Genomic DNA, 144,179 nt, shown 5'->3' on the forward strand with positions numbered 1-144,179 from the left:
CCACATACTCTCCATCTTTGTGAATTCCCTCCCGTACGTTAGTGCGCTATTTTTCTCGTTGTGGAAACCCTGCCCGCATCTCGTGGTCGTGCGGTGGCGTTCTCGCTTCCCACGCCCGGGTTCCCGGGTTCGATTCCCGGCGGGGTCAGGGATTTTCTCTGCCTCGTGATGGCTGGGTGTTGTGTGCTGTCCTTAGGTTAGTTAGGTTTAAGTAGTTCTAAGTTCTAGGGGACTGATGACCATTGGTGTTAAGTCCCATAGTGCTCAGAGCCATTTGAACCATTTGTGGAAACCCTCTGCCCAGTCAATGACTGGTTGAGAACTAGACATCCTTCCGACTAATGGAACAGTGCCGTTGGAACGTGAAGGAATTTCGAGATACTTGGCACGGGACATTTCTTACTTGTGGAGATCGTGTGGCTTCAAATGCCGTATATCGAAAACTGCAAGATTCTTGAGAATACAGCAGGTAGCGATACCCTGACGAAAGGACAATTGAAAGTTGAGCTCTATACCGCTTCTTCCAAGTGTTACGGGAAAACACATTACAACCTCTCATATACGTCTCGTGAAATAACTACAATGAAAACAATTAGGAGCTAATTCGAAGATATTTACAGCGAGACAGTCAGCTGCAAAAGTTGTCCTTTTTTCCTCGATAAATAAGAGACAATATTCTTCTGAGAGATTTGTGTGCCTATAAATGTATGGAGTGACATCTTAATAGGTGGAAAAAATGGCTCTGAGCACTATGGGCCTTAACTTCTAAGGACATCACACACATCCGTGCCCGAGGCAGGATTCGAACCTGCGACCGTAGCTAATAGGTAGACTAAATTTACATTTACATCTATATGCTTAGATGGGAAGCCATAGTATGGTGTGTGGCGGAGGGTACCCTGTTCCACTACTAGTCATTCCCTTTTCTAGTCCGCCGGCGAAGAGAGCTAGAGAAAAAAACTGCCTATATGCCTCTGAATGAGTGCTAATTTCTCTTATCTTACCTTCGTCGTCCTTATGCGAAATGTATGTTGTCGGTGGTAGAATCCTTCTGTGGTCACCTTCAAATCTCAGTTCTCAACAGTGATCCTCGAAAAGAGCATCGTCTCCCCTCCAGGGATTCCCGTTTGAGCTACCCGACGGGTGTAATTCTACAGCTGGAAAAAATTACTCACCGTGGAAAATGACTCATGATCAGTTTAATTAATTAGCCTATCAATTCGATATCAATGATATGGTGCTGGGCGGGTGGAAGTGAGAGCTAGAGTATCATAGATGCGATTCGGGTTGGTAGGTTGGTTGGTTTAAAGAGGGGGGGGGGCGGGGAGGGACCAAACTACGAGGTCATCGGTCCCTTGTTCCTAATAAAACAATACCACAAGTGTGAGAATAGAACAGACGAGACATGTAACACAAAACGGAAAGAAAGGAAAAACCACAAGATCGAAGGAAAGGCAACGAACCCTAAAAGGAACAAAAGAGGACAAGAAAACAACAAAGACGCTAGAAATAGAAGAGAGTAAAACAAGAAATCAAATTACAGAGGCTGGCCGACCACGAGAATAAAAAGGAGAACCCAGTCACTCTGCAATACATTAAAACTTCCACCCTAAAAGCACCAGGGTGGATGACACAGAGGGAAAAAGGACATGCGCTAAAACCTAGATAGAAGTATAAAGCCCACTCTCACGAATAAAACTTAAAACTAAAGCTGCTGCTGGGGCATCGTCACCCAACACCGAACGTAGGGAGCTGAGAAAGTTAAAAGTCCGCCGCAGAGCGGCTGAAAGTGGGCAGTCCAGCAAGAGGTGGACGACTGACATTTGGGAGCCGCAGCGACACTGAGGTGGATCCTCGCGATGGAGTAGATGACCATGAATTACCCATATATGGCCAAGGTGGAGCCGGCAGAGGACAACTGATTCCCTGTGAGAGGACCACATGGAAGACTTCCACACATTCGTCATCTCCTTAATGATATGCAGCTTGTTGTGCGTACTGTTATGCCATCCCGTCTCCCAAAGCGTGAAAACACTGTGGCGTAAGACAGAATGCAGGTCACCTTCGGAGATACCCATCTCCAGAAGCGGTTTCCGCATCACCTGTTTGGACAGCCTGTCGGCAAGTTCGTTGCCTCTGGATTCCGACGTGTCCAGGGGTCCACACAAACACCACTGAACGACAGGACCGTTCCAGGGCATAGATGGACTCCCGGATGGACGCTACCAGAGGATGGCGAGGGTAGCACTGATCGATAGCTTGTAGGCAGCTCAATGAGTCTGTACACATCAGAAATGACGCGCCAGGGCATGAGCGGATGTGCTCAAGAGCACGAGATATGGCCACCAGCTCTGCCGTGAAAACACTGCAGTCATCTGGCAAAGAGTGCTGTTCAATATGTCCCCCATGAACATACGCAAAGCCTACATGACCATCAGCCATCGAGCCGTCAGTGTAAACCACTTCATAGCCCCGGAACACGTCAAGAATCGAGAGGAAGTGACAGCGGAGAGCCGCAGGGTTAACGGAGTCCTTAGGGCCACTTGAAAGGTCCAGAAGAAGTTGCCGCCGAGGCGTACACCATGGAGGCATACGTGATCGGAGCGCAAGTAGAGGTGGTAAAGGAAAAGAGTCCCGTTCGGAAAGAAGGTACCGCACACAGACCACAATCGTTAGCCCGGACCTGGACCGCCGATGTGGGAGATGGACTGCCATGGGCGGGAAAAGGAAATGGTAATTCGGATTCTCAGGAGAACTACGAATGTGTGCAACGTAACTGGCGAGCAGTTGTGCATGTCTGATCTGCAATGGAAGGACCCCAGCCTCCACCAGTACGCTGGTCACTGGACTCGGCCTAAAAGCTCCTGTCGCTAGTCGAACCCCGCAGTGGTGCACAGGGTCGAGTAAATGCAGCGCTGAGGGCGCTGCCGAACCATAAACCACACTCCCATAGTCAATTTGGGATTGGATAAGGGCTCTGTAGAGCCGCAGCAGCGTAGAGCGATCTGCTCCCCAATTGGTGTTGCTCAGGCAATGGAGGGCATTGAGGTGCTGCCAGCACTTCTGCTAAAGCTGACGAAGATGAGGAAGCCAAGTCAATTGAGCATCGAAAACCAGTCCTAAGAATCGATAGGTCTCCATTACAGTGAGTGGATCGTCATGAAGGTAACGTTCTGGGTACAGATGAATGGTACGACCCCAACAGAACTCCATGACACACGACTTTGTGGCTAAAAACTGGAAGCCGCTGGCTAGAGCCCATGACTGCTCCTTGTAGACGGCTCTCTGCAGGCTACGCTCAGCAACACCAGTACTGGAGCTGCAACACGAAATGCAGAAATCGTCTGCATACAGAGAAGGTGAGACAGACGGCTCGACAGCTGCTGCTAGACCGTTAATGGCCACTAAAAATAGAGATACACTCAACGTCATTCTCCTGGATATGGAGGGAACTATCGAAAGCACCACTTGGACACGGAGAGTATGGAGGGACAGGAAGTTTTGGATAAAAGTCTCTAGCGGGCCCCAGAGACCACACTGGTACAATGTGGCTAGGATATGATGTCACCATGTCGTGTCGTATGCTTTACGTAAGTCAAAAAAGGCAACCAGGTTTTGCCATGTGGAAAAGGCTGTTCGGATAGCAGACTCAAGGGACACAAGATTATCAGTGGTAGAGAGACCCTGGCGGAAGCCACCCTGACATAGAGCCAGTAGGCCACATGACTCCAGGACCCAACCAAACCGCCGACATACCATACGTTCCAGCAGCTTACAAAGAACGTTGGTGAGGCTGCTGGGTCGATAGCTATCCACGCAAGCGGGTTTTTACCGGGTTTGAGCACCAGAATGGTGGTGCTCTCCCGCCATTGCGATGGAAATACGCCATCGCACCAGATCCGGTTGAAGACGACGAGGAGATGTCGCTTGTAGTCATATGAGAAATGTTGACTCATCTGGCTGTGGATCCGATCAGGCCCAGGAGCTGTGCCGGGGCAATGTGCAAGGGTACTTAGGAGCTCCCACTTTGTAAATGGGGCGTTATAGGATTCACTGTGGCGTGTAGTGAATGAGAGGACGTTCCCTTCCAGCCGCTGTTTGAGAGTGCGAAAAGCTGGGGGGGTAATTCTATGATTCACAGGCTAGAGCAAAGTGCTGAGCAAAGTGCTCGGCAATCGCGTTTGCGTCGGTAGATAACACGCCATTTATGGTAACACCAGGCACACCTGTTGGGGTCTGGTACCCGACAAGACGTTTGATCTTTGCCCAGACTTGGGAAGGTGACGTATGGCACCCAATGGTCTAGACGTATCTCTCCCAACACTCCTGCTTCCGTCGTTTGATAAGTTGGCGGACGCGGGCATGGAGCCGTTTAAAGGGTATGAGGTGCTCCAGGGAAGGATGCCGCTTATGCCGCTGTAGAGCTCCCCGACGATCCTTAATTGCTTCAGCGACTTCCAGCGACCACCAAGGCACTGCCTTATGCCTCGGGCAACCTAAAGAGCGAGGGATCACGTTTTCTGCCGCAGAAACGATTGTTGTAGTCACCTCTCAACCATCACACCGATGTTATCGTGTGGGGGAGATTCAACGGTGACAGCAGAGGTGAAAGGTTCCCAGGATGGGTGACTGGAATTCGGCAGTAGGAAAAGGGAGAGAAGGAAACGTAGTAGGTGAATATGGATTGGGGCTAAGAAATGAAAGAGGAAGCCGCCTGATAGAATTTTGCACAGAGCACAACTTAATCAACACTTGGTTCAAGAATCATAAAAGAGGGTTGTATACATGGAAGAAGCCTGGAGATACTGACAGGTTTCAGATAGATTACATAACGGTAAGACAGAGATTTAGGAACCAGGTTTTAAATTGTAAGACATTTCCAGGGGCAGATGTGGACTCTGATCACAATCTATTGGTTATGAACTGTAGATTAAAACTGAAGAAACTGCAAAAAGGTGGGAATTTAAGGAGATGGGAACTGGATAAACTGAAAGAACCAGAGGTTGTACAGAGTTACAGGGAGAGCATAAGGGAACAATTGACAGGAATGGGGGAAAAATACAGTAGAAGAAGAATGGGTAGCTTTGAGAGATGAAATAGTGACGGCAGCAGAGGACATAGTAGGTAAAAAGACGAGGGCTAGTAGAAATTCTTGGGTAACAGAAGAAATACTGAAATTACTTGATGAAAGGAGAAAATATAAAAATGCAGTAAATGAAGCAGGCAAAAAGGAATACAAACGTCTCAAAAACGAGATCGACAGGAAGTGCAAAATTGCTAAGCAGGGATGGCTAGAGGACAAATGTAAGGATGTAGAGGGTTATCTAACTAGGGTTAAGATAGATACTGCCTACAGGAAAATTAAAGAGACCTTTGGAGAACAGAGAACCACTTGTATGAATATCAAGAGCTCAGATGGAAACCCAGTTCTAAGCAAAGAAGGGAAAGCAGAAAGGTGGAGGGCCTATACAAGGGCAATGTACTTGAGGACAATATTATGTTAATGGAAGAGGACGTAGATGAAGATGAAATGGGAGATACGATACTGCATGAAGAGTTTGACAGAGCACTGAAAGACCTGAGTCGAAACAAGGCCCCGGGAGTAGACAACATTTCATTAGAACTACTGACAGCCTTGGGAGAGACAGTCCTGACAAAACTCTACCATCTGGTGAGCAAGATGTATGAGACAGGCGAAATACCATCAGACTTCAAGAAGAATATAATAATTCCGATCCCTAAGAAAGCAGGTGCTGACAGATGTGAAAATTATCGAACAATCAGTTTAATAGGTCACGGATGCAAGATACTAACGCGTATCCTCTACAGACGAATGGAAAAACTGGTAGAAGCTGACCTCGGGGAAGATCAGTTTGGATTCCGTAGAAATGTTGGAACACGTGGGGCAATACTGACCCTACGACTTATCTTAGAAGCTAGATTAAGGAAAGGCAAATCTACGTTTCTAGCATTTGTAGACTTAGAGAAAGCTTTTGACAATGTTGACTGGAATACTCTCTTTCAAATTCTGAAGGTGGCAGGGGTAAGATATAGGGAGCGAATGGCTATTTACAATTTGTACAGAAACCAGATGGCAGTTATAAGAGTCGAGGGGCATGAAAGGGAAGCAGTGGTTGGGAAGGGAGTGAGACAAGGTTGTAGCCTCTCCCCGATGTTATTCAATCTGTATATTGAACAAGCAGTGAAGGAAACAAAAGAAAAATTCGGAGTAGGTATTAAAATCCAGGGAGAAGAAATAAAAACTTTGAGGTTCGCCGATGACATTGTAATTCTGTCAGAGACAGCAAAGGACTTGGAAGAGCAGTTGAACGGAATGGACAGTGTCTTGAAAGGAGGATATAAGATGAACATCAACAAAAGCATAACGAGCATAATAGAATGTAGTCGAATTAAGTCGGGGGATGCTGAGGGAATTAGATTAGGAAATAAGACACCTAAAGTAGTAAAGGAGTTTTGCTATTTGGGGAGCAAAATAACTGATGATGGTCGAAGTAGAGAGGATATAAAATGTAGACTAACAATGGCAAGGAAAGCGTTTCTGAAGAAGAGAAATTTGTTAACATCGAGTATAGATCTAAGTGTCAGGAAGTCGTTTCTGAAAGTATTTGTATGGAGTGTAGCCATGTATGGAAGTGAAACATGGACGATAACTAGTTTGGACAAGAAGAGAATAGAAGCTTTCGAAATGTGGTGCTACAGAAGAATGCTGAAGATTAGATGGGTAGGCCACATAACTAATGAGGAGGTATTGAATAGGATTGGGGAGAAGAGAAGTTTGTGGCACAACGTAACTAGAAGAAGGGATCGGTTGGTAGGACATGTTCTGAGGCATCAAGGGATCACCACTTTAGTATTGGAGGGCAGCGTGGAGGGTAAAAATCATAGAGGGAGACCAAGACATGAATACACTAAACAGATTCAGAAGGATGTAGGTTGCAGTAGGTACTGGGAGATGAAGAAGCTTGCACGGGATAGAGTAGGATCGAGAGCTGCATCAAACCAGTCTCAGGACTGAAGACCACAACAACAACAACTGGGCAGGAGTCCGTGGGCCTGACGCTGGGGCAGTGACAGAAGATGGGGAAGTGGTCACTACCACACAGGTCGTCATGTACTCTCCAGTGGATAGATGGGAGACGGGGCAAATTGATAAATCAATGGCCGAGTAACTACCATAAGCCACACTGAAATGCATGGCGCCCCCAGTATTTAAGAGGCATAGGTCGAACTGAGACAGTAAAGTTTCGACATCTCTGCCTCGGACAGTAAGCACAGTGCCACCCCACAAGGGATTAGGGGCGTTAAAATCTCCCAAAAGTAGGAAAGGTTTAGGGAGTTGTTCAATCAGTGCAGCTAATACATGCAGGGGTACTGCAGCATCTGGAGGAAAATATACATTCCAGACAGTTATTTCCTGTGTCGTCCTTATCCTGACAGCCACAGCTTCAATAGGGGTTTGAAGGGGCACAGTTTCACTACAGACTGAGTGTAGGACATAAACGCAAACTCCACTTGACACTCGATTATAGTCGCTACGTTTCATGTAATATCCCTTACAGTCGCAGAGGGCAGGGGTCCGCATTGCTGGGAACCACGTTTCCTGGAGGGCAATGCAGATAGCAGGTGTAAAGCTTAACAGTTGCCGTAGCTCAGCCAGGCGGTGGAAAAAACCGCCGGAATTCCACTGGAGGATGACGTCATTGTGAGACTGGGAAGCCATGGAACATTCAGTGAGGTAGTTTACGCCTCAGAGTCACCTGCTCCCACCGAGTTATTGCCTGAGCAATTTATATCAATTGTGTCTGTGGGCCTGGCGAGATCTAGGTCCTCAGCGGACGCCAAAATCTCCACCCCATCCTCAGATGCAGAGCTTGTAGATAGCAGTGATGTGTGTGCCACCGCAATTTCCTTGGTCTTAGGGGTTTTCTTTTTGTCTTTCTCTCACTGCTCCTTGGGTTTCCCTGGCTGGGAGGACTTCACTGGCTCAGTCTCTGGGACTGAGGATGAGGGTAATGCCCTATGACCAGTTGCTTTTGGGCTCTTCAGCCAGTGGCGGGTGTCATCTTTCCCACTTGCAGAAACCTGGGAAGGGAGTGACCCGAGGGACCCCTTCCTAGCGAGAGAAGCTGAAGAAGAGTTTCACTTCTCCGGACTAGAAGTGGGGACGGACGTCCCCGATGGTTGGGAGGGTGCAGGAGCTACAGGGAGGTTCAAAAAATGGCTCTGAGCACTATGCGACTTAACTTCTGAGGTCATCAGTCACCTAGAACTTAGAACTAATTAAACCTAACTAACTTAAGGACATCACACACATCCATGCCCGAGGCAGGATTCGAACCTGTGACCGCAGCGGTCGCCCGGTTCCAGACTTAGCGCCTAGAACCGCACAGGGCCACTCTGGCCAGCCAACAGGGAGAGAAATGCCCCCACATCAAGGGGGCAGGTGTAGTCTTCCAGCTCTGAGAGGTGACTGGGGTTGGAGGAGCTGGTGGTGCCAGAACTGTTGTAGTGGCGGTGTAAGACGATGTCATACACACAGGATGCAGGCGTTCAAATTTTCTCTTAGCCTCAGTGTAGGTCAGTTGGTCCAGGGTCTTGTACTCAATGATTTTCCTTTCTTTCTGGAGAATCCTGCAGTCTGGCGAGCAAGGCGAATGGTGCTCTCCGCAGTTGACACAGATGGGAGGCGAAGCAAATGGAGTATTGGGATGTGATGGGCGTCCACAATCTCGACATGTGACGCTTGAAGTACAGTGGAAAGACATATGGCCGAACTTCCAGCACTTGAAGCACCACATCAGGGGAGGGATATAGGGATTTACATCACAGCGGTAGACCATCACCTTGACCTTCTAGGGCAATGTATCAACCTCAAAGGCCAAGATGAAGGCACCAGTGGCAACCTGATTATCCCTCGGATCCCCGTGGACACGCCGGACGAAATGTACACTTCGCCACTCTAAATTGGCGCGCAGCTCATCGTCAGACTGCTGGAGAAGGTCCCTGTGAAATATGATACCCTGGACCATATTTAAACTCTTATGGGGCTGATGGTTACAGAAACATCCCCCAACTTATCACAAGCGAATAACGCCCGTGACTGGGCAGAGGCTGTTTTTGTCATGAAAGATTCCCCATCAGCTCTCAAATATGCGAGGTACCGGGGCAAATAAGATCCGCTGCCATCCTTAGACTGATATGCCTCCCATTTTGTGGCCAGGGAGGGGAACGATTTGGGGTCGTGCTTCTGTGTATTGAATTGAGCTCGTGAACGCTTAGAGACTGCTGGTGTTTCACCACCAGCAAGAGATGGTGGACTACGCTTCATCGCGTGTCATCCGCCCTGGTACGATTCTGGATGTGGAGCGGTGATCAGGTGTTTTTTTTGTGTTGCGGAGAGATCTTTTAACGAAATTTCAATCTCCCCTTGCCCCCAGACAGGAGGGATGACGATCGTAATAAAATCAGCTATATTACCGCATTTATAACGTGATACATAGCATAAGCCTGATATTTATAACTTCTCTGTGCTGCTACCTTAAGAGACTTCATATGTGACGAAGCATTTGGTTACTTTAACATAGTTCGAAAGTGAGGAAGCATCCTGTGATAGAGGTAGAGCATGCTCTTAGCTCTTTGTCATGAGCAAAAGAGAGAGAGAGAGAGAGAGAGAGAGAGAGAGAGAGAGAGAGAGAGAGAGAGAGTTTAATATTCTACTCCTATGGCACAGGATGTAACAGATATTAAGCTGATTGGAACAGATATTTTTTTTTTAGCAGATGAAAAAAGGATTTTCGCAGCAAGTAACGATACTTTACCGATGAAAAAACGTTTGCATGCCCCAATTTCTTCTGTCGTCGAAAATAACTCGTACAAAATTGACAAATCTACATTTCGTGTGAGGAATTCGAGGTGTGTGGTCAACAAAATCCCTATCTTAGGGTGGAACTGGTTAGAACTACTGTGTACATCCAAGCCACTACTGCTTGTCATGGAATGCCTGCCGACTAGATGTACTGGCTTAGTCTTACATGACCGGCGGGTACAAAGAAAGTATTCTGGCTACTGGCTAATCTGCTACTGCCCACAGCCACAGAGACAAATCCCGGTCTTTGTCCTCTGGAGAGCTGAATGGTGAAGTAGCCAGTATGCTGGTAGAACAGCGACAGAAGAGGACGTTTGTGTTGTGAGAAGAATCAAATGGCGAGTGTCTGTGGTGCACAATTATTTCCCCTCATGTAAACTGACCGGATGACGGCTGGGCGGCCACGGTGATACTCTCTCCAGCCTCTGAGGGTCTGGTATGGCAGCAATGGAAATGCCAGGAGATTGGTGCTTAACTGTCGATGCCCGCAGCACAGCTGTTTTTCTCGACAGATATGTTTAGTGGAAACGTTGCGGTGGTGGAGGGTACTTCCGTTCTCAAAGGTCGGTGCATGAAAGATCTCAGATACACTCCTGGAAATTGAAATAAGAACACCGTGAATTCATTGTCCCAGGAAGGGGAAACTTTATTGACACATTCCTGGGGTCAGATACATCACATGATCACACTGACAGAACCACAGGCACATAGACACAGGCAACAGAGCATGCACAATGTCGGCACTAGTACAGTGTATATCCACCTTTCGCAGCAATGCAGGCTGCTATTCTCCCATGGAGACGATCGTAGAGATGCTGGATGTAGTCCTGTGGAACGGCTTGCCATGCCATTTCCACCTGGCGCCTCAGTTGGACCAGCGTTCGTGCTGGACGTGCAGACCGCGTGAGACGACGCTTCATCCAGTCCCAAACATGCTCAATGGGGGACAGATCCGGAGATCTTGCTGGCCAGGGTAGTTGACTTACACCTTCTAGAGCACGTTGGGTGGCACGGGATACATGCGGACGTGCATTGTCCTGTTGGAACAGCAAGTTCCCTTGCCGGTCTAGGAATGGTAGAACGATGGGTTCGATGACGGTTTGGATGTACCGTGCACTATTCAGTGTTCCCTCGACGATCACCAGTGGTGTACGGCCAGTGTAGGAGATCGCTCCCCACACCATGATGCCGGGTGTTGGCCCTGTGTGCCTCGGTCGTATGCAGTCCTGATTGTGGCGCTCACCTGCACGGCGCCAAACACGCATACGACCATCATTGGCACCAAGGCAGAAGCGACTCTCATCGCTGAAGACGACACGTCTCCATTCGTCCCTCCATTCACGCCTGTCGCGACACCACTGGAGGCGGGCTGCACGATGTTGGGGCGTGAGCGGAAGACGGCCTAACGGTGTGCGGGACCGTAGCCCAGCTTCATGGAGACGGTTGCGAATGGTCCTCGCCGATACCCCAGGAGCAACAGTGTCCCTAATTTGCTGGCAATTGGCGGTGCGGTCCCCTACGGCACTGCGTAGGATCCTACGGTCTTGGCGTGCATCCGTGCGTCGCTGCGGTCCGGTCCCAGGTCGACGGGCACGTGCACCTTCCACCGACCACTGGCGACAACATCGATGTACTGTGGAGACCTCACGCCCCACGTGTTGAGCAATTCGGCGGTATGTCCACCCGGCCTCCCGCATGCCCACTATGCGCCCTCGCTCAAAGTCCGTCAACTGCACATACGGTTCACGTCCACGCTGTCGCGGCATGCTACCAGTGTTAAAGACTGCGATGGAGCTCCGTATGCCACGGCAAACTGGCTGACACTGACGGCGGCGGTGCACAAATGCTGCGCAGCTAACGCCATTCGACGGCCAACACCGCGGGTCCTAGTGTGTCCGCTGTGCCGTGCGTGTGATCATTGCTTGTACAGCCCTCTCGCAGTGCCGGAGCAAGTATGGTGGGTCTGACACACCGGTGTCAATGTGTTCTTTTTTCCATTTCCAGGAGTGTATATTTAGCGCTACGACCTATTTGCGGTGAAAATTTAATTACTTGATTTGCGTAATGTTTACATGCGATACTGAAACTTTTGAACTATGTTTCATTACGAAAAATGATCATTGTAAGGTGGTGGTTAGTGTTTTAAGCGATCTGTTTGACTGCTGTAAATTGTTAAACAATTAATTTGATAGGGTAGCGCAAATGGACTATTTACCTTTATTTTTGATGTCGGAAGTGCGTCAGCTCTCCCTTTGTCCTCAGCATTAGTCAATAGTAACATGGTATTCTGAGGGGAGATGAAAACCTCTGTCTGTGTGTTTGGAGATCTTAGTTCACACACAACAGAAAGTATCTACTTCAGAGAGACAGATACAGGAACCGCGTCTGGAATTTCCCACTCAGCAGAATGCTGCCACCTGGTGCTTTGCTCTGGGCCGTGAGATCAAAGGAGGCCAGGCCGACATCCTGTTTGTTGTCAGAGGTATTTAGTATCATGATCTGTAAATAGGACATTGGGCGTTTTTTGACCTCTGTGGCTGCGCCTGGGCGACAGACACGTGTGGGGGACCCCAAACGTCTGCTACTATGCTCTATGCTGCCCTTCATTTCATTCCTTTGTGGTCACAGTTATTACCTCATGGGAAGTTGGGGTAGGGGAGGGGGTGGGGTGTGGAAATGAGCTCTGGCCAAGTGGGAGAGCACTGTCTTCCACAAACTGATTAAATAAAGAATATGCATCAGTATATTACTGACATTAATTTGAATTACATTTCAGGAGATTCTTCCTCTCCAGTGCAGAGTGAGTCTTTTTACTACCAAGTTTTCTGGAACGATTGGGGAGGGAGGGGGCAAGGGGTGGGGGAGGGGTGGGACATCCTCTGGTGGTTGCATTGTGTACTAGCTGAATCGAGGCCCATACGTCAAGGTGAACACCTCTGGTTCATTCTGCCTTGAGTAGTGGAATAGGACCAAGTTGTCTCCTGCACTGTGGGCCTCTGTGGCTGGGCGGGGTTTTGTCGTCGCCGTTGCTCGTATGTACAGTCTCTCATTATTAATTGCCCACCTACCTCAGTACGGCTTCCTTACGACTTCCCTTCACTCTGCAGTAGTAGATACTCACTAGGCCGTGTAAAGCAGCTTTGATGAAACCACGATCTAATACCTATAACACAGAGGCCGTGTTACATAAGTTGCGAATCAGTTCCTGTAATTTCATTTTAACATATTTCAGGTGGTGGGTAAATGCAGTTTACCTGTTCAAATAGCTCTAAGCACTATGAGACTTAAAATCTTAGGTCATCAGTCCCCCAAACTTAGAACTACTTAAACCTAATTAACCTAAGGACATCACACACATCCATGCCCAAGGCAGGATTCGAACCTGCGACTGTAGCAACTCTGTGGTTCAGGACTGAAGCGCCTAGAACCGCTCGGTCACAGCGACCTGCAGTAAGCCTTCGGAAATTTTAGTAAACTGGCTTTTATTTTTAAGGAAGCTCATAAATTTGCTATCAAGTCCGCATTTACTACTTTTAACTACTCTACTATTCCCATTTCATAGTCTGTAAAAAATGTTCTCACACGAAAAAAGTAGCCAGAATGTCTACCAGTCCGACCCAATTAATGTTCGATCTGATAGTTAATGACTCACTCCTATAGCGAGTTGAAACTTTGATCGTATCAGTGGTCTTCAAAGTCAGAAGTGCTTGCCCAAGTATTCCATAAAGTATACGGAATATGCCACGCGGAATTTCACTAAGACCGAAATATCACACGCTCATAACAAATCAATTAATTAATAAAATTGTCCTCAAAATGTTTTTAACTTAAACTACATAAGTCACGACACTTCCTATCAGCGATGAACTCAACAGTTCTTCATTTTACAAGTTTTTTTCTCGGCGACATTTAGCTTGATTTTACATTTACGAAAGTTGGCTAGCGACTCTCTCTATGCCATCCCACTCTATGCCTATAACTTTCTGCGCGCGGGAACAACTTAATTCTGATTGGCTAATGGTTTGAATGCCCAATCAGAATGATCCTTCTAGATCATTCTCGTGGCAAAACTTGCCTGTGCCAATCACTAATCAGAAAATCATTTACGTCATTCCAATGCCAATTTCTAATATAATATTTAATAAAATAGACCAAAATGTAAAATAATCTTTAATTAACTTAAAAACTTATTCCACTTCCGAATTCTATTCTGGCAGCTCGCTTACAAAAACAAGCAGACATCGACATACGTCATCAGCCTCGTGGTTGCGCCACGAGGTGTCTAGTTTCGCAAAAAATACTTAATTGCCTGAGTGCCTCAAAGCAATAAAGACAGTTAAGAAAAACTTAATTAGTGATTTGAGAGAGATTGAAACAGCTGCTACTAGAGGTGTCAAAAAGTTCACCTATACATGGTCTAGCTATTTGGCGCATAAAAATTTACATTGGTGGATAAATTGCAGAATTCTTTGCTTCATGTTCAAAAAATAAAAAGTTGCAACACAGATTGAGACTTCTCTGGTTTCTCTTGATCTGTATTCTCTTAATAATAATACAGTCCTGATTGACATTTAAATACATTATACTTCATGTCTTCTGGACAAAACTAAATTAAAAGAAAACGGTAAAATGTTTACTGGAATGATTTCTCTTAAAATATGAAATAAAATAGGTTAGAGAAACACTTAACATATCTCATTTTCTGTATATGCTTTCGAGCATCAAATGTTTAGATAATCTATTTTATTTCTTAGTTCTAGAAAAATAATTTAACAAAACATTTGACTATTTTTTTAATTTTTTAAAACCTTGTAACCAAAACAAACATTGCAATACTGTCCACAATTTGCATCTTGTTGCCCATTTCCCACTTGTCTGGCAGATGTCTTAACACTATAGTGCTGATGCATGGTGCTGTGAACACCACAAACATTAAAAACAGCTTGTATTATCAGTTAAAATGTTCATACTACCCTAAAACTTCTGTAGTCTTTCTCTCTAACAGTTATGTAAATGATTAAATGGAATACACTAAATTTCAGTTATCATTGTTATTCAGATCCCAAAACCAGGACACCCCGTACCAGTCCTGATATAACAAAAAGCAAAATATTAATAACTTGAATACAACTTATTAACGTTCCACAATAATATTTATTAGTTCGTTATTAACCAGTTTCGGCTTCTCAGGCCATCCTCAGGTAACTTAATGCTGAACAGATAGTCACAAGCATGAATCCAATAGCATCCAGGTTATATGGCTTGCCTAAGCTTCACAAAGATGTTCCAATAAGACATGTAATGTCTTCAGTTTCAGCATCTTGTCACAAATTAATGAAAGAGGTAGATTCACTAATTAAAACAAGAACTGAATATCAACCAAAATTGGGAATACCCAATTCACTTGCGTTAGTGAAAAAACTAAAAGATGTATGCATTCCACCCAGTGCAAAACCAGCCTCATTTGATGTTAGTAGCCTTTTTTCTAATATTCCTGTTGCAGAGGCAATGGAAATTTTAATGGAATGGTATTATAAAACTAGAATAAATCCAGTGGAGATGAAAGATACCAGAACAGGAACTAAATCGTGCTTAAAGCAGAATTATTTCTAATTCCAACAGTCTCTGTACAGTCAGTCAGATGGGTTAGCAATGGGGTCCCCTCTGAGACCCTCATTAGCTCAAATGTTTATGGATAATTTTGAACAAACATTTTTAGATAAAGAGCTGCCAAAGTTCTAAAATACAATATTGGACTAGGTATGTGGGTGACATACTGTGGTTGTGGACAGGTACCATCGTACAATTAAACAAAGTTTTTCAACATTTGAATTCACACCACAGTAAAATCAAGTTAACAATGGAGTTGTGAGGAGAATCCATCAATTTTTTAGACCACGCCATTGACATCAGTAATCAACATCATTTTTTAAAGATATACAGGAAAGTAACCTCAACAGACACAGTAATACCAGCCAGTTCCCAGCATCCCATAACACACAAACATAGAGCCTTCCGCTTTGCAGCATAAGATTCCACCTTTAGTACAGAGTGGAATTTATAGAATTTACTGAAACCTGTGTGGAAAATTATATGTAGGTCAATAAGGTAGGTCTGTAGCCATCACACTGACTGAGAATGAAGAGAGTTAGAGGCTGAGAAAGAAAGTGACACCTGTGCTGAACATGCTCTGAATGAATGTCATTTATGTGATGTGAAATGTGATGTTCTCCATAAAGGAACTAAAGAGAGAAAAGTAACATTACTTGAAATTCTGGTCATTAATAAACACCAATCAAAAAATCCTGACCTGGCCCTTATGACTAAACACAGTTTCATTACTCGCCCTTATTAAAGTAGCAGCCAGTTATTCTTTCTCTCACCATTAGCTAATAAGCTTTTTAGAACTGTTCCACACCCATATTCCATAGACAATTTTCTTCCACTCCCTTTATTTGGTCTGCTCATCACATTCACCAGTTTGTCCATATGACATAGTAGCCTGTGCAAATTACTCACTTTTAGAACATTTCTGTTTTATACACTCACAGTTTTAACATTTGAATCTACTGTAATGTAAGATTTATTTGTTCAATGTCTCTTTAGGTTTTACATCTTGCTTGTGTTTTGTATCGATATAGTCATAAAATGTCACATATCTTCGTAAAGTATTCTTTGTCCAGCTATAAACTGTCGCTGATGTGTGGACTGTCTGTTCAACATTAAGTTATCTGACAATGACCTAAGAAGTCGAAAACCAGTTAATAATGAACTAATAAATACTATTGTGGAATATTAATACGTTAAACTCAAATTATTAATATGTCTATGTCTCTCCAAGCACCAACTGAAAATTCCATAAATATTGACAAAAAGAAAAATAATACCTAATATCAGCTTTTTAAAAATTTCATTGTTATTAAATTTTACATTATATTAACTGGACCCATTGTTGTCTATTACCATTATTATAGCTACTTCTCAAGTAAAACAGAAGTCTTGGAGTCAGTTTTTTTTCTGTCACTGTATGACAACAACTCAACCTACACTATGTGTATGTTCAAAGAAAACGAAAAACAAATTCAGAGTTTACTTGAAGAGTTTGAAGCATTATGATAAATCAGAGTCAGAATCATCTGATGAACGTGAAGAACTGGAACATAAAACTGATAGAGCGATATATGGCGATGACAATTATATGAGCTTTGAAAATAATTATTTATACTTACGAAAAGACAAATCAACGAAATGGATGAAGAACGCTCGACCAAGAAATGTAACGACAGAATCTGAAAATATTATTATTCACCTACCAGGTGTGAGAAGTGAAGCCAGAATTGCGAAATCGATTTTACAGCTTTGCCTCTTCTATTTTGATCAAGGTATATTCGAAAAATATGTCGATATACTACTATACATAAGAACCATTTCGGGGGATCTTGCCTGGTGACGGAACACCAGAGACAGATCTGACTGAAATTAAGGCTTTTAGTTACTTTGGCCTGGTTTTTACCGCTCTTGGCCTATCTACCTAAGGTACCGGTGGGATACAGATGGCTTGGGACTGAGACATTCCACTCAACAATGAGTTTGTAGCGGTTTGTGTTCCTGTTCACATACATACAATTTGAGGACATTCAAAGCAGGCCAGAGAGAATGGAAATAGATAGTGGCATTCAGAGGAAAGTGTAATTTTTGCCAGTATATACCAAGAATGTCATCGAAATGTTGTCTGAAATTCCAAAACACTATGATGCCAGGACTTGATATGCTCTTACCATGGAGGTATATGTCGGAAAACAGCCAGATGGGCCACACAAAGCTTCAAGCTCACCACAAGATGTGATGCGAAAATTTGCCTGATCAAGACAATCGAAGGCACTGGCTGCAATATAACAGCAGACAATTGTTTTACTAATTGCATGTTGTCTAAAGAGCTGGGAAGAAAAAACTCACTTTGGTTTAATGTGTTCGCAAATATGAAACTGAACTTCCTCCTGAATTTGTGAATATACAGTAACATGAAGCAAATAGCAGCTTAATTGAAATACAAAACTATTTGACAAAGGTGTCGTATGTGCCAAACAAGAACAAGATACACATTTCTTTTATGCACTTCAGTAATAAAATAGATGACAGCACAAGAGAGAAAAATAAGCCTGAAATTATCACAGTGTACAATTCCACAGAAGCAGGAGTCGATACTTTTAATGAAATGCATACCACCTGCTCCACGTCAAGAAAAATTAGATGCTGGTCTTGTGCAATATTGTTCCATATCCTGGATATTTTTGGAATAAGTTCTCAAAGACTATTTACCAGAAATAATAAGATTAATAATAGAGCCAGCAGACTGTTCCTATGAGAACTAGGATTTCAGTTAATACAACCAGTTATAAAGAAGAGAGCAGAAAAGATATCCTTACCCAGATCCATCAGACAGAATGTGGCCAAGATAACAACACAAAAACGTGAAAACGAAGAACCTTCAGCAGGAAGACCAGGGCTTGCAAAAAGAAATGTAGAGTATGAAAGAAACAAGAAGGGAAGATGTATAAAGTGTCAAGAAGTAAAGACTGGGAAACCAAAAGTTTCTGTGTGAAGAACATAAAAAACGTATCTAAATCATACAGTAAAAATATGTAACGATTGTTTCCATAAACAAGATGTTTTTGATTCAGAATAAACAAGAAATAAAATTATTACTATTTGCAGTGTTAATGTATAAATTAATATTACCAATGCATTTGACTTGTATAAGCCAGTGGAAGAATTTAAGACGTCAATAGAATAATATTACAGCAAAGATTTTTTGAACCATAACATTATTTAGTCACTTCTACATCTACAACTAGGTAGATACTCTGCGAGGCATCATATAGTGTGTGCGGTGGGTGCCATGTACCACTACTAGCCATTTCCTTTCCTGTTCCATTCGCAAACAGGAAGCGCCAAAGAAACTGCTATAGGCATGTGTATTCAAATACAGAGATACGTAAACAGGCAGAATACGGCGCTGCCGTCGGCTGTCTGGCGCAGTTGTTAGATCTGTTACTGCCGCTACATTGGCAGGTTATGAAGATTTAACTGAATTTGAACGGGGTGTTATGGTTGGCACAGGAGTAATGGAACACAGCATCTGCGAGGTAGCGATGAAGTGTGGATTTTTCCGTACGACCATTTAACGAGTGTACCGTGAATATCAGTAATCCGGTAAAACATCAAATCTCCGATATCACTGCGGTCGGAAGAACATCCTGCAATAACGGGACCAACGACGACTGAAGAGAATCGTTCAACATGACAGAAGTGCAACCCTTCTGCAAATTGCAACAGATTTCAATGCTGGGCCATTAACAAGTGTCAGCGAGCGAACCATTCAACGAAACATCATCGATACGGGCTTTTGGAACCGAAGGCCCACTTGTGTATCCTTAATGACTGCACGACATAAGGCTTTACGCCTCGCCTGAGCCTGTCAACACTGACATTGGACTGTTGATGACTGGAAACATGATGCTTGGTCAGACCAGTCTCATTTCAAATTTTATCTAGCAGATGGACATGTACGGGTATGGAGACAACCTCATGAATCCATGGAACCTGCATGTCAGCACGGGACTGTTCAAGCTGGTGGAGGCTCCGTAATGGTGTGGAGCGTATGCAGTTGAAATGATATGGGACTCCTGATACGTCTAGATATGGCTCTGACAGGTGACACGTACATAAGCATCCTGTCTGATCACCTGCAATCCATTCATGTCCATTGTGCATTCCGACGGACTCGGGCAATTCCATCAGTACAATGCGACACCCCACACATCCAGAATTGCTACAGAGTGGCTCCAGGCACACTCTTCTGAGTTTAAACACATTCGCTGGCAACCAAACTCTCCAGACATGAACATTATTGAGCATATCTGGGAAGCCTTGCGACTTGCTGTTCAGAAGAGATCTCCACCCCCTCATACTCTTACGGATTTATGGACAGCCCTGCAGGATTCATGGTGTCAGTTGCCTCCAGCATTACATCAGACATTAGTAGAGTCCATGCCACGTCGTGTTGCGGCACTCCTGCGTCCTCGCGGGGTCTGCATGATGCGTATTAGGTAGGTGTACCAGTTTCTTTGGTTCTTCCCTTTATATGCCTCTGCATGAGCCCTAATTTCTCGTATCTAATCTTCGTGGTCCTTACGCGTAATGTATGTTGGTGCTAGTATAATCGATCGGCGGTCAACTTCAAATGTCGGTTCTCCAAATTTTCTCAATAGTGTTTCTCGAAAAGAATGTCTCCTTCTCTCCGGGTATTACCATTTGAGTTCCCAAAGCACCTTGGTAACACTTATGTCTTGTTTGAACCTACCGGGCCGGCCATAGTGGCCGAGCGGTTCTAGGCGCTACAGTCTGGAACCGCGCGACCGCCACGGTCGCAGGTTCGAATCCTGCCTCGGGCATGGATGTGTGTGATGTCCTTAGGTTAGTTAGGTTTAATTAGTTCTAAGTTCTAGGCGACTGATGACCTCAGAAGTTAAGTCCCATAGTGCTCAGAGTCATTTGAACCTACCGGCAACAAATTTAGCAGCCCACATCTGAATTGTTTCGATATCTTCCTTCAATCCTTGCTGATACAGATCCCAAACACTCGAGCAGTGTAGGTCACCCCAGCGTACTATATGCGGTCTCCTTTAAAAGTGAACCATACTTTCCTTAAATCCTCCTAATAGATCGAAGTCGATCATTCGCCTTCCCTATCACAGTTCTCACATGGACGTTACATTTCATATCGAGTTGCAACGTTAAGCCCAGATATTTAAACGTCTTGACTGTGTCAAGCAGGAAACTACTAATACTGTATCTGAACATTACACGTTTGTTCTTCCTACTCATCAGCGCATTTAGAGCTAGCTACCATTCATCACACCAACTACAAATTTTGTCGATGTCGTCTTGTGTCCTCTTACAGTCACTCAAGTTCGACATCTTAACGTCCACCACAGCATCATCAGCAAACAATCGCAGCTTGCTGCCCACCCTGTCTGCCAAATCATTTATGTATATAGAAAATAACAGCGGTGTATCACACTTTCCTGGGCACTCCTGATGATACCCTTGTCTTTGATGGACACTCACCGTCGAGTATAACACACTGGGTGCTATTACTTAGGAAGCCTTCGAGCCACTCACATATCTGTGAACTTATTCCATATGCTCGTACTTTCGTTAACAGCCTACACTGGGGCACTGTGTCAAACGCTTTCCATAAATCTGGAAATTTGGAGTCTGCCTATTGCCCTTCATCCATAGTTCGTAGTATATCGTGTAAGAAAAGGGCAAGCCCAGTTTAGCTCTAGCGATGCTTTCTAAAAACCAGTAGAGTGTTATAATTCAGTGTGCCAGTTTATGACAGTGATACGGAAAGCCTTGTGGTAGCTTTACATACTAATGTCACATGGCATTTACTGAGCTGCCAGGCGCTCTCACTGCAGCGATGACTCCCACAGTGTCGTGGTCATGTGGTGAAAAGCGTGTTCAGTCAACATTAGTGTCTTCACTCCTAGGCACGGCATGGTAGTGTTTGAGGAAAACGTAACGTTTAGTTACTAAAACTCGCAGTAGCATTTTCTCACATTCCATTCTACTTGAACTGTGCTGTAAGACTGGTAAGTAGTGAAATGGAAGTATTTACGATCAATCGTCCCATGTTGTGCCGCACAGTACACAACAGCAATCGGCTGCAGCAAATACATGTCATGAAAAGAGTGTTTTCTGAAATGCTGTCGGACAAACTGAAACGGGTCTTTCGCAATTCCGTAATTCAGAAGCCGCTTATAACTCTCAGATCTACTTAAAAAATAAGTAATAATGAACAGTCCTATTACCATAGGTTGCCTATCCTATCCTCATAAAGCATGTAATGTATGCTGGGAGCTTCATGTTTTGGCTTGTTGATTTGCACTGTATTACCTTGACAAATCCTATATCATTGTGAGATGATCCTTGAATGAATAAAAAATCAATACACGTTATAAAAAAGTATTTGTGAGGATGTATGTTCCACAACTCTTTCTAAACCACTAGATTGATTTCAGACAAACTTAGTACACATATACCTTACTGTCAGGTGATAATCGCTGTGGAGATAAGAACCATCTACCTATCAAGGGGTTGGAGATGAGGGTGAAAAAAGAGGCGTACTCCGTGACGCATGAATTCCCAGACTTTATTCATCTATTACTTGAGAATGAGAGCACTTAGCGACTTGTAACAAACTTCGCTTATAATTTCAAACCTTTACGAATTTTTTCCTCTCTGTCAATCCCTACAAAATGATGAAATGAAATATGTTTATTGCTTACTACATTTCCGATGTTCAGGCATTAAAAGTACCACATGAAGTTTGACTTTATTACTTCTTTACTAGTAATTGTATTCGCAACACATTTTACAGACAGTCTGCACGTATACCACTGAATTTAAGTGCAAAATTATATCGTCGTACGACGCACAGCTCAGGAGATATGCCGTCATAAACAATGAGATGGGAGAAAAACTGTGTCATCATGTAGTTACTTCTTTGCTACTAACCCCATTCTCAATAAATTTCGCAGTATGTATCCACGTATGCTGCTGAATGTATCTACAAAATTATATCACTCTACAACACACAGTAGGAGATATGACTTCATAAACATTAAACACATAACAATAGGCTGCGTGACATGGACAAGGCCCCAGAGCTGTAAATAAATACCTGAGCAATGCTAGGTTTCTCCACAAGAAACTAAATAAATATAAAATTAGGACGACTTGGAGTTGGAAGATTTCTCTTTATTTCGGAGGATGAATCTAACATTTTTTACCTGCTTGATTTAGATAACTTGAAGTATGCATAACAATTGTGCAAAATAATTGGTACACCAGCGACAAATAGAATGGATTCGTACTGCTATCTTTATTTGAGAAACAGTATTTCTTTATAAAGCAGAAATTTGTGTACATCACAAGTGGCACTTTGTGGGAATTGGCCTCATTTCCTCATCTTTCTGTTTATCAAACACTTTTTTTTGCATTCATAGTTTATTTATTTATTTAATTTATTTATTTATATATTTATTCGTCCTTAGACAATTCGGTACAATAGTATCGGACATGTCAGAAACAAACGTTAATAATATATCTGTATAAAACATTTATAAAACAGGATAAGGTGAGAATAGGGCAGGAAATTGGACATGGCTTAATCAAAGGAACCATCTCAGCATTCACCTATGTCATATGAGGAAACCATGGAAAACCCAAGTCAGGATGGTGGGGTGGGGAACAAACCCCAGTCATCCAGAATGCAAGTCCAGTAGAGTAAGTGTGGAGTAGCCACCTGGCTCAGTACACGATTGGATGGAGAATAGTGAAATACATCAGCTACACTGTGAGTGCAAAATGCACTGTAAGTAAATAAATTAAGAAATTTTTGAGAATAAAGAGACTACTGCAAAAGTGAAGACATATAAAAGAATTACATGACACTGGATGCCGTAAAGAGCTCAGGCTTATGGCATATCAAATCAAATTAATTTTTATTGCGTTAAACAACTTAGTGTTGTAATAGACAGCGTCAAAAAATACAAGGAAAGGTACCAAAACACAATACGATACATACAGGTTTTTTTAAAGGTACCAATTAGTTTTTAAAAATACACAGAAAAGTAAAGTATTTACAGTTATACATCTCCTTGGATCAAATTTGTCACAGAATATGATACCGCCTATATTTTCACTACATGCTAGAATCATCATTCATCCTGGAGGCGTCTCAAGTTTTCTTCGAATTCCAGAATGTTGTAAGTTATACTCAGAATCAGCCAATTTTTTAGTTTCTTCCCTAGTTGCTGTACTGGCATTTCCCACAGTGTTATAGGCAGTTTGTTGAATAGCTTAATCCCCATGTAATTATGGCAGTTTTGGGTTTTCTTTAGCCTTACCTGGGCGTGTCAATGAAATGTTTATTACTTGTGTTGTGTGTGTGAACCTCCCCCCCCCCCCCCCCTTTACTGTGAAGTTACTCTGGTTTTCTTTGATGTCTATCAGACAGTGGTATATGAATATTGCAGAGAGAGTCATTATTTTCAGCTCCCTGAATACTGGTCTGCATGATTCATTGCCGGGTAAGCCCTTTATACCCCTAACTGCCCTCTTCTGCCACTTAAAAACTTCCTGAGCCCCTGAAGAGTTCCCCCAAAGTATTATGCCATAGAACAGGTGCAAGTGGAAAAAGGCATAGTATGCCTCTAACATTTGGCTCTTACTGACACAAGCCCTAAGTTTGCGCAATAAAAAAATTATTCTGGACAGTTTCTTGCATAGTTGTTGCGTATGTTCACCCCAGTTCAAATTTGGGTCTAAATAAATTCCTAGCAGTTTGACAGATGTGTTTACCGTCCCTTCTGGTTTCAACTTACTCAAATGAAAATATATTGTCTCTGTTTTATTGCCGTTTAAGACCAATTTATTGCTTTGCAACCATGTGGTGGAGCTTCTTCTACCTTGTCTGTATTTTTGTCCTGTAAAGTTTCCAGATTTCCGCCTGATGTTATTAAGGTGATGTCATCAGCGTATAGAATTGAGTTGTCTGGCACGTTATGTGGGAGGTCATTGATATACACTAGAAAGAGAAATGGGCCAATTACTGATCCTTGAATAACTCCGATTTCAATTTTGAGTATGTCTGATAGTTGGTTCTCAATTATGACCATTTGTTGAAACTTCCTGGCAGATTAAAACTGTGTGCCCGACCGAGACTCGAACTCGGGACCTTTTGTTGTCTGTTATCAAGGTACGATTCTATTAGCGATAACTGTGACCCCTTTTTTCCATATAGTTTTAACTTAGAAAATAAGATTTCATGGGAAATAGTGTCGAAAGCCTTACTAAGGTCTAAGAGTGTAATACAAGCAATTAAATGTAGCTCGAAACTGGTAAAAATCTCGTTGATGATATTGTCTACGGTTTTAATGGTTGATTTACCTGTCCTAAATCCAAATTGAGCGTTGTTAAATAAATTGGTCGTTTCAAAGTACTTCAGTAGTTGTGGTTTCATGCAATATTCAATGAATTTTGATAAAATAGGGACAATCGAGACTGGTCTGTAGTTATTTGGACAGTCTCTGTCCCCTGGATTGGAACCGTGATAGCCATTTTTAAACAATCTGGAAAGATACCCTCCTCAAGGATGAAATTTAGGAGATAAGTTAACGTTAACAATATTGTGTCTGAGATTTGTTTAATATCGCATTAGAGAAACCGTAATAATCCTTGGTTTTGGAGTTACTCAATTTTGCAATTACTTTAGACACTTCCCTAGGGGTGACTTGTTTCCAACTAAAATTTAATCCCCTAGTTCTATCTGCAGTGTAGTTGCTCACTCTATGTTTATATGTTAACTCGAGATTGTCAGTGGGAGTAGTATTTTTAACATTATTTACAAAGAACTCATTAACTATGTTGGGTGCAATAGGCACTGAGTCCTTTCTTACTTTTCTTCCTAATTCTTTATTTATACCTGCCCAGGCAGCTTTACACTTGTTTTTAGAATTATTAATCAAATTGTCATTGGCTCTTATCTTGGCTGCTTTTATTTCCCTTCTATAGGCTTGTTTTGCCCCGGTATACCTATCTTTATCTGCCTGGTTTCCCTGTTTGGCTTTTTTATGAAGGATGATTGTAACCTTCCTAAGGGCTGCAAGTTCTGGAGTGAACCATTTGCACCTCTGTTTCCTTTTCAAGTTATTTTGGTTGTTTAGTGCCTTTGTTATCTTTGGACAGTATTTATTAATATTAAAGCTAAGTGTTGACAAAAAGTTTGTAAAGGCCTCATTTACATTCTTACAGTTTAAAACTTTATTCTCCCAGTCCATCTCCATTAAAATAAATCTCAGTTATTCTGTATTCCTTTCCCCTAACATGCTGAACTTTTCTGTTCCCTTTAATAATGCTCAGTTCTTGTCATTGGAAAATTAGTCCAGATCCCAGTGTGGTCAGGGATGAGTGGATCTTCAGCTCTGTATGAAAATAAATTTCTGTCCATGTTGGTGAGAATATTATCTAGACAAGACTTCTTTCTTGTTGGTTGGTCATTAATCGGATAGAAGTTGTATGATCTTAAAATATTACATAATTGGGCCTTAGCATTTGACTGGGTTAAGACATCAATTTTAATGTCCCATAGATAAATTATATTGAAATTCTTGTATTTCTGTAGATGCTGTGTCAGTTGTCCCCAGTGGGTTATAAATGTATTTATGTCTGCGTCTGGGGTTCGGTAGAGTGAGGTCAGAATCAGCTTAATTCCTGAGAAAAAGGCACTTGCTACTTCATATGATTGTTCTAAGCAGAAAGTTTCTAGATTCAATAACTGATGGTCTAGATGATTATTACTTCTAAGAAAAATTGAGACACCTTCATGACCAACTCTCTGTCTGTAAAAACCTGTTTTTAATTCAAACCCAGATGGAACATAGAGAGTTCCTTCAACCTCTGAGAGCCAGTGCTCATTAATACATAGAATATCACATGGGAAATCTTCCAAAAAATTCTCTAGCTCATGTATCTTGTTTCTCAGACACTGTACATTGATATGAAAAACACTTAAAATATCCTTCTCGATAGAAAAGTTCCCTAATTTCTACTTGTATTCCTGAGTATTATGTACCAAGGGCCTTGTTTTACAATTACTCTGTAAGGCATTCTCTGTGCAGTTGTTATGGGTACATATTTCTAATCTAAAAAGTATTACTTTCCTAACTGACTGCGCTTGAATAATATTCTAATGGCAACATGTTACTAATATCCTTATGCAAAGATAGTACAATTTTACAAATTTCATCACTCAATAATTTTTTTCCTGGCTGATTTAAATGAAGTCCATGTCTGGTGTGCATTCCCCTTTCAAGATTAGAAATATCTACAACTTGAACTTTTTTGGAGTGCTTACTGACCTTTAATATATTAGAGTTTGTTGTTTTCACTGCTGAATTTACGCAAGAATTTTCCATCAAGTCCTGGCGGTGTGGGATATTTACGACAATTATAGTGTGAGTGAGTGATGACAATGAATCTTTCAATGATTTTTTCACTTTTTCCCCTTCGTTTATATAATCGTCATTTGCACCACCGATAATAATCACAAAATCGTTTGATGATAGTTTTGCACACACACACGTTTCAAGTCCTTTGTAACTTCAGCTATACGGGCGCCTGGCTTGACCATCGATGAAACTTCTATTTCCGGGTTCCTGCTGTGAATCTCCGCCGCTACCCCTCGACCATGACTGTCTGCATAAATAAGCGCATTCCCTAGTTTGATCTTCTTTCTCCTTTTTTCACTAACTGCCTTATGTTGCATGGGTGTGTAGTCGTCTGTAGTTTCTACGTTTTCCTCGAGAACTTTGAAGGAATTTGAGATCGGAATTTCCGCTGTTACGTCCTCTTTTAGCAGTCTTATTATTTCGTCTTTAGAGTCTATTTCCTTCTTGAAGTAATCGTTGTCGTTGCTTGTAGGCACATGTGACTCAGCACAACAACAACACCACTTCCAAGTCTCTTCTGGAATATCATGTTCACTTACATTTTCCGCACTTTACATAGATCAGAACTCTTGAAAATCGGGAGTTCGACTCACGTACATGTAACTGCTCTACCGCCATCTTGCACCTTGCAAGCCTTTTTTAATGTACTCTTGCATTATGGAATACTTGTTTTGAGAAACTCTGCTGGATCAAAAGAGGTTTTCCGCTAGCAGAAGAAAGCCATTACATTTGGTTTGAGCAACTTAACGTCCTGCAGATATACCTTATTAAGCACAAAATACTTTTAGTCCTCAGACTATACAGACTCAGTGTACTCATGCACACCAAACAGAAGGTTCACATGTAAGACAGTAGGCCAGATGTGCCTTCATATTAAACTTGAAATAGGAACTTACTGGACATTCCTTGAAGTCGTTTAAGTGAAGTTCAAAATAATTTTCCACATGCTCCCAAACATTTTTAACAATGTCCTTATACCACATGATGCAAGGGCATTACATAAAAATAAATTTAAAGTCGTGTTGAAGCCATTGTTGAATACAAAATTATTCTATAACAGAAACGAATGCATTTACAATGAAAAATGATAATTTTTTTATTATAAATGTGATTGTGAGAAACAAAATCTTAAGTTAAGGCATACAACCTAATTTATAGTCTGAATAATCCGTGTGATAAAACTAATTACATGATAAGCAATTACAAAATAAGCAATATCTCGGTAATCATATTTTAATATGTGTGCATTAACTGACGATACTGTAAAAAACAAGTTTTTTGACAGGAAAATAATTCCATTCAGTTCAATTAAGCCTCAAAGCACTGTTAACCCAGGGTCATGGCGCTGTAGGGCGTCCTGAAAATCACGCAATTGAGTGTTTAGTTGCTATTTTCATCCCGGTCATCTTTAATGCTGTAATTTCTGTCCTTAGCCAGCCTATGAACTGTCAAAGTATGTTGTATTTTCTTGAAATAATTGGCGAATGTCATTTGCCGTTTCAAACTATTTCTGTATGATATATAAACAGTTTTGATTTTAGGAGTAGAATTCTCTCAGTGATCTGTTTCGGTGGTTGCCATACGGGTATGGCTGCTTTTGCTGCCGCTCATGTTATCACTTGTGTCTTGGGAAAGCAAATCTTTCTGCAGATCGGGTGAGGTGGTCGGTTGGGCTCGGCTGACCTTGGATCTGCCGCTCGTTGCGCTTCCTGGTGGCAGACAGTGAAAGCTTAAATTCGCCTTTGATTCTTTCCGCGCGATATTCAAAATTGTATTTTAATTACTGAAGTTTTAATCTCATGTACGTTGTCACAGACTTCACATCACGATGTGCCAAAGTGCCTAGGCCCCTTATGCATTTTTTAGGACCTACAGTTTACGGTAATGAAGAACTTAACAAAAAAAAATTCTTGAAAATAAACCCAACTGAAAACATAGGTGTGGTCTCCCTAGACAAAGAGTAGTTTTTCCTTATAAAAGTATTCCAGCTGTTATTATAGTAACTGACTAATATTATACGTTTCTGACTACAGAGGTCTAAGGAGATACATTGGCCCGAATCCCGTGTTTATCGCCGATGGCTGCACAAACATCAAGGACACTAGTTTCCATCATTAACCTGGAGCTGAATTTTATCTTTAAGTAGCGGAACTTTATGTAGTTCTCTCTTGAAGTTCGTATACATCTCGGCAATTTACGAGTAGCTTTGAATTTTTATGTACAAAGACTTGTAACTATATTTTACAATCCTGCAGGTTCAGAAGTATTTATCAATGGACTGCAATGGAGTGGAGAATAAGCTGACAGGCTTTGTGATATAAGCTAGTTAGCTTAACGAGTCTATTATACTGCGAGATCTATGTAATACCAATGTTCATGTAGTTTTGTCAGCGTATGAAATATTTTTTAAAATTGGGCGAAATGTTTTATAGTGCTCAGCCCAAGTAGTAGTGACCTAAGAAATTTTATTGCTAAAGATCTTTCGGATCAAGAAATTGCTAGAAGGCTGCAAACTGTGTTGCAGGAATTCATGACTATTTATAATGAATGCTACTTTAGTACCATTCAATAGTGTGAGGTTAGAATAAAATCTGCACATGCTGTTTGCCATTGGTGTATTTACTGACAAATGAAATGCAAAGTGAATTGTCACTGCCGATGAAAATGAGTTGAATTAAAGCAGACAGTCAAAGCTTATTTGTTTATGATAATATGACAGAGTAGGTGACAATGTTTTTTTTTTTTTTTTGATACAATTTGTAAACTTCTAAATGTCGCAGAAACGAGATTTTAAATTGTGCATACAACAAATGATACATTTTATATCAGATTACTCAAATAAGTGTTTTTTTTTCATCAGTTTCAATTTTCATGGAATTTGGTATAAATTACAAATATGAGACACCCGATACTTGGTATGAGAGTATAAGAACGTTGTGGCGACATCGTTATTTCCATTATTTTCTGGGTTCGAAGGTGTAAGACATTCAAGGTTAAAAGTCAGGGAGAATGACCTTGAAATGTAATTTTTAGTAAGGATTTGTAAGTTAAATAAAAATCTGTTTTTCTTAGCTTCTCAGCTGAACTAAAGAAAAAAGATATGGCAATTGGGTAGTATTGTTAATTTTTTCGAATAATTTTGTTTTTATTATATTTGTATCTTGGACAGTTTGGCGATATAAATTACTGCCATATTTTGCATTGCACAAACTGCAACTATATTTTTCTGTTTTTCAAACAAGAGCTTTCGTAATATAAACTAACTACAATAACCAAACCAAGGGGACAGCAGTACAGTACTAAAAATAGATTAGTATCGTAAGCTTTCGCTGTCTACCGCCAGATAGCACTACAAGCTGCACCCCCTAGACCAGCCGGGCGCACCCGATAGGCAGTAGGCACTAAGATTTGCTGCGTCTAGACACAAGTTAAGTTCTGTTGCATGTAAAATCTTTGTATTGCTAGTAACAGAGTCCTGTTGTTTTGTTTGTGGTAAAACAAATAGAAAAGGTGAAAGTGTTAGGGACTGTTTAAATGAATCGTGGAAACAAAGTCTGTGTTGACAATGCCTTTTACTACGGTTTAAAAAGCGTTTCAGCGCGAGCATAAATTTTATTACTAAAGCAAACAAATGGAACTTGTGAAGTGTAGATTGTGTACCTCTAATGAAAATTTAATTGAAATATTCAGTGAGGATGGACATGCTCGCCGTCTCGCCCTTAAAATCAACGAATGCCTACCAGTCGTGGTAAGTAACTATTGGCACCTTCTTTGACTAAATATTGTGGATCGTCCGCAGAGCGGACAGTTAACGAAACCACAATAAAATATGATGTTGTGAGAGACTTGTACAGTGTTAGATGCCTTGACAGTCATGGGGAAAAGGAAATTACCTCCCCCAAAACAAATAAGAGGAAATATAACGACAAAATGTAAAGTCTATGAAAGTGATCTAGTTTTAAACTGTTACCCTCACACATTTAAAGCTATAACAATTTTTTAGGTTAAGCATGTTTCCTGGAATCTAAATGAAGACATTGAATGTGAGCAAATTACTGGCATTATGAATTAATTTTGTTATTTATATATTTATTCCTTGATAGACCATTTAGTAGAAAAGTATGGCATGTGAGATACATGACAGAAATAAAATATACGCATATAAAACATTTACAAAGTAGGCTAAGATTATGTGAGCCAAGAGCAGACTAGAGCCATGACCCTATCAAAGGAACCATCCCAGCATTCAACTTATCAATTTGGGGAAACCATGGAAAACACGACAGAATGGCCAAATGGGGAACTCACTCCTGAATTTGAGTCCAGTACATTACGACTATAGTAGCCACCTTGACTCAGTACATGATTAGCAAGAGGAATCACAAATACGTATTGTACATCGTGAGTGTAACATGTGTAAGAAAACAACGAACAAGAAATTTTGAAAATAAACACACAGCTGAAATAGTGAAAACCATGAACACATTACATAAGAGTGCTGGAAAGTATAACGTACAATAAGTAAGTCAGTGCTATAGGTAAAACATAAAACTTTGATATCAAACGTATACTGAAAAAGTTAAAATACAAACATGTTATATAGCACTGCAGGAAAGTGTAACAGAAGAAAACCTGCCAACACTATATCAAGCACAGTGAAGCTAGTACCAGGTTCCTTCTCAGAGGAAAACAGAAAACAAACAGCAGAAACACTCTTTGTGAAGACAAACACAGCAAAGATGGTACAGCATTTACATTGTAGAAAGACTTCTCAACAAGAAATCGTTCTAACTCTGATCTAAAAGCCATTTCTCCCTCCAGCCCCTTTATGTATGTTGGCAGTGCATTATAAAGAATGACACCAAAGTGGCTCGCATGTCTTCTGAGTATGGGTTGTTTTAACCTAGTCTATTTAGAGGGATCCACAGTTGCAAGTATTATAACTGTGGTAATATGAGCTGATTTGCAGGTCAGAGTCTACCTCATGTAATCAACACATATTTGTAAATGTGCAAAGAGAGTACAGTAAGCAAAAAGCATTTTAAATAGGGGCTTGCAACGAGCCCTAGTGGAACTGTGTAGCAAGATAGCTATAATTGGTAATGTAAAAATTTCAATGAATCAACTATTAATTTTACATCAGAAAACTATTCTGTAAATTACAGGTGACTGGAAGTAACCAAAATAAGTCATTCTATCACCATCTGTGGAACAAACTTTAGAAATAATTCTCAGAGCAAAATGTGCGGCATTGAGTCTCTAGCTCAGTTTAGCTGCATGATCTTTTCAGTTTAAGTCTTGATCAACATACATCCCTGAAAGTTTAGTGCAATGTATCTTTTCTAACTCATTTCCACACAGTACGAGATTAAGGTACTGGTTTGATTTATCTTCCCAAATTTTATGTCGTTTGTTTTCTTCACAGTAATGGTCAACCCGTTCGCATTGAACTATTGCCCCTTAGGGAATATCATAACTCAATGTTTGACATACTTTGTATAACAGAGGGACAACATTCTCACCGAGAATGGTATTGTATTTCTGTTGTGTCCATGTCACCAAGATACTGATACAAGATTTGTCAAGAAAATCTTACAAAAACTTATAATATTTACATATGATCACTATTCTCACTGTCAGACATTATAAATAATGGCATTACTAGAGACTGGGATGCCACCAATCTGTTTTGATCAGTGACAACAGTGACAGATTCGTTAAGGCTTCCACAAAAATTTGTGTCAAGTTGATGTGTCCAACTATATGAATTTCACCAGTGCAATAAAAGCTGTTGGCTGCCAGCACGTTTTTTAGTTCTTTTTCAAAGTTGCATAGTTGTAAAATTTGCTTGATTCTTTGTGGCAAAGCGATGAAGACGTTTTACAGCCCTCTCCTGTAGTTCAAAGGTTTGTTCTGCGATGCTCATGTCATCTAATGTCAATTAGCCATAGCAGCAATGCTAATTTTTTTAATAAATCTTTCTTAACAACAAGTAATTTTTATTTATAATATTTCCATTGTACTGAAATATTGCATCATTATAGAAAATGGGAAGAGCTATCAGTGGTATTTTAATAATGATGCCAACAGAAATGAGCAAAACACTTGGCATAAGAATTGGTACACAGTTGCTGAGACAGTAGGTTACCATTTGTTGTGGTCTAGAAGATGTACATGTAGTGTGCAAAACTTTCCCTGTCTGTTTTAGATGGTAGTACCCCAGTGTGGTTGTCAGACAGCAATTGTATTACAGAACTGCACCATCCCAGAACTCTTAAGTATTTTATGAAGTGTGATATCAGTGAAGTACAATGCTCCATTTGCTTTAAAGATTAGAAACGGGATGAGCCACAGCGAACTTGCGACCTCGTAGAGCGAGAAAACTTCACTATTCATTCTCAGTGTACAGTACAAATAAAAATTAGTGGAAAGTTTGCCTGTGTCGACATAATATGCCTTGATGTGCTTCTAGCCCTTTGAAAATGGACAGATTAACACAAAAAAATAGTTTTTGAACTTCAATTTTCACCCTTTAGCACTGACTATTCTTAATGCGAAAATAGTGGCATTATCCTCTATGACAACATGATTTTTGAGCAGAGTTTCAAAAATTAGAATTAATTGGAGCTTATCCTATCCAGAAAAGTAACAAACAATATACAGACTAAATTTTTATTTTATTTAGCTATTTAACATAATGTTTTTGATTCTGTGCATCTTGAAACAGAGAGAGTCAAAATTTTCCATTTTGTGTTCGATTTCTACATTTATTACGGGAAGTAATAAGTATAAAAAACTGAGAACCAGTAATTTTAACAGAAACCACTTAGTTTGAGAGGTTTTATTAGTCAGGTTAAACTGGCGTAGGAGAGGGAAAAAAAAACATAAAACTGAAAACTGGTTGTTTCAGTGATAACAACCATCCCTAATCCAGAGTAACCTTAAGTGGAATGAACACATAAAACAGATAGTAGGAAAAGCAGGTGCCAGAGAGAGATTCATAGGAGGAAGCTTAAGGAAATATAACTCGTCCATGAAAGAAGTGTCTTACGACACACTTGTTCAACCGATTTGTGAGTATTGATCATCATCTGGAACCCCTATCGGGTAGTACTGATAGGGGGGAGAGAGAGAGAGAGAGAGAGAGAGAGAGAGAGAGAGAGAGAGAGAGAGAGAGAGAGAGAGAGAGAGAGAGAGAGGGGGGGGGGGATACAATGAAGAGGAGCAAGTTTCATCATGGGATTGTATGGTCAGAGTGAGTGTTCTACACAAATGCTCAACAAACACCAGTGGCAGATACAAGAGAGACATTGGACATCATGAAAGGTTTACTATTGAACTTTTGAGAGAGTATTTTTGGGAAACATTCAGATAACATATTAAATCCTCCCACACACATCTCGCGAAATGACCATGACAAGAGAATTCGAGAAATAAGAGCAAATACAGAGGCTTACCAACAATTATTCTAACCAACATGCCATTTTTGAATGGAACAGGGGAAAAACGGGGGGAAGGGGGGGGGGGAGGCAGTTAGCAGTGCCAGAAATACCCTTCATCACGCATCATCAGGTGGCTTTCGGAGTGTCAGTGTAGATGTAGATCATCAACAGTTCAAAACTTAGCTTGTTAAACACAGTCTGTTCTAGATTCATATAAAGTTCTTAATGTACTTCCATCCATTCCAAAAATCAACACCATTATGGTTTGGTTGATGAGCTTGCAATAAAGCATACAGTGGAGTGGGGTGTGGTTTGATATCACTCTGAAGCAGACATTCACAGGCGAAAATATTTAAAAAGTTGATTAGTTTAATATACTAAATATTATATGGGATGGGGAAACATTTAAAGTAGTTCAGTTTGAAGCCATATTGACTGTCAAATGACCACGACTGTTTCAAAAATATGGAAACATTTTTCAGAGAATGCATCTAGTCAGAAAAGTTGTTGACTTTATTTAATGAAGCAACATGTTTTGAGGTATAAACATTATCATTGGGCTACAATGGATCTTAACAAGAAGCCCTAGCAACGGAGGTAACTGAACACATCAAAAGAAGACAGCCATTTTATCTGAACAAAGTGAGTGAATATTTTAAAAAAAGCTTTATATGAACAGCTGACCAACACATGAAGTGAATATTCCCTCATATTTGGCTATCCATCTGTCCTCTTTTAAAATATTTTATTTGTGCTACTGATTTTGGACTCTGCTTTTTGCCATCTGCATCTATGGTAACAGATGTGCATACTTCTCCTCCTCCACAGAATGGATACAAGACTGTAAAGACCGACTTAAATATCTACGTCTGTGTCTTTGTATTACCATTGTAGTGTCAAGGTGATGTTTGTGTCTAGAAACATGTTGCTTAAATAATTTAATGAAGTAAATCTGCAAATTTCGTGACTGGTAGAGTCTCTGAAAAACCTTTCCAGACACTTGGAATTCTTATTACAAGCTGAGTCATTATGTGGGACATTCCCTTCCAAGGCATGACATGCAAGAAAATATTGACTCTCTCTGTTTCTAGTATAAAAATCTGTCTCATAAGTTCAGTTTATAATAACTTCTAATACTTAATCGACTAATGCTTACTTGCAAATAGTGAGCCACTCCACTGGAATTTCATGCACTGGCATGAGGGTGGACTGGATTTTGCCTAAGGTAGATATAAGTTACACAAAATGCTATCAGAGCCAGTACAGCACTAGAAACCATGACACTTAAGTCATGACATTGTGACTTTGCCTATCAGAGTACTGACATCTTCTGTGGTAATCAGTACCTTTTGTGAAGTTATTGGCTTACCTAATGAGTGAAGGAAGTCTAGTTTCAGGGTAGCATTTAAAAAGGCGTGGTTCTGGGGTGACAACATGTTTGGAGGGCTCATGTGATTTTGTCAGATTATAGCTGTTCCAGTGATGGTAGCTGAAAGACGAAATGTTGTACTCGTTGTGTCACAGTTCATCCAATTGCCTAGTATTCCTCTATCGTGTAATTTCAACCTTGTCCTTCAATTAGGTGTTCTTTATTTGTAACAGTTTACTATTACTACCTGGGGGGGGGGGGGGTCAGTAAACCCAATGTGTGCCCACCTTCTGAAAATATGGCTGTCAGCACTTCCTTCTGATATTCTGTTGCTTCCGACTTACCCAAAAGTAACTGAACTTCCAGTGCCCGTGCTCCCATCTGGACCATCCTAGTCAGTCATATTTTAATACTCTCACTATGACACAAGCATAGTTTCTCTGCTGACATTGATATGTAGGTTTCTTTCCTCCTCTAAGCTAAAAGTACTTTACATTTTCACTTGCGCAAATTTATGTAATCTTCTAATTTCACTGGGTGGGGATAATCATGAAGTGCTGGTAATGTGCATCCAGCCCCCCTACTGGCAATCACATCAGTACATGAGGCCTTGCTCTGTCTGTATTACCTAATTACAACTGTTGATGTGTGATGGAACATTAACAAGCTCTGTGCCATCGCTTCCATTATGTCTGCCCTGAAGAGGTGCAGTATTGTCACTATTTCACACCTATTCTGTACATTCTCAGTGGCAGTGCCACCTGGGAGAAAGGTGTTTGCATAATTCTTACTCCCTCTTTTGTAACTCTGGCCGTACAACAGTTGTTAGTACATTCACACAGCATCACAGTAATCCCTTCCCATTTACTTAAACTAAATATTTGCTTTAGGAAACGAGAAAGATATAATGAAACTTAACAATAATCATAAAAACAATCCCACAACATACAGTAAATCAGTGACCGAATTACCATACACATTACTCATAAACTACTTCATAAAACCCTATGACATTGCTGTCTGTTACAATGTGGTCTAAATACATAGGGCATTCCAGTTTTACCCTGCTTGTCAATCTCCGTTTCCTTCCTATCTTTCTTAAAGTTCTTTGCCAGTAAGCACACTAGTACTTGTAGCAAAGTGTCCACAGATCTTTTAAATGGCTTAATGTGCCCCATATGCACAATGGAGGTCCTTGTTGAGAGTTGTAACTTCACATTTACAAGTGATGCCATTTCTTATGACTGAGTATGGTCCCTGGTATTGAGTTAGGAACTTCTTCGTCTTACCCTTTGGTCTGTAGGTACTCACCAGCAAGACCCATTGACCGATATAGTATTCAGTTAGCTTACTAATGCGTCGAACTATTTGCTCTGTTTACCTTCTTCTAAACATCTCATGACATCTTTGCAGACTTATTCACAGACTTCCCATTCTTCCCAAACTTAGGCTTAATTACTTCAAAAGGTGAAGGTATCTTTTCCCTGTGTACTACCTCATTTGGTGATAGCCTATCGGTGCTATGTACTTTAGAAATATATGCCGCTATGAAGTAAAAAGGTAAATGTCCCAGTTGATGTGATGGCTGTTCACATAACAACTTAACATTTTGCCAACATTACGTTGAATGCATTCTGTTCTTCAATTTGATTGAGGGTGGAGCAGGCTAGTTCTGAGCTTCAGAATGTATTCTAGATGGTATAGTTGCTTAAACAGATCAGACACAAACTTAGTACCTTGAGCGGTAATGAATTGTAATGGGAACGTCAGATTTCAGTAACCAACTCTACATATACATATACATATACATAGATGCTCTGCAAGCCACCATATGGTGCGTGGCGAGGGTTCCATGTGCCACTACTAGTCATTTCCTTTCCTGTACCACTTGCAAATAGAGTGAGGGAAAAATGACTGACAGTATGCCTCTGTATGAGCCCTAATTTCTTGTACCTTACTTTTGTGGTCCTTCCATGCAGTGTATGTTGGCAGCAGTAGAATTGTTTGGCAGTCAGCTTCAAATGCTGGCTCTCTAAATTTTCTCAATAGCATTTATATATTTAAAAAAAAAAAAAAATCGTCTTCCCTACAGGGATTCCCATTTGAGTTCCTGAAGCATCTCCGTAACATTTACATGTTTGAACCTACCGGTAACAAATCTAGCAGCCCTTTTCTGAATTACTTCAATCTGACCTGGTATGGATCCCAAACACTCAAGTAGCACTCAAGAATAGGTTGCACCAGTATCCTACAAAATGCGGTCTCCTTTACAGGTGACCCACTCGTTCCTAAACTTCTTCCAATAAACCGAAGTCAACCATTTGCCTTCCCTACCACAGTTCTCACCTGCTCATTCCATTTTTACGATGGCCATTGCCATCATATTTTCCTGTTGATAAGAGATTGCAATCATCACAAAAAAACATAACATGAAAAATGGTCTGTGATGGTTGACGTACAGTGGTTATCTGCTTGTATTAGGCTGAATTGACCCAGAATGTCCATCCCCATCCTTTCAAGCTGCTTGGATGCCTCCAGTTATATTTACAATGGTACACATTGATGACTGTGATGGTGATGTTATGCACATGGTATACAATTTCTTACATACTATCTGATGTCCTGCCCATGTGTCCTTCACCAGTATTTCTCGACTGCCCTCCGTGACCTGCGAATACATTGCTGTGTGCTTTTATTTGGCACTTTGTCTCTCAAAGCTGCAGGTATCACAACAGTGGTCCATACATTGTCATTGTACATAATAGCCCCTTGTATGTTGTGAACTGTTACTGTGTCCTAAATACTTGACAGTCCGCGTCAGCAATCTGCATTTCTTGTCATTCAGCAAGCTGTCTGCCCAGCACATACATGACCCCAATCTTCCTGCTCAAACCATCAGCATTGCTGTGTTTCTTACTGGGCTTGTATATCATTTCATTATCAAATTCACTTGGTTTTAGTACCCAACATGTTAATATGATTGAAGTGACAACAGATATATTTAATACCATAAGTAACACTTAGTATTTCCATCTTTGTGGTTGAGTAATTCTATTGTGCTTTATTCAACTGTCAATGCGTGCACTACCAGGTGTTCTAATCTGTATCCTGACTGAGAATACATCCAATTACCTGATTGCTCACGTCACAAGATAAGATAAATTCCTGAATGAATTTTCACTCTGCAGCATCATGTGCACTCATATGAAACTTCCTGTGTGCCGGACCAAGTCTCAAACTCAGAATCTTAGCCTTTCACAGGCAAGTGCTCTAGCAGCTGAGCTACCCAGCCACAACTCTCAACCTATCCTCACAGTTCAGTTCCAACAGTTTCCCATTCCCAGCCTTCCAAACTTCAGAGAAGTTCTCCTGCAAAACTTGTAGGACTAGCACTTCTGGAAGAAAGGATGTTGCTGAGCCATGGCTTTGGGGGGGGGGGGGTTCCAGAATGAATTTTCACTCCGCAATGGAGTGTGCACTGATATGAAACTTCCTGGTAGATTAAAATTGTGGTAGAGCACTTGCTCGAAGAAGGCAAAGCTCCTGTGTTGTTAGTGGTTTTGTTCGGTACACGGTTTTAATCTGCCAGGAAGTTTTAAGATTAATTACTTTTCATAATTCGGAAATATTAACACTGGACTTGTTAATGCCTCTTTCACTTTATCAAATGTGGTTTGACAGTCAGTTGACCAGTGAAATTGCACACCATTCTCCAAGAATTTTGTTAAGGTTTTAGCAATTTCAGCAGAGCCCCTAATGAATTTTGTATAATAATTTCAGAATCGTAAAAATGATTTTGTCATTTGCAGTGGCAAGAAATTGCATACAGCCCCGATCAACCTGGATCAATATTGGTGCCGTCTTGGCTGGTCAGATGACCTAGTCTGGGATAATTATCTCTTGTTGATGTGAAGTGCTACACTCAGTACTTAGCATTAGATGTTCTGCACACAACCTCTTGAAAACTTCCTCCAGTTGTTGCACATGCTCCTATAGGTTTTTAAAAAATACAATGTCATCCAGATGAAACATGCTTTGTTTCATCAGTTTCGGTCCCTTCAACAGTCCATCCAATAGCCTCTGGAAGTAGCTGGAACATTCTTAAAACCAAGAGGCGTGTTTTGATACTGATAGCAGCCCATGGTACAGTAAATGCAGGCTTTGGTTGGTGATAACCACTCTTTAAATCCACTGCTGAGAAGTTTTTGCGTAGAACTAGTTGTCTGTGTTATGTTCAGTATAGGTTATGCTAGGACATGTGTCCATGATTGTTCTGGGGTTTAGATATCACTAATTGCAACAAAAGCTGTACCACGTCATATCATTTGATGACTTCTTGGGAACAGTTAAAACTGCTGCTCCCCAGGTCTATCAGTCTATTCAGTGATGCCATAGGCCAACTGCTGGCTGATTCCAGGGGAGTGTTTTAGGACCGTTGCTATTCACAATATATATAAATGACCTTGTGGATAACATCGGAAGTTCACCGAGGCTTTTTGCGGATGATGCTGTAGTATATCGAGAGGTTGTAACAATGGAAAATTGTACTGAACTGCAGGAGGATCTACAATGTATTGACGCATGGTGCAGGGAATGACAATTGAATCTCAATGAAGACAAGTGTAATGTGCAGCGAATACATAGAAAGAAAGATCCTTTATCATGTAACTACAATATAGCAGGTCAGCAATTGGAAGCAGTTAATTCCATAAGTTATCTGGGAGTAGGCATTAGGAGTGATATAAAATGGAATGATCATATAAAATTAATCGCTGGTAAAACAGGTGCCAGACAGATTCATTGGAATAATCCTAAGGAAATGCAGTCCGAAAACAAAGGAAGTAGGTTAAACTACACTTGTTTGCCCACTGCTTGAATATTGCTCACCAGTGTGGGATCCGTACCAGATAGGGTTGATAGAAGAGAGAGAGAAGATCCAACGGAGAGCAGCGCGTTTCATTACAGGATCATTTAGTAATCACGAAAGTGTTACGGAGATGATAGATGAACTCCAGTGGAAGACTCTGCAGGAGAGACGCTCAGTAGCTCGGCACAGGCTTTTGTTGAAATTTCGAGAACATACCTTCACCGAGGAGTCAAGCAGTATATTGCTCCCTCCTATGTATATCTCGCGAAGAGACCATGAGGATAAAATCAGAGAGATTGGAGCCCACACAGAGGCATACTGACAATCTTTCTTTCCACGAACAATACGAGACTGGAATAGAAGGGAGAACCGATAGAGGTACTCAAAGTACCCTCCACCACACACCGTCAGGTGGCTTGCGGAGTATGGATGTAGATGTAGGTAGGTTGTAGGTGCTCAGATATTCTTTATAGTTTCATATAGAACAGAGGGTTATTACCTGTCAGTATTCTATGTTGCGTCACAGGTGCTTGTGGTTATGGTCCACCAAGATTGAACAGATCTGTGAATCATACTAACCAAGCTTCCATAAATGGCTTATCCTTCCCTTCCAAATGCTTCACATTCTCGCATAATGCATATGGGTTGAGGGTTTGCATGTAGTAGCTTGTGGCAGCTTCACTGATGGGGATTCCCCATAGTTCTAGAAGGGACAGATTGGCGTGTGGAGATTTTTTGGAGTGAAGGAGTGAGCCAATTGTGCCAGAGCCATCACGTGAGTAGGACATGTATGTGTGTGAGAGAAGCATCATAGTGTGAACAATAATTATGAAGCTCAGGATTAATTTTGTGTCAAGGGAATTATTATATAATTAAAAAATGATTGTACGGTAAGAAATCAGCAATGTTAAACTTGTATAAGCTTGTGATAAATAAGTGAGTAATTGTAATGCGAGTGCGACCAGAACAAGTGGGAACGTAATACTGGATTTTAAAGTGAAATAAATTGACTATGTCATACAAAAGTGTTCACATATTGCAACCTTTTCATTATTATTAGAATTTTTGGAAGGCAATGAGCTGTAGAACAGTGTAGGAGAAAAGATAGGGCATGTATCATAGGCTCATGATCGGATGTTTAATTCTGCGTGCATGTATCAAGAGAGCAAGTTCGCTCTCCAAACTTGGCTGCTTATGAATGTCCGATGCCTAATTTTCCAACCAGTCAGACTATACCAAGTCATAATCAATTGAAAATCAATAAATACTACAGAGTGGCTGCTTACATTTGCGACATGTGACAACTCTTAACTGCTTAAATCATCGGAGGTGATCGTAGGAAGTACAGGACGCGTGCAAGAATAGTTTTCAAACGTTTGGATAGGACGAAACAACCGCTACAAGAAAGAAGAAGGAGCCTCATCACAGAACGAGACAAAGAATACATCAAGAAGATGCTACATCACAGTGAACAGCAGCCAGCAGCAGTGGAAAATATAGAATGTAAGTGTCGCAAGTTGCTGTAGGCCATTAACAAAAATTATTTCTGTAGAAATAGTCTAACAGTGCAGCATAGGCTATGAAGTGAAGTGATTAAAACTGCATGTGACAAAAAATATTTCAGAAATTTAAATACTGATAGAAGTTGTGTAATATTTAGGAAACATAATAGTAAACTTACAAGGGAACATCCTCATCGCACCCCCCTCAGATTTAGTTATAAGTTGGCACTGTGGATAGGCCTTGAAAAACTGAACACAGATCAATCGAGAAAACAGGAAGAAGTTGTGTGGAACTATGAAAAAAATAACCAAAATATAGAAACTGAGTAGTCCATGTGCAACATAGGCAACATCAAGGATAATCTGAGCTCGGGAGCGCCGTGATCCCGTGGTTAGAGTGAGCAACTGCAGAACGAGAGGTCCTTGGTTCAAGTCTTCCCTTGAGTGAAAAGTTTAATTTTTTATTTTCAGACAATTATCAAAGTTCAGGCACCCCACACAATCAACTTCGCTCTCCAAAATTCCAGGACATGTTCACATTTGCTTGGACATATGCAGGATTTGACTGTCTACACACGGAAAAATTTGAAAACGTTACAAACATATGTTTTGACAGAGCACAGGGGAAAACTGTGCGACTGTGAAACTGTTGCATTCATTTGTTGCAGTTTATGTGACAAACTCTTATGTTTTAATCACTTTTTTCGGAGTCATTATCACATACACAAGAAAACCTAAATCGGGCAAGGTAGAAGAATCTTTTTACCCATTCGCCAAGTGTACAAGTTAGGTGGGTCGACAACATATTCCTATCATGACCCGCACATGCCGTCACCAGTGTCTTATAGAATATATCAGACGTGTTTTCCTATGGAGGAATCGGTTGACCTATGACCTTGCAATCAAATGTTTTCGGTTCCCATTGGAGAGACACGTCCTTTCGTCTACTAATTGCAGGGTTTTGCGGTGCGGTCGCAAAACATAGACACTAAACTTATTACAGTGATCAGAGACGTCAATGAACAAACGGACAAATCATAACTTTGCGAAAATAAAGAAAGTAAACCTTTCACCCGGGGGAAGACTTGAACCAAGGACCTCTTGTTCCGCAGCTGCTCACGCTAACCACAAAACCACGGCGCTCTTGAGCTTAGATTATCCTTGATGTTGCCTATGTTACTCATGGACTACTCACTTTGTATATTTTACTTATTTTTTTCATAGTTCCACACAACTTCTTCCTGTTTTCTCGATTGATCTGTGTTCAGTTTTTCAAGGCCTATCCACTGTGCGAACTTATAACTAAATCTGAGGGGGATGCGATCGGGAGGTTCCCTTGTTAGAATTGCAAAAAATGGAGCCAAAATTGGCGATAGATGGGATTTAGAGAGAGAGAGAGAGAGAGAGAGAGAGAGAGAGAGAGAGAGAGAGAGAGAGAGAGAGAGAGAGAGAAAGAAAAATTAAACAGGAAAAAAGTGAGTAATAGTGAAGAATATCTGAATAGTGATGAGACTGAATTCTTCTTTTAGAATATCTGAGCACAGGAAACATAGCTACACCCCTGAGTGATAAATGAGGGAAACGCGAATACATACACCCAGAACAGAAAGGCACAAAACAGTAGTAGCGAGCAAATATAGTGGGTTTGGCGCATTTGTAGAAACGCCAAAATCAAGGGTAGGAACCGGTATCGATCTCTAACAATTAATGGAAGTGTTGGGAGAAATGAGGGAACAAAAGGGAGATATTGAAGAAATTAAAGCATCAATAATACAGAAGATTGATAAAAAATGGGATAAACAAAATGTAAATATCAAGGAAATGTTTAAAAGTAGGACAAAAAGGTGGATAAGAAAATAAAGGAAGGAAGGGAAGAACAACAGGAAATGAATGAAGAAGTAAAATCACAGCTAGGGAGACAGCGAACAGTAATTAAGAAAAGAAAGGAACATCAGCATGAGAATGTAATGAAAGAAGTAGATGTGATAGCTGTTCCTGCAAATATGACTGTACAGAGGCAAGTGAGAACTAATAAACACGTAAAGGAGATCAAGCAAAAATTAGAAATCACTAACCAAGTTGTAGGAGAAGCACAGAAAGTACAGCAAACTATAAAACAGTAGGTTGAAGAGGCAGTCAATAGCAAACTACACAGTGAAGCAAAATCAGCGACTGGCAAAACTGCAATAGTGGCCAAGACAAACCCCTCAAGTGGAATTTATACATAGTTGTAAATGTACTAATTTCATCCCAAAGTTGTGTCCTTTTGCAACCATAACAAATTTCCACGGGTTATTGCCGGAAGTATGGGATGACAAAACAAAAATTTCTTATTTCATACATCAAATGGACAACGAAGCATATAACTGGGATACACGGTTAGAAAAGGAACACTTAAAAGTATGCAGAATTGGAAAAAAAAAAGTTTCTAAACAAACATTGGTCCAAATGAAAACAGGATAGTATTGTTGCTTCTATATGTAATAATCCATACATAGGCGAATGGCTGGAACTTAGTGAGTTCTTGTTAAAGGTATGTCTTGACACACCCTACAACAATAGAAATGCGGTGAGATAGATGGTAAAAAGATTACTGTGTGAAGTACGTAGCCATTCAATAGGAGCAATTATTGACTTAGTGGAGCAGTCCAGGATCATATTTGTGCAATTAGAATGTGAAGATAGGCAACCAGAAACGAAAAGAGAGAACTATAGTTATGCAGCACTGCAGCGCGGGATACACTGAACAACAGTCGAGAAGTGAACATAGAAACAGAAGAGGCCAAGGATGCAACAATTATGCTTTCAGATACCATGAAGAAAGAGGGCAGGTGGATGAGAGGAAGATTCAAATAATGGAGGTCAAGTAATGTGGAGATGGCTGAGAAAAGTGACAAAAGTATAGGGGTTTCGGGATTGGGCCGACCGGAAACTTACTTGAAGGGACCTCGAACAACTAGGGAATATGTGAGAAACTTTTGTTATCAAATCAGAAAAGATGAACGAGAAGACCTTTTAGAAGAAGATGTTACACTGAAAGATAAGGCAGTACTCACTCCTACAATCGAGGTCAAAATATGTGGGCATGTGACTTAAGTCGTTAGTCCACTTGGCAAGTCAGCTGTGTGCAGTGGCAAACAATGTTTATAAAGAATTACTGAAATCGGGAGATTACAATAATAATTTCCTGGTAAGTGGATTCATACTAAAAGGGGCTGTATGTGGATATCTGAAAACAATTAACTGTCAGAGAATGTTGCAGATTGATATAAAAGAAGAATCTTATTGTACGGACTCTGTAGTTGGGCCTAATTTGCAAGAGGAAGTCTGATTGGTTGATGGAGCACAATGCAGAAGTAGATTACGTAAGAAATAAAATGAGGTTTTAGATGGACAAGAGGAGAAAAAAGTAAAATTTAATGACAAAACAACAGGAGATAGAATAAAAGGTTTTCCCGCATACACTGATTAGGAGCTTGTGAGGATGAAGTAAAAAGAAAATTCAGTAGATCCTACCGAAGTGGCATATTTCTGAATAGTAATTAAGAAGCAAATAAGTTTACATGAGAAGAAATTAACAGAAGAATAAATAGTACTTGTAATGTATGAAGCATAGCAGCTGGACAGTTATCCCTATTAATTCAAAAGTTCAGGGAGATTTTTGGAAAAAGAACAGCAATAATAAATGGTCCTCCATATCGTATAGAATTAAAGCCCCATAAACCTTATTTAAGTTACCTTATCCAATTCCACAGGCCAGAAAAGAAGCAGTAGAAAAAGAATTGCAAAAAATGCTGAATACAAGAGTAACACAGAGGGGTCGAATTCAGTGTACTAGCCTTATAGTCATTGTGGCAAAGAAAAATGGAAATGTGAACCTTGGGTTGGACACACAGCAAGCAAACAAAGTATTTGAACCAGAGAGGGATTGAGCACAAAGCTTGATTTAACATCTGGATATTGTAAAGTTCTGACGGACCTGAAATTGAGGCCATATACAGTGTTTTTATATGAAGGGAAATGTTATCAATACAGAGAACTACCTTCTGGATTGAATATAATGGTATCGGCTTTTATCATGACTCTAGACCAAGTGCTAGGGGAAGAAGTGATGAAAAAAAGTTACCATTTATGTGGATTATATATTAGCAGCCAAATTAAGTTGGGAGGAACACACAGTAGAAGAGATACTATAAAAGTGTTCACTTGAAAGTGGAAGACTTAATTTTCAAAAATCGGAGTTTTGAAGACTGGAAATACCTTTCCTAGCACACATTTTAGGGCTAGAAGGGATAAAACCTAACTCAGAAAAGTTCTCCTACCCAAGAAATAAGAAGCAATTAAAAAGTTTTTTCTGTCTCTGCGGACTCTGTTGTCAGTCCTGTGGCGAGTGAACTTTAAATGGCAAAGCACTGCATAGACTATTGAAGAAAAATACCACATGGCCATGGACGGCAGAATGTATGACAGATTTTGAGGAAATAAAACAAAGGCTCTGTAATGCTGCAATACTGGCTCATCCAGATATGCAGAAAACATTCTGCCTAGTTTGTGATGCATTGGGTTATGGTATCAGGGTCCATTTATACCAAAAAGAAAAAGAAGATGGGAAGGAAGTAACAAAAACAATTGCCTTTAGTAGTCTGGCATCAAATGGCCGTGGACAGTAGTACTTCATAATTGAGGTGGTGGTGGTGGTGGGGGGGGGATTAGTGGTAGTGTTCGGATTCACAAAGTTTAGGCTCTATGTGACAAGGTGAAACTCAGTTGTAACAGATCATAAGCCTCTGTCTTGTATGTTAACATGTGCTGTAGACTTTGGCACAGCAGATTGATGGGATGGATGCTCGCTGCACAAGAATGTGATTTTGATATTCATTGCATGCCAGGCTCACGACAAATAGTGCTGGATGAACTATCACATTTGCCTAGAGGACTAGAGGACAAATCTACACCACCTCAGACTAGGGAAAATTGTATTTGTCTTATAAAAGGGGTTACGCATGAAGGAGTGGTAGAAAGGATGATGATAAGGAACATCAGGAGAGAGCAAAGTGAAGACTGAAAGCTAGTGCTAAAATATATATTTGAAGATGTCACAACAATGTGTCTCATGACTAGACGGACTACGATCTAGTGAAAATACTATGTAACGCAATTCTGAGCAGCCCAATTAGAGATAAAAAAAAACACCAGATAAAGGCAATACATGGGAGGAAAAGATTGAGAGGGCTGAACAGATGCTTTATTAAAAGAGTTGAAACAAGAAAAAGACAGCATGATAAACTGGTGCATCCTATAATTTACACACATTCAGTCGAAAAAGAATGATCGTGAGATAAAAAAAGTTCCATAATGTATATAAGATTACAGTATTGAAACACCTTAACACATTGGAACTTCAGGAATATACAAGCAATAAGGACCATGGCAATGAATGTATTGAGAATGTAAAGAAATATTTTACCAGACATCCGTCAACCCCAAAAGAGGAGGAAGAGAAAAATACAAAAAGAAGTTAGCAATGTTGAAAAAGTAAGACCTAGTTGTATTAGATGTGACCGTAAGGAGTGAACAGTGTCAGTAATGTGTGTCAGATACGCTTCTCTTAAGGACAATGTTATGTGTGTGTTTGTCTTGACCTTGTTAATGAACAGTGCTGAAAAGGTGTTGTGTGTACACCTCCATTTTGTGCTAATTAAGGTTGCTTTGAATGTATTCTGTTATGCAGCCACTTATTTAGACTGTTGTGTGAAAGTGTAGTGATTCAAAAGATAGAAAGAGTGGGCGCAGCACTTGCAACACTCGTTAGGTTGTGTGGCAGGTGCGAGCGGCCATAAAGAATTTATGAGAAGCAGCTGTGGCTCACACAGCATAATTTGTTGTTACATGTCGTGAGCCGGCGGGGTGAGGAGGTGCACATAACTGCAGAATGGCGCAGGGGAGAGCAGCTTGGTCATAGGTGAGTCTTCAGGCAGCATATAAAGCAGCCGATGGGACGAGGAGAACTCAGCAGCCAGCTGGAAGTCTTCAGCAAAAAGAGACATCGACCCCATCAGCACACAACAGCAGGTGCGGGCCAGCTATCAGCAGCTCACCTAGTTGCGTATGTAACGCAGGACTATACCAGGGTGGTACGCAAGGAGAGTGAGTTTGCGGTGCATCACAGTGATTAAGCGGTGTGTGCGCAGATCCCGTTTGATATTCCAGTAGTGTCTCCCAGTGTGTTTATCTGTGCAATATAAGGATGTGCTCATGAATGCTCAAAATCTTCTTTTTCTCATATTTGTGTTATTTTCTTCCTTTGCAGCAAACTGAAATTTTCAATATATGTCTTGTTAGTTGTATCATTCACGTTTATTAGATTTCAAAAGCATTAGAACAATCAATGGTAACCTTAGGACAATGGAAGAGGGACATTGAAGGGGGGAAAACATTTCTGTGGCACAATAATAATTTGATAAAGTGTATTGATTTCTAGATTTGTTGTCATACAGAATACCCCCCCTCCCTTTTTTTTATTTAAAGTACTTAACAGATGTGGATTATTTGGTTAAAGTAAATAACAAAATATGGTGTGAAGAACTTTGAAAAATGTGTTTCTATATATTTGTCTTACCGCATGGACTTTTGCACATCATATACATTGTGAAATTGAATATACTTTTGTGAATGTCAAAAATAATAGGTATGGATGGATTTTGTGTGTGTGAAACATAAATTTTGTGATAAAAAATATATCCTCAAGCTATGAGGGCGCCATTGCCTTTGATTATTTTATGTTATTGGGGGATTCCTTTTTCAGTAATTGACAGGCAGTTTTAATTTTTTTTCAAAAATCCTTGTTTCGTGTGGATCTTGAAAACAGTTGGGTTGGGGGGGGGGGGGGTGTAGAAGTGCAGATATCAATCCTGTACTTTGACAGATCAAATGTACCCTTATGCCTCTTAGCTACAGCACAGCGGTGTTACTGGCGGGGGATGCCCCATAGTTCTAGAAGGGACAGATTGGTGCCTGGAGATCATTTAGCATGAAGGAGCAAGTCAGTCACGCCAGAGCCATCACATAAGTAGGGTGCATACATATGCAAGAGAGGTGTCATGGTCAAAATAATAATTTTGAAGCTCAGAATTAATTTTGTATTGGGGGAGTCGTGGTATAATTAACCCTTTCAGACCCTGTGGCTCCAATTGTGTACATTCACTTTTACTGTGTCTTAGCTGCAACAGAAGTATTTCTCCCAATGAAAACCTGAGATACACATTTGTGAATGTAAACCTTTTCATCATGCAAGTACTGCGTACTGTTAGCCACCACTATGAAAATATCAGGAAGTGGATGTAGCAGTGCGCAGCAGCTTGTGACCACTGGAATGCATGGGTTTGATTGGTTGGCTATATTCTACTGTGTAATTGAATATTGTTATTGTTATTTTCCATGGTAATTATTGAATTACCATTTCAGTATTTATTACAGTATGGAATATTTCGTAAAGTTAGTCCATAAAATGAAACCAAGTGTACAAAGTATGTTTTGAAAATGAGCACATATTTTTGTATAAAACTTCCACCTAAAATGATTAAACAATCACCTAAGAGCGTTAACACATAAAGAGAAATTTTTCTTCCTCCAGAAAAAAATTCTGGTCTGAAAGGGTTAAGAGGCAGTCATACGGTAAGAAATTGGCAGTGGCAAACTCATAAGCTCACAATAAATGAGTGACTGTAATTGTAGTGTGAGTGTGATCAGAACAAAGAGAAATGTAATGCTTGATTTGAAAGTGAAATAAATTAACTGTGTCATACAAAAGTGTTCACACATTGCAACCTCTTCATCATTATAATTAGAATCATTGGTAGGGAACAAGTTATAGAACAATGTGGGATAATAGATGGGGATTGCATCATAGAGTCACAGTCAGAACGTGAGTTATCGGCACGTGTACCTTTGAACGACACTGCTCACAGGGTCTTTCTCCTACTCCTAACATCACGTATTGCTTTCAGTACAAACAATTACTATGCAGGAGCAAGTTCCACCAGAGTCCATTCAATGTATGGCCATTAACTTTGAGCGTGGCACACTATCTTCAATAGGGGGGTGGCTATACACTATCGTTCTATAGCCCAACAACTCAGGATAATAATGTTTGTACGAAAACCTTATACTAGCAGGGAGCGAATAATTTAATAAAAGATGAACTGAGGTTGGATCTGTCAGTTGAAATCTCAAAACATAATAGTATCGCAGGAAACAGATTGATTTTAACTTTGGTACAAATTCCTTTTGTTTTACAGAAATGCTCAATGTATGCAAATTGTGGGCACATAGAAATAACTCTGTGAATAAGTGGTCAGTATTTATCAGCACTGTAAAGTTTTGTGCAGACATAGCATTTACACCCAGCCACATCTCCTAAGTAATAAAGTACATCAATGCAATAAACTCTCAAAAACCTGAAATATCTCTCAACGTTCACTAGCATGAGCTGTATAATTTCCAGTGAATCTACATTTTATAGACATCCATGCTATTCCAACTAAATCAATTCAAGTCCATCTTAACATAAATTCATATAACCACAAGTCTTCACAAGTTCACAACTGCAGTGACATACAACAAAAACTAAAGTCGCTCACGCAAGATTTCATCACTAACTAAACTGCGACTAATGATTGAAAACAGAGTCTCAAGATTTACAAATTATTGCGTGCACCCAAGATTATTCGAAGTCCTGCTACACGAAAACAACATTTGTGGCATACACACCACCCGTAACATGACTTGCTCCAGATGAAACAGAGATGAAAATACCTCACCGAAAACTGCAGTTGCAGGACAATGGATGAAAGACCATGAGCTCTGCCATGCACATTTATTTAATGGTTTGATCACGTGACCACACGTCAATTCAGTGCAGATACTTTCAGCCTGACCACCATTCATAATTTTCACAGTAATTTTATTTAAGTACTTGTGATAAAGCATATAGAAAATTTCTGTAGTCGATTTGTGACCTCTTAATAAAATAACTTGTGCATTGTTTCAGCAATTTTAAACAAAACATCTAAATATCGGCAACTGGTACTTGAGTCAAAATACTAACTTTGACCTATTTTATAAATCACAACTATAATTAAATCTACATTGAAAATTATCAGAATATTAAAGGAGGAAACTCATGCTGATAAGATGATTAGTATACCTGTGAAGGATTCTGTAGTTAAGGCACTATTTAAGTAAATAAACGAAATTGTTTTTAACATTTTTGTATATTTGTGTAATCAGAAAAGTAATCTGTTCATTATATTGCTGACATTATCCTCTTTCATCTGGTGTATAAGTGCGACTTCCGTGATCGGTTCAGTTGTTACATTTTATTATTAACGATAATGGCAGTAATGTTATCTTTTTTTTAACTATTAAAGCTTGAAACATGGATTTATGTTCAATGAGCTCATCCCACTACCGTAGTTCCAAAGTTGTCATTCTAGCATATTTGTAAGGCATTTTATGTATTTCCATTAAAATTGTATAGCGATGATATTCTAAGTCACAAGCCCCTCCATCTCAGCTCATCCCACAACTGTGCCACTGGAACACAACCTTCTTAACACCTTTGAAAACCCTGATGACAACTGGGCTTTGTGGCTTGCTAGCCACCTTTACCTTTGCTCAGCTCATGTGTTACAGGCTGTCTGACTGCTGGCTGCCCCAATAAACATTCACGTTGGCCCACACCTGTCAGATTCAGTCCATCCTGTAGCAGTCAAACCACTTGCTTGTAATGTTACGTTGGGAGCAACTTCACACTCCAAAACTAGCTACCTATGAATGTATGATGGCTAATTTTCCAACCAGCCAGACTATAGCACATAATAATTGTGTGTAAATCAATAAAGAGTATGGAGTAGTGGCTTACAAGGTCTCTACTCTACCTATTCAGATCATCCTCATCTAGGACATGCAAGTTGATTATCAATAAACCCTTTGGCAGACTTCTATCGTAGCCGAAGTATCCACACTCACCAGAACCATATAATCCCTCTCTCTTTCTTGTACATGTGCCATGCTTCTACAAACAAAACAATGCCAAGTATCTGATTCGTCATTCCACTCCAATGGCTCTGTAACACAGAAAACATAATGCTCAGTAGGTCAGTACCCACACTTACCCTGAGTAACTTTGCTGTGCCTCTTGGTACGTCATCATGTGAACTGAGCTTTAATGCCCATCTGCAGTTTGTTTGGTACCACCTTCATTATTGGTGAACCTTGCAACAAGGTAACATTTTCAGCTGTCATTTCCAGCTGGAATAATGTTCCATTGATTTGGATAGTATACAGCAAAAGATCAATTTTGCATGATGCTTAGCTAGAAAATCCAGCACTTGGATTGTGTAGTCCCCTTCACCGACATGTGACAATTCTTTCACATGTTCTCAAAAATCCATTACACCAACATTAAAACTGACCAGTGCCGACTCCAATGATGCCACACCATTGTCCCCCTACTCCACATAACCCGTATTGTGGAGACTTAAGTCTATTCCCGCCTAGGAGCTCGCAACTAGCTACAAACACATGACCCCCTGGTCTACTACAAATTTATGTTCCTTTCCATTCCTCATGCCCACCAGGTTGCATTTTCCCCCTGCATAAGCTTTTGCAACATTCTATTTCATCTGGAACACCGTCCGGTGGTTGAGGAAATCCTGTTGATGTTTATCGAACACTTATCATGACACTGTCAGTTTTGCCTCACTTCTCCACACTCACAGCACTTCAGTTGGTGACGGTTTCCGAATGTGACCTGCACATTGACACCCATAGCTCTTTACCTCTGAGGAAAAGAGACTTCATTTATCCTGCCCATATTTTGCAATGTCAATCTCCTCAAGTTGTGTGGCAACCATAATGGCGGTGGCCAAATAATTCAAATTTCTCATTCTCGCACCACTCGACACTGACTGGTAGCCACTTCAGAAACAAATCTGACACCATGTATTCCACCCTTTGCAGAATGTTTTTTCTTCCTCCTCGTTCTGTGTCAGTTTATATGTCTGTGGATTTATTTTTCTAATCCTGTCCAAGAATGCATCCACCGAATCATCCTGTTTATGAGACAATCCTTTAAGCTGTTCCCAAAAAAAATGTAGCACTAATTTGTTTTTGGTAACACTCACAGAGTCATCTCGAGCCGTTCAGATGTGTGCGCCATATTTAATCCTTCATGGTACATGACATACATATTTCCATTACCAACCAATCACAGCTGGGCTATGTCCAAACTTGCCTCATCCAACCAATTACCCATCTTAGCTGCTGCTAAGTGGAGAAAAGCCACAGGCAAGACTAGGAGCAGGAAATATGCAGCACACTTCAGCAGATCTCAGGAAGTCTAGGAATGTGCGAAGTGTTAGGAAAAATAGAGTTCTGCTGCTAGATAGTAGCCATGAGTGAGGTGTAAATCTGCAGTTAGAGGAAAGCTTAGGGGCAGCATACCAAGCCATCAGCACTTTAAAACCAAATGCAGAGCTAAGTCAAGTGAAAGAGGACCATGTGGTAGTGGGTGGCATGGGAAACAGTTTGGACAGGGTGTATGGCATAGCTGGTGACTTGGACAAGATGTGAGGTGCAATCAAAAAATAAGACAAATAATTTTATTAGAAACAAAAAATAAGCTAACGTGGAATTTGATTTAATCTTCCTCAAAGTAATATTCTTGGCAATAGCAGTGCTCTTATCTCAATGCTGAATCCATGATGAAGCATTTCTGGAAATGCTTCTGTTGGAAGAGCATTCAGCTGCTCTGTCATGGCTTTTTCAATGTCAGCAATGGTGTCAAACCTTTTTCCTTTAAACACGGTTTTAATTTTTGGGAAGAGCCAGAAGTCGCATGGTGCTAAATCTGGTGTGTAGGGCAGATGTGGACAGACAGGAACTCGTGAATCAAAAGTGAGATGTGGCACAGCATGTTGTCATGATAAAGGAGGAAGCTATTGGCTCATTTTTCTGTTCTCTTTCTTCGTACATTGTTTCACAAATTTTGTAGTAAGCCCTTGTAAAATTCGGCATTTACAGTTATTCCCCTTGGAACGAACTGATTCACTATGTTCTCAGTATTGAAAAAACAATGGGCATGACTTTGATATTAGGGTTTGACTGATGTGCCTTCTTAAGGCGAGGAGATTCACTGGTTTGCCATAGGGAACATTGAATTCTTGTCTCAGGATCATACCCATAGACCCAGATTTCATCTCCACGTACAATTTTGGACATTAAGCCCAGATCTGAATGAAGATGATCCTTCAACTCTATGCAGACTGACATGTAAATTTCCTTCTGTTCACACCTCAAACGTCTGGGAACAAAGTCTGCACACTCGCACCTTGTTTACAAATTATCAGTAAAAACACTTTGCACAGACCTGAAGAAGATGCTAAGTTCTTCAGTAAGCTCTCAAACAGTTATTCACCTGTTTGAACAAACAATTTTTCCACATTTTCTTCTGTTTTTTGAAGTTAGTGTGCGTCCCAAACATGGATCTACCGACTTATTTCTGCTTTGAAATAGCTTGTGCAGCTTGCAAACAGTCTTCAGAGTTCCAGCATTATCACCATACACAGATATCAACATTTCATGAGCTTTTTGGCATGTTTTTGGAACTTGAAACAGAATTTCATGTTCATGCATTGTTTGATATCCATGATGCATAACAAACATTGTAAACACAACCTCACTCTAGCATTTCTGGACCCTGGCTGACTTTTCAGAATGTTTGTGGACTTGATGCTGTCTATCCCAACAGATCCACCTGTCAGAGAAATTACTTCAAATGGTTGTATTGACAACAATTGCTGCTCAAAAAATGCATTTGTATTGTCAACAGTTGCTGCTCAAAATGCATTCACTTTATTTTTTGATCACACCTTGTAGTTTCCCTGACTTGGGGTCTAATGTACACTTCATTTAGCTGTTTCAGGGTCATGATTGGCCACACCTTAATGGAGCTGTGAGGCCAATTAATATGCTCTTAGAGATGGCACTTATGGTTGTCGACATTGCGCATGTTGCTCTGGTGCCTGTTGGGACTATCAATAGATGGGGATTCACTAGGTATGGTCTACACTTAAAGAGGGCTGGGTAGGGAAAATTGGTACAGTTGATCCACAAAAGTGTAGGGGATAGATCTTGGGCCATGTCTGGTCAAATACCTGTCGTCACAGAAAGGAAAAGTAGGTCTCTTTTAGGATAAATCCAGATGACAGGTTCCCCTGCCTAAAGAGTATTTCTAGCAGTTTAAAAAATTCTGAAACAATCACTCACAAGATAGATTCTGGATCACCAAATTAAACACGTGCTACATGTCGCTAAGAAAATGAAACCATTGGAAAAAGCAACACGGGACAATTCACAGACATAACAATCCTTCATCAAAACATGCAACCAATTGAAAGTAAAACAACAATTTGAAGTTGAGCTCCAATCTTTGAACTGTACAGTAGTTTGTGTCATTGAGCACGGGTTTAGAGACTCAGAAATACAACATGTACTGTTATCATTGTATGAAAGGACAAACTCTTATTTAGGACTACTTCAAAGCATGGAAGGTCATACATTTAGATCATATAAGGAACACAATTCAAATCAAGGCATTATCTTAATACAATAAGTTGAACTAATGAGGCTTGATACCACCAGGGAATTAATTATTTTGTGTATGTATTGATATCCCAGTGGTAATGTGGACACTTTTTCCAACAAATTAACCGAAGTTCTAAACATCTCAAATTCAAAAGTCAATATAGTTTTTTGTGGTGACATAAGCATAAACACAAATATTGTAAATGAAACATTGGCACCCTCATAAATATCCTTCAGAGTTTTGGCACGTCCCTGTTGGTCAATGGTGAAACGAGGATTAGTACAGTGACTGCATCAGTAATTGACCATGTGGCCACAAATATGGGCAGGGAGAAGTGTGATGCAGCTATAAAAGATCTTGCACTGTCATACCATTACTGCCAAATAATAACAGTAAAATCGGGTATGGAAAAATTCCCTAAACTATAAGCTTACAAAAGGCATTTATCATAAACCAAAATAAAAGATTTTTGAAAAGAACGTGCAAACCAAAGCTCATGGGTGAAGTGTACAAAGAAACCAATGTAAATGTGAAATTTGCTAAATTCTCAAAATTATTTAACCCTTTCAGACCCTCTAGCTACAGTTGTGTACATTAACTTTTACTGTGTCTTAGCTGCAACAGAAGTATTTTTTTCGCAATGGAAACCTGAGGACACAACTTTTTCATCATGTGCAACTGCTGCCAACTGTTGGTTATCACTATCAAAATATAAGCAAGTGAATATAGCAGTGCGTAGCAGCTCTTTACCACCGGAATGCGTGGATTTGGTTTGTTTGCTATATTCTACTGTGTAATTGAATATTGTTATTTTTGTTTTGCATGGTAATTGTTGAATGGTCATTTTACGATTTATTACATCACAGATTATTTAGTAATTAGCTATTTTAGTTCATAAAATTAAGCCAAGTGTACAAAATATGTTTTGAAAATGGGTACGGACGGTACTTAAGTCATCTAAGAGCATTACCACATAAAGAAACTTTTTCCTTTCTCCAGAAAAAAAATTCAGGTGAGGAAGTGTCAAACTGAACTTCGAAAAGACATTTCCAAAAGTATCCACATCAATATCAATGGGTCATAAAATCAAATAGAAAACCACAGGTATTAGAAGTTCTGCCACACCCATAAGTACCTCAGTTTCATGAAAAAGGATAATAATAAGCCAGAGATCTTAAATTTCTATCAAAGGTACAAAAACATGTATAGTATAGTGCCAATTGCTGCAAAAAGTCATTTAATGACAAAATAATATGCAATTTAGAGAATAAAAGCAAAGCAGTTGGACTATAATAAAAAAAGGAGACAGAGAGAGAAACAAAGGCATAAAGGTATACTGATATGGGAGGGGTATAAAGTAATAAATGATCCACACCACTCACCAAACTATGTGACTATATGCTTTTAAAGTATTGCAGTGAAGTTACAGCAAAAATTCCCAAAACCTATAAAGTCCTGTAAATAATTATGTACAAAGTCCGTGGGACCGAGTCACATCAATTGGTGCGGTAAAAAACTACAAAAACTGAAAGATAAAAAGTCCATAGGCTTAGATAAAGTCCCAGTTTGTGTTCTGAAACAATGCACAGAGAATATACTAGCTCCATTAACAAACATAATAAATAAATTTTTCAAATCAGGGAGATTTCCGAAGTATATCAAACAGGCAAGAGTTATACCTCTGCTAAAGAAAGGTAATGCAATTCCGTACCTGCCTTTGCAACATTCATATAGAAAGAAAAAAAAAAAGGCTACATACGCTGTATGTATATGCTCCTTGGTTTCTTAGTGCACAGGTATCTTAATACAGGGTGTATACGACCCGGGAAAAACCCGGGAATTTTTTAGAGTTCCGGGAATTTTTTAGAATTCCGGGAATTTTTCATTGTTTTAGTTTTTTGATAAATTTTTGTAATTTTGACTGGTAAGAACCGATACTCTAACAAAGGATATTACTGTACCCCGATGCTGTAGAACAATACTTAAACAATAAAACATAAACGAGAGAAAAAAAACGAAACTAACTTAAATTGCAAAGGAAATGTGCCACATACAGCAACGGCACACAGTGCTCATGCAAGCGTCTGCCAACAGCAAAATGTGTCAAAGGTTTTAGGAAGACTATGCAATGCTCCATAACAACAAATTGCCTCCGATGAGCGTGAAGTCACAACTATTTTCATTAGATTTGTTTTAGCAGGAGCAGGCTCATGTGCATGCGCAGTTGAGTCGCGTTTGAGTAATAGATTTCCCACTTCTGGCTACAAGAATGTGGCTGTTGGCTGTGCAAGCAGTCACAGCAAGCAGCTATATGCTACCTGGAAAAGGGGGCGCCAAATTCATATTCTTGAGGAAAAAAACTTGTTTCACAAAGCGCCTCGCACGTTGGTCTATCGATTATTCATGTGATTTTGAAACGCATCCCTGTTGGTTTTCGAACACATTTTAAGTAGATTTCTGAATGAATCATAATTTGATTTATGAATGCGTGCATAGTGTATGTGCTGTCTCTGTCAGGAGAATACTCGTCACATCTAGAAATAAACTTTCCGCAGACAGAAGGGGACGGGGCTATACGAGCTGAGCGGAGTAAAGCCGAACGGATGAATGTCAATCGCTGTGTGATTATGTGGTTGATAAACACAATTTCAAAATAATGTTTTCTTGAAAAACAAACAAACTAACCAACCATGGCATGAAAAACTATATTTGTCCGTTCCAAGGCAGTCATAATCTTCAGCTACCTAAAACACACTTACATGACTATTTTTGACGCACATAAAGACTGATGCTTCAACTGAGTACTTTCCTTCTCAGAACTGCAATGCTAATACTTTGCAACTGAGGTAAGGGTTAGTACACGCTACCTTGAGCGATTCCACATGTGGATCTGTTCGTTAAAATTAGTCACCAATCTAAATAGGAAAATTATTTGATTTAGGCTTTAATCAGTTGGTTATCAGTATGTTCATTCATGACAGTTTTCTACTTTAGTGAAGATCGCAGTGGTGAAACAAGCAGCAGCTTCAATTTTTATATCAGTATCAGATGTCTTTCCTCATTTCAAAACTTGTATTTATAGTAATACTGTAGTATAGTATTTTGATATAGTAATTGTATTGCTACAATTACTATATCAGCTCACAATAACTACACAAATCATTCATGTAATAGTAACAGAAAGTACCTTTTTTTTCCCAAGAAAATAGAACAGCTGTCTTAGCTTTCATAGTTCAAACTTAACTGCTTGTGAACTAGCAAAGACAAACTTTAGTTAAGATGCGACATAAAAATGCCACAAGTCAAAACATTACAGCGACAGTAACAAATTGGTCAATATACAGGGTGATTCAAAAAGAATACCACAGCTTTAGGAATTTAAAACTCTGCAACGACAAAAGGCAGAGCTAAGCACTATCTGTCGGCGAATTAAGGGAGCTATAAAGTTTCATTTAGTTGTACATTTGTTCGCTTGAGGTGCTGTTGACTAGGCGTCAGCGTCAGTTGATGCTAAGATGGCGACCGCTCAACAGAAAGCTTTTTATGTTATTGAGTACGGCAGAAGTGAATCGACGACGGTTGTTCAGCGTGCATTTCGAACGAAGTATGGTGTTAAACCTCCTGATAGGTGGTGTATTAAACGTTGGTATAAACAGTTTACAGAGAATGGGTGTTTGTGAAAAGGGAAAAGTTCTGGATGGCCGAGAACGAGTGATCTTACCCCCTGCGATTTTTTCTTATGGGGGTATGTTAAGGATATGGTGTTTCGGCCACCTCTCCCAGCCACCATTGATGATTTGAAACGAGAAATAACAGCAGCTATCCAAACTGTTATGCCTGATACGCTACAGAGAGTGTGGAACGAGTTGGAGTATCGGGTTGATATTGCTCGAGTGTCTGGAGGGGGCCATATTGAACATCTCTGAACTTGTTTTTGAGTGAAAAAAAAAACCTTTTTAAATACTCTTTGTAATGATGTATAACAGAAGGTTATATTATGTTTCTTTCAATAACTACACATTTTTAAAGTTGTGGTATTCTTTTTGAATCACCCTGTATTATATTTATAACACAAAAATCCACTCATGAACCTTGGCGATGTGGGGTTACTTGCATGCTTCTACGATACAGAGAGCCATACCATAGGTGCAATCACGATGCAGAGGTATTGACATCTTCAACTTTTGTAGTCGTGCCTTCCTCAGTTGTGTGTAATACTATGATATGTTGATAATTTTTACTTGTTGACCAAAACATACCATCAAAACAAGTGTTCGGTTCCTAGTGCTGAGAAGTGTGGAAAACAAAAACCCAAATGGCAATTATTAGAAGAATAACAGCATCAAAAATTGAACAAAAACACATGTAGAAAATCATCCCTGGAATCTGTAAGTAGAATTTAAAATATTACTATGCCATAGAAAAGCCAACCACCAGAACTGTTTATAACTTATACAGGGTGGAGAAAAATTGTCACAAAATTTTAACCATGGATAGCTAATGCCAGTAGGAACCTAAATTACTAATGTTCTGTAGGTTGGCAACACACAATTTTTAAACTACAGAAACTTGGCGCCACATGCTCTGATTGGCCACAGGATTGCCCTGTTGCCAGATTCTCTGGACGTGTGACCGTGAATGCTTTGCCTGCCGGGGATCACAATGTATCCAAGGCGGCCTGCAAACTCTGTGGTAGCGTGCCACCCTTCCACTCTGGGGACATGGGGGGCGAATCCACCAGGGTCTCACCACATCCATTGTAGTTTCATGGTAAGATGTACGAGGAACAAATCCACCAACAGCTTTTAGTTTGCATACAGAAAGTCTTTTACAAATTGTGTCGGCCCCAAAAAGGGCCTTTTTTGTAGCTAGGACATTGTTTACATAAAACAGGTGCTCGAACTGTTGACCCTCAAACGCGACACAAGCTTGGTAACTTCAAATGGTGTTTTGCCGAACTCTTTCGAAGATTCTTGCCAGTGCCCTGATGTGATTGGCAGCATGTTGAATGTGATCCATTAATTTCTGTTCATTTCTAGGTGGTTCATGTTCGGGTGGGTGAACTAGAACATTGAAAAATCCTCACTGGAAAAAGACCGGTGGCGTGAGGTCTGGTGATTGCGGAAGCCATGACATAGGGGGGCCATGTCCTATGAGCACCTTTGCCTATTACCCGGCCATCAAAGAGTTCATTTAAATATCTGCGCACAGCACAAGTATGTGCAGGTGCTCCATCATGCTGCAACTACATGCATAGCCATATTTCTAGGGGAACATCTTCCAGCAGGCTGGGTAGAGTTTCTTGCAAACAGTGAAGGTAATTTGCCCTGGTAAGTCAAGGAGGTAGGTGGACCGGCCCAATCAGATGGTCACCCACAATGCCTGCCCAAATGTTGAGCTAAAGTCGTTGCTGGTGTACGTACATGACATGAGGATTTTCCCTTGCCCAGTAATGAATGTTTGAAATGTTGTAAAGGCCATCCCGATAGAAGGTGCACTCATCAGTAAACAACACAATAGTGAGGAAGTCAGGATCTCGTGCAACACATCACAGACACGGCAAAACCCTAGCCTGTGTTCATAGTCCGCTACGGGATTTAGGTCTTGGACAGCATGGAAACTAAATGGATGCTGGCCATCATCCCTCAAAACCTACCAGACTAACCGATAAGTGAACCCCATGTCATATCCAACCACTTGAGTACTTGTCGTAGGTGCTTCCTCGAAGCACTCGAGAATAGTCTCTCCAAATGCAGCATCCCGTCGTGTTCGAGGTCTTCCAGCATCACCATGATATCCCACTAACGAACCTGTTTCACCAAGTTGCCGGTGAACTGCTGTAAACGTTTGCGGGTGTGGGTGGTGTCTTGCTGGGTACTGTTCCTCATACAACAGTCAAGCTGCATGCACATTACAGTTGGCTAGTCCATAAACATAGTTGTTGTTCAGAATGAGATTTTCACTCTGCAGCGGAGTGTGCGCTGATATGAAACTTCCTGGCAGATTAAAACTGTGTGCCCGACCGAGACTCGAACTCGGGACCTTTGCCTTTCGGGGGCAAGTGCTCTACCAACTGAGCTACCGAAGCACGACTCACGCCCGGTACTCACAGCTTTACTTCTGCCAGTACCTCGTCTCCTACCTTCCAAACTTTACAGAAGCTCTCCTGCAAATCTTGCAGAACTAGGCAAAGGTCCTGAGTTCGAGTCTCGGTCGGGCACACAGTTTTAATCTGCCAGGAAGTTTCATAGTTGTTGTTCTTCAAACGAATACTCTACCACCATGCTTACTGTATGACTAAATCACAGGTGACGAGTGTGGCTCTGAACTGAAGCTTACGTGTGAATGCCTCTAACGTGAAGTAGAGACAAACAGCAAGATCTAGTCGACATGTGTGCATATCACGTTGGGGCAGTGATGGGCCGAGGGACAGTTGCATGTGTGAACCGAAAACGATAGCTCTGCCTGTCAACCGATAAACGGCAACAGGGCAATGCCACGGCCCGTAGGAGCACGTGGTGCCAAGTTTCCGTAGTTTAAAAGTGGTGCATTGTTGACCTATACAACATTAGTAATTTTGGTTCTCACTGGCATCAGCTACACATTCCAGGCAACTGAAGGTGCCTTGTAGAGAATAAAGGCGAAACACGTATGGCACCAAAATTTTGTTTCATTGAGTTGTAGTTAGACAGTCAACTAGTAAAGATTGTCAATATACTGTAACAATGGAGAGGTACCTGTGGAGAGACCAGATAAACTTGTGGTCTCCAAAGACGGGCAACAGCTTTTTCAGTAGTTGCAAGGCCAACAGCGTGGATTCTCTCCCCAGGGGGCTCACCACTCTTTGGCCAGTTCGTGCTTGGCTACCATGTGGCCCCAGCCTTTGCAGCATCTTTTCCCCTCTGTGCTGCATGTCCATCCCTTTGCTGTTCTTTTTCCCCTCCCTTGGGGAATATGTCTGGGGTGTTATTGGGAATGTTCTACATTGTCTGTCGCTGACATAAAAACAGTCTCTCAACTGTTTTTCGCTTGCTTTTCCTTTCTTTGCTTTCCTTCTTCTATCGTCCCTCCACTTCGGCGTTTGAGGTTCCTCTTTTTCTTCTTTCTCCCTCTGCAGTCTTGAAGGCCGGCCCATGCGTCTGACGTGTAACAGGTGACTTGGTAACTTGTAATTCTCAGCCTGTGGTCGACAAGTATGATTCACACGTAACCCCTGGTACAGGCCAGGCCCAGGGAGGGGTGATTGCGTGAGCTGCAACCTTCCCAAATTGCCAATTGGTCCCTCTGTCAGGTGTTCGGGAGTTGTGACCTGAGGTGTGAATAACCACCTAAGGCAGGTGTGGCCCCTTCTGAAGGGGGCCCCAAATGAAAGGAGCGCATCATCAGAGATGCTGGCAGTCATGGGGTATTATCTCTCAATGAGCCAATCGTCTTCACAATCAACATTATGAAATGTAGACATAATGAGGCTAACGATTCAAAGACCCTTCCTGCTGCACAACAGTTCCTCATCGTCTGACGTACTGAAGACAGTTCTTCGCCACAGTAAATCCATTTATTATTCAGAAAGGTGTTGATGCAATTGCCGGCCCTGTGAAATCCTGCTCTCATTTACGGAATGGCACTTTTCTTTTGGAGACTACTTCTAATTCTCAAGCACAACAACTGCTTGCCGTCTCGCTTCTCCACAGTTACCCTGTTCGTGTCGAGGACCATAGAACTTTGAATTCTTCCTGTGGTGTTATTTACACTACGCTGCTCGGCAGTCTTACTGAGGCCAAAATCCAATCTCACCCCTCTGATCAGTGTGTCATTGCCATCCATCGGGTGATGTAAAAGGTAGATTCCTCCTTAGTGCTCACCTGCACTCTTTTTCTCACCTTTGATAGAATGGTGCTGGTGTCCAAGATCAAAACAGGCTATGAAATTATCACAGTCCAGCCGTACCATTCCGAACCCGATGTGCTGTTACCAGTGTCATCACTTCAGCCACACTAGAACGTCTTGTCGACATCCAGCCAAATGTGTAACCTGTGGTAGGCATGCGCATAAGAGCGATTGACCGCCACCTTCTCCCCACTGTATCAAGTGCAGTGGCGGCCATTCTGCCTTGTCTCAGGATTTTCCCATCTATCTTGATGAGCAGGCTGTCCAAGAGATCCGGGTAATAGAAAAAGTGCCTTACCCAGTTGCTCGCAAGTTATTGGCTAGTCACAAACCCTGCATTCTCCCATCTGGCACCTATAGTTCTGTTATTGTTACCCCTCGGTCCATGAAGGACATGGCTACACAGACATGCAACCTCAAATTCAGCTCTGAGGTTGTGAAATTGCCCATTGTCAAGGTAGCATCGCCATCCCCCTGTCCAGCTGTGCAACAACCCATCACACTCTCGCCTCAAGGGGTGAAGCCATCAGCTAACACAATGGTACGCCGGAAGGGACAGAAGTAGTACTCTCGTGAACACTTCCTACGTCCCTCCAGCCAAACACTCTAGTCTTCCTCTAACCGGAAAAGCTCAAAGAAGTCCGCCAAAGGCAAACAGTCTTCTCCTTCACTGACTCGAAGATCTTCTTCGACGATGTTGCCACGTGGTATCTTAGCCCGGCCGGCCTCCATGTCACCGGTGCACACCACCAACCATTTTTCAGTGTTGGACTCCACACACTGACAGCACAAGCAAGCTGATGCTTCTGTGGACCCCATGGAGCAGGATCCTCATGCTTCTGTGTCCTGTAGCGGCTCTTCACAGGCTGTCACTCAGCAGCCGCTGAGGTGCCACCCCTACATCTCTTCCTCATCATGACTCTCCTCCAGCTGAACATTTATGGCTGCTTTTAGCATTGAAGCGTCCTCTTGTACTCTGCCTTCAGGAAACAAAATTGCACCCTTGCGACCGTTTTGAGCTTTCACATTTTTCCCGGTTCGTCTTGACCTCCCGCTGAAGTCTGTATTCCATGTCATGGGAGCATCATGCTGCTCGTACAGGATGACATTCATAGTCAGCCCATCTTCCTGACCATCCACCTTCAAGCTGTTGCAATTCACCTTTTTCTTCCCCGCCTGACTTTTTCCCTCTGTACCATTTATTTCCCTCTGTCATTCAATATCACCATAGCAGACTTCCTTCGGCTTATTGGGCAGCTACCTCCCCCCTTTTCTGCTACTCAGTGACTTTAATATGCATCATCCCCTTTGGGGGTTCTGTCAGAGAGGCGCCCTCTTGGCAGATCATCTTAATGAACTCAATCTCCTCTGCCTTAACTCTGGAGCACCCACGTACTTTTCTGACTCCTCGCACACCTATTTCCATTTGGACCTATCCTGCACTGCCCAGCTTGCCCATCGTTGAGTGGTCCTACTCAAGCGACCATTTCCCTTGTGCTATCCATTTGCTGACTCCTATCCCATCTGCGTGCACACTCAAATGGCAACTTATTAAGGCTGACTGGCGACTTTACTCCTCCCTGGTGACCTTCGAAGAACAAGATTTCCCCAGTTGTGTTGACCAGGTGGAATATCTTACAAACATTATCCTTATTGCTGCAGAATGTTCAATACTTCGCACTTCCTCTTTACCTCACTGTGTTCCAGTCCCTTGGTGGAATTTGCACACAGAGATGTGCTCTCCATGTTTTTAACCATCATCGTACGATGGCGAACTGCATTCATTATAAACAGATGCGTTCAAAGTGTCATCGTGTTCTTTGGGATAGCAAAAAACCTACCTGGATTTCATTCACTAGTTCTTTTAACAGTTCCACCCATTTCTCTTTCATGTGAGACGAATTCTGATGGCTCTCTGGGACCAAGATCCACTCCCCAATTTCCGGCCTGGCGGTAGAAGACGACGCCATTGTGGACGCTATTGCTATCTCCAACACCTTGGGCCGCCATTTTGCAAAAGTTTCGAGCTCTTCCCATTACCCCCTTTTGCAAGGTGATGGAACGTATGATTCATTCCCAGCTGGTGTGGTGGCTTGAGTCTCACAATTTACTAATGAATGCACAGTGTGGATTTCAAGTGCAGCTTTCTGCAGTTGACCATCCTGTTACTTTGTCCACCCATGCCATGAATGGTTTTCTGGCGGAAATCCCAGACTGTGGCCGCTTTTTTCGATTTGGAGCAGGGACAACACCTACTACTGGAGTACTGGTATACGCCTGCCCTGTTTCCTTCAGGAACTTTTAAAATACCAAGTTTTCAAGGTGTGTGTGGGTTCTGCCTTGTCAGACACCTTTATTCAGGAAAACTGTGTGCCTCAGGGTTCCATCCTGAGCATCGTCCTCTTTACTATCACCATTAACCCTATAATGGCCTATCTCCCGCCGGGCATCTCTGGCTCGCTTTTTGTTGACAATTTCGTCATCTATTGCTGTTCTCCATGGACCTGTCTCACTGAGCAGAGTCTTCAGTGATGTTCTGATCGTCTTTACTCCTGGAGCATCGACAGTGGCTTCCATTTTTCCACGGACAAAAGTATCTCTATGACTTTCTGGTGGTGCAAATGGTTTCTCCCACCATTTTCACATCTTGGGCCTGTTGCCCTTCCATTCATTGAAACTACAAAATTCCTGGTGCCCATGCTCGATAGGAAACTCTCTTGGTCCTCCCATGTGTCTTACCTGACAGCCAGCTGTACACGATTCCTCAGTGTTGTACGTGTCCTCAGTGGTACTTCCTGGGATGCCGATAAAACCACCCTCCTCCATTTGTACTGGTCCCTTGTTCATTCAAAACTCGACTATGGGTGCTTTGTTTATGTGTCTGCATGTCCATCCCTCTTATGCCGTTTCAACGCTATCCACCACCGTGGCATCTGTTTGGCCACTGTTGCCTTTTACACTAGCCCAGTTGAGAGCCTGTTTGCTGAGGCTGCTGAACTACCACTGTGACTTTCTTCTCAGCAGGTATGCATGCCATTTGTCTGCCATGCATGGCCACCCATCCTATGCCGCCTCCTTCGATGATTCCTTTTATCGCCAGTACAGGGCGCGTCCCTCTTCTGTGTGCTTTTGGCACTTGCTATGGTGCCTTAACTTCACCCTACCTGCAACTTTCCTGGTGGGTGTGAACCCTTCACCACCTTGGCTTCATGAAGCGGCCCATGTTAACCTTGGCCTTCATTCACTTCCTAAGGACACTACTCCAGCCTCACTCTATTGCCTTCAGTTTCATGACCTTCGCTATAGTACCTCTGTATACACTGATGGCTCGGACTGACAGTGAGATCGGTTGTACCTTCGTCATTGGCACCAGTGTCAATCTGGAGGTATGCATATAACATCATCCAAAATTGTGCTAAACACATTCTGTGAAAATTATTTTGAGCAGTTAGTTCATGAGCCCACTGAAATAGTAATCGGTTGTGAAAGCATACTTGTCCTCTTAGCAACATATAATCCTGAGCTAATAATGAGCATCAAAACAGATACAAGGATTAGTGAACAGTGTTGTTGCAGTTAGACTGAGTATTGTAACTCTCAAATTCTCCAAAAGTAAATGAAAAATATACCTATTCAAGAAATCGGATAAAAGATCGTTTGACACCTTCCTGAGAGACAATCTCCACTCCTTCCAAATTAAGAATGTAAGTGTAGACCCAGATGTAGCTTGAATGCAAAGAAATAGTGTCACCAGCAATCGAGAGAGAGAGAGAGAGAGAGAGAGAGAGAGAGAGAGAGAGAGAGAGAGAGAGAGAGAGAGAGACCAAATAAATTAACAAACGGCAGAGCTGATCTCCCTTGGTGCACAAGTTGCAGAAATAATGAAAAAAACATGCCAAATTTAAATGGATGCAAGACCCCAAGATTGGCAGTGTTTCACAGGAGCTCAAAATTTTGCGTGGACTTTAATGCAAGATGCTTATACTATTTTCCACAATGAAACTTTCTCAAAACCTGGCATAAAATCCAAAGAGATTCTGGTCATATGTTAAACGTGCTAGTGGCAAGACACAGTCAGTGTCTTCTCTGCGTGATAGCAATGGAAATACTATTGTTGACAGTGCTGCTAAAGCAGAGTTACTAAACACAGCCTTCCGAAATTCCTTCACCAAAGAAGAGCAAGTAAATATTCCATAATTCGAATCAAGAACAGCTGCTAACATGAGTAACTTAGAAGTGGACATCCTCTGAGTAGTGAAGCATCTTAAATCAATTAATAAAAGCAAGTCTTCTGGTCCATACTGTATACCAGTTAGATGCCTTTCAGAGTATGCTGATGCAGTAGCTCCACACTTAACAATCATACACATAGCTCCACATTTAACAATCATACACAACCGCTCGCTTGACGGAAGATCAGTACCCAAGGATAGGAAGTTTTAGTGGTCACACCAGTATTCAAGAAAGGCAATAGTAGTAATTCACTAACTTAAAGGCCCGTGTCATTAACATCGATATGCTGCAGGATTTTGGAACATATATTGTGTTCAAACATTATGAATTACCTCGAAGGGAACAGTCTATTGACACACAGTCAACATGGATTTAGAAAACATCGTTCTTATGAAACACAACTAGCCCCTTACAGACACAACGTGTTGGGTGCTGTTGACAAGAGATTTCAAATTGATTCCATATTTTTAGATTTCTAAAAGGCTTTTGACACTGTTCATCATAAGCAGATTGAAATATAATTGCGTACTTAGGAATATTGTCTCAGTTACGCGATTGGATTTGTGATTTCCTGTCAGAGAGGTCACAGTTCGTACTAATTGACAGAAAGTCATTGAATAAAACAGAAGTGATTTCTGGCATTCCCCAAGGTAGTGTTAAAGGCTCTCACGTCTTCCTTATGTATATGAACAACTTAGGAGACAATCTGAGAAGCCATCGTGGGTTGTTTGCAGATGAGAGTACTGTCATTTATTGTTTAGTAAAGTCAGTAGAAGATAAAAACAAATTGCAAAACGATTTAAAAAAGATATCTGTGTGGTGCAAAAATTGGCCCTAAACAATGAAAAGTGAGAGGTTATCCACATGAGTGCTAAAGGGACTCTGTTAAACTTCAGTTACGCAATAAATCAATCAAATCTGAAGGCCATACATTAAACCATATACCTAGGAATTACAATAATGAACAACCTAACTTGGAAAGAACAGTTTTTATGTTGTGGGGAAGGTGAAACAAAGACTGATTTATTGGCAGAACACTTGAAAGATGCAAGAGATATACTAAGAAGACTTGCCTACACTATGCTTGTCCGTCCTCTTTTGAAGTACTGCTGTAGAGTGTGGGATCCTTTCCAGATGGTATTAACAGAGTACATCAAGAAAGTTCAAAGGAGAGCAGCATGTTTTGTTATTGAGAAACAGGGCAGAGTGTGTCACGGACATGATAGAGGAAGGGGGGGGGGAATAAAAAAAAAGTTCCTGGCATTTGTTACCAGTTTCATTTGGTGTTGCTGCAGAGTTGACTTTCTGCTTCAACAATTGCATCATGTATGTTGTAAAATGGAAGGAGGACCTGGAGCATTAACTGTGCTCTCATTTTTTTAGCTATATATTGTACAGTAGTGGGCTGCAGAATTATAAAATCTGAAGGTTAATTGTATAAATGTTTTGTTTGTGTAGGTGCATCCAGGAGATCGTCTTCCTAAGCTTATATGTGTATCTTGCAGTAATAAACTGGAAGAATTTTATAACTTTTGGAGAGCATGTGAAGAAGCCAATTTGACCTTGGATTCTGTATGTAACTTGCAGGAAGATCCAAATCTTCAATCTGAGGTAATCAAATCCATCAGTCTACTCTTATATATCTTTCAAGTCATGGTGTTTCCTATTGAAAATATAAAGTCTTACAGGAGCCTGAAAAACTTATTCTGGTCCAGTTTTAATTTCAAAATGTGGAGAGAGAGAGAGAGAGAGAGAGAGAGAGAGAGAGAGAGAGAGAGAGAGAGAACCTCTGCCCAGAATGAAATATTACGTAAATGGGTTTGACTACGAATAACATATGAATTGTGGTATGATAGCTGTGGTGTGAGTTGCAAATGACCACAAAAGTTTGGTATTCAACAGTTGTGGCACTGTTAAGTATGCCCATCCACCACAGCAAGATTGTACCACATTGTATGGGAAAAATAGGTATTTGACTATCCTAAGGCCAAGAACCACATAAAAAGCAGTGATGAGATCGGTTTTTAATTGTTGTGAGACTGGTGCAAGATATGTTCAATGTACTGTCCATTGTTCTGTGCCCCAAGTTGAAATTGAGAAACAGCGTTTTTCACAACAGATCGGAGTATCTCAGGGGTTGCATGCTGCATGTGTTGCTTAACACATACCTTCAGTTCAACTATATTTGTAACCAGAGCACTGAATACATCATCTACCAGATTACACGACAGCCAGAGGTCACACAGATAAAGTGATCTGGATGCCCTGCAGCAGCTGCTTCACTGGCTGTACAATGTATTATGAAGCACCATCTTGCCTAAATATTTTCCTGCCACACATCCACACTGTTGAAGAGTTGTAATAATGGTGAGCTAAAGACTCTCATAGCATGTACCAGTGCTGGTACAGGGCACAGGCCCCACAGGACTCAGGTGCTCGAAAAAATGTGTCCCTATGATAAACAATGTCATCAACCCACACTACACAGTTACCTTTGCAGATTAAACTGGTGCTGGTTGATGTGTGAGCAGATTTTCTGTTGCTCATATTCTGCAGTTCTGTGTAATGATCTGTCCTTGGAGATGGGAATGGGTTCATCTGTCACTCGAAGATAATGCTGGACGAGATGAGATACTGTGGACAGGAAGATGCACATCTGAGTGTGTGGAGACTGTGTGCTGGATGAAGTGATCATTCCTGCAGTCAGCACTAGAAAGGTAAATGTTGTGTGTCATGTCTTGCATCAACCCATGTTGTCTACTTCTATGTGAGCAAGAAATTCAAGAGCAACTGTTTCTTATACAGGCAATTCACAATAAAGCAGCTCCTGAATATGGTTAATTTCGTATGGATAGCAATGCAGGATGTTAAGTAGAATTTTATGCTTTGGTATGTCCAAAGTTTGGGCAATTCCCCATGCACTGCATATTTTCAGACCACTACTTGACCCCTCCTGCAAATCTATGGCCACATCTTCTGTTGTGGTTTGATCAGTTGTTTTCCTCCCTCTGCCACATTGCACTTCAAAAGAACCTGTGTTTTCGGATTTTGTAATCATTTTCTCCAGACCCTTGACAGACGTTGGACCAATGCCATTTTTCATATGCTTGAGTGTCCAGAACTTCTGCAGAGCTACTGGCGCACAGTCACCATTCTTGAAAAAGAGCTTTACCAGTAGTGCGCAAACGTATATTGAGACAGTCATGCCGAGTGTCTCGGATGCTAACTGAGAACAGCCATGTACTCTGTCTTATTTTTGCATGTTCTGCTGCTTGCAGTGCCATCTAGTAGTAAAATTTTCATTAAATTTAACATCATTCTCAGCATTGGTTCTGTTTTTACAGCATTTGAACTGTAATTATAATCATCCTGTATAAATCTGTGTGTGTGTGTGTGTGTGTGTGTGTGTGTGTGTGTGTGTAACCTAGTCCAGAGAGTTAGTTAATTCAGAAACAAAATAATTTTATTATTTTGGTGCTTAGTGCTGGTAGTGTTTTGTTACTTCTTTTTCCTTATTCATGTGGTACAGAGTAATGATTTATTTTTTTAAAAATATTTTTTATGTCCTGTAGCAGTCACTGAGAGTGAGTCATCCTGCAGTTATCGAAGGATCTGGTGCTAAGACAGGTATAGTTCTAAATTTATTGCTATTTTTCCTTACTATGGTTTCTAAATACAAAAGTGCACCAATCAGAAGTAAATTCCCAGTTTTTTTCAGTTTGTTAGCAAAATTTAAGTGATGGAATAAATTGAAATGAAATGGTATTAAAGTTCTAACCCACAATAAAAGTGTAAAACAAGAAAGATTACACGTCAGTACTAAATTTATTCATATTTGACTTCAATAATTGAACATTAAAGGAATAATAATAATAATGTATGCATTATTTTGTTGTAGCTCAAGAAACGTTTACTTGAAAACTGTTCAAAATATTTACATTGAACAACAGTTGTATTTTAGTTTATGGTAGATATGTTCAGTCGCCCTGTTACTAGAGTTCTGTGGATAATAACATGAATTGATGGTAATCTGCCTTTCTCGGCCAATTAGTGCTCTGTTAATTTGACTGTGAAGTTGGTATTTCTGTGAGCAGTTAGTTTGTTGTGTCATACGTCTGCAGTGGCAGTTTGCTGTAGGGCGTTGGCATTTGTTGTTCTGTTTCGATTGTAATTTAGATCACCAGAAGTGGGAAACAGGAAAAACTTTACAGTAAAGAAAAATTTTCCAGGCTTGCGACTACCAGTTCTTTTTCTAGCTAAGAGAAATGTATCAATCATGATTAGACACCTCCAGATCCCTGTTTTGTTTTGTTTTATTTATTTACTATCTGTCTTTATTTCTAGTGAAATAGAGATACAGATAGGTGGTTTCTGTTAGAGAACTAATAAAAGTTAAGGAACTGAAAATTATAGATAGTAATCACATCGTTTCAGTGTAGGTTTCTTGCTCACAAGTGTGACCATGTGTTTTTGATATCCTCATCTAAAGAAACAAAGTTGCCAGGTGTTGATATATTAGGTTTCCAGGCTGAAAACTAAGTTCTGTAAGAATCTCGGAAATGTAACACAGTTACTGGTTATGACACACATTGCAGACACTCTGGGTAATAAACCAAAATGTTATGCTACGGTATTTATTTGGAGCAGTTGTAAATTTTGAAATGTAAATATTGTCATGTTCAGTGAAATGCAAATTTTATTTGACACATGATGAAATAAATTTTGCAAATTATTTAGCCTGTGTGCATTTACATCTTCCTAGTGAGGACATTATGCATGAAAAGTGTAGCAAATTGCTGAAAATTCTGTGGGTTCTAATTCGATTGCACAGGAAACTACAGTGGCAAATTTGGCTTTTCACTGAAGATTTAGGTACAGTTGTTGTTGTCATCATCATTTATATCAATTTTATTTTACTTTATCATTCAGATTTAACTGTAGGACAGCAATTCAATGAATCTTTTATCATTTAAGTTGGCTTTATGTACCTGAATATTTTTTTTTTAAATTCTTTGGATATTTACTAGCATAACAGATGCAATCAAATGAGTGGCAAATGCTGCAGAATTTTTACAGAAATTACAGATGTGAACTGACAAGTTTAGGTGGTTGTTAATATGTAATAACAGGAATTTGATAGACAATAGACACAAGTGCTCAAGAAAAAAGGGTACCAGATGTAAGAGAATGGTTCCAAAATCTTTATCCCAAAAAAATACTAGTCTAATCTGATGAAGAATGTTCTCAGCAGCCGGCCGAAGTGGCCGAGCGGCTGTAGGTGCTACAGTCTGGAACCGCGAGACCGCCTACGGTCACAGGTTCGAATCCTGCCTTGGGCATGGATGTGTGTGATGGCCTTAGGTTAGTTAGGTTTAAGTAGTTCTAAGTTCTAGGGGACTTATGACCTCAGCTGTTAAGTCCCATAGTGCTCAGAGCCATTTGTTCTCAGCAGCTATAGTGAAGTCTTTCAGACAGAACCATCCAATGTTTCAACCAGCTGCCAAATTCTCACAGTTTCTATGTCTTGATGAAAAGAAATGTGGAAGGGGAGATGGAAACCTTACCTGTAAAAAGTCAGATCAATATGATTCATCATAAATGTTGGATGTATAATTTTCAAATGTGCATCTACTTGTATTTAATTAAAATGTGTATAATATTTAGCATTAGCTTTAATTTTGTTTAAACATTTTAAAATATTTGATCAGGCAAACATCTGAAATTGAGGAACATAATAATAAAATCCACTTCAGCTGCCAGTAATATATTTTTATTGCATGACCTGTTTTGAAGCCCAAAGCTTCATTTTCAGGTGCCACCAACTGTGAATAAGAGGAGCTACTTGCATACAACCGTGTGGCTGACATACCAAAATGAAAGGCAAAGCTGCGAAAAGTAGTATACACACAATTATTGAGAGAGAAATGTGTGGCAGCCAGGCTAGTCAGTCATCAGTCGGGGTGGGGGGGTCACACTCGCATCAAACACACACATGGGACTGGAACAAAGGCGCTAACATAGAGGGAGGGATCTGGACAAAAATGTACTAATAACTAAATAAATAAATAATTGCACTCAATGTAGGACCAGCAACTCGATGGTTCAAGCCCACGTCCAACCATCCAGGTTTAGGTTTTCCGTGATTTCCCTAAATCTCATAAAGCAAATGCCAGGATGGTTCCTTTAAAAGGGCACAGCCAGTTTCCTTCTCTGTCCTTCCCTAATGCGGACTTGTGCTCTGCCTCTAGTGACCCTGTTGACAAGACGTTAAACAAGAATCTCCTCCTCCAGCTGTTTTGCCTGCCTTGACTGAATGACACAGAAGTTACTAGTGCAGCCAGCAAGGGAGCCAGCTGACAGTGTCAGGGGAAGCGACTGATGTAGGCGCAAATTAGGTGGGGAACCGAAATAGATAGCCGAAAAAGTGCAGGAAATGGGCTGACTGGTCCATCTTCCCAGGTAAGTGTGGTTCACAAGATCGATACAAAGTAGAACTACAAATCTAAGAACCTGTCCCTTTTTCCCCCCAAGGTAAGTCTTTCCGCTCCCGGGATTGGAATGACTCCTTACCCTCTCCCTTAAAACCCACATCCTTTTGTCTTTCCCTCTCCTTCCCTCTTTCCTGATGAAGCAACTGTGGGTTGCGAAAGCTTGAAATTTGTGTGTGTGTGTGTGTGTGTGTGTGTGTGTGTGTGTGTGTGTGTGTGTGTGTGTGTGTGTGTGTGTTTTTGTTATTGTCTCTATCAACGTACCAACACTTTCGTTTGGTAAGTTACAGAATCTTTGTTTTTAGATATAAGAAGTATATTTAAACGTATTAACATGAGTGTTTGGCATAAAATGCATAAAAAATCAATGTAACAGTGTTTCAGAATAAAAAGATAGAAAACAAAAATACAACTAAAATGGGGTATGCAGAGTATACAAAAAATATCTAAAAGGTGAGCAATAAAATGACAGGTGAAGTGTGGTAGGAGAATGATACCAGCCACGAAAAGATTAGTGATAATGTATAGACTTGTCTTAAAGAGCCAACTCAGTCATAGTATAAAAAGCTTAATCAGGATTAGAATGACATACACAATACAAATACCAATGTTCACATATACATTGATGGAAAAAAAAAAAAAAAAAAAAGACGACGAGATGTTTTGCGACATAAACAAAAGCTGGTAGGTGTGTTACTACATCTGGAAGATGATGGCTATTTAAATTTCACACCAGTCACATAAGAGTGGCACTAGCAGCACCACTATCAGGATAGTGAAGAATACCTTTAAGGTGAGAAAGACACCATTATCGACACCTCACTGAATTTAAATGAGGTCACGTGATAGAGCCACAGAACGCTGCATATTCCTTCTGTGATATTGCAGAAAGTTGTGGCAGGAATGTAGCCACTGTACACGGTTGCTGATAGTGATGGTCACGAGGATGTACAGCCACGAAAGACCAGGCTATGGGTTGCAATGTGGCACTACCGAGAGGGAAGACTGTTTTGTTCGGCATATGGTTCTGATGCATCATACTGCATCTTCAGCAGCAATTGGAGCAGCAGTGGGCAACACAGTGACTCAACAAACTGTTACTAATCAGTTACTTCAGGGACAGCTCTGTGCCACACACCATGTAGCATGCATTCCGTTGACCCCAAACTGCCACCATTTGTGACTTCAGTGGTGTCAAGCGAGAGCTCATTGGATGTCAGGGTGGAGGTCTGATGAATTCTAGTTCTGCCTCAGTGCCAGTAAGGGCCATGGGTTGGTTAGGAGGAAGCCAGTTGATGGCCTGTAGCCAGCCAGCGTACCTACCTACCTACCTGCCAGCACCAGATGTAATAAAAATAGGTGAGAAGTAAAAGTGGGTTTTATACTAGGACCAAAGAAAGTGAATAAAGAAACAGCCTATGTGTAGTGGTTGAAACACTATAATTAGGAAAAAATAAAAATGCTAAAACAGGGGGTACTGATAGTATACAAATTAAACATTAAGATGACAACAGATGAAGGGTGGCAAGAGAGAGATGGCAACCATTGAGATCGGTAATCGTATATAGACTCATCTTTAATGTGTTTTGTTTTGTTTTTAAGGTAGTCTTGGTTGCAAACTGGTTTTTGTTTTTATCAATTACACATTTTGTTTTTGTGAGACATCATCAGATTATATGAAAAGCATAGAACAGAAAATTTATAATGTAACAGATGGTAACATAATGAAGCACGATTCTAAACTGTGCATCCATGCATATAAGGATAATAATATATGTCGAAACTAACGTACAAAAATAGCAGAAGCAGCTTCATTTGTCAGTTGCCACAATAGGGCATAAAATAAGAATAAAAATCATTTGGATAAGGCATCTGCTTGTAAGATGCCTTACCAGACAAAACAATCTAAATGGGAACGAAAATAAAATAATTAGACTACTGGTAGGCAATAAGAATGTAAAATAAAACATGTGAATCGTTAGATACCTTACATGTGCCAAGACCAGATCAGCACAGTGTACAGATTGTAAACACATACAAAATGTACGTTACAAGCTAGTGTGTTCCAGTGGAACAGGTCTGCTAAGTACTACAGCAAAAGCTACTATGAGGTAAATGATAACAGGTACAGTACTATAATACGTTAATTATAAGAATAAACCTGATGTAAACATTTCAATATGTATTCTTCCGCGTTTGCTGGAACCTCATTGGATTTCCGCTTCACACGGGACTGCAGCGAAACTGTCTCGAGTACAGTCAAGTACGATCATAAGGATACGTTTTACGGTGTGTTATGCGCACATAGACTGCGCGATCTTGCGGTACAATAGCTTCACCGGCGCATTTAACTTTGACAGTACTGGCCGGTCAGCTGGTACAGCTAGCCTGCAGTGACGTGGCCGGCTGCAGGTCACACGTAAAAAGACATAAGCAGAGGAACAATTCAGCTTCAAATGTGATTTAATTTTTAAGCAGAATGAAATAATACACTGCAAATCTCCCACAATATGCTCCTTAGACGACTAGACGAAAACCGCAACACTTGATCGTTTTTAGCTAACGTGCTACTGTAATTAAAAACAAGAATGAGGAAAATTCCTGACTTAACCACAGGTTAATTTTTCTGCATAAGCTGTGTTTATCGTAAGAGAGTATTGAAGGATTTCACCGTATAATTAAATATTGAAGCCACTGAAGGTATTACTTACAGTTGGTCGTCTGGTAATCTCTTAGCTTCTTCCGTATCCGAATCCGAGAAATACATTTCAGTTGTGGAAGTGTCACCTACTACGTTGATAACGAGCATAAGGACAACAGAATCCACGGAGCCAACCAGGCGCAGCATGCTCTCTCTTGTTTTATGACGAGCCCTTCTATATGATGCCGGCCGCGGTGGTCTAGCGGTTCTGGCGCTGCAGTCCGGAACCGCGGGACTGCTACGGTCGCAGGTTCGAATCCTGCCTCGGGCATGGGTGTGTGTGATGTCCTTAGGTTAGTTAGGTTTAAGTAGTTCTAAGTTCTAGGGGACTTATGACCTAAGATGTTGAGTCCCATAGTGCTCAGAGCCATTTGAACCCTTCTATATGCCTGCAGCGTTCGGCAGTGACGTGTGAAAAAGCTGCGTGCGTTTAGTTCCAGTACGTCTGGCAGCTTAAATAGTCTTGCTACTTCGGGGGCCAAATCCCGCAGCTTGGCTCCATATCAGTTCTGTTGGGTTCATACTGTAATGGTACATTAGCAAGTGTAAAAATACAGCGTTTATATGATGTGCTCGATGCTGTGAAAATCATTGTTTTTCATGTTTCTACCACACTTATCTACCTCTGTGGTATAAAACGATGGACATGTCCAAATAAAGATGATTTGGTTTTTCATTTCTGTCTTAAAAAATTAAATTATGTTTTCTTAATTTAAGCCACTTTATGAACAGTCTTTCATAAAACATCGATAATTAAGAATTTGTATTCGAAATGGAAACAGGAATTTCGCGTCCAATATGTAATTAGAAACAAGAAGACGTGCATTATTCATAAAAAAATGATGATTAGTTTTATAATTACGAGATGTGCGTATTTCATATTGAACGAGGAAAAAAATGATATTAAGGAGATTTGAACCAACGTAAGAAGAACCGCAATTCGCTCACATTGCATTACGCTACCGAATGCGCTACGCCTTTTTTTTTTTTCATCTAGGGCGGGCTGGCAGCAGCAGCAGCAGCAATATGCGAAAGACAGTAATTATACAAAGAAGACATTTAAAATAACAGAATGGTGGAAAAATTGGGTACATAGATATAAAAAATGGGGAACAGTGTGGAAGAAAACAGACAAAAATGGGGGGACTGTAAAATGAAGATAAAAACCGTAAAAAATTAGCGCACACAAAACAAAACCACACACAGGATCATAAAAGTATCGACGGACGGCGTAGCATATAACAATCACTGACAATAACATTATCTGACAATAATATTATGTACAAGTCTAGCACACAATTAAAATCACAGCTCATGACGCATAGGAGAACAGCACCAAACACAACACTGACTTAGTACACTGACGCCGATGAGCAGAGAGGCTCTGCCAGGAGCAGACGAGGGAGGAGGGAAGAAGGGAAGGTGCGGGGGGGGGGGGGAGGAGAGGGGGGAGGACATGGTGGGGAGACGGGCGAGGGGTGCGCTGAAGAGGGCTGGGGAGGGAAGGACGTGGGAGGGAAGCAGTCGAGGAGGGGGTGCAGGGACTCAGGGAGGGAAGGAAAAAAAATCCGCTTTGGGAGAAGGAGGGGAGAGGAAAAAAAGGGGGCCCTGGGGAAGGGGGGGGACAAGGACAGGTTATAGTTGGAAGAAAGGGTAGATGTCACGGTGAAGTTCAACATCCGGGAGGGGAGGTGCTTGAAATTGCCCTGGTGAAGGAGATGGAGGGTGTGGAGGTGGAGAGAGGGAGGGATACAGCGATAGAGGCACGGCAATGACGGGGGGGGGGGGGGGATAGAGAGGAAGGAGGAAACCAGAGGGCGGGGATCAAGCCTGCGGACAGTGAAAATGATGCGGAGATGTTGGAGGAAAAGGAGGAGGTGTGGGAAAGGAATGAGGTCATACAGGAGCTGTGTGGGGGAAGGAAGGGAGATACAGAAGGCAAGGCGGAGCACATGTCGTTCGAGGATTTGGAGGGCCTTGTAAAAGCGGGTGGGTGTGGAGATCCAGGCAATGCTGGCATAACAGAGGATAGGATGGATGAGGGATTTGTAGGTGTTGAGGGTGGTGGAAGGATGCAATACCCATGTCTGGCCAGGCAGGAGTTTCAGGAGGCAGGAATGGGCTTTCTGCTGGGTGGTCAGGAGGTGAGGGGCCCAGGTGAGGTGACGGTTGAGGGTGAGGCCAAGGTATCTTAGGGTGGGGGGGAGCTGGATGGGACGACCATAAATGGTGAGGTGGAAATCATGTGGACGAAAGGAGTGGGTGGTGCGGCCTATGATGGTTGCCTGGGTTTTGGAGGGGTTGAGATGAAGGAACCACTGGTTACACCAAGTGGTGAACTGGTTAACGTGGGTTTGGAGGGTGCGTTGGTACTGTTGGAAGGGTAGGATAGAGAGCCAGGAAGGCAGTGTCATCAGCATATTGGAGAAGGTGGACAGGTGGGGGTGACTTGGGCATATCAGTGGTGTACAGGAGATAGAGGAGAGGGGAGAGGACGGAGCCGTGGGTCATGCCAGCAGTGGGATAAAAGATACGGGAGTTGGTGTTGTGGATGATGACATAGGAAGGATGGTGTGAGAGGATGGAAGTGACCAGATGGACAAAATTGACAGGCAGGCGTAGGTTTTGAATTTAAAGAGGAGACCGGGATGCTATATGCGGTAATAGGCATTTTGGAGGTCGAGGGAAACAAAAATGGCGGAGTGATGGGAGTTAAGCTGGAGGGAAAGAAAGTGGACAAGGTTAAGGAGTTGGTGTTCAGCGGAGAAGGAGGGTCGGAAGCCACACTGGGTAAGGGGGAGTAGGTGGTTTGGATAAAGGTGCTGATGGATACGACGGGAGAGGATGGATTCAAAGACCTTACTGAAGACAGAGATGAGGCACGTGGGACGATAGGAAGAGGTTTGTTGGGTTTGAGAAATAAGAGGACGTGGGAAGTGTTCTACAGGTCGGGGTAGAAGCCGGTAGAGAGGATGACGTGATAGAGATTGGCAAGGACAGTCAGAGAGGGGAAGGGGCTTTCTCTAAGGTGGTGGCAGGTGCCACAGTCGTGTCCAGGGGCCGTGTTGTGTTTGGACTGGAGGATAAGTTTAATGTCTTGTGCTGTGATTGGAGTGTTCAAGACAGAGGGGGGACCAACTTCCCCAAGTATTGGAGACCAGGAGCAAGTGGAGCGACTGAGGTATCGGCGCGTTCCATAACGGTGGGGAAAAGGGAATAATCAAAGTGGGGATCGTCAGGGACGGATAAGACCTTGGAAAAGTGGGAAGCGAAGTGGTTGGCCTTACTGAGGTTGTCAGGAAGGGGGCAGTCGTTATGGAGAAGGGGGTAATGGGGTGTGGAATGGGAACCAGTAAGGCGATGGAAGGTGGACCAGTACTTGGAGATAGGAGGGGTGGCGTTGAGTTGTGTACAGGTCTGGCACCAATCCAGGTATTTCTTTGCTGTAATAAGGTTCTGTGCGTGTCCTGCATTTGCCGATGACGGAGTGTATCCCTGTCACAAGTGTGCAGGAAGGAGTGATAGAGGCGGCGGGATTCGCAGAGGAGGAGGACAGCCCACGGAGGGAGAGTGGGATGGTGGGGTTGGATTGTTTTAGAAGGAACATGGGCCTCCACGGCGTCAGTAATTACAGTCTGAAGGAAAGACGGCGCGTGGATGAAATCGTCAGAATGGTGATAAGTAAGAGGGTGGCTTTCGACCTGGGTGGCGATGGATTCCCAGTTGGCACGACGGTAGTCATGGACGACCTTGGGAGGGGGTGCAAGGTGGGGAGCCGGAGGGGTATGGTGAACAGACGTTATGGTGAGAAGGATGGGGAGGTGGTTGCTGCCTGTGGGTTCAAAGATGTCAACGGCGATAAACCCAAGGAGGTTGGCGGAGGCAATGACAACATTGGGGATGATGTCACTTTCGGGACAGGTGTGCTGGCGAAGGGGAATAAGGTCACCTTAGATCATGGAGAGGAACTGATACCACCGCTGAAGGGCGGCAGGGGAGCGGCTATGGATGTTAATGTCAGCAGCAATCACATAGGTGGAGAAGGTGTGGTCAATGTGGGAGACGAAGTCATAGGGAAGAGAAGCAATGGAGCGGACATAGATGGTGGCGCAGATCATGGTGAGGGAGGGGAAGAAGATGTTAAGGATAAGGTGTTCGGTGGGGTCATTTAGGACCGGATGGGGATATGCTTAAGGTGGCCAATGGCGACTCCACCCTGTGCTCTAGGACCAGGAGCATCAGTGCGGTTTAGGATATAGGGAGAGGTGTGGGTAGTATGGTGGGGCTGGAGAAGGGTTTCGTTCAGGAGGAAGGTGTCGACCCGATGTTGGGAGAGGCTATTCATGAGTAGGTATTTGTTGGTGCGGAAGGAGCGGACATACTGGAATAGGATGCAACACTCATGCCGCACCATGACTGGAGCAGAGGGGGGTTGAAGAGAGGGGAGGGAAGAGACTTAGACTAGGGTGTCGAGGCAGGTGAAGGTGAAGTGGGTTTGGTTGTGGGAGTAAGTGGAGAAGGTGTAAGACGGAGTGGGCAGCGAGGGATATTTGTTGGAGGGTGTGGGGGTGCTGGAAAGGGTGAATGTTTTGGAGGACTATGGTGAGGAACCAGATGATGTCTTCAGCTGTGGGGGGTGGGACGGAGGGAATTGTTGGTGGGGAGGGGGGGGGATCAGTGGGACGGACAGGGACAGTATGCTCAGGGGTGGCAGGAGGGAGTTTAGCTTTACACTTGTGGGAGTAGGTGGGATAGGGGCCATTGCAGGTGTTACAGGAAGGAGGGGTGGTGAGGTTGGGGCAGTGTTTAAGAAAGTGGGAGGCTCTGCAATGAGGACAGGTGAGGGGGATTTTTGCAGTTGGGGGTCAGGTGATCTTTGTACATGAGGCAGCACTGGCAGAGGTTGGATTGAGGAGGGGATTTGGAGGATTCAACAGGGTGGCGATGGTGGAAAATCAGGGCACCCTGGGTGAGGAGGTGGTAAATGGAGGGGGCGGACTCCGAAAAGACCCGCATGAGATAAATGGGACCAGAGGCATTGTGGATACGTCAGTCAGAGCGAATTTCCAGGTCCGGGTGTGAGTTCAGTTCCACCAACACCTCAGCCTCCGTGATCACCGGGCTGAGCTTGGTGATCACGGCGGTGTAGGTGGAGGGATGACGGGGAGGCTGGGGCTGAAGGCGCAGAGGAAGAGGAAAGGAAGGGTGTCAGAGAAGCATTGGGACCAAACATAATGTGCAGGAGTTTACAGAGGAAATCCATGTGAAAGGAGGGGGAGGGGGACTTGATGAGGACTGAGTCCCTTTGAGGAATCAGCTGGGAGATGGGACCACCAGGTAGACACCTTCGTATCTCCATGGTGAAGGTACAGGCATCAAGGAACTTAGGTCTGGGGTTGACAGGACATAGGTGTGGAGGGCAGGGACTGGGGTATGGGTGGCAGGAGGAGTGGGGGAGGTGGTGACTTTTTGTTGGAAATGGTGGGAATAGGCAATAACGTGCTTCTGGGGTTTTGATAGTTCAAAAACCGTCATGATTATCATCTAGGTGTTTTATAATCCCCCATCTCTTGGAGCCAATTTATCTTCTTCCCTTTGTGAGCTGTATGCAGCACACTTACGTTATTCAAGTTGGAGGCTGATGGCCACGTGATTTCAGGTGCTCAGTAAAGGCAGAATGACGCTTTAGTTGTCCTCTCTTAATAAGTAAATGCTCATTAAATCTGATTATAAGCTTTCTATCTGTCAGTCCCCATATGATGCATCACAGCCTTTGCAGTCGATCCTGTAAGCACCAGAACCTGCATATTTGTCTTCGTGTCGTGTTCATTGTGGGTGTAATAATTTTGCACTTTATTAGTTGATGAGAAAACTACTTCCATATCTTGCTTCTTAAACAGCTTAGCAAAGCCACATGAGAGATTCGCTACAAATGGGGTCTTCACAATTTTTTTTTATTATTTATTTATTTTTTTTTTTTTTTGAGTTTGCCAAGATTAGTGGGAGTCTGGACTTATTTGGTGGGGTCTTTTGTTTATACAAATCATCGACTATCATTGAGCTATACCCATTGCTGATCGGAATATGTTTTAGATTAGCTAACTCTTTGTCTTTGGATAAATGGCTTAACAGAAGGTCACTGATGCAGTGTAGCATGGATTTCAAGAAGCTAATCTTACTGCGGTAAAGGTGACAGGAGAAAGCATGTATGACTGCATCACTAGTGGTGGGTTTGTGGAAAATGTAAAACTGAATGATGCCAACAATAATGTCTCTCCCATAATATTTTTTGCTTTTAGGTAAGACTAACATACTTTATTATTCTTGCTTCTGCTACTTGCATGTTTTGGTTACAGTATTTTTTAATAAATGTACATCCACAGAGGATATTTATTAGTAAGCTGTGTTTTTTTTTTCTTTTTTCCCCCTCTCATGTACTACTGGTTGCTTAAAGATTCTTTTATGTATTTAATTATGTTGCTTCGTAAATCCTCCGACAGTTCCATCATTCACTCTATGGGTTAAGTTATGTTTTAAGATCCTGTTATGCAATTTTTAACACTTCATCTTAAGCATTTTTGTGAGTGGCAATGTTTTTCCCGTATATTATTTTTCTGTGATCTTTAATTGTCACCAGTTAATTGGTTATTTATTAGATGCTTTTATATATTTTATTGTGGTAACATCATAACCCTCTGATAGCAGTATTACTTACTCCACTTGGTTTGTGATGGCCTAAGCTACAATTTAAGACCTTTTTACGCACAAGTTTTCCTTCTCAGCAATTTTGTAAACAGCAATGTTTTATCCCGCACTTTGTGTTTTGTTAGCCCCAGATGTTATCACTTAAATTTCATAACCTTCCATAATGTAAGTTGTCTCTGCCCCTTGCGAACATAGTCACATACACTTTAATTAAAATTTAAATTTTGATTCCCATTAAGTAATGCATATGGCTTATTCAGCTGTGGTTGATGTTTGTGTCATCTAGGCCACACAGGTGGTACAGGTACTGTGCCTCTTATTGTATACCTCATAGTAGCTTTTCCTGTAGTGCTTAGCAGACGTGTTTCACAGAAACACTTTCTAGCTTGTAGCGTACATGTTATATGTGTGTTTACACTCTGCACAATGTTCTGATCTTGTCTTAGCACAAGTAAGGTATCTAACTGTTCACATATTTTATTTGTTTTACATCCTTTATTGCCTCCCAGTAATTTAATTAATTTAGTTTGATTTCCATTTAGACTCTCTTCAGTCTGATAAGACTTTTGACCAGCTGATGCCTTATCCAGATGATTTCTATTCTTATTTTATGCCCTGTTGTTGCAACTCATGTATGAGACTACTTCTACATTTTTATGTGAGTTTAGAGATATGCTATTATCACTCTTTGTGTGGCTGCACAGTTAAGATGGTTCAAATGGCTCTGAGCACTATGTGACTTAACTTCTGAGGTCATCAGTCGCCTAGAACTTAGAACTAATTAAACCTAACTAACCTAAGGACATCACACACATCCATGCCCGAGGCAGGATTCGAACCTGCGACCGTAGCGGTCGCTCGGCTGCAGACTGTAGCGCCTAGAACCGCACGGCCATTCCGGCTGGCTCACAGTCAAGAATCATGCTGCATTATGTTACTGTTTGTTACATTAAAAAATTTCTGTTTTATGTTCTTCAGATAATCTGATGATATTTCACAAGGCCAAAATGCATAATTGGTATGAATAAAAACAATTTTGCAACTGAGACTGCTTTTATTCAAGGAAATATCATAACCATTTGCTGTACCGAACTGCCAGTGATGAACTGGAACCAGTATTGGCTTCAAGAGCCAAAACAAAGTCATACTATAATAAGCTTAGTCAGAATTAAACTGATATACATGACAGGGATAACAATGTAAATATATGAAACAGAACGGTGCATCCACACAGCACTAGATGTAATAAAAATAAGTGATAAGTAAAATGGCCTATAAACTAGAACAAGTGAAGCTGAGTGAAGAAACTAAACCTACGTGTAGTTGATAAGAATGCTAAAATTCAGTTACAGGATGTTCAGTGTAATGACAAAGTCATAAAAATGAAATAACGTAAGGTATATTAAATGCATGAGAGTATCAATGTTAAAATAATTTTTCAGGTACTAAAGAATTGAAGCTTGGAAGACTTAGTGCTTAAGAAATTCATAGTTATTGGGAATAAACTTGGGTTTAAGCATAGCTTGTCCATTTACCCTAAACACAGGGTTCTGGTTCAGATAGTGCAAAATTTTGTATTTCGTGAAGGATGTCAAGGATATTTCTTTTAGGATAGTGGTGGAGATTGCCATCATTCTTGTGCCACTCTTCACCTGTTGTCATTTCATTGCTTAATTTTTAGATATATTTTTGTATACTATCAGTACCTCTTGTGTTAGTAGCATTTTCATCTTTCCCTAATTATAGTGTTCTTATCCACTATACGTAGGCTGAGTTTCTTTACTCACTTTCTTTAGTCATAGTTTAAATCCCTTTTTGCTAATTTTTATTATGTCTGGTGCTGTGTGGATGCATCATGCTTGTCTTATACATGTACATTGCTATTCCTGTTGCATATATTGCTGTAATTGTGACAAAGCTTTTTATATTGACACTTTTTTCAAGATGAGTGTATGCGCTGTTACTGATCTTAATGGTTGGCATCATTCTCCTACCACACATCACTTGTCATTGTCTTACTGCTCAATTTTTAGATATATATTTTTATACTGTTCATACACCCTGTTTTAGTTGTATTTTTATCTTTTATTCTGATGCCCTCTGATAGACTGACTTTTAGACATTTTGTGCCGAACACTCCTGTTTATAAGATTTTGAAACATGGTTTTAGGAAATGTCTGCAGTCATAAAATACTATAAAAAATATAATATAAACAGTCTAGACCATGTAAAATATTTTGTTTTAAAAACGGTGACCAGTTTCGAGCAATACCTGATCATCTTCAGACCAGTACATACTCCTTGCTGACTTCTGGAGATGGTGGCATGAAGCACTGACTGCTCTTGGCTGGTGTGAAGAGCAACTTCAGGTGGCAGTTGTTCTTAACACCAGCCAGGAGCCGTTAGTGCTCCATGCCGCGAGCTTCAGCAGTCAGCAAGAAATATGTAATGGTCTGAAGATGATCAGGTATTGGTCAAAACCGGTCATCATTTTCTAAAATAAAATATTGTATGTGATCTAGACTGTTTTTATTATATTTTTAAACTCGTAGCTCCTCTTGTTCGCAGTTGGTGGTACCTCAAGATGAAGCTTTGGGCTTCAAAACAAGTTGTGCAGTAAATGGAAATTACCAGAAACTGTATCAGTCTTGAAATATTGATAAATACTCACATTTCTTCAGATTCTCTTTAACTACACAACAACAACAGTTTAGGGGATGAATGTTAACAAACAGTATCTATAAAGGACATTGTTTCAGATTACTCTTATCATGTAGCGTTCACTCATTCATATGATAGTTGCCAATTTAAAGAGCTGACCAGTCTGACAACAATTACACAGTACATGTATACTCTTATGAAGTTTGTTCTTCGTCATCTGTTATATTCTGAAACAAGTGATAATATCCACAGTTACTCTACTAGAAAAAAAATTATTAGTGTGTGTTAAATCTAACCCTGGTTTCCAAAAGAAGTGAATTATCCTGTAGAAAAAGTTTGTTGATCACTCACCCAGTTATGTAAATTGCTCGATAGATAGAATAGTTGGTGATAAGTTTCTGCCTACTCGTTATATCCTTCTGAAATAATTTTTATTTAGAAACTTGAAGAATGTATTGCATAAGATAATTAATTTTTGTTATTACTAAATTATTTTAGTTACTATTGGCAGCATGTGCCCCTATAAGTATTGCATTTAAGTTTTTTAAATAATCTGCAAACTACCTGGTTTCAGATTGTTAAAAAAATGTCACACAAATCTTCTATTGATTATGCAGTTAACACTGATCTGAGTACGAGACAGCCATTTGACATAGAGAAATAAACTTTAAGCAATAGTTAGGCACAGAAACAAGAATCTAATACCATACTGACTGTTAATCGAATGTGACTGTTTCAAAAATATGAATAGGTTTTACAGAGAGAGAAAAAGCTAACATTACAGCTCAGATTTTTAGCTTGTGCAGTTTTTTGGTGAATACATCTCTTTTCATATTTTAGTCAACAGCTTGTAGTAAATGTTAGCTTTTGGTAGACTTGTTACTAAAGGTACATATGTAGTATATTTATGTTTTCTGTAAGCTAGTGTATTGTGCACAATGGAGGAATTTAGAGCGTTTGTAGTCATTGTCCATTTGGGAGACATCATTTAATTTTTGATGATAAATATGGCTGCAAAATGGACATTTGTATGCTCATGACATGTTTTTCCCCCCTCCAACACAGAGTACTGATGAGGACCTAACATCCTCAGAATGCCTCAAAAAATGGGCCTTCTGGGGTGCTTGCACATCTGTTGCTGACCTTTCTAAACATAAAAATAATAGCCACAGATGGTCCCTTTAAAGTTGATTGTTATTTGCCATACCTCTTAAGGTTGTAATCAATAGTGTTGACTACCATTTCTGATCCTAATTTGTGGATGCCAGCCTTTGTTTCTTGTGTAGGTAAAATGGGGTGCCTATCTGTCCAAATCAAACTTATTTGCACCTTTTGGATGCAGCTTTCATGGAAATAGTGATAGCATATTAAATGGACTGTAAATACCATATTTTTCTTTCTTTACTTGAGTGGTGTACAATTTTACCCCCCTCAATTTAGGGTGGTTGGCACACTGCGTCTCACACGGGTGATTCAGCAAGATCATCTCACATTTAAATTATCTAGCTTTCTTGGTTACTCTGTAAATAACTTTACTGAATGGATAAAATTTTCATGGTTTTGCATGAATGAGCACTCAAGCCTTCAGTGACTTTCATCCATGATTGTTGTCGGTAACTGTCTGGCTAATGGATGCTATGTTGGCCTTTTATACCTAATAGTTGGCCAGAAGCATTATGCTGATGATGCGCAAAAATCAAGGAATTTGCACATGCTGCTGCAGATTATGTTCACCTCCGTAGATAGTGGTTAGCACAGCTGACTGCCATGCCGAGGACCTGAGTTCGACTCCCAGTACTGTCAGGAAATTTTCCTTGGTGGGAGGAGTAGTACAAGGTGCATTCAACCTCTTGAGGCCAACTGAGGAGCTATTTGACTAATAAGTAGCGGTTCCAAGGTCAGAAAACTTGACGATGACTGCGAGTGTGATGTGCTGACCGCATGGCCCTCAGCACTGCATTCGTTGACACCATTGACAGAGGATGACCTGGCTATCGGTCAGGTCTGCTTGGCCAGTTGCGGCCCAGAATGTGAAACTTTACCTACCTTTATGTACCACAGATTGTGTTGATGTTTGCAATGGGGGGATGCTAAGAACACCATGAATCTTTTTGGAAATTAGGTAACTTGAGGTACATAGTTGTAGCAGTGAATATCTGCTGCTATGCACTGCTAAGAATATGGAAACTACCATGGTTTTATTTGATGTTGTATATTCCTATCTTAGTAACTTCCTTTATGAAGGAATCTCAGTAGGTTGAGCCATGGAACAAGAGACAGTTCTATGCTTGTCTGTGAGACTACTCTCCAACCACCAATTTGCATTAATTCAATTAGGCAACAGTGCTCTTTTTGGGCAATACAATTGCTATCACGATCACAAGGAATGTTACAAATTCAAGGAATCCATTAACCATGACTGCCTTATTGAACTTAGTGTCTCTGTTTCTGTTGTCTTCTTGACTTGTCAAAAAAAAAAAAAAAAAAAGGTTGAATGACTTATCTGCCCAGGACCGTTCGTATTTTTCCCCACAGAGAAGAGGAACACGATATGCAGGGCAACCTATAATGCATAGTGGCTCGGGTGGCAAGCCTCTCTGGTGGGTGGTTGAACTGGGTAGGCAGAAATCAGGAAGCCAGTAGTTCACCACTCTGGGCAGGGTGCCGTTGGAGTGGTTACTGAATGCCTGGTATTTTTCCAACGTATCGTCATGGAACATCATTGTTAAAACATTCATTTATTGCTTAGCAAACTATAACAGTTGAGACAGTGCTCGGAGAAGCCAACAATCCCAGGATATGTAAGGTGTAGAGGGCCTGCGAACAGAAGTGGCCATCAGCAGTGGCGCACAATTGGTGGAATGATGATGGCAGTGACTTGGCAAGGATGCTTACCACAACAGTGGGTGGTGGCCCAAAATGCAAACTACAGCCATGTATAAGCCTTGCACCTGCAGGAAGATGAGTTGTCTGTCAGTCTCAGAATCGGCTGCCTAGCTGCACAGGACGGGGTGTGCTGAGGTGCGCAGAATCACACTGTGGATTCAGCATGGATAAGATGGCTCACAACAGCAGCATCTGCCCACACAAGCAGAGGCAGGCAGCTTGGAGTGTGCCCACATGATTGATGACAGCTGAACAGCTGCATGACTCTGAGCTTGATCCGTAGTCCACCATGGCAGGAGGCCAGCAGTGCCTGATCAATGTTTGCCATTGCCATTCTGATTGAATTTTTCAGTAGACCCAGGACATGTGGTTGGTGGAAACACTAGGATTATTCGCAGTGATTGCTTTGACTCCATGTGGCAATAGTAATGGCTTTGTAGCCTGATAAAATAGTTATGTCGGCCATTTTTTGCTTTGAAATCTGTTTACTTCTCAATAGTTTTCCACATATCACATTTATGCAGCCACTTCTCTCATTACAGATAAGGAAAATGAAGATCAACTGTGTGTGCCAGTTGAGCCAAATGATGTAATGCAAGAACTGTGTGCACGAGCTGAATCACCAGTTGAGCCTACGTTCAACATTAAAGAGCCTCGCATTGGAGATTATGTGTTAGTAAAGGAGGAAACATTTGAACTAGCGAAGGACAAACATTGCAAGTAAGCAAGCACATGCCCCTTTATTTAGATAGCACCGTAACTACATTTTAATGTTTACAGTGTTGTTGTTGTTGTTGTTGTTGTTGTATTTCATGTGGCAGTAGCTGAATACTGTCCGAATGCCAGAGGGAGTTATCACACAGTTACAGAAAAAAATGGTTTTTTGAAGCATTTGGACACCTTTTATTGTCAGTTAGTAAATGTTAAAATCCCTGGTAGGTGAGAAGAGAGGATCTTAAGGCCATAATCTAGTCAGGCTAAATAAACAATAAATAAAATAAATAGAAGAAGGAAAACTTGCAAGCCTTCAGAGTTATCCTTTGATGAGCTAGAGTGGACACACACACACACACACACACACACACACACACACACACAGAGGAAGGAGACTGGGGGTGGGTGGCTAACACCTCGGAAGGAGGCCGGTTTGCCAGCTAGGAATGCCGGAGGGGGGGGGGGGGTGGTAGGTACAGTTGTAGCAACCAGTGGGAAGCAGCACATGCTGAAGCCTATGTGGGGACGTGAATTGGGAGGGGGCAAGAGGACGGAGGAAGGGGAAACTGTTCGGTCAAGGGTGTGGGGACAGTGGGTACCCGAGATCGAGGCCAGGACAATTTGGGAGTGAAGGATGTGTTTTAAGGGTAACTCCCACCTGCATGGCTCAGAGAAGCTGGTGGGGGAGGGAAGGATCCAGATGCTGTGAAGCAGCTGTTCAAATTGAGCATGTTGCTTCAGCTGCATGTTGTGACACCGGGTGGTCAGCTTTGTTTATGACAACAGTTTAGCAGTAGCCATTCATCGTGGTGGACAGCTGGTTGGTTGTCATACCAACTTAAAAGGCTGTGCAGTATTTATAGCAGAGTTGGTATATGGCATGGCTCCTTGTGAAAGCATGTGGTCTGGCCTCTGATGAGGCAGGATAAGCCTGTGACAGGACTGGAGTTTGGAGGTACTGGGTAGGTGGAATGAGCAGGTCTTTCACCTTGGTCAGCCACAAGGATATGATCTCTGTGCAAGGGGTTGGGGTTTGGAGTGGCTTAGGGATAGACTAGGATGTTGTGTAGGTTGGGTGGGCAATGGGACACCACTTTAGAAAGAGTGGGAAGGATCTTGGGCATGATGTCCCTCATTTCAGAGCAGAACATGAGATGATAAAAGTTTTGGTGAAACATAGGGTTCATCTGTTACAGTCCAGGGTGATTGTACACTAGGTTTTGCAATGTATTACCTGCTTGTGAATATCTTTGAGAGGCCTTCAGCATACTGTGCGAGAGAGTTCTACTCTGTGCAGATATATCATCCGTGGGTGGCTAGGCCTTGTGGGAGGGATTTTTTCATGTGGAAGGGGTGGCAGCAGTCGAAATGCAGGTGCTGTTGGTGGTTAGTGGGTTTAATGTGCACAGAGGTCTGAATGGAGCCATCAGCGAGGAGTGGAGGTCAATGCCCAAGAAGGTGGCACGTTGGGTAGAGGAGGACCAGGTGAAGTGGATGGAAGAATGAAGCAGATTGAAGGAAAAGTGTTGGGGATGTGAAGAACTGTGGATATTGTGTGCTTGCCCTGAGTCTGGCTCATGAAGGTATCATCAATGAACCTAAACCAGACTAGGGTGTAGGAATTTTTGCAGGCTAGGAAGGTTTCCTCTAGATGGCCCACAAACAGGTTGGCATAGGAGGATGGAATGCGGTTGCCCATGGCTGTGTCATGGATTTGTTTGCATACCTTCCCTTAAAAGAAAATGTAGCTGTGGGTGAGGATATAGTTTGTAAGGTTATGAGGAACGGGGTGATGGGTTTGGTGTCTGATGGAAATTGGGAGAGGTAGTGTTCAATATTGCCAAAGCGATGGGCATGAAGGATGTTGGTGTATGAAGAAGTGACATCAGCAGCGACGAGTAGGAGTCGGAGGATGAGTAGGTGTGGATCTGTTTTCAGGCTGTGTATGCTGTCATATTCTTCTGCTGAAAGGATAGTGTTCTTAGGAAGGGACCTGGGCAACGATGGTGAGGCCAAGTTGGAGGTAATGAATTCCTGGAAACTGACTAGTTGGTTGGAGGGGGGAGGGTCACAGTTGGATGGTGGTATGAACTGGACAAGGGTCAATGATGGGATTAGGTTGGCTGTGGTTGGAGGGATTGGTGGCAAAGAAATGTTTCCACTGTAGGGATCAGGAGAAGGAGAGTAGGTCCTTGACAAGTCCAACATGGCTGGGCAGAAAGTTAGGCCTTTTGATAGGACTGAAAAATTTCTGTGTGCCATGAGGAGTTGGCGTGGGGGTTCATTGTGAGGAGAATAGATGTTGACGGGTAATGGTACCCAAAGGTGGAAGTAGGATGTCAACAGGTTGGACAGTTAGTGGCAGTGGTGTCTGGAGTGCACATGCAGGTTTTGGAGTGCAAAAGTTTCTATTTCAGAATGTTGTGTATGTAATGAAGATTACACAGTAACAGTATCTTATGTAGAGAGTAGAGGTGGGTCAGGGATGTCTGTGCCATGGAGAGGTGTTTTTGCAGTACCAGGTTCATGAGGGATAAGGACTGCTGGAATCTAGAAAGGTGTAGCCTATTGTGAAAGGAGGGGTGGAATCCAGGGAAGGGGATTTTTGTGGTCAGGTCGATCAGGGTGGAAGGGGGGAGGGATTATATGGGTTAGACAGCATTTAAAGAACAGTACATGGGACTGGTTTTTTGCCAGGGAAAGGGATAATTTTCTGTTCTGGTGCAGAAAGGTGGAGCCAGGGCCCCTTAGGGTAGGGATGATGATAAGAAACAGGGAATGGGTGAGTGAAAATGTTAGGTGGTTATAAGGAGAACAGGAAATTAAGCCCCATTCAGTTCGTTTAGTGGAAAGTGTGGAAGAAATTATGCTGGGAACAATAGGATGGTTTTGTGGCATGATGATATTTAGATCGCGCATAACTTATCGTTACATGTGGGGAAAAAAGAAGGAAAGACGAAAGTAATGACTAGAACCATATGTGAGGAGGGATGGGTGGATTCGGATGTTAAATGTTGTGGTTGATAGCTGGGAGGTGTTATAACTGAGATCCAGTGGATGAGTGTTACATAGAACAGTCTGCAGTGCAGTTGTAATGGCTGCGTCCGGTACTGCCGGACATCACGAAAGTTGTGCGCGACCATGTGATGTTATCCGGCACAGGCGAAATGTGTGCATTACAGAAGCAGGCAGGAAAATGCAGGAAAAGATGCAGATGGACAATACAGGAAGACAAGGGATGGAGATCACATATTGTAACAGGGTGTATATGCACCGGGACAAACGTGAAATCTGGGAAAAACACGGGATTTTTTTCATCCAGGAGAAAACAGGGAAAAACTTTGGAATTTTTGATTGTGTTAGTTTTAAGTTAAATTTTTGTAATTTTAACTGGTAAGAACTGATACTCTAACGAAGAATTTTGCTTTAGCTAGCTACTGCAAAATAATACTGCAACAATAAAACATAAACGAGGGAAAGAAAACCAAAGCACACACAAGCGTCTGCCAACAACAAAATGTGTGAAAGCGCTTACGACGAAGACTATTCAATACTTTATAACAACAAAGTGATTCCATTGACTGTTACGTCACAACGGTTTACATTAGGTTCGTTTGAGTAGTTGAGTCGCGTATGTACGAGGGTTGTTTCTTAAGTAAGGTCCGTTCGCGCGTATAGTCCCGTAGTTCGCACGGAAGCCGCAACAAGCCACCGCGCCACTTGCCGGCATCCTTCCCGTTCACGCTGATGCAAGTTGCAGCTCTGTAGCTGACGTGTACGCATCGCTGTGCTACTTTATAATGTTTACGATTATTGAATCGCCCGCCGCGTGTGAGATACGGTCAGTGATACGTTTTTTGACCGCGAGAGCCTATCAGCTGCAGAAATTCATCGTCAGTTAACAGAAGTTTATGGCTTGAATGCAATGAGTGAAGGTAAAGTGCGTCAATGGGTTAGAGAATTTAAAAATGGCCATCAAAACGTCCATGACAAGAACGCTCAGGCCGGCCCTCTGTCATCACTGATGATTTGGTGGCTGCAGTCGAAACAAAGATTCGTGAGGACAGAAGATTCACAATTTCCACTCTTTCTTTGGAATTTCCACAAGTTTCAAGATCGGTTTTGTACAAAACTGTGTCTGAAAACCTAAACTTTAAGAAACTGTGTTCTCGGTGGGTACCCAGACTCCTCACAGAGGACCACAAAGGGAAGAGATTTGCCACTTCATTGGACTTTTTGATTCATTACGAGGAAGAAGGGGATGACATGTTGAGTCAAATTGTCACTGGAGATGAAACATGGGTATCCCATATCACTCCCGATAGCAAGCGACAATCGATGGAATGGCGACACACAACCTCACCCGTCAAGGTCAAAACCAAACAGACGCTGTCAAAGCGCGAGATTATGGCAACTGTATTCTGGGACCGGCGCGGTGTTTTGCTAGTGGACTTACTGCCACAAGGAACGACAATCAACTCAGATGCCTACTGTGCATCTCTAAAGAAGCTCCGCAGAGCAATTCAAAACAAAAGGCGCGGCATGCTGACAAAAGGAGTTTTGCTCCTGCATGATAACGCTAGGCCTCACACCTCTCAAAAGACTCGGGATTTGATTGATTCTTTTGGATGGGAAGTTTTGGACCATGCACAATACAGCCCCGACCTTGCTCCTAGCGATTTTCACCTTTTCCGGTACCTGAAACACCATCTTGGCGGGCAGCGCTTCAATGACGACGATGAAGTGAAAGTGGCCGTGAACTGTTGGCTGTCGGAGCAGGCGGCCGAATTCTTTGAAGAGGGAATTAAAAACTTAGTTGTACGGTATGACAAGTGCTTAAATAAACAAGGCAACAATGTAGAAACGTAGGTAAAAGTGTGTAGAATCGGAAAATAAATTTTTTTTACAAAAGTATTTGTATCTTTTTTAAAAATAAAAACGGCCCTTACTTAAAAAACAACCCTCGTACCTGCTTCCGCTTACGGCTACGTGGGTGTACGGCTGTTACTGTAGCTGTATCAGCAGGAGCAACAAGCAGCCAAGCTTGGTAGCGCAGTCGAAGTTGCAGTGGAGAGGGCGGTAGTCTCTACGTGACCCGTGTTTAGGTTTAGTGATCTTGCTATTTCTTCTTCGTTTACAACTCTCACGCCAAATGAAAACGGATTTCTGTGGCAGTGAGATAGCAAGTGAATCAAAATACATTTACATACTTATGGAAGGCTAAAATATGTTATTAGTTTTAGTTTTCTGATTTGATTTGATTTCCAGGTTTTTTGGAAGTCAAGCATTAATTGCCTTGCAGAACACTGAAGTTGTTTTTGTCGATTTGCTAAAGAAACTTGGCTTTTATTAATCGTTTCCGCAGAGGCAGTCAGTTTATTTGTAACGAAGTGTTTCATTCCGCAGTATTGGCTAGTGTCAACTGTTTGCTGAATTACAAGTACCCGTTTTTATCTCCTGGCACGTATGGGTTATGCCATAAAGAACCAAACATACTCCAGTACTGGTACTCGAAGAAAATTTGCAGCCCGAAAACCACAATGAAAAGTTAAATGTCCGGTTGGGGCTTACTTCTTCGTGAATCTGGACATACGAATGTGCACTTTCAGCTGAATTATGTATTTTAGTCTGGTTTACGAAATTCCGATGCTGTTTGAGTATCCTCTGATGTTATGTTTCGTTTATGATGTACGTAAGATCTCTTAATGCTATGTAGATACCACAGTCTAACATAACAGTTGTGACACTTCGCCGCGATTTTGTTGCCTACTGCGCGAGCTGTGCCCCCAAGCAGCCAGTTCTCTGTTAAGTTCGAAGTGATTGTGAAATCGAAAGCGAATAGTAGTTGTTTATTTTGGTTTGTACAATGGCTTCTACAAATGGGAGCGCAGCGTAGCCCAATAAATTGCAGCAAAAACAAGAAAAAGACATCACATCTTTCTTTTATGTTTCCTAAGGACCCTGAGTGGTATATACCATCATGTTACTAAACTGTATCGTCAGGATTCACTTGCATACTACACCTATATTGATGATTAATGTTTCGTTTTAGGGGCATAAAATGGCTAATCAATAGCAGACGAGAAGATCTTATGAAAAAATACCCTGTTTACCTTTATTATAAAATTAAGTTTTGTCCGCTACACGTCGAACGAAACCAGTTCACGAATGCAGACAATAATAAACTCGTGTGGAATGCGGATAACCACATTGTTTGACATTTCAAATAAGCCACCGCAACTGATGATGTAGAGGAAATTGCCACAAAGGTTCGACAATCCGTCTAAAGCTGTAAAACACTCCTATGGCTCAGAAGCAGCCAGTTCAACTCCCCATATATCAGTGCCAGATTCGTCTGAATCTTCAACACAGACCTCCTTTGACGATGAAGTGGTAAAATAAAGTGCAGTTACTCGCTTCTAGAAAAAGCGTGCGGAGTATGAGAATATGCAGGTCGCTAGACTTCGTGCAAAATTGTTATGGGACGAGGTCAAGTACAGACAGCAACAGAAACTGCATCAGAAGGATTAAAGTGATGAAGGACAAACAAATTTTGAAAACTATAGGATCCCGCTATTTTTTATTTTTTTTTTTTTTATTTTTTAAAAGATGCCCTTGACTTGTTGTTAAGCCAGATTAGCATGCCGTCTGCAAGATGGAAAGACGAAAATAACCTGTTTGCTCTACATTTATTGTATTATAGCAGTAAGACAAACAAGTTTTGCCAGAATGTTTTATGTTTCCGTCAGTGTGTATTCAACTCCCTGTTATCGGAAGATAGGTGGGAAGAATTTTTGCAAATAGATGACACCAACAAAAAGTTTGAGAAATTCTCTAGTATCTTCATTGATTACTTTGAAATTGCATTCCCTCTCAAAACACAAGACATAAGAGACACAGCTAAAAAAAGCAAAGCTATGGATAACAACACAGATCAAAATATCAAGTGTGAGGAAAAGAGAATTACTCATATGCAGGAAAAACAATAACATATCCCCTCTTCTAAACAGTTACATACAGGAATACATTCTAATCTACAGAAGAGTGATACGACAGGCAAAAAAATGGCCAATGATAAGTCCGTAACAGAACCAGCAAATAAAAGCCAAGCAGTATGGAAAGTCATAAAGAAGGAAGCAAATAAAATGTCCCATAAAATGGAAAATATCACTCTTAACCATGAGAACAAGAGTATAACTGACTCCCAACACATCACAGATCTTTTTAAATGTGACTTTGCAGAGATCACAAATAATTTAATAGTCAGTGACAAAACAGATACTAGAAAGAAACAGAAAAACAAAGTGCACCCTTGTTCCTCTTCAATCTACATTGATGGAACAACCCCAGATGAAATCATCAGTGCTGCATCAGCTCATAGGAAAATGTCATCAGGGATTGATGATATTCCTGATTACATCATAAAGCAATGTACTAAAAGCATTTCACTTCCTCTTGCAGACATAGTACATTCATCTTTCTGACAGGCACATTTCCATACAGTTTAAAAATTGCTAAAGTAGTCCCTATCCATAAGAAAGGAGACCAAACAAATATAGAAAACTATAGACCAGTTTCATTATTATCAGGCTTTAGTAAAATCATAGAAAAAGTAATATATAATACAAAATTCTCACTGATTCTCATCATGGATTCAGGAAAAATAACAACCAGTGTAATCTATGATTTTATAGAAAATGCTCTGTAAGCAATAGACAAAAAACAAAGAGCCACCGGCATATTTTTAGACTTAAGTAAAGCCTTTGACATACTGGACCACAATAAACTATTGGGAAAGCTCCAAGTATATGACATTAGAGGCACTGCAATAAAATGGTTCACTTCGTACTTGATGAACTGGATACTGAAACTACAAATAAAACATGAACTAAAGGAAAACACCAGGACATGCTTCTCAGATGCAGAAGTTCTAAATAAAGGAGTCCCTCAGAGATCCATTTTTGGACCAATCCTCTTTCTCCTATATATATGAATGATCTAGACCTGAACATTGAGCCACAAACAAACACTTTTTTTAGCAGATGACACAATCATCCTAATTACAGGAAATACCCCAAATCAGCTTCAAACAGCTGTTAATAATACTACAGAACAGCTAAATAGAAGGTTTGAGCTGAATAAATTTATGATAAATACCAAAAAGCAACATTCCTAAATTTCTGTTTAAAAGGTGATTCATGCTGCACCAGTGTGACAATAAACTCCAAGAAAGTTTCATCTTCTCCGGAAACAAAGTTTTTAGGCTTATGGCTTCAAAATAACTTCAAATGGCACACACATATAAACAAAATTAATGGAACACTAAATAAAATATGTTAAAGTCTGCACATACTCTCTGTCAAAGCAAGTTATAGCACTGTCCAAACTGCCTACTTTGCACAATTCCACAGCATCCTCCAGTACAGAATTATATTCTGGGGAAATACGCCATCTAGTTGAGTCATCTTAACTCAAAAAAGAACTGTAAGAGCAATCCAACCTGCTCGACAAACAAATTTTTTGGTAACCCCTCTTCGAAAAGTCACCAATTCTCCCTCTTCCCTGTATGTGTATACTAGAAATCTGCAAATATATTAGAAACAATTTAAAAGATGTAAATGAAAATTTTAATATCCATGAACATGATGCAAGACAAACGGAAAAGTTTCATGTCAAGTCAATAAGGACATCAGCCTATAAAACCTCCACAGTAAACAGCACTACACAAATTTACAATAGTCTTCCAAATAAAGTAAAAGACATATCATCATACATACTCTTTTGTAAAACCCTAAGGGCATTCTTATTGGATCATTGCCTCTATTCAGTAGCAGAATTTCTAGATCATTTAAGATGCAAAAGACTTGAAACAAGACAGTGCAGCTACTGCAAGAACCTTTGTGGATAAAGCTAAAATTAATGTATCTGCTGAAATAATTACTGTATTATATATAATCTCCCACAATCTGGAAAGATTATAGGATGAATCAGTAAATCATTACATAGGTATGTGGAAGACATACAAATAAAATGTGGGTTAAGTGGCAATATGTTCCACCTTTTAATGCGGAAGGTACAGCAGTTCTCCAATAATGATAAACTAGTGTATATCTCATTGGATGAAACATCTCTAATGGCAAATTTAACATATGACAGCACTTTTAACAGTTTTATTGGCTTTGAGGACTTTGTTGCTTGTCCCACTTCGAATAATATAACGGATGGAGGTAGTGCTTGTGGCAACAGGTGACAATGACTAAAACACAGTAGGCCTACAGAAAGACAAGTGGGGTGTCAATCCCTTTTGCATGTAGAGATGTCTGTGCTTCTTATGTGGAATCTATGTGTTTATATTCCGTTGATATCAACGCGGTAAGCTACAGTTCTATCCAACGTAACAAGTGTTTCTTCACGAATGTGTTGTAACTTGCCACTGGATTCATGATTTTTATCCCTACTTCTGCTTACTTTAGAATCATTTTTAGAAACATCTCTGTCTTCTGATATTACACAAACTTGTGGATAGCAAAAAATAATTCAAATATTTTGTAAGTCACATAGGAAAGGGATGCAAAACAAATATTATGTTTATGATGCATCTGAAGTTCTCCTTTCTCACCCCTTGGAGTGCTAGTGTCGCTCCAGCTGTCAAACAGTAACAACTTTTTCAGTAGTGAGTGTTGCGTCTGTTATGGTAGACTGCGGTAGATGTGAATATGTGGGCTTCCTACATCATCGTAGCTGCGCATGCATAGTAACACAGTTTTCTGGCACTCTGACAACTGCTGCAATTAATTCTAACAGGTTGCAGGAAAATATTGTGAATGGTGGTTGAAAGGCATTATTTTCAAAGTAAATTTCATTTTATGCAGGATGAATTACATTATGTGTGCGAAATCACAGAGCGTTTGATTCTCATTTAAAGCCTAACAATCTGAAAGGGCAACAATTTCGAGCCCAGAAGTTTGTGTAATATTTAAGATTTTACTGGCACATTTGTGTGATGTATATTAAAGTCCAACACTTGCAAAAAAGACCAATATTATATGTGAAATCGTAGCTTATCTTGTAACTACACCATGTATATTAATTTAAACCATTAACTTTTCCTATTTATGTGTTCGCGCTACTGAACAGTGATGTTGGTTGCTATTGGCTGACTATGTCACGTGTCCTATGCCTTGAATATCTGTTATCATCAGTTGGCGAGATCACACGACATCAACTATGATTGGCTTACTAAAGCGCATCACAATCTCGATTTCAATGCTTCGGAAACCAACGTGCTATGTTTGGTGGAATTCAAATATATACTTTCATAATACAAAAATATGCAGCGTACGTGCTGCTGCACGTCAAAGATCTTTCTAAAATGCACTTCTTTCTTTTTGTGTGTGTGTGTGTGGGGGGGGGGGGGGGGGGAGCAGGGAGAATGGTTTGTTTTCTAAAGTGCCTGGAAGTTCCACGCCAGTGTATAAAACCTTAACCATTCAAAAGATTGATAAGTTTTATGGTTCCGAGTCACTTAACAAGGAAAAAGTGTATTTTTAACCCGGAAAAATCCGGGAATTTTTTTTCCTTGTCCACATATACACCCTGTGTAACAAAGGAGGTACAACATGATGTGTGGAAGGAAGTGAGCCACAAGGCATATAAATCTTGTAGGAAAGTTCTTGTCAATTGTAAATACTTCAGAATTAAAGGAGACCACTTACTAAATAACAGAAGCAATGAGTCATCAATAGGCACACATAAGAGAAGAAACACCTGCTTGCACACACCCGCTGACACACGTTCATATTCCTACATGGTGTTGGCTAGATTGACAGTGCCAATGCTATTTGTGGCAGTGGGCTGGTTGTGGTGGTGGTAGAGTCAGGTCCTTGGGAAGTGGGACACACTCAAGACTATGTAGGGACATGAATTGGGAGGGGGTGACCGGATGAAGGAAGGGGCAGCTGTTGGGGGAAGGGTGTGGGGACAGTGCAGTGAATTACCTGAGATTGAGGCCAGGATGACCACTACACCTTTATCTCCCAGAACCCTACTCATAACTGTTGATGCCACCTCCCCATACACCAACATCCCCTCATTAACATGACCTTTCTGCTATCAAATATTACCTGTCCAAACATCCATCAGACTTCAGTCCCACCACATCAATTCTTAAACATCTTTCCTACTATATCCTGACCCAGTACTACTTTTTCTGTGAAGGGAATGTTTACAAACTAGTCCGCGACACAGCCATGGGGACCCACATATCACCCTCCTATGCCAGCTCGTTTGTGGGCCATCTAGAGGAAACCTTCCTAGCCTCCCAAAGCTCCCAATCCATAGGCCAGCTCAGTACCATTGATGATATCTTCATGATCTGGACTTGGGGCGAAGACAGCCTTTCCACATTCCTTCACATCCGCTTCACCTGGTTCTCCTCTACCCATCATGCCACCTTTTTGGACGTTGACCTCCATCTCACCGATGTCCACACTTTTGTCCACATTAAACCCACTAACCACTAACAGTACCTGCATTTCAACAGCTGCCATCCCTTCCACCCGAAAAAATAATAATAATAAAAAAAATGCTCCTATTCAGCCTAACCACCTGCAGTGACCAGAACTCTCTTGCCCAGATGCTGAAAGCCTCACAAAGGCCTTCACAGGCAGGCAATTACCACCCCCCACCCCACCCACCCCCACCCCAAACCTAGTCCACAAATAGCTTTCCTATGCCATATCCCCTCACACACACCCAATTCTCCCACCGCTCCCGAGAATCAGACACAAAGGACGGCCCCCTCATCACCCACTATCACCCTGGACTGGAACAAGTGAACCATATCCTTTGCCAGGACATTGATTAGCTCTCATCCTGCCCTGAAATGAGGGACATTGTACCCAAGTTCCTTCCCACCCCTCCTAAAACACTGTTCTGTTTCCCACCCAACCTACACAATATCCCAGTCCATCCCTATGCCACTCCCCCTCCCAACCCCTAGCCACAGGAATCATATCCTTGTGGCTGACCAAGGTGCAAGACCTGTCCAATCCATCAACTCAGCACCTCCTACTCCAGTCCCGTCACAGGCTTATGCTACCCCATCATAGGCTGGACTACGTGCTTTCACAAACAGCCATGTCATATACCAACTCTGCTGGAAACACTGCACAGCCTTTTATGTTGGTGTGACTACCAACCAGCTGTCCACCAGGATGAATGGACACTGCCAAACTATTGTCATGAACAAAGTTGACTACCTGGTGGCACAATATGCAGCTGAAAATAACATGCTCAAATTCAATGGCTGCTTCACAACCCAAGCCATCTGGATCCATCCTTGCACCACCAGCTTCTCTGAACTACACAGATGGGAGTTATCCATACAATATGTCCCCCATCTATGTAATAACCCTGGCCTCAATCTCAGGTAACACACTGTTTCTGCATCCTCCACCCAACAATTTCCTCATCCTCCATCCTGTCAACTCCTCCCAGTTCATGTCCCCACATAGCCTTCAGTGTGTGCTGCTTCCCACTGGCTGCTACAACTGTGCCTGCTATCCCCACCCTCAGTCCCTCCTGTTACCACTCACGCCTCTCTCCCTGTACCCACCCCACCCGACATTACCCCCACAACAACCAGCCCACATGCTGCAAGTAGTGTTGGCACTGTCAGTCTAGATGGCACCGTGTGTGTGTGTGTGTGTGTGTGTGTGTGTGTGTGTGTGTGTGTGTGTGTGTGTGTGTTTTTGAAGGATAACTATAATAGCTAGCAAGTTTTCGTACTTTTGTATGTACCTATCGATGGCTCATTGCTTCTGCTTTTCAGTGAGTGGTCTGTCTTAATACTAAAGTATTTACATTCTACAAGAACTTCCCTAAAACAAGTAAAATAAATAAATATCCCGTCTGCCATCTACACCCATGTCGACAGGCACATCATTTTGAGTTGGTTAGACTCCCAGTGCTAGATGGAGTTATTCCATATCTAATGAGGCTGGATAGTAAATTTAATTGCTGCCACTGGAATGACCTTTTAAACTATCTATTATCAATTATGTGGTACCAAAATGTACACATAATATTAATATTCTTGAGTACAACATGATTTTACAGACTTTTAGTACTTGGTCCAGTCACATTCATACGATCACTGCCTATGTTCAACATCAACGTTCAGTAACTACTCACAGGTGGCAGCACTAGCAGTGGAAGGTATATGAAGAATGTCAGGGGAACATGGAAAACAGTGCAGTTGTTGTTGTAATGTGAAAATGGAGTGATTTATCTGACATCCAAAAGGACATGATCATTGGCTTTTGGGCCAAGGGGGCAAACATTTCTGAAATGACTAAGTTTGTAAACTGTTTGTGTGCCACCATGGTGAAAATATACCATGCATGACAAAATGGTGCTATACAGAACTGGCCTTGAGGCAACTGAGGTGCACCACAGGAGATGGGTGAGCGACAGCTGCGGAGATATCTATGTGTTAATGGACATGCGGCCGTTAAGCAACTGACCACCCAGATTAACCAAGGGCCTACCAACATTGTCTCCACAACAACTGTTAAGTGAATGTTGCTGTGTCTGGGTCTCCACAGCAGGCATGTGTTTCATGCACCCATGCTGACTGCCTTTCATCGGTGATGAAGATTGGAATTTGCACACCAGTACAACAACTGTACATCCACTGAGTGGCGACCGGTGGCCTTTACAGATGAATCACATTTTATTCTCCATTACACAGTTGGCCTTTGGTGTGAGCGGCATGAAAGGTCTGTAAGCAAACATCCTGGAACAATGTTCGGAAGGGTCCATGCCTGAGGAGGGGGTGTTATGGTCTGGGGAATATTTTTGTGGCATTCCCTGGGTGACTTCGTCATTATGAGAGGTACAGTGAAGCTACACAACTATGCATCTATCCGCAGGGACCGTATTCAGGCTGTTGACAGGTGGTCACATTAAAGTGATAGGCTGGTGTATAAAACTAATGTAATCCTGTTGTTAATAGTATTAATGAAATTTTGATTGTTTAAACATTGGACGGTGTGAGGATGTGCTGAAAATAATGCCTCCAAATTTTTTAAGTGAGAACTCTTAAAGCCTTTTAAATAATACAAACGGTATTAACATTGTATAATGGGTGTTCCACAATTAATGCAACACATTTTTGTCTCAGTCAGTTTCATTTGAAAAAAATGTGGAATTTGTTGTAGGACATTGTGGAATATTCCCAGTTCAGCCCCTATAGTTTCATGAAGTTCAGATAGGTGGAAGTGCTATACATAGTTTCAAAATGGTGTCTTTAATGAAGGTGTGTTCCAAGCAGAGAGCTGTCTTTGAGTTTCTTTTGGCAGGAAACCAGAGCATCACATATATTCATAGGCACTTCCAGAATGTCTGCAGAGACCTGGCAGTGGTGGCATGGTGAGTTGTTGAGTGAGGCATCTGTCGTCATCACAACAAGGCCATACAAACCTGTCCAATCTCCCGTCTGCCGGCCTGTCACACACAACTGCGAGTACCGCATTGTTGGAACATGTGGACACACTCATTCGAAGTGATTGATTGTGGATCACAATCAAACACCTTGCTGCTCAACTGGATGTTTCTGTAGGTATCCACCAGTTGGGGTACTCAAAGGTGTGTGCCTACAGCCCAGATCTCACACCCTCCGACTTTCTTCTGTTTGACCCAATGAAGGGTACACTCTGTGGGAAGCAGCACATAGATGATGGGGAGGTTATGGATGCAGCAAGATGTTAGCTCTGACATCAACCATTAGGGTGTTACCATGCAGGCATACAGGCCCTTCCAGTAAGTTGGCATAAGGCCATCACATTAAACAAAGGTTGTATTGAAAAATAGGGTTTTGTAGTGAAAAGAGTGGGAAATAATATAGGTATAAGAATCCTGAGTGAAAACAACCTACTTTCAGAAAAAATATGTTGCATTACTTATTGAACACCCCTCATATACCTTTATTCTTCATGTCTACATCTTTGCAGCACTCTGCTGCTAGAGGGCTCTGAACAGTAGCGTGTAACATGACGGTGTGTGATGTGTACTATGTCAGCACATGAGGAACAGTGTGCTGTAATGAAGTTTCAAATTTGAAGAGTTTGTATGTGCATGGAGCATCTTCTCCTTCATCATGACTATGCCAGACCACACATGAGTACTGCAACATGTACAACATTGTCATCGATCATCCTCCACACAGTCCTGACTTGGCCAGACACGATTTTCATCTGTTTCCAGAACTTATAGAACGTCTTGGAGAATTTCACTTTGATAGTGATGAAGCAGTGCAAGAAGAGGTAAGGGTATGGCCCATCAACAAAGTCAAACTTATCTCTTGTGGGGAGAAATATGTTCATCACCAGGATAACTATGTTGAGAAATAATATGTAGACATGAAGAATGAAGATGTAGAATGTTAATAACATTTGTTTTATTTAAAAAGCTATTAAGAGTTTTCTATAAAAAATTCAGAGGCATTACTTACTAACATGCCTTTGTGTGTGAATAGAAACTGGGGGCTGAATGAAATAACTAGTGTTGAGAATAAATGAAAATGCAACAAAAATCTCAAAAAACACATGACCACAGGAAACAGAAATACTGATCAAGACTGTAAGATTTTTAATGTAACAGCATAATATTTGGTCATTTCTATACAGCATTCAGAGTTCATTTTTATTTTGATTACTTTGATAGAAAGAATGCACTCATTACTATAATTACGACAAAATTTGTTCTTCAGCAAGCAGACAGATGTACTGTTTTGAGCATGAAATGAAATTACAAGATAGTAAATGCAAGAGAAGGTACAATGTTCTGTGAAAATGAGAAAGACAATGATGATTGTGACAGCGAAGAACGGAGAAGCTTCTTATCGTCACACTTTTATTGGAAACATAAGCATGCAAACACTCATAACAGAATTGTTGTTAGTGTGTTACTCATTTTGCAAGAGGTATGTGCTAGAAAGTAAACTGTAACTCAGCTGTTCTTGGAATGTGCAGGGGCTGGACAAAAATTGGAAACACCATGAGAAATGCATTTTTTAACATAAATACAGATGCTAGCCAAGCCTCCAGATTGTACTGTTGTATTTGACCACTAAAGGCACCTATGCAATGTGTTCAATACATTGCAAGTGTCATGGAGTATGGGAACTGTGTTCTCTGTAGTTGTGAGTGAGTGCATTATATTTGAGCTGAGTGAATTCTTATGTGGGTAAATTTTTGGTGTTGGTATGGTGGGGTTTTTGTAACCAAGGTAGCCAAAGTGTTTGGTGTTTCTTGAGGCATTATATAGAAGATTTATACTGCGCGCAAGGAAAGAAGAAAAATGTCATGCACTAATTCACAATGCGGATAAAAGTGTTTCGAGTGATCATGACAGATAGTAATTGAAGAGGACTGTGACAAAAAGCTGTAAAAGTCACTGCAGAACTAATATCACACCTGTGAACCCTATCACCACCAAAACAACACAAAGGAAGCTCCATAAATAGGGAAATGCAGGATGAGCTGTAATTCCAAAACCACTCATCAGCGATGCAAATGTTCGTAAGAGGAAAACGTGTTGCTGAAGCCATAAAACCCAAACAGTGGAGCAATGGGTGGATGTCATTTGGCCGGATGAGTCTTGTTTCACGCTATTTCCAACTTCTGGCCAAGTTTATGTCTGAAGAGTGAAACGTGACAGGGGTTCAGTGATGATTTGGACAGCCATATCATGGCACCCATGGTTACTCTCGAAGTTTACATTAATGCCAAGGATTTTATGCCCATTTTATCTGATGAGGATGATCCCATGGTACAGTGTTTGTTCCCAGTGGTGATGCTGTGTTCCAAGATGACAGGGCCCTGCTTACACAGCCTGCATCGTCCAGGACTGGCCTTGTGAGCATGAGAATGAATTGTATCTCTCCTGGCCACCACAGCCACTAGATCTTGATAATATTGAGTCTTTGTGGTCTGTTTTGGAGAGAAGGGTGTGCAATTTATATCTACCTCCATCATCATTGCCTGAACCTGGCAATATATTGCAGGAAATGTGATATAAGATTCATTGAAAACTATAGAGGACCTTTGTTTACCCACTCCGAGGCGACTGGAATGCCAACAGGTTTCCTACTCCATATTGGGCATGGTGATGTGTTTTTGGTTTTTCCATATTTGTCTGCCTCCTATGAATCACAACAATAGACCTCTTCAGAATATGCTATTCCTCTTCTGTAGTGTCTTCTGCTGAAGTTTTTTTGACCATCTCCATAACATTCTTGCACTTATCAAATGATCCTGTGATGTAACGTGTTGCTCTTTGTTGAATTTTTTCTCTCTCTCTTCTATTAATCCACCTGGCATGGGTCCCAGACTGATGAACAGTACTCAAAACCTATGTTTTATGGCTGGTACCATTTCCAGTGGTGTGTCACCAATAGTGTAATTGAGAAGTATTGTATTTCTTCACCTACTACTATTTATGCATGATATGTTGCATTTATCTACCTTAAGGGTCAACTGCCAGTACTTGGAGTGACAGTCTTCAGATCTTCCTGTGTTTCGCTACAGGCTTTTGGCATAGCAGTCTGACTGTAGACAACAGCATGATTTGTGAACATCCTCACTGAACTTCTGACATTATCCACTTGATTGTTCACATATATTATAAATGTTACTGACCTTGTAACACTTGCTTGGGGTACTCGCAAAATTAACTGTGCATCATTTAATCCCATTGAGAACACTATGTTGCTTTGCCTTTTCTGAGTCTTCTGATCCAGTTACAGATCTGATCCGTTACTTGGTAAGCTCATAATTCATTCACTAAGTGGCAGTATGGTGTTGTACTGAATACTGTCTGGGAATTGAGGGCCATCTCCAGACGTGTCTTCACTGGTCATCCGGACTCAGTTTGAAGAGGGGCTCACAACTGAATACAGTTCTACTCCAGTCAATGAGATTGCAAGTCGAAAACGTCCCTGGACAGCGGTGGAATGCCAACCTGACTGGCGCCCATCATGCCGCCTGACAACCATGGGTGATGATCTGGGGTGCCACTTCTTTTCATAGCAGAACCTCTTTGGTTGTCATCTGCTACATCCTTACAACACAGTTGTACATCAACAATATTCTACATCCCGTTTTGTTCCATTTCATGGCAAGCCATCCTGGGCTTGCAATTCAGCAAGATAATTCCTGCCTGCACACAGTGAGAATTTCTACTGCTTGTCTCCATGCTTGGCCAGAAAGGTCACCAGATTTCTCCCCATTTGAGAACCAACATGTTAGTGAATTGGTCAGTTTGCAAAGCTCTTTCTCTTAAATAAATTGTCCATTTTTTCTGAAATTTTGAACATTTTTTTGTCTGTACATGTACATCACATGTACTGATTTCCATCCCACTGGGATTATTCCTTTGTATATTTGGGGGTGTAAGACATTATCCACACGAATTGGTTCTGTTACTAACTTCTCAATGCATTTTTCACAAAGAAGTTGTAATTAAATCCCTCTCAAATTCCTGTACCTGGTACTAGATTTAATCACATGACTCTCCTATTCTATAGCTGGTAAGTTGAAATCTCCCCTCTAATGCTATAATCTGATGAGTGAAATTACAATATTTATTAATTTTTTTTCTTAAATGCTCTCCGCCACAGTGCCTTGTATGCTTAACTCCTCCCAGATTATTTTACAACCAAAATTTGTAATATCCTCAGTAGATATTATTGAACTCCTTGTGTCAATAAATATGCCACCACCGTAGTTATCTAGCCTTCCCCTGTGATACATATGCAGTCTGAATTTAATATTTCACTGCTGTACGATTCTGGTTTCAGCCCGCTTTCTGTTTGTAATACTGTGTGGGCATTATTAACTCATAAGCAAGACAAATTCTGGGACCTTTCTATGGATGATCCTGCAGGTTACTAATACCATATTATCATATTCTCTTTCTGATGAGCAAGGACAAAAGTATTCATCCAAGTGTAATGTGAGTGATTCTTCTCTGATTATGGCAGGTAATTCATCATTGACCCTGTGGAGGAATTAGCCTAAAAATACCCAGTTGGCAAGTCACATTCGAGCAGCTGCATCCTTTATGTAGAGCACACCTAACCTATTTGAGGGGTACAGTTCTCCGTCTGATAGTGGAAAATGAGAAACTTGCATCCAAGATAGTCATACAGTTGCTTGAGCCTATAGTTTAGGCCATTCTCTCAGCTCGAAACCAGAGGATTGCAATCAGTAATGGATGTGATCCTGCAAACAGTATTTCCATGTGTGTGGCTAAATTGTGTTTACCAATTCAACCAGCAATCCAAAAGAAAGGACAGACAGACTCGGAGCCCAGGTTGCAAGTGTCATTCATGCTGACAGGAGGTACAGTTTGCAGCTGGTTGCACCCAGTAGGTTCAGACGACCAGAGCCACCTCCACATATTGGACAAGACTTCCAGGCAGACTGAGTGCAACCTGTTCTTCTTTCCCAATGTAGCTGCTGTTCGCCAGAGGCACTCTATTACCCACCTAATATTGGAATACCCAACGACCAATGTACGTGTGCTCCGTGCTTGTGTAAACTTGGCTGGAAAATTGGCTACTGGCCCAACAAACGAGGTGTCCTGTACTGGCTCAGATGTGTTATCAGCACTGGGCAGCACCTCATAACTGTTGCTATGGCACAAGGTCATAGCTTGTGAATCCAGTTCCCACATTCACTTTCTGCCCAGGGATACGCAATCCCACCTGTCCACGACTCACTCTCAAGTGAGGACAAACTGGTCAGATATTACACACTGGAAAATGGTGACATGGGGATTACAGGGGCACCAGAGTCATCACAGCATTCTCTACATGTGCTCCAGCATCGCTGCACCTTAGGATAGTAGCCTGAAGCCTATCAGCCAGTGCAAATGCAGCTTCCCAATGTTTCTGGGCAGTGGTCAATTCACCCTGTGCCTGTACAACACAAGCATAGTCTCGAAAGCCACATAAAAGTGTGGAAAGGAGAATATAATAACCAAGGCAGTCAGAAGTTGAGAAACTACAAGCAGACTGCAACAAGAGGTCAAGCTACCCTACTTTGGTGCTGATGAAGGTGGCTGTAGAACTTCATAGCTGTAGCTGATGCAGCTCATGCTTTACTAAAAAGATTCTGCTTTGACAATATCCATCTACCGGGGCAAACTTGGAGATGCTATCAGTCAAGCACATAATTTAAACGTTATCCACTTTGTTAATGGTTTGGATCTCGAGTTAGGTTTTCTTCACAGTTGAATTTACACTTACATTGTGACTGATTTGGTGCCATAATAACACATTACACATTTGGGAGTAGTTAATGTACTTTGGTTTGGTCAGTCTGATTGGAATTCTCAAATGCTTGATAATGCATGTTTGTTACATATTACATAAGTGTGTAATTTAAAGATTAATGTCTGTTATTAGTTGCTAATGCTTTTGTCAATTGAGTGAGAGATATCAACCATATTTTTAGATATCGCAGGAGAGCTTCTGTAAAGTTTGGAAGGTAGGAGACGAGATACTGGCAGAAGTAAATCTGTGAGTACCGGGTGTGAGTCGTGCTTCGGTAGCTCAGATGGTAGAGCACTTGCCCGCGAAAGGCAAAGGTCCCGAGTTTGAGTCTCAGTCGGGCACACAGTTTTAATCTGCCAGGAAGTTTCATATCAGCGCACACTCCACTGCAGAGTGAAAAAATCTCATTCTGGAAACATCCCCCAGGCTGTGGCTAAGCCATGTCTCCGCTATATCCTTTCTTTCAGGAGTGCTGGTTCTGCTAGGTTCGCAGGAGAGCTGCTGTAAAGTTTGGAAGGTAGGAGACGAGATACTGGCAAAAGTAAATATGTGAGTACCGGGCATGAGTCATGCTTCGGTAGCTCAGATGGTAGAGCACTTGCCCGCGAAAGGCAAAGGTCCCGAGTTCGAGTCTCGGTCGGGCACACAGTTTTAATCTGCCAGGAAGTTTCATATTTTTAGATTTATGAATCTTATCAAAAGTTCTTTCTTTCTTTATTTATTGTTGTCAATATGTGCATTATTGTTGTTTCAGGGGTTCAAACAGTAATGAGGAAAAGATAAACCTGGAATTCTCAGAGCATGAGGCTGAAACTGATAAGGATATTATTGAAGTTCAGCAGAAAAGGAAAGAGAAACTGCCACAGATGTGGGATGTTTTTGAAAAGCATGGTTCAAATTCTATGGTAACACATCGGCGATACATAATCAGCAAGGCAGCATTTTCTTGTTCATTGTGTGGCCAGTGTTACAAACTCGCAGAAGCATTATCTGGAGACACTACTGACAATAATGGAGCTGGTGTTGAGTTCCGAACATTTGCTTGTAGTATATGTGGCAAAGTTTTTCCTCGCCGAAGTTCTCTAAAACGACATCTGTCATTGCATGGAGATGTAAAACCATTTCCGTGCCATTTATGTGGCCGAGCCTTTAACAGAAAGGAACATTTGTCAAGACACACTCTTTCTCACACAGGTGGGAGGCCTTATAATTGTGACATCTGTTCGAAACCATTTACAAGAAAAGAACATTTGGCACGGCATCGAAACATTACTCATTTTTCAGAACTGCATCCTAATAAAATTTTTGTGACTGCAGGGTCTTCAACTGAAAATATTAAGAAGGAATCAGAAGACAGTAGGACAGACCAGCCTTACAAGTGCAATTTCTGTGGACAGTGTTTTTCTGAAGATGAGCACCTTATCAAACATCAGGAAAATGAACACTGGCAAGTGACAGCTAGTAGTATGAAGGAGACCATCTTGCGACCTTACATTTGTACTGTGTGTCATAAGAGATTTACTCGCAAAGAACATTTAGTCAGACATCATAAGATCCATGAGAAGCATTATACTAGTGTTCAAAGAACAGATTTGTCTGTATCCCTAATGAAAAACCGTACATTTTGCATCGACATGCAGGGAATGGAAATCAGAGGCTCAAGCAGCTGTCCTCTGCCGAAAGTTGCAAGTATTGACACGGAGGACATTTAGGCTAGTTTTCCCTATTCTTCTCAACTATCATGAAGTATGGACTGTTGCAGGGAGAGCACATTCACTGATTCTCTTTTACAATGAATTAAAAATTGCTGTTCATTATAAATTTCATCTTTTTAGTAACATTTAAATTAGAGCAAAGGTTCTGGTTGATTGGAGGTTTTAGGTAGACAGATTGATTTATGTGTTTGGATAATTGTCACAATGCCTGTAGCCTAGCTTCAAGTACTTGTCTGGCATACAGTTTTAATTTGTCATGAAATTTTGTTATTTTAAAACAGTTACCAGGTTAGAGAAGCGTGCATCAGTTTAAGATTATTATAACATTTTCCCACTGTCCTCTATCATGTCATAAGCACTTGACCTTGTATCCTGGACGCTTTCCTTTCTCACATATACCTCATACTTCTCACCTTAATTACATTTTTCTCCCCCTCTCCATCACATATTGCTTACTCAATCCCTACCTCCCCCACTCCCTTTTTCCCTTCCCTTCCTTCCTCCTTCCCTCCCCTTCCTCCTTCCCTCCCCTTCCTCCTCCCCTCCCCTTCCTCCTTGCCTCCCCTTCCTCCCTCCTTCTTTCCTCTTCCCCCCTCCTTCTCCCTCTTCCATCTCTTTACATTTCCTTCCCACCTCCCTCTCTCCCCATAGTCCATCCCTCATTCCTTCCCTTCCTACCAAGCAAGGTGGGGCATGGACTCTCATTGGGAAGGACAATGGCTCAATATGCATCCGGCCATCCAAATTTAGGTTTTCTGTATTCCCTAAATCGCTCCAGGTGAATGCTAAGATGGTTCCTTTTAAAGGATGCAGCCAATTTCCTTCCCCATCTTCGAAACATTCAGAGTTTGTGCTCCATCTTTAATGACCTCTATGTTGACTGCACAATAAACACTAATCTTCCTTCCTATGTCCCGTACTGACTCCCCTACTCCACTCCCTCCATATCTCTCTCTCTCTCTCTCTCTCTCTCTCTCTCTCTCTCTCTGGCATACTCTACTCCCGCTATCCTACACATAGCCTCTCTCTTCGAAACACCTCTCTCGCCTCCCTGTAATCATACCTTCCTCGCTCCAGCTTTCTTCCCCATTTCCTTCCTTCCATTTTCCCTCTCTCCATTACAGCCCCCTCTTTCTCTCAGTCAAATTTCCCATCATCCTTTACACTTTTTTCCTTCAGTTACACATCTCAGATTACGATTTCATTAAAGCATATTGTGTGAATGATTGATTTATTTTACTCATGTGGCTCAGGCCCTTCTAGTGGACACCACTGTGAGTGTGAGGTGTCATTGTGTAACTGTCTTGTATCGGCAACTGTAATGATAAGTGTGTAGTGTAGTGTAGTGCTCACCCCTTATACCCTCCTATTTCCACCACAGGGCCTAGCCTCATCCCAAGTACTCCAACCATCTCCTCTCTTCCCTCCTCTTATTCTCCCACCTTCCTGTTGTTTCTTTCCCCTCCATACCCCATCTCTCAACCCCCTCCCTCCTTCCCCCCCCCCTGCTCTCTCTCTCTCTCTCTCTCTCTCTCTCTGTCTGTCTGTCTGTCTGTCTGTGTGTGTGTGTGTGTGTGTGTGTGTGTGTGTTTTACTCCCAATACCCCAGTTTGTATTTGCAATGATATGGCATGCACAATGTTATTATATATTTGTTATACTTCTTATTCTTTAAACTGACAAAATGTAGCATATGTAAAACTTAATTTTCTTTTACCTGGAAGGTTTGTTCTCTTAGTTCTTTGTACTTGTCTGTAGATATACTTTTCATTTCCTTTTGTAATGATCTTTAATTGTTTGTAGCTTCTATTCAAATTTTGAATGCTTAATGTATTTAGTGAAGTAAATGTACTTGACTATATGCTTTCCATATTAATTTGGCAAGGACTTGTATTAAACTAAATGTCTTCTTCAGAGTGTGTTTACCTTCTCATTCTCTGCATGTAATGGCAGAAAAGACACACTGTGACATATCAGGGTGAAGTGAATGTTAAATTGGGACCAAATTCAGTGTTGCAGCATTGTGAACAATTATGTATCTCATTTATGCATGGGTGACCTCTAGCCCATTGTAATGTTGTAGTCTGATTGGTTATCTCTACAGAAAATACATGCCTACCTCATTAAGGAGTGGTAAATTTGCATATGTACGTTTAACGTAGAAAGGACTGTGTGGTTAAGAACAGAAGAATATATTCAGTGTTAGGGGTATTTCACTGCTTCAATATAGAGACTGAAGATGCAGAAATTGTATTATGCATTTAATTATTATTTAAATGTTATTTTTATTGTTTGATAGTTTAAAAATGTTATTGACTAGTTTTTGTAATGGAAATGTTGTGCAATATTGTCTGTATGTATGAATTTTATTGTTTGTTAGCAGAGATGTAGTACTTTTGGTGTCTTGTGCATTGTTATTAGACCCGTGTCTTTCCAGTTCACTTCAAAGTTTCCTTCACCAAAAGCTCCAAATTGATCCTGCCACCATCTTACTTTTGCTGTTCTCCAACAGACAGCTTCCTGTTTAATGGTATTAAAATGTTTGTTGCCAGCAGCTCAAATATCCATTAGTGTAGTGGAGTTTCATGCCATCTGTTTCCTATGGACTTGTCATACTTTTTTGTTTAATGTTGCTTTTCTTTTTAGCTTGGAATCTCACCTAGCTCACTGTGTAGAGAATGTCACTTTATTTTTAGTAAACAGAATCATGATTGCTGAAATTCAGCATATGTCAATGTTTCATTCCTAAAACTAATATATTGGATGATGCAACACTTTTACTGTATCATTTTCCACATTAGATTAAAAGAAATAGTAATCCCACATTTGTGATGACCTAGGCTACAGAATGTAGGTGTAAGGATAACACATACAATAGGTGTTAATGTGATCATGACAACAATTACTATATCTATTGTGGCAAGTTCAATGTATTGAGTATATCATGAATACTGTTAAAATGAGCTGCCAGCATTCATTTTTGAAAATGTTTTGTTGAAGGTGTGATTGATATTCAGTAACTTTGCCCACTTTCAAGTGGCTGCACTTCATTTTACTAGATTGTCAGTATTAACAACATGTTGTATGCTGTTGTGTTGCAGTGCGAGTTTGGTAACCTCTCAGTTTGGACACACACACACACACACACACACACACACACACACACACACACACACACAACTTCCTTTTTGTCACAAAGAACATCAGAATGCTACTAGTCACTTCACAGAGCAGTTAACATGTGCTTTACAAACAATATTTTATAAACTTTTATAATTTGAGGAATTATGTCACTGTAGAGTTTCATGAATTGGTGACGGTACTTTCTGTATTTGACTTTGACTTTGTTTCATAGTGTTACTATTTATTAAAATATATATTTTGTATTTCAGGAAGTTTATTGTATACATTATGTGGCAGAAATATATATATGTGTATATATTGCGCTTTTTAAGTACTATTGTGTCAATGTATCTGGTGACCTCCTATTTGTGTACAATGTGATAAGGCTGATTTTTTGGGATTTTTTATCATTTCTTTAAGTATTGATGAACTTCCTACCTTTAGCATTCTCTAAACAAACACACACACACACACACACACACACACACACACACACACACACACACTCTCTCTCTACTGTCAATTGACTAGTTATGGAAATCTGGAGATAGGACAACATTCTGTTGAACATTCTCCGTAGTTCTCAGTGACCAGCCAACAAAATATGTTCAGTTATTCAAAAGTTAACATGCACAATTTGCCCTGGGGAAGGAAAGTAATGTGGTAAACGCTGGGAAACCACCATTAATTAAATCTTACTCATGGACAGTTCATCATGACAAGAACATTTTTGTAATCTGCACCAGATATCAGCTGCTTTGAAACTCTACATTAGTATTCAGATTACATGTGTAGACCTGTTCATATGAGAATTGATACAAACATTCGGAGCAAATTTTGCCAAACTGTCTCCTGCAAGAACTTTCCAGATGACTGACTTTCATTGTTTGCTAGAAAATCTGAAAAACAATTGTTTTAGCATTTGAGTGAACACATTAAATATTCTCAAAATATATTGTAAAAGAAATGAAGATACATGGAAGTGTATAAAGATTCATTCACTTACTTGCTGCTAGCTTCCTTTATGTAACAGGAAAATTTTTATTATTTTTAAATAGTTTTCCATTTTTGTAGATAATAGGAAATGTTGAAGCCTTTCAGAGCCAGAATTTGCCAAATTGTGCATGACAGTTTTATTGCTTTAAGTTAAATATGGACTGAAATTATAAGTGACATTATAGGCTTTGAGGGCAAGATTTTACTTTTCACCTGCAGATAAATTATACAATTGCTTACTGATATTCATCTTGAGGTTAATGCTCACTTTTTGTACCTCTGTTTGCTTTCAGGTAATTAAATGCAGTTTTCTTTCTCTTTCACTAATACATCTTTCAATGAAGTTTCACCAACGTCAGTGAGGGTTTTTTTTTTGTTCTCATAATAGCACACACTGTCATTCATGTAGCTATCTGTTATCTGCAGTGTAATTGATAAGTTGGTACAGTTTGTCATCTGCATTTTTCTGGTTTTCCTCATTGTTGTGACTCTGTGAAACTGTACTCGTAAGCACTCACTGTATCACTTTTTACTCCACACTCAACTGTATGAACAATATAATTAACAAATTACTCTCATTATACTCAGTAAAAGGAATGCAGAAAGCTGTGCTATATAATTCAACAGCTGTAGACGTGATTTTTCTGAGTTGTGGAAATTCATTGAGTTCTACAATTTTCAATATTAAGTCCACTGTTTCTTCTCATGTATTTAATACATGTTGAGCAGAATTTGTTCTCTTTACTAGTTCCACAAGTATTATAATTGATCCCCAATAGTCATAACGGTAGAAGATACTGTTAATTAAGTACTTAAAAGAATTTTTGACTGGATTCCTTCAAATGGTGACCCAGATAAAAAAAGCCATGTATTTAATTTGTTCAGTTTCCCACAATGAAGCATATGACACTAACAATAAATTTAAAGAATAAGCAAGCTTTATTGAGTCTAGCAGGACCTTTGAACTTTTTGGGGTGCACATGGTTACAAGAATTTAAACTGTAAAAATAAATTTAGTTTTGCAACCATCTCAGTTCAGCTGCCACTGTCATTGAGTCATGAAGAGAAGCGTATTATTAAGTGACTTATTTTGAGTGTTCTCATCCAGAACTATATTTTGGGGTAAGTCGTCTTGAAGAAAAACTCTACATGTTTCTAAAGTAAGCCACAAATGTGTGTGTTGCTCACCCATAATCATCTTATAGAGAATTGTTTAAGGAATTATATATATATTCCACTCATAAAATTTGTTATAAATAATTCACTACAGTTCAGAAGAAACAGTGACATCTATAATTATTACACTAGACACATGACGTTGATGTCTCTTAATTAAAACTGACTTTACCTGAGAAATGTGTGAATAATGCTGATATCAAAAGCTTGAAGCATGTAGGATGGAGGGACTGATGACCTTGTAGTCTGGTCCCTTTAACCCCATGAATCCAATCCAGTCACAATCTGAAATCACTTACCTAGTGATATTAAATGCTTCCAAGATAAAAAAGCTAAATTTGAAAGTAAGCCAAAAATTGCTTCAGGGCAAGTCCTATTTCATACAAGAATTTTTGTTTCGAAAGATGAACCATGGACCTAGCCATTGGTGGGGAGGCTTGCGTACCTCAGCAGTACGGATCGCCGTACTACAGGTGCAACCATCGCAGAGGGGTATCTGTTGAAAGACCAGACAATTGTATGGATCCTGAAGAGGGGCAGCAGCCTTTTCAGTAGTTGCAGGGGCAACCATCTGTATGATTGACTGATCTGACCTTGTAACATAACCAAAATGGTCTTGCTGTGCTAGTGTTGCTAACAGCTGAAAGCAAGGGGAACTAAAGCCACAATTTACCCAAGGGCATGCAGCTCTACTGTTTGGGCAAATGATGAAGGTATCCTCTTGGGTAAAATATTCCAGAGGTAAAACAGTCCCGTCATTCGTATTTTCAGGCAGAAATTACGCAGGATGATGTCTCATCACGAGAAATGAAACTGGTATTCTGCAGATCAGAGTGTGGAATGTTAGATGCCTTAATTGGACAGATACATTAGAAAATTTTAAAAGGGAAATGAATAGGTTACAGTTAGATATTGTGGGAATTAATGAAATTCAGTGGGAGGTGAAACAGGACATCTGGACAAGTGAATATGAGGCTCTAAATAAAAATCAAATAAGCATAATGCAGGAGTAGATTTAATAATGAATAAGAATGCAGGTAAGTTGCCATGAACAGCATAGTGAAGGCATTATTGTAGCCAAGATGGACATGAAGCCCGCACCCACCACAGTAGTACAAGTTTATATGAAAACTAGCTCTGCATGTAATAGAGACTGAAGAAATGTGTGAAGAGATAAAAGAAATTATTCAGATAGGTGAGTGAGATGAATATTTAATAGTGATTGGTGACTGGAATTTGGTAGTAAGAAGAGAAGGAAAAATTTTAGGTGGATGTAGACTGGGGGAAAGGAATGAAAGAGGAAACCACCTGGTAACATTCTGCACACACCACAATTTAATTATCACTAACGCCTGGTTTAAGAATCATGAAAGAAGGTTGTCCACATGGAAGACACCTGGAGACACTGGAAGGTTTCAAATTGATTATATAATGGTAAGACAGAGATTTAGAAAACAGATTTTAAATTTTGAGACATTTCCAGGGGCAGATGTGGACTCTGACCACAATTTATTGGGTATGAACTGTAGATTAAAGCTGAAGAAATTTCAAAAAGGTAGTAAATTGAGGTGGACTGTGGATAAGTTTGAAAGAACCAGAGGGGTTGGGTTGTTTGGGGGAGGAGACCAGGCAGTGAGTTCATCGGATTAGGGAAGGAAGTTGGCCGTGCCCTTTCAAATGACCAACCCCGCATTTGCCTGGAGCGATTTAGGGAAATCATGGAAAACCTAAATCAGGATGGTCGGACGTGGGATTGAACCGTCGTCCTCCCAAATGCGAGTCCAGTGTGCTAGTCAATGCACCATCTCGCTCGGTAGAACTAGAGGTTGTTGAGAGTTTCAAAATGAGCATTAGACAATGACTGACAAGAACAGGGGAAAGGAACACAGTAGAAGATGAATGGATAGTTTTGAGAGATGAAATATTGAAGACAGCAGAGGATCAGATAGGTAAAGAGACAAGGCCAAGTAGAAATCCTTGCATAACATGCATAATGAGTTCAAATGGAAGATCAGCTGTAAGCAAAGAAGGAGAAGCTGAAAGGTGGAGGGAGTACATACAGGTCTATACATGGGAGATGAACTTGCTGGCATTGTTATAGAAACAGAAGGGGATGTAGATGAGATGGGAGACATGATACTGCAAAAATAATTTGAAAGAGCAAAGTCAAAACAACGCCCAGGAGTAGATGAGATTCTGTCAGAACTACTGATAGGCATGGGAGAACCAGCCGTGACAAAACTCTTCCATTTGGTGTGCAAGATGTAAGAGACTGGCACAATACCCTCAGATGTCAAGAACAATATAATAATCCCAATTCTAAAGGAAGCAGATGCTGACAGGTGTGAATATTACTGAAATATCAGTTTAATAAGCTGTGGTTACAAAATTTTCGCGAATTCTTTACAGAAGAATGGAAAAACTGGTAGAAGACGACTTCGGGGAAGATCAGTTTGGATATGTAGGAACGCGAGGCAATACTGGTCCTATGACTTCTCCAGGAAGATAGGTTAAGCATTATAGCATTTGTAGATGTAGAGAGAGCTTTTGGCAGTGCTGCCTGGAATACTATCTTTTAAATTCTGAAGGTAACAGGGATAAAATATTGGCAGCCAAAGACATCTTACAACCTGTACGGAACTCGGACGACAGCTATAAAGAGTGGACAGGCATGAAAGGGAAGCAGTGTTGATGATGTTTGGTTTGTGGGGTGCTCAACTGCTCGGTCATCAATGCCCGTACAATGTCCAAATCTTTACACAGTCCAATTTTAGCCACATTCATGAATGGTGATGATGAAATGATGTGAACAACACGAACACCCAGTCCCCAGGCAGAGAAAATCCCCAACCCAGCCAGAAATCGAACTCGGGACCCCGTGATCCAGAGGCAGCAATGCTAGCCCCTAGACCACAAGCTGCGGACAGGGAAGCAGTGACTGAGAAGCAAATGAGACTGGTTTATGACTTGTCCAGAATGTTATTCAGTCTGTAAATTGAGCAAGTAGTAAAGGAAACCAAAGAAACACTTGGAGTAGGAGTTAAAGTCCAGGGAGAAGAAATAAAAACTTTGAGGTATTGTAAGTCTATCAAAGACAGCAAAGGACTTGGAAGAGCAGTTGAACAGAATGGACAGGGTCGACTTGGAAGAGCAGTTGAACAGAATGGACAGGGTCTTGAAAGAAGGATATAAGATGAACATCAACAAAAGCAAAAGAAGGGTAATGGAATGTAACTGAATTAAATCAGGTGATGCTGAGGGAATTTATTAGAAAACAAGATATTTAAAGTAGTAGATGAATTTTGATATTTGGGCAGTAATGTAACTGATGATGGCCGAAGTAGAGACGATATAAAATGTAGACTGGCAATGGCAAGGAAAATGTTTCTGGAGAAGAGAAATTTGTTGGCATCTAATATAGATTTAGGTGCGGGGGAGTCTTTTCTGGTGTTTAGCCATGTATGGAAGTGAAACATGGACGGTAAACAGCTTAAACAAGAAGAGAATAGAAGCTTTCGAAATGTGCTGCTGCAGAAGAATTCTGAAGATTAGATGGATAGATCTAATGAGGAGAAAATAAATTTATGTCACAACCTGACTAGAAGACACATTCTGGGACAACAGATTGTCAATTTAGTACTGGAGCGAAGTATGGGGGATAAAAATCAGAGAGGGGGACCAAGAGATGCACACAGTAAGAAAATTAAGAAGGATGTGGGTTCCTGTGGTTATTTGTATGGAAGAGGCTTTCACAGGATAGAGGAGGATGGAGAGAGGCATGAAACCAGTCTTTGGACTGAAGACAACAACAACTACTACTTTATGGGTAACTCCATTGGAATTTTGTCATTTATGGGCACTTGGGCTGGACCAGTCCTGTTATTTCATGTTATTCTCATTTTATTAGGACACAATTTCTAACTGTAATACATCTTCAGTAATAGTGGGTATATGTTCCCCACTACTGTGTTTTTCACCAAGAGGTAAATCACTGTAAATATCAATCTATCTACATGGTGTACTGCTAGTGTTAGGAGAACGTACATGATTTTATTAATATGTTTTCTATATAAATGTTTTATTGTACAGATGTCCCCCATACCTTGTGGTTGTTGTGGTCTTCAGTTGGTTTCATGCAGCTCCCCATGCTACTCTGTTCTTTTCCAAATAACTACAACTCACACCCTTCTGAATCTGTTTACTGCATTCACCTATCAGTATCCCTGTAGGGTTTTTACCTCCCACACTTCCCTCCAGTACTGAACTGGTGAGCCCTTGATGTCTCGGAATGTGTCCTATCAATTGATCTCTTCTTCTAGTCAGGTTGTGCCAGAAATTTCTTCTCTCCCCAGTTCTATTCACTGCCTCTTCGTTAGTTACATGCTCTACCCATAAAATCTTCAGCATTCTTTTGTAGCAACATATTTCAAGAGCTTTCGCACCCTTCTTGTGCAAACTGTTTATTCTGTATGCTTCACTCCCATACATGGCTACACTCAAGAAAAATACCTTCAGAAAAGACTTCCTAGCACTTAAGTCTATTTTTGACGTTAACAAATTTCTCTTCTTCAGAAATGCTTTTGTTGCCATTGCTAGTCTACATTTTATATCCTCTCCACTTCGGCCAACATCAGTTATTTTACTTCCCAACAAGCAAAACCTTTCTTCTTCTTTAAATGTCTTGTTTCCTAAACTGATTGCCTCAGCATCACATGATTTTCTTATATACTCCTTTCAGGACACTGTCCATTCCGCTCAACGGCTCTTCCAAGTCCTTCACTGTGTCTGACAGAATTACAATGTCATCAGCAAAGTTTTTATTTCTTCTCCCTGTTATTTAATTCATACTCCAAATGTTTCTTTGGTTTCCTTTACTGCTTGTTCAATGTACAGATTGAATAAGATCTGGGATAGGCTGCAACCCTGTCTCACTCCCTTCTCAACCACTGCTTCACTTTCATGAACCTTGACTCTTGTAACTGTCACCTGGTTTCTGTACAAGCTATAAATAGCCTTTCACACTCTGTATTTTACCCCTGCTACCTTCAGAATTTCAAAGACAATATTCCAGTCAACATTATCAAAATTTCCTTTAAGTCTACAAATGCTATAAATGTAGGTTTGCCGTTACTTAACCTATCTTGTAGGATAAGTCGTAGGGTCAGTATTGCTTCAAGTGTTCCTATATTTCTCTGGCATCCAAACTAATCTTCCCTGAGTACTATAATGTAATATGGAAATAAACTGTATACATGAAACCTCCTGGCAGATGAAAACTGTGTGCCGGACCGAGACTCCGCTGCAGAGTGAAAATCTCATTCTGGAAACTGTACACAGTTTTGAATGGGTCTGTCAAATACAAGATGTCAGTAGAAATAAAAAGAATAAAAGTTACAAAATCACTAATTAATAATCGATATACAAATAAAAAAGCAGTAAAGATTATAAACTACAAAAATCATTTTAATGTAACCTGAGAGTTACCAACAACATTGGCGAAGGCATAGCCAAGATGAGTAACTGCCCACTATCTAAATGATAGAGCAGTGTACAAGAAAGCACAGTTCACCTCCATGTAATGGTCAAATATAACTTCCATATCTCCCTTATAAAGAATCAAAATTAGCTAAGAGTTAAAACACTGTAAATATCAGTCTGTCTACACAGTGTACTGCTAGTGTTAGGGAAACATAATGTGCAGTCCTAAAGCATTGACTGCACACCAGCCTCCGGAGCACCTCGAAACGGCATCAAGAAGGCCTGACCTGTGTGCCAATGGAAGGAGCGTGCAGTGCCACACCTCCAGGAAGACTAGAGTTCAGCAATCCCTGTCAACACAGATTTAACCAGATGTTCGTCGCTGATCAGTCCAGTTCAGTCACAGACTTTGAGAGCATCGGTACTGATTAATACGAAGCTGATACTTAGCATGTATTCTGCAATTAGTAATAGTGAAAAGTACTTGCATGTAGGAGGCACAGGAAGAAATTCAGTTTCTTTTCTGTTTAAAAATAAAGTGATGAATTAATCTTGAAGTATTATGTACAGATCATTTTGGATTACTGCCACCAGGCATCGCAACTTCTCACCTTCCTTGTTTGTGTACAGTAGCCGTCACAACACCCAACATTATTTTTATTTGTATCAGAAGTTTGTAAGATTCCTTACATTTTTCAGAAGTTAAAACATGGCCGGTTTTGGGCTCTTACATGCCCATCATCAGGTGTTATACTGAAAACAAACAACAGACCAGAGCTAATAATAGTTTTTGCATGAGCAGAAACTATTATTAACTCTGGTCTCTTGTTTATTTTCAGTATAACATCTGATGATGGACATGTAAGAGCCAAAACAAGTTATGTTTTAACTACTGAAAAATAAAAAGAACCTGATAACTGAAGCGGTATTTTCAACCTCTGCTATAATGCTGAGTTGTGGATGTCTTCCAGTGAGAGTGTTTGTTTTATTAGTATGTTTTTTGTATAAATGTTTTATTGTACAGACATCCCCCCGCACCTTTGTTGCTGGTAGGTATTTTTAATTTCAATTTTGCACTGCACCGTGTCTTATAACTATTGTGGCTATGACTTGGCATACTGGGCACATCTTTCTGTGCATGTGTGACGAGTGGTTTTCCGTGTATTACTCCCAAACTGTCAGTACATCATATACTTTTGGCTGGACCGCTCTGCATGCATCCTGTCAGACAACCTGTGTAAGATATTTTTATTACTAGAGGTTCTTAGAATGGTTTCTCAATTTCCCTTGAGTAATCATTACACTGGTCCACAAATTTCCATTTTTTATTTTTTGCCGAATCAAAAGTATCCGTACTTTATATATTTAGATGTGCTGAACATGAATACCAAGATTAAAATTGTCTCCTAGGTGAGGGTTACAAGTAAATGTGTTAATGTTTCAGTCATATGTATGGGACATAATAAGAGTTACATACAAAGGTATTGTGAAATGGTTCCCCTGCCATGAGTGAGTGCCATATAATTTGGCAACACTGCTTTAAACCATGACATCTGTGTGCACATCCAGTCATGTGAGCATTGTCGAATGTATAAACCAGATGTAATTTTAATTGTTGTTTGTAACGGCTGCATGCTCTTGTGCTGCATTAGTTTACAGGAACAAGAGTAGTGCCAGTTGGCAGTGAACCTATGTGAAGTGTTGAAATTGCAGAATTATGTTAATGTGCATGTTATGCTTTCACAAAAATTCCCCACACTTGCAGTAACAAACCTGATAACTTTCATTACATTTGTGCAGATCTTATTTATGGTTCAAGAAGGTGACCATTGACTAAAGCACTGAAACAAAACACACACCTTGTTTTTCAGTTGTTGAGACCAAGATAAATTGTGGGTTTCAAATATGTGTTGCCACTTGTGTCCATGTACACTGAGTGCTTGGATGTATGATAAAAAAGACTCCAAGTCCCATGTGCCTGCTGTTTGTGGTGAACCTACATGGCATGCATCAGATTGCTATTTATGTATGGTACCTCCCATGAGGAAAGGAGTCAATACCAAGAGGAAGCTGATTAACCAGTATCCTGACATCCCATCTGTCATTTGCCCTGTGGCTCATAGTGAAGGAGTGCCAGTTCCTGTTTCCCCATATGTACTCCCATCAGGTAGTGGAAGCGATCACGTTGAACAGACACGTACAGCTAAGGAAGTGCAATCAGTCACTCGTGACACTGAGCATACATTTACATCGACATTGTCATCTGGAGAATCACACAGTGTGAACTCAGTGATCTGATTAGGGATTTAGATCTTCCAAAGCATAAAGGAACTCTTGGCCTTATGGTTGTAGTTGTGGAATGTTGTTACTGAAACAGTATGTGTGTCTGTATTTCAGGACCATTAGAAAAAGCTTTAGTGTCATTTTAGTACTGAAGATGACATTACATTCAGCACTGACATTGACAGTTTGTTGGAAGATCTAAACAATACCTATGAACTAACTCAGTGGAGACCCTAGGGATCGCTCATAAACAAACCTGAAGACAGTACTGTTACACGATGTAACGGAAGGCCGTCCATCTCTGTCACACAAGCTGCCTTAGCTAAAGGAAGTTATACCATGTTGAAGTCTGTTGTAAACTGTGTTAATTACAATAAGCATGAGTGGGTGGCATATGGAGACTTCAGAGTCATTACAATGTTGTTGGGCTTGCAAAGGGGTTACACTAAGTGTTGCTATTACCTGTGTGAGTGGCACAGTTGCCCAAAAGGAAAATGCTGCACACACAGGGAATAGCTTCCACAAACATCTCTTGGTGCTTGGGTGAAAATGTATCACCAAAGAACCTCTAGCGAATCCAAACAAAGTTTTTCTCCCACCATTGCACATTAAGTTGGATCTCATGTCAGTATTTGTTAAGACTGTGGACAGGAATGCAGCAGCATTTCAGTATTTGTGTAAGAAGTTTCCACAGCTCAGCACAAAGAAGATCATAAAGGGGATATTCATTGGTCTACAGGCATACTAGCTGTTGGGGGGACACACACTTTGAGTCCACCCCATGCCCTGATCAGCTGTATGCATGACATTGTCTTTGTAACACAGTGTGAACTCAGTTCTTGGGAAACAGGAGAACGGAAAATTATAGGGGCCTTGTCAATGAATTCATTCTAGCTTATGTAAGGTCATTGGCTGCAACCTGACCCTGAATGTGCACTTTCTTTACTCCAAACTTGAGAACTGTGGTTCATTCAGTGATGAGCATGGCGAGTGGTTCCACCAGGATATCTCTCTCACAGAACACTGGTACACAGGGTGGTTGGCTACTGCTATGTTAGCTGATTTCTGCTGGATGCTACAGATAGGTATTCCAGACACCATTCTGGTGAACTAGAGAAGTTCAATTAATGTATCTATCCTATTGATTATGGTAGCAATATGTGTGAAACATTAAGTCCAAACTTACTTTCAACTCTGAGCATGGAGATGTTCTGAATCATTATATTTGTGTTCAGTGCATCAAAATCTATAAAGACAGTCTATTTTGGTTTTTGCAAAAAATCCACTTTGGACCAGTCAGTTGTTTATCACCAGGATTGCTTTACAAATTGGTCCTGTTCTTAGTATTCCTGTTTATTTTAGGTTACGCCTCCCATGTAGTCCACTGCCAAGTTGTTGATGGCTGCATTTTTTACTCTATGATCAGCATAAGGATAGGGGATATCTACATCTTATTGTGGGATGGCTTCTCTGCTTAAAAAAAATAAATTAAAGAAGTCTGTGGTCTTTCTTTGTTACTCCCTGGTAAATTAAAACTGAGTGCTGGACTGAGACTCAAACTCTCTTTCTTTTGTTATTTGCTGTGTAATTAAAATTTTTGTCATATAGTTTAGCCTATGTAGGTTAACATACAGTATTTTATGTGTCTCTTTTTTTTTTTTTTTTTAGGCCAACTGTTTGGTGCCTGAGGAAGTGACTTTACTGGTTCTGAACCAATAACTGATCAATAACTCTGTCACCAGCTTTTGCGGTTATTTATTTATTCAGATAAACAATAATTGCTGTTAACTCCTCTGAAATAGTCAGCATGCAGCCATAATTAATACTGATTAAGTTAATGACCTTTAAATTGACTTGTTCTGTGCTGTTTTGTGTGTCATGTGACACAGAGAAAATGTTAACTGACTAACTATGCAACTCCTAATTGCTATTGACTGTTACCCAAGGCCTTATCATGTTGAGAGCCTGACAGAACTGAACCTCCAATAATGTATGCATTGCAGGCATATTGGTGCAGAAAAACTATGCTCACCTAGAGAAACAGGTGTGTAAATTTCACGTCATTTTATGTTGTTGTTGTTGTTGTGGTCATCCCAGTCTGAAGACTGGTTTAATATACCTCACTATGCTAGCCCAAACAGTGCAAGCTTCTTCATCTATGTATAACTACAGCAACATTCTTTTAGATACCATACATTTATTTTTCCATAATTTGGTTCAGTACCACTTCATTAGTTATTATTTATCAAACCTTCAGCATTTTTCTGAAGCACCGCATTTAAAAAGCTTCTATTCTCTTTTTATCTGAACTGTTTATTTTCCATGTGTCATTTATGTCCAAGGGTACACTACTGACAAATACCCTCAGAAAAGACTTTCTAACAAATTTCTCTCTTCAGAAATATTCTTGCTGTTGCTAGTATCCGTTTTAGGTTCTCTCTGTTTACACCATGGTCAGTTATTTTTCTGCAAACATAGCAAAACCCATCTACTTTTAGCATCTCACTTCCTAATCTGATTCCTTCAGCATCACCTGATTTAATTCTGCTTCGTTACGTTAATCTTGGTTCAATTTTGTGAGTATTCATCTTGTAACCTCTTTTCAAGACACTTTTGATTCTGTTCTTCAAAGTCCTTTGCAGTTTCTGATAGGATTACAATTTTATCAGCCAATGTAGGAGTTTTTATTTCCTCTCTTTGAGCTTTAATTTACTTTCCAAATTTGTCATTGGTTCACTTACCTGTGTGCCCAGCGTACATATTAATTAACTTTGAGGGACCGATGACCATCGCAGTCTGGTCCCTTCAATCTCACAAACCAACCAACCAACCAATTAACTTTGAGGGTAGGGTACAACCCTGTTTCACTTTCTTTTCAATTGTCAATACTAAAATTAAGTCTACAACCACAGAAAACACAAGGTCCGTCGACAAGTGCAGTAGCAGCAACACTCTTAACTGGTATGCGGTTCTTCTTGTCTCCAGCTGTTGTGGCGAACTCGATGTTCTCGGTGGTTTTATAAACTGTCTGTTTAGAATGATGACGAAATCTCCTGTAAGGCATCGTGGCAGCGTTCAATGCAGTTGCCTGTGCAGCAGCAGCAACGCGAATGAGCCTCTGCATACAGATGAATTTATTTATGAAAATACACAGTACAGTCACCAACAAACTTAACATATTCACATACTCCTTTACCTTTAACCCAAATAAATAGAGACTCATTTACAGATATTTTTCTCTTATTACGAGTATACAAAGACAAAGCAGACGGCGATATATAAGCAGATTTACCAAAGTCCTTATTAGCAAGTTCTGCCATGTGGTAGGTACGATAGGCAATAATGTCTCTATCAACAAAACTTTCAAGTCCAGGTACGTTAGGAACTGTATTCATTTGGGTTAAAGGTAAAGGAGTATGTGAATATGTTAAGTTAGTACATGGACTTGAAAGTTTTGTTGATAGAGACATTATTGCCTATCGTACCTTCATAATTCTATGGACTGTATTCCAGTGAACATTGTCTAACAGATTTCTCTAAATTCACAAATGCTATAAATATAGGTTTACATCACTTTATTCTGTTTTCTGAGATATGTTGTACAGTCGTTAAATGGACTGTATTGCCTTGCGTGTTCCTACATTATTCCAGAACCCAGTGTGATCTCTGAGGTTGGTTTCTACAAGTTTTGCCATCCTTCTGTAGGTAGTTAATGACAATATTTTGCTATAAGGATTTATTAAACCGTATCTATACCAGAATTTGTCTTATTGCTTATTTGATCCTCTGCTGCCTTCACTATTTTAGCTGTTAAAGGTATGTTTTTATTTTAATAGTAGTAGAAATCCTTATTATCACTTTTGGGCTGCTTGTATAAGTTTTAACTTTCCCTTCTCTGGACAGGCAGTTCCCCCCACCCCCACCCCCACCCCCTCCCTTGGTTTCTCAATATGCATCACATATTGAGGACAGACAGCCAACCATACACAACAAGAAGCAGTTGAGTGATGTAAACAAAAGCTGGTAGGCAGGTTTCTCATCTGAAAATGATGTGTGTTCAGATTTCACACCAGGAGTGCCACTATGAGGATGCAAATCAGGTTTGCTTTAAATACATGCTGTAATGGTCGTGGATGTTAGCTTTTAGAGTAGACGTGATGAGTTGATGTTAGTGAAGAATGCGTTTAAGATGACAAAGACACAGCTCACTGAGTTTGAATTGGGTTTTGTAATAGGGCTTCGAGAAGCTGGATGTTCCTTCTGTGATATTGCAGAAAGAGTTGGCAGGAATATAGCCACTGAACATGAGTGCTAGAAGTGGTGGTCACAAAAATGTAGAGTCGCAAGATGACCAGACTCCAGGCAGCCTCATGGTACTACCGAGAGGGAAGACTGTCATACCTGGTGTATGTCTGTGGTGCATCGTACTGCACCTGCAGCAGCAATTTGAGCAGCAGTTGGCCCCACAGTGGCACAACGAACTATTACAAATCGGTTACTTCAATGACAGCTCCGAGCCAGACACCCTGTAGTGTGCTTTCCACAGACCTCAAACCACCGCCATTTGTGACTTCAGTGGTGTCAAGCAAGAGCTCATTGGAGGGCCCCAATGTTATGAAAAGGGTAGTTGCTACTCACCATATTGCGGAGATGCTGAGTCACAGATAAGCACAACAAAAAGACTGTCAGAAAGTGAGCATTTGGCCAACAAGGCCTTTGTTAAAATTGGACAAAACACACACACACACACACGTGACTGCAACTCACACCCATATGACCACTGTTTCTGATAGCTGAACCAGACTCAGGCTGGCTTCAGCTGCCAGGAACTGTGCTCGCGTGCGTGTGTGTGTGTGTGTGTGTGTGTGTGTGTGTGTGTGTGTGTGTGATCGATTTTTTCAACAAAGTCCTTGTTGTCCAAAATCTCACTTTCCAACAGTCTTTTTGTTGTGCCTTTCTGCAACTCAGCATCACCACTGCATGGTAATTAGCAACTCTCCTGTTCATAATATTGTTACATTCCATCCTGGATTTTCTATTGATTCTCAAATTCATAATTTTCTGATGTAATTTTATTGCACTTTTTTTTTATTACTAATGTTGCACTTTTGCTTTCACTTTTTCACCAATTACATTATTTCTCACACATTTGTTCACTAATGCAGCTTCTCATGCCCTTCTTCACTGCTTCTCTTGGGTGCCCACCGGTTTTCATGTCAGGAGAAGCAAAATATTTTCCTCATACATGTGATTTAGAAATTCTGAGGATGTTGTTACCCGCTCATCATTTTCTCCTATTGGTCTCTACAGTGCACTCTTAGTACCTGGTCAGTGTTATAAAAAGGTAACTGTATAATTATAGTAAAACTCGTATTAAATATCTAGATCTTATGTTTTCCCACTATTTACATTACTTTCTGTTGGTCACGTCACAAACCCCCCCCCCCCCAAAAAAAAAAGTGAAGCACACAGAAGGGGAGGAGGAAGTGAAATGAAACTCCACAGCTTGAAAGGGTATGTGATGTTATTTCCACAATTACAAAATCGAGTCAAATTTACAAAGGGCTTGGGGGACATGAGGCCACTTATTAGCATGACATTGCACCCCTTCCTGCCTAGACACATGCAGATTTGATTGAGGAGGGTGTCATAAAGGCAATCTATCCTCTCCTGAGACAAACTATTATAAATATTCTTTGATATCCTGGATACTACCACTGGGACATAGTTGTCCAAGCTAGTCCCATACATTTTATCGTGCACCAGATGGGAGTCTTGCCAATGTCTGGAGTACCTCAGCATCATGCTGACCATCCAGACACACATGCTATGTGTGGATGAACAGTGACACGTACAAAATTGATAGCATGATACTGTCGCATGAGAGGTAACGCATGAAGACACAGATTGTCCGCAACATACCATTCTATCATCAGAGTCCCCTCAATAACTACCCACCATGATGTAAATCGTACTCGGTAACTCCCCACATTAAGACACCAGTAGTAATACTGCTGTGCATCTTCAAAACATTGGAAGAATTCGGCATGTCAGTTCATCGCCATACTTGCTGACGATCTTCCGGGGTACTGTAGAACCGCAATTCATTGTTGGAACACATCATTCAACAGTAGTCCACACTTCTTGGCACAGCTTCACACCAACTGCAGCCCCATTTGTGTTATGTCATACACGTCAGCCTACACATGGCAGTAATTTCCCATTCCAACTGCTAGTTTCTGACCAATGGTGCAGGATGACACAGAATGTTGCAGGGAGTCCATTATATGTTCTCATATGGTGGGCACAAATGAGAAGGGGTTACAGTGTGCTTGGTACAAAAATAGTGACCCTCCTTTGTAGTGGTCAACCAGATCTTTGACGAGTGTGCCTGCCATCTTGTTTCCGTGCAACCCAACATCAGGCCACTGCCAAATCCAAATGCCCCTCAAATCTGGACATTACACGATTCCACCAGCCAGCCAAATGGAGACTCACTGTGAGGCCCCCTGCAAATTATGTAATGTGCTGACAGTGATGTCTCGTATGAATTAACTGCTTCTCCATGTCCTTCACAGTGGTCACGCAACACCTGATACTGTTCACTCTCCTTATACACCCTACCAGGCCTGGTAAAACAGCACTAAACATGAAGAAAACTAATGCACTCTGGTGGCAGCCCTAATCATTTACTTACACACCAATCACATGTACAAATATAAAGTTACCTGACATTAAAAATTGTGTATTAATATTTTATGCACAACCTGTAGAATAGTGTATAACATAAAACTGTAGGCTACAGTTTGTTAATAACCTTAAATCATTTTGGGTTCTGTTCTATGAGGAATTCAGGTAGCATTTTGTAGGCCCCTTTCAAAATGTTATTGCAACAAGACATCAGAAACAGCATTTGAATTTTTTCTCCTAAAGGCAAGTGATGTAATGCAAAAAAAAAAAAAAAATGTGGGAAACAATTGATTTCAATGAAGCATGATTAGTTGGTACTAATTTTACAAGATCGTCATTGACGAGAGTAGGTAGGTAGTGCACATTCTGGCATGCTTTGTATTGTTGCTAGGTTAACTCCTACCATACAATGTCGTGCACTTTTGCCAGATTTCTGACAAAGGCCAAATGCCCTGTGTATGCAATGGTGGGAAATTCAAAAATTGGTGGAGAATTCAAAATCCCCCCACCCCTATGACATTACTGTATATGTAAAGCTGTTGTCTTAAGTATAAATTGATGGAAGATTCAAGATGGTGCATTGTCATGCTGGAATTCAAGATGGGATACTGGCCCAGCCTGCATTGTTGCAGGATTTCTTGTTTTTCCCCTGAGACAAAGGATGTTTCCTTTACAGATCCATGTCTCTGGTTCTGGAACAAAGAGCAAGGTCACCCTCTCTTCCCTCTATCAGTTCTAGGAGAAAAGGTGTTCATTTCTCTTGCAGGTACAAACGTGTCTGTTAGACAAAGGATGCCAGTCTGTTTCTCACCCTGCATACAATAACCAGTTTGCTAACCTACTTTTAGTGACATGAAAAACTTACCACATTTTCCTTCAGGCTATTATTCACTCAGATGTGCAGGGACTTGGAGTCATGGTTGTCAGGTCACTTCTTCTAAATACAGAATACAAGATGACCACCAGGTTCTCCCCTGATATCACATTCCGCCTGCCCCAAGTTGAAGCCTATTTGTCTTTTTAAACACTTTCCCCACCCCTTTGACATCAAACCTCAAATAATTATCACCCTAAGTTTGGATCTGTCTTGTCCTAAGTCTGATTGTGTTATGCTTAAGCAACTTCTGGGAACAGGACAGTTGCAACTGCACCTTTATTTAAACACCATACCAAGGGGAGCCCCCTTTCTGCAATTGCGAGGTTCATGGTTGCTGGACCAGTCAAGTAGTCTGCAGCAGCATGCTAATTATAAGAACCAGATTGGGCCGCACCACTGCTAGCAGTTGGGGAGGACCAACAGGCTATCTATATCTACACCTATATCATTACTCTGCAATTGACAATTAAGTGCCTGGTGGAGGGTTCATCATACCACCTTCAAGCTACTTCTCTACCATTTGACTCCTGAAGAGTGTGCGATAAAAACGAACACTTAAGTCTTTACATGTGAGCTCTGATTTCTCTTATTCTATTATGTTGATCATTTCTCCCTTTGTAGGTGGGTACCAACAAAATATTTTCACACTATGAGGAGAAAGCTGGTGATTGAAATTTCAGTAGAAGATTCTGTCACAGCGGAAAACATCTTTGTGCTAATGAGTGCCATCCCAATTCGTCAGTCATATCCTTGGCACTCTTTCTCCTATTTCATGATAATATAAAATGAGCTGCCCTTATTTGAACTTTTTCGATGTCTTCCATCAATACTATCTGATGCAGATCCCACACTGAACAGCAGCACTCCAGAAGATGGCAAACAAGAGTAGTGTAAGTAATCTCTTTAGTTGCATTTTCTAAGTGTTCCACATATACAGGGTGGTCCATCTGAAGTTTCGGATGAGATTATCTCGAAAACTATACATCGGGTAAAAATAGTGGGTAAGACTAAGTTCGTAAGCTCAAAGGGGGACATCAAATGATACTACACGTGACCCACAGCCCCCGCCCCCTTGGGTGGAGCGTGGGGCAACTTTGAAATCTTCAATAGAAACATCCATTTTTTATTGCAGATCCGGATTCTCCATAAAAAAGTAATCAAGTTTTGTCAAACATTTTTTTAAACCATTGACAGATAGCGCTGCAATCGAGAAAAAAAGTAAAATTGGGAAAGAACTCCGATTTATTTACAATGATCCGAGAAGGACGCATCAAATCGATACAAAATGTGCACCAATTCTTTCATTACGCCAAATTAAGCTCTTTTTTTACAAAATGTATCCAACCCGTCACAGTTTTTGATGGAGGGAGGCGCGATGGTATCAAAATCTCGTTAGGGAACTCTTCACAATTGCATTACTCACCCAACCGTGGCCAAACTGCGAACTATGGCCCAGTTTAAAGGTCGGTGCATAGCGATCAGAGACGCGGCACTCCGCTGCTCGACTCGCTGCGGCTCGCACCGTTTACACCGTCGCTCGCTCGCCACTAGCCATCGCCATGTCCGGACGCGGAAAGGGAGGCAAACTTGCTGCTGTGGCAAAGCTTCTGCTCACGCTGGCGGGAGACGGCCGCAGCAGCAACAAGAAGAAGCGCAGCCGACTGCAGCACAAGAGGCAGTGCTACCGCTTCCAGAAGATGGGACACGTCGCCAGGACGTGCAGGGACGCGGTCGCGTGTCTGAAACGTGCAAAGGCACATGATACACGCGACTGCGACAAGCCGCCACACGTCGCGCCAACGTGCGTTAACTGTGGCCGCGCGCACGCCGCAAATGCACGCAGCTGCGCATACCTGAAGCAGCGGACACCAACAACCGCCAATAAAGCGGTACATGAAGAAGACGCAGCCGTCCCGCCACCCCTGCCCAAGGGGAAAAACGGGGCGTCCGCAATCCCGTCCAGCGCCGCTACCGACGACGCTGTGGCCGCCCTCAAAGCCGCGATGGCGGCAGAGAGAGCGGCCATACAGAAGGAGATCGTCGGTCTCCACCGGCAGCTGCAAGAGCTGCGGGAAGAAATCCGGACGACGCAGAAGAAGACACCCGACCCCGTTGCCACCCCCACGGTGGCACGACAAGTTGGGGTGGATGTGTACACGCAAACGGATGTGTCCACGCAGACGGATGTGTCCGCGCAAACGGACGTCGCCCCGGAACCTGTAGCAATACAGGAGACCGGGGAGACGCCCATGGACGTGGTACAGTCCGTCTCGCCGCCGCCACAGGAAGTGGTGAAGCAACACCTGCAGGACATACAAGCAGTCGTCACTCCTGTCTCTGCGGAAACGCAGACGACAAAGGAAGTGCCGATGGAGGCCGAGGGAGAAGAAGAAGACGAGCCGTTCGAGTGCCTCCCCCTCCCTAACAAGAACTGTGTGAGGGAGGTGCTCACCAAGTTCGCCGATTCCCTGCGAGACGGTAGCTACCCCCATCATGACCATCCCTACCCTTTCACGGTAGACAACATCCCTCCCCTTCCTCACAAACCTTACGATTTCCACTGGGGGTGTGAACCCTTAAACCAGAAGCTGCGCGGGAGGGCAATCGTCAGCCGTGGAGATCTGGAGCTCATAAACAAGCACCCGATCTTCACGGACGAGGACTGGAAATACATGACTGAGGAAGCAGTCAAGTATATCCGGACACAGACGCCGCCAGTGGACTGGTCCCGCCTGAAGAGAATAGAATTCGGGCAGCCAGGAAGCAGTAATAAGAAGAAGAAGAACAAGAAGCCGCCGGAATCAGCCGGCAGATAAGCTGCTGCATCCAGAGAAACCAGAGGACAGAACAACAAGCGAAAAAAACCATTCCAAACCGAGAGGACTTCAGGAGGAACAGCTCAAACAGCTTAAACTCCGCTACCTCGGGCCAAGGAAGGCCCGTTTGTAAAGCGTAAGCGTAATCAGACGTCACTTCACTTTCAGATTGTGGACCATAAACATCAACTGACGAAAGTAAATGATTCTTTAGCAAAACATGGCTCACTATCCTCCTACAGAGATTGTTGATATCATGTTAATTTTAAGTGAATGCCATAACAATTACGCTGCAGCTGCGCAGTTGTATGCGGATAGTTTCCCAAACGGACGACGCCTGTATTCAACTGGATCCCTAAATGAGTACTCGTGCGATTCAGAGACAAACTGCAATACTGAAATCAACTGTTTTAAAGATTTTGAAGGCATGCGTATCATATCACACTGACACAGGCATTAATTCCGAAAGATATGCAAATATGGGTGCATTTCTGCCAATGGGCCTTGGAAATGATAAGAGGTGACAATGATTTTTTTAAGATACGTTATGTTCACCAATGAAGCCACATTCAAAAACAATGTCGAATTAAATCGTTATGATTGTCATTATTGGTCCACTGGCTCAGAGCCGTTGACATTCAACGCAAATGGTCGTTAATGGTCTGGTGTGGAATTTTAAATGGTTACTTGATAGGACCATATTTTTTTGACCGAAATGTTACTGGGGAATTTTATTTACAACTTCGCTGCGATGATTTGTTGGAGCTAATGGAAGATGTTGATTTAGAAACTAGGCAACGAATGTGGTTCCAACAGGACAGAGCAGCTCCCCATTATGCTAAAAATGTGCAGAACGTTTTAAATTTACGATACCCTGGTTAGTGGATAGGACGCGGTGGACCAATTCAGTGGCCTCCACGTTCACCAGACCTAACGTATCCTGATTTTTTCTTGTGGGGTTATTTAAAAAAATGTTTATGAAAGACAGCCCACAACCCGAAACGATATGGAGCAATGCATTCGAAGAGCATGTGGAGCCATACCACGGGATGTGCTGCTCAAAACCGTGGACAACTTTTGCAGACGATTGACTTTATGCATGGAAGAAAATGGTGACAAGTTTGAACAATTTCTTCGTGGCTAATTTCATTAATTAAGCACCCCAAATTGTGAGAGGCAAGGGGACTCTCACTAATGGGAACATCTTTCTACTATGTCCATGTCGTTGTTCCTGGGCAACGCTAAAAGTAGGATACAGTACATTTGGTACAAAAATGGCTTAATTTGGCGTAAAGAAAGAATTGGTGCACATTTTTTTATCGATTTGATGTGTCTTTCTCGGATAATTCTAAATAAATCAGAGATCTTCCTCAATTTTACTTTTTTCTCGATTTCCGCGCCATCTGTCAATGGTTTAAAAAATGTTTCAGACAAAACTTGATTACTTTTTTATGAAGAATCCGAATCTGCAATAAAAAATGGGTGTTTCTATTTAAGATTTAAAAGTTTCCCCCACCCCACCCAAGGGGGGGTAGGGGCTGGAGGTCACATGTAGTATCATTTGATGTCCCCCTTTCAGCTTACGAACTTGTCTTACCCACTATTTTTACCCGATGTATAGTTTTCGAGACAATCTCATCCAAAACTTCAGATGGACCACCCTGTAGATCGCAGTCTTTGATTTCCTTTCCCCACAACATTATCTATTCAGGCATTCCTATTTAAGTTATTCTTAATTGTAATCTGGAAGTACTTAGCTGAGTTTATAGCCTTTAGATTTGTCAGCACTGTAGGAAAAGACAGATTGCTACTTACCGTAAAAAAGGCACGTTAAGTTGCAGACAGGCACAGTTAAGACACTTAGACAAAGCTCTCAGCTGCAGCCTTCATCAGCAAAAGAGAAACACATACCGTTCAGACACACAGGCAAACAAATGTCACACACACGACTGCCAGCTCCAACAGCTCAGGGCGGATTCTGGCCTCAGCTGCCGGAGTTGGAGGTCATATGTGCCTAAGAAATGCTTGCTAATGTGTGAGAATGGTGTATGCTTCTCATTTGCTGATGAAGGCTGTGGCCAGAAGCTTCATGCAAGTGTCTTTTAATTGTGCCTGTCTACAACTTAACATATCATCTACATACATACTCCGCAATCCACCATACAGTGCGTGGCGGAGGGTATCTCGTACCACAACTACCATCTTCTCTCCCTGTTCCACTCCCAAACAGAACGAGGGAAAAATGACTGCCTATATGCCCCTGTACGAGGCCTAATCTGTCTTATCTTATCTTTGTGGTCTTTCCGCGAAATATAAGTTGGCGGCAGTAAAATTGTACTGCAGTCAGCCTCAAATGCTGGTTCTCTAAATTTCCTCAGTAGCGAATCACGAAAAGAACGCCTCCTTTCCTTCAGAGACTCCCATCCAAGTTCCTAAAGCATTTCCGTAACACTCGCGTGATGATCAAACCTACCAGTAACAAATCTAACAGCCCGCCTCTGAATTGCTTCTATGTCCTCCCTCCATCCGACCTGAAGGGATCCCAAACGCTCGAGCAGTACTCAAGAATAGGTCGTGTTAGTGTTTTATAAGCGGTCTCTTTTACAGATGAACCACACCTTCCCAAAATTCTACTAATGAACCGAAGACCAATGTCTTCTTTGTGGTAAGTAGCAATCTATCTTTTTCTACAGAGTTGATATTCCTACCTCGAGTTTCCATTGTTTGAGTCAGCCTTTTAGATTTTTGTGATTTTTCATGAAGCCAAAATTTTGTGGATTCCTCTTAATACTCATCTGGATGACTTGACAGTTCTCATTATTTAGAGACAATTACCATTTTTTTCAGCATACAGATATCTTGCCTTAGTCATTTTGCAATTGGTTTTGATCATCAGATGACTATACGAAATAGTAAACAATGGCATCGTCTGAAAACAATCTAAGAGGGTTGCTCATTTTGTCTCCTTAATTATATATGTAGATCAGGAACAACAGAGGGGCTATAACACTTAAGGATATGTTAGATATTATTTCTCTTTTACTCGATGACTTTTTGTCAATTACTATGATCTGTAATCTTTCTGACTGGAAATCATGGATCCAGTCACACAACTGACAGGATACTCCATAGGCTTGCAATTTGATTAAAAGTTACTTATGAGAAACTGTGTCTTTTGGAAATCTAAAAATATGGAATCAATTTGATGTCCCCTGTCGATAGCGCTCATTAGTTAATGAGAATAAAGAGCTAACTGTGTTTAACAAGAACGATATTTTCTGAATCCATGTTCGCTATTTGTCAAGAAATTGTTTTCTTCAAGGTAATTCATAATGTTCCAGCACACTATGTTCCAAAATCATACGGCAAATCAGCGTTAATGATATGGGTCTCTAATTCAGCAGATTACTCTTATTTCCTTTCTTATGTATTGGTGTAACTTGTGCAACTTTCCAGTCTTCAGGTACAAATATTTCTACGAGCGACAGGTTGTATAGGACTGCTAAGTATGGAGCCATTGTATCAGCATATGCTGAAAGTAACCCGACTGATACACTACCTGAAGCTGAGGCCATCAGCCGCCAAGGTCCACCACTGCCCAGTGGTTGGTTGTCAACAGATGTCAGCCATGTATCCACAGCACCTAGCCCCCAGCCTGACAGATACTGGTGCTGGGGACACTTGCCAACTCCATCACCTCAACTGTCCCCACAGATGTTGAGTCTTAATTTATGAATCAAAGATCTCGCCTATGTTAAGTATAATTTGTCAGGAAAATCAAATTCCAATATAGTAGTTCCAATCCCCACTGGCATGCTATTTTCGACAGTGCTACAGTCGCAGCTCATGTTAAATTTTTGTGTGGAATATAAAATGACCTTTAGCACCCGCCTCCCCCTCCCACACACACACATATATAATCTGTAAGGAAATACAAAACACTGAACGATGCATACTTGTTCTCTTGAAGAACTCATGTGAATGGCTTTGAAGCCGAAGAAAAATATAGGTTCTAGTACTATGCTTGTTAAAGTCACCACGAGAAAATTATGTGCAGGAAGCATGAGTTCTATGATGGAAGCTATGGTCAGTGCCCACCAGCCCAGTTCGGCCAGTATTGTATGAAACAGTCATGTATTGTGCACATTTGAGAATCAGGAAGGTTTATACTTATTTAAAAGTCGAATCGTGCTTGTCAAAAGCACATTAAATGTAGACGATCATAAAACAATTACACTGTATGAGTGTATTGGTCCACAACAGTACTGTGTGCAGCATTTCAACATGAAAAACAGTCAACTGCGCTACCTGTAAACCCAGGCACCTGCTGTTGGAAAAGTGTAAGCGTCTGGTTCAGTTCTAGCTGCCTCCACAGTAGTAAGGTTCACCTGAAACATATGCTGAAGATAATAGTGTAACCCAGGTGCACCAGCAGCTTCTGCCACTTGCACTACCACAGGCAGCCAAATAGAGAACATTCATTGTTTAAGTGAATCACTGGATCAGAATTCCATAACGATACATCAGCAAAGCAATACACATAACCCACTAAAGTATACATTGCTTTGCAATGACAACAAACATAATCTCTCTAGATGTGAACTGTGCAGTTAGTCATATTTCTCATTGACCCTGTATGACACAAACCTTTCATAGGTTTCCTGGCGGTATATCACACCATGTGCTTACGAAATTATTGTTAGATTTTGCTTCAGTAGTTGTTGTTTCTTAACCATTTAGACATAATTCATAATAGCCTTAAAAAGGTCGAGTATGGATGTGAGTGAAATGTATTTCTTGGAGAGCAATATAGGTAGCAGAATAGGTGGAATTTAGTAGGTGTAGTTTTAACATGTGGCGGTACTATCCAATAAATTATCACATTACGGTGTTCCCATTTCTGCTACAGACTCAAAACCACAACAACTAGAAAGCTGAGAATACTACATGCATTTTTATGGTAATGGTATTAGTATAGACATCAGGCTCATGTGATTACCTCTAAAATTGTGTTGAACACAGACCAGAAGTCATGGACGTGGTATCTAGTGCTTTCTCGGTCTCATGGATGAATAGGGTGAGCTGAAGTCCACACAATCATTGTTTATGGAATGGATATTGATACTCTGTCCCAGAAGGGGAATATTAGACAGCCGTCTGGTGCCAGCGGTAGTGTGTATCAACTCGATGATGGTCGTCACAGTAAACTTGAAAAGTCAGAAAATGAGTCGGCATTATAATGCATTTCTGGTGTAGAGCTGGCATCATGGTGGTGCTGCTGGATTTCGAGTTAATCTGCCTCAAAATTCATACCTATTTATACAACTCTGAGGCACCGTTTTTGCACTACTATCCAAGTCCCAGTGACATATCTCACAATAAGGATCTTGCCCTGGCATGGTGACATCGCCCTGCCTGCTTTGGCTATTACCACTGCGCAGTGCAAGTTTCCACAGAATACGGCTAACCCGTCTTGCAGTCCTTTTACATATATGTTATCCTTCCCACATGCCACCACACTGCACTTATCAGCCTGTGGTTACTACTGCAATACTTTGTGGCAGCTTTCTTATAACTTCTTACCAGTCTCACAAAAAACTAAGTGGTGACACTACATTACCCACTGCCATTGCTACACAGAGAAGACCCAGCCCCTCAGGTCTTGCTCAGGACCCGTTCTCCACTGTGACTACTTGATCTACAAAATGTACATACACTCACTACACTAAACTTTGTAGCTGCTTCCTATCTTACTCAAGCTCTAAAAATTTACTATCTGTATCTCTCTCTCTCTCTCTCTCTCTCTCTCTCTCTCTCTCTCTCTCTCTCTCTCTCTCTCTGGGGGAATCCTTTCCGCCGGCCGCGGTTAAGGCGCTCAGTCCGGAACCGCGCGACTGCTACGGTCGCAGGTTCGAATCCTGCCTCGGGCATGGATGTGTGTGAAGTCCTTAGGTTAGTTAGGTTTAAGTAGTTCTAAGTTCTAGGGGACTGATGACCACAGATGTTAAGTCCCATAGTGCTCAGAGCCATTTGAACCATTTTTTGAATCCTTTCCACTGGAACCTGAACTACCCATGGATCAGGCTTCTGAACAGATCTTCATCTTGCTGAAGACCACAACAACAACATGCAGAGCAACTTCAGAGTTACTATGTTGCTAGGAACAGCTACACACAAGGCCATAGTTACGGGATGTGTACCATAGTGATGCAGTTCAGTGTGCTATATTAGTTTCTTCAGAGTGATCTGTCCCTCCTGTGCAGCTATAATCCCACTTAGTAATGGATTATGCTTGGTTCCCATGCATCGTTTGGGAGGGTACGATTTTGTTTAGGCAGCATTTTTAAGAGCTCCATTCAGCCAATATAGCTGCTGTTGTTTTGTATGTAAAAGAGTACCTCCAGTCATTGTAGCGCGTAAGTCAAATTTTGGTCCCATAATATCACACATTGTTCCATTACACAACAACCCACTGACTTTTAACTGCAAATGTCTTGGTCCCACGAGCTTTCTTTGTTCATAACAACTCGCAACCACTATTATGTCATTGTGCACCAATTACAGCCAATGTAACCCTACTTTATGGAGGTATGGCTTTAGCTCTGGTGCCTCCTTTCAGCATGGATGACCATCCATCTTGCCCCTGAACAGCTGTATGATGCATGTGCTTCACCTCCCTGGATTACGTGAGTAGAACTGTTGTAACGGCGACCGGAACGGTCGCAGGGTTGAAGTGACGGAACGCGCAGCGGGACCTGCGGTGCGGCCCACGAACAATGACACACCGGTTAGGATGGACACCACCAATGAAGGATAGAACAATTAACAACAAGATCGAAAGAATGGAGTCACAAGAAAACCTAACAACCACATCCACTCGTACACAGAACAAGAGAGTAAATAAGCTGTCTAAGGCGAGGCGATGTGCCCTGAGACGTATGCAATATAAGACTTGCTGGCTGAGCAAGAGGCAGGCGCTTAATTACTCTATCGGGGGCGCCGCTATTGGCCACTGGAACCATGTGTTCCACTGTGGAGCCCTCACACTAAATGCAGGCTAGGAGGCATGCACTGCCATAGCTTACGGCACGATGGTGCAGAGACCTCTAGGGGTCTTCGACGTCCATGACGTCTGGCAGGGCTTTAAATTCCACGGTGTGTGGTACCAGATCCCTCCCCCCTGAAATTTGCGCGTAGGGGCAGAAACGCCCCAGGCGGTGCCGAGGTGGGCGGCAGTGGGAAGAGGAGTCGGGCTCATCGATCGCTATTGGCGGGAAGAAAGGGACGCCTGAGGTATCCATGTCAGCCAATCCACAGTCCAGGGTGGGGGAGGAAGCTGCCGATCCAGTCGGGGCTGGAGAGGGCTGTGGCAGGCCTGTGGGGAGATGGCAACCGGGGGCAGGGACGGTTACTCGAGGACCACGTCCGCATCTGGGGGAGGTAGTGGAAGAGGCGACGGCGCGAGTCCTGCAGGGGCATGCGGGCGGAGCTGATTATGATGGCGGCACTCCAACACTTTCAACGCGTGCACCGACGTCATACGCCGCCCATGGGCCACGACAACCGTGGCAGGGGTCGAACCCACCTTGGGCCTGTACTCGTGGGCCCACACTGCCGTGCCAAGGGCATACAGCTGTGAGGGCCAGGAGTGAGGACGGGAGGATGGCATCAGCAAATGGAGCAAGGTCCGTGGCTATCGCCCATGAAGGAGCTCTGCTGGACTGCATCCGTCAATTGGCGTAGTGCAATAGGTGCTCAAAAACAGGGCGAGGGCCAATGTGGTTGGAGATGTGTCGACCGCCTTAGTCAACTGGTGTTTAAAGGTGCGTACAAGCCTCTACGCTGCGCCATTGGACGAAGGGTGGAAAGGGGGCTACGGATATGTTTGATACTGTTGGCCTAACAGAAGTCGTGGAAGGAGGACACCGTGAATTGGGGACCATTATCGGAGAGAAATGTGTGTGGCAGGCCCTCAATGGCGAGAACCTGGGCCAGGGCCGTGACTGTAGCCTCCGTGGTGGTGGATGCCCTGCAGACAACATATGAGTATTTGGAGTAGGCATTAACGATGAGTAACCACACGGACCTCGAAAATGGGCCCACAAAATCGATATGAATGTGGTCCCAGGGCCGGCGAGGCACAGGCTAGGGTGCAACAAGCGACTGAGGGGGGTTTGCCTGGTGACGCGCACAGTGCACCCCACGGACCAGGCACTCAATATTGCCATCAATGCCGGGCCAATACATGTGCTGGCGAGCCAAAACTTTCATACAGGACATACCCCAGTGCCCGCGGTGTAACATACTGAGTACCTGAAGCCGCAAGTCAGGAGGGATGACCACTCCATGGGCATCTGACTCTGTGGGCAACAGAAGGACATCATCGACCACCGAGAGCCTGTGGGACAGGTGGCGCCAGGGTCTGAAATCGGACTGCATCAGATGAGTAACAGAGGAGGGCCACCCGTGGACCATGTAGTGGAGAACCTGCCTCAAGACAGGGTTGCGGAAGGTAGCCACAGCAACGTGAGCAGCCATGAGAGGCAGTCCATCCAATGCATCCTGGCGGGCGGAATCAATGTGAAAGCAGAGGACCTCCTGTTGTTCAAAGGCA

General features: G+C 41.4%; 1 protein-coding gene and 1 non-coding gene across 5 annotated transcripts; one reads left to right on the top strand and one right to left on the bottom strand.

Annotated features, from left to right (window-relative positions):
* The first annotated feature begins 30,445 nt into the window (after window positions 1-30,445).
* Window positions 30,446-115,538, top strand: LOC126248927 (oocyte zinc finger protein XlCOF6.1-like). 4 transcript variants are annotated; one of them, XM_049950431.1, is made up of 6 exons: window positions 30,446-30,715; window positions 69,374-69,526; window positions 71,488-71,542; window positions 89,899-90,076; window positions 111,166-111,605; window positions 111,729-115,538. In XM_049950431.1, the coding sequence occupies exons 1-6, from the start codon at window positions 30,599-30,601 to the stop codon at window positions 112,121-112,123; spliced, it is 1,338 nt and encodes a 445-aa protein (XP_049806388.1). In that variant the 5' UTR covers window positions 30,446-30,598; the 3' UTR covers window positions 112,124-115,538. The 4 variants fall into 4 exon arrangements, with proteins under 4 accessions (XP_049806388.1, XP_049806387.1, XP_049806389.1 ...); XM_049950430.1 differs by having other exon boundaries at window positions 111,166-115,538; XM_049950432.1 differs by lacking the exons at window positions 69,374-69,526; window positions 71,488-71,542 and having other exon boundaries at window positions 30,682-30,715; window positions 111,166-115,538.
* Trnas-cga (transfer RNA serine (anticodon CGA)) lies at window positions 61,810-61,884 on the bottom strand. The gene has a single exon. It is a non-coding gene; the product is annotated as a tRNA-Ser (tRNA).
* Window positions 115,539-144,179: the final 28,641 nt, after the last annotated feature.

The sequence above is a fragment of the Schistocerca nitens genome, chromosome 3 (genome assembly GCF_023898315.1).
Source record: "Schistocerca nitens isolate TAMUIC-IGC-003100 chromosome 3, iqSchNite1.1, whole genome shotgun sequence".
Lineage (NCBI taxonomy): Eukaryota > Metazoa > Arthropoda > Insecta > Orthoptera > Acrididae > Schistocerca > Schistocerca nitens.

Coding starts and splice junctions, on each gene's coding strand:
- LOC126248927 (XM_049950430.1), top strand. CDS start 30,599: ATGGAACTTGTGAAGTGTAGATTGTGTACCTCTAATGAAAATTTAATT. Junction 30,716..69,373: donor ACGAATGCCTACCAGTCGTG/GTAAGTAACTAT, acceptor TTGTTTGTGTAG/GTGCATCCAGGAGATCGTCT. Junction 90,077..111,165: donor GCGAAGGACAAACATTGCAA/GTAAGCAAGCAC, acceptor TTGTTGTTTCAG/GGGTTCAAACAGTAATGAGG.